At 39.0% G+C, this 144,179-nt stretch overlaps 8 protein-coding genes across 9 annotated transcripts in view; 2 read left to right on the top strand and 6 right to left on the bottom strand.

Moving 5' to 3' along the window:
• Positions 1-904, top strand: part of LOC108681909 (ATPase ASNA1 homolog) — a 5,217-nt gene extending 4,313 nt beyond the window's left edge. Inside the window, exons 5-7 of the mRNA XM_018170988.2 lie at positions 1-26; positions 372-675; positions 900-904. The exon at positions 1-26 is cut by the window's left edge and continues 82 nt beyond it. Coding sequence (XP_018026477.1) covers positions 1-26; positions 372-675; positions 900-904 — 335 coding nt within the window. The remainder of the gene's footprint in view (positions 27-371; positions 676-899) is intronic.
• Positions 905-18,913: 18,009 nt separating this feature from the next.
• LOC108681916 (lysosome membrane protein 2-like) lies at positions 18,914-21,934 on the bottom strand. The gene has a single exon (XM_018170996.2). It carries the CDS (start codon positions 21,913-21,915, stop codon positions 20,413-20,415), a length of 1,503 nt encoding a protein of 500 aa, XP_018026485.1. The 5' UTR covers positions 21,916-21,934; the 3' UTR covers positions 18,914-20,412.
• Positions 21,935-37,588: 15,654 nt separating this feature from the next.
• LOC108681913 (RNA-binding protein lark-like) lies at positions 37,589-44,499 on the top strand. The gene is made up of 7 exons (XM_018170992.2): positions 37,589-37,819; positions 38,068-38,235; positions 38,558-38,700; positions 39,367-39,541; positions 40,090-40,265; positions 40,945-40,977; positions 42,209-44,499. Exons 1-7 carry the CDS (start codon positions 37,613-37,615, stop codon positions 42,231-42,233), a joined length of 927 nt encoding a protein of 308 aa, XP_018026481.1. The 5' UTR covers positions 37,589-37,612; the 3' UTR covers positions 42,234-44,499.
• A 688-nt stretch (positions 44,500-45,187) lies between these two features.
• On the bottom strand, positions 45,188-47,351 carry LOC108681911 (5-formyltetrahydrofolate cyclo-ligase-like). Its single transcript, XM_018170991.2, has 3 exons — positions 46,814-47,351; positions 45,928-46,116; positions 45,188-45,499 (listed from the first exon to the last, which is right to left on the bottom strand). The coding sequence occupies exons 1-3, from the start codon at positions 47,074-47,076 to the stop codon at positions 45,343-45,345; spliced, it is 609 nt and encodes a 202-aa protein (XP_018026480.1). The 5' UTR covers positions 47,077-47,351; the 3' UTR covers positions 45,188-45,342.
• Positions 47,352-47,744: 393 nt separating this feature from the next.
• Positions 47,745-57,419, bottom strand: LOC108681910 (MICOS complex subunit Mic27-like). 2 transcript variants are annotated; one of them, XM_018170989.2, is made up of 7 exons: positions 57,215-57,419; positions 56,773-56,918; positions 56,325-56,363; positions 55,209-55,349; positions 54,730-54,834; positions 53,522-53,607; positions 47,745-48,970 (listed from the first exon to the last, which is right to left on the bottom strand). In XM_018170989.2, exons 1-7 carry the CDS (start codon positions 57,301-57,303, stop codon positions 48,878-48,880), a joined length of 699 nt encoding a protein of 232 aa, XP_018026478.1. In that variant the 5' UTR covers positions 57,304-57,419; the 3' UTR covers positions 47,745-48,877. The 2 variants fall into 2 exon arrangements, with proteins under 2 accessions (XP_018026478.1, XP_018026479.1); XM_018170990.2 differs by lacking the exon at positions 56,325-56,363 and having other exon boundaries at positions 57,215-57,418.
• Positions 57,420-65,063: 7,644 nt separating this feature from the next.
• LOC108681914 (long-chain specific acyl-CoA dehydrogenase, mitochondrial-like) lies at positions 65,064-88,584 on the bottom strand. Its single transcript, XM_018170993.2, has 7 exons — positions 88,562-88,584; positions 69,550-69,695; positions 69,128-69,262; positions 68,344-68,481; positions 67,232-67,396; positions 66,134-66,712; positions 65,064-65,609 (listed from the first exon to the last, which is right to left on the bottom strand). The coding sequence occupies exons 2-7, from the start codon at positions 69,660-69,662 to the stop codon at positions 65,435-65,437; spliced, it is 1,305 nt and encodes a 434-aa protein (XP_018026482.1). The 5' UTR covers positions 69,663-69,695; positions 88,562-88,584; the 3' UTR covers positions 65,064-65,434.
• LOC108681915 (ribosome biogenesis protein SLX9 homolog) lies at positions 71,869-82,760 on the bottom strand. Its single transcript, XM_018170994.2, has 5 exons — positions 82,566-82,760; positions 82,030-82,205; positions 73,970-74,103; positions 72,937-73,001; positions 71,869-72,493 (listed from the first exon to the last, which is right to left on the bottom strand). Exons 1-5 carry the CDS (start codon positions 82,709-82,711, stop codon positions 72,355-72,357), a joined length of 660 nt encoding a protein of 219 aa, XP_018026483.1. The 5' UTR covers positions 82,712-82,760; the 3' UTR covers positions 71,869-72,354.
• A 9,459-nt stretch (positions 88,585-98,043) lies between the features above and the next one.
• Positions 98,044-138,195, bottom strand: LOC108681908 (neuroligin-3; the record flags this gene model as incomplete). Its single annotated transcript, XM_018170987.2, is given in 7 exon segments — positions 98,044-99,768; positions 102,700-102,874; positions 115,458-115,573; positions 118,495-118,646; positions 119,801-120,035; positions 123,537-123,763; positions 138,008-138,195. Coding segments are annotated over 7 exon segments (1,820 nt in total), but the record flags the coding sequence as incomplete, so codon positions are not given.
• Between the last annotated feature and the right edge of the window lie 5,984 nt (positions 138,196-144,179).

The following is a 144,179-nucleotide window of genomic DNA, read 5'->3' as shown; positions in this document are numbered from 1 at the left end:
AATTGAATGAACAATTTAAGAACCCAGTAAGTGTTTTAAACTAAGGTTTCCTAATTGGTCAAGCCATTGATTATTTCATTATAATCTTATAAACTAGAATGTTTATTACTGGTATCAAAGAATTATTTAAAATTGTTATCCCATACAATTTTCGTTAATCTGTTAATCATAAGTTTTGTTATCATAAACTTTATCAAATAGTTACTTTCTATAGACATGGTGAACATTAAACCGAACCTAACCCATGATAAATTACCAAATTGAATGATTACGTATTAAATAATGGTTCATGCTTAATCTCACCATCGTGCCTTTGGAACTACATGTGCCTCACTAGTCAAAGGCCTGTGCACTAATGCATTGCTGCTCAGGACCAGACGACATTTGTGTGCGTGTGCATCGCGGAGTTCCTGTCACTGTACGAGACGGAGCGGCTCGTGCAAGAACTTACGCGCTACGGCATCGACACGCACAACATCGTCGTGAACCAGCTGCTGCTGCGGCCCCCTGGCGCTACACAGAGCTGCGAGATGTGCCAGTCTCGCTGCAGGATACAGGATAAATACCTAGACCAGGTGAGTCGTGAACCAGCTGCTGCTGAGGCCTCCTGGCGCTACACAGAGCTGCAAGATGTGCCAGTCTCGCTGCAGGATACAGGACAAATACCTAGACCAGGTGAGTTGTGTACCAGCTGCTACTGCTGAGGCCTCCTGGCGCTACACAGAGCTGCGAGATGTGCCAGTCTCGCTGCAGGATACAGGACAAGTACCTAGACCAGGTGAGTTGTGTACCAGCTGTCTCTTATACACATCTAGATGTGTATAAGAGACAGGCTCAATACTGTCAGTCTGAGCGACTATGTATCTTTACGTTGCTCACAATATGCTCAATACTGTCAGTCTGACTGACTCTGAATATTTACATTGCTCTTAATCTGCTCAATACCAGAAGCCTGACCGGTTCTGATGGTCGCAAACCGCTCGCTGTTCTGAATCTGCTCGCTGATACCGTGATACGCTTTGGCGGAACTGCACTTCACTGCTCATATTATAAATAAGGTATGAAACAGTGCACGCATCTATATAGGCTGCAGCGTGGCACTATTCCACATGTGGCGTATATAAAAGATACTTAAAATTGCAGTTTCACTGTATTACAATTAGGCGCAGAAATTAGTGTATGTGTCTGGAATACAGTTTTCTTCTAATACGAACGTAGCGTATAAAACAGATGAGGAAATAGCATAGGAATACTCCTGTCCTCTAGCACAAATGAATGATTTACAGTGTCTTTTTAGCGCATTTTCTCATTTATGAAAAAATGCACTATTGTGCTCGCCATGTCCGTCTGTCTGTCCGTCCGTGATTTCACGTTTTCGTCGACGAGAAAATGCGCTCTCTGTCACTCACTGCAGTGAGTACTGAGTTATATTTTTTTAATATTGTGTGCGATGCTTTAAATTCATGCTTCTTAAACAATTGACGTTTCTGATGGAAAACGTGAATCCGCTTCTGGTCTGCTTTTATGAAAGATCGATCCTTGATACACAAGGATCGATCTTTCGACACAACAGATATATCGAAAGATCGATCGATTAATGACACAACAGATATATTTTAACAACAAAATATAACGAAGAAAGGACAAAATCGCGAGAAAAATCTTTGCAACGAGCTCTATTTTATGTACTTAGGTATCAAACTTTTGAGAAAAGGAAAAATGAATGAAGTTGTATTCAGTGAGACAGGATTTTGAGCATATGCATATCCCTAGCTGTCTTTTGGACTTCAATCTCTAACTGGCTTTTCTCCCAAGAAACTAATAAACTTGGATATTGCAGCAATATGCATTTTTGCACGATAATGTGCTGAAGTGGGATTTTTTAAGCCGAATAGAGAGATGTGCGACCTCATCGGAGTAGTGACGGCAGTGGTTTAAAAATTTATGAAGCACCTGCTTTGACAAGTTCCAAAGTTCAGGGGAAGGAAATCGTTTACGTCTCTTATATACTTTTACACATAAATCATGGTATTACGTCCAATTCCGCTTCCCTTAAGTAAAGAATTTTGCAGCGTCTTCCATCTATTTTTCACCAATCACTCTGATAGAATTAACTCGTGCGTGAGAAATGAGTCTGACTTTCCGGACTCGGGACGTGAAGTATTTGTTGTCTCATCATGAGTAACGAACTCGATCTAACAGTTCTTGGCGTCTACAGCATCTCGTATCCATCGCGTACTAGTATACCGAAGTCAAATAAACTTATACTCACTAAATATAATATTACACATGCATCCGATATTACTGATAGCAATCATTTTTGGTTGCACTTAAAAGCTTCATGAATGTCCTCTCATTGACAAAGCACGTGCAACCTTAGCGCCACATTCGCGCTGTATCCTTGCTTTCACTGCCGGGACCTTAGCGTGCTCTGCATGCGGGAGTTCCCTGTCCGGGGCAACGCCCTCGCGTTAACGAAGTTTATATATATATAGCATTTGAAATAAATACATTTAAAGCAGAAATTGACAAAGCAATAATCTTTAATTTCACTTGATAAAAATGTGAATTGTGCATTCACGATTACCTTAATATTCTCATTTTGTTCTGACTCCACATAGTAGAAAATAATTTGATTTATTAGATTTAATTAATAAAAGTTGATTTATTCGACAAAACATTAAATAGCAATATAAATTGGTGATACCAGATACGTCAGATAAATGACGCCTTGTATTCAATTGTGATTTAGTTGTGCTATGACAACTTTTTAAACCGGATGCCAACGCATCCGGCTTGCGCTCGCCAGCCCTGCCTTCACGTTACAGTCGACAAACAAAAACGATAGAATATATTTACTAAATTCATAAATCGGCAAAAAAATATTGACCTGAGCATAAAAAAATTCCATTCGATTGTAACAGTCAAGATTAACATAGTCTGCGCTGCGCAATTTAGATCATTTCACGGTAGCTTGAATCATTTGATCCAATTCCTGAAAATTATCGATTGTATCTGTGACTGTTTCTGAGTCACAACACTGGCTTCTGAGAAGCAATAACAATGAAGAGAAACTAACCGCGGGGCGAAGTCCATCTCTTCTGTCCTGGTCACCTCCTGTGACGCGCATCACCAGAACACGCAGTACATTCACGCGCTCCAGGGCGATGAACTTTACACTATCACTTAATTAAGGACCAATAAGCATATTTTCCATGAATTAACGCGGAAGAAAATATGTTACTGGCATTTTGCTAAAAAATATAACTCAGTACTCAATACAGCGAGTGACAGAGAGCGCATTTTCTCGTCCGTCCGTCCGTGAAGTTACGGACAGACAGACGGACGGACGGACATGACGAGCACAATAGCGTCTTTTTAGCGCATTTTCTCATTTATGGTCCGTCTGTCCGTCCGTCCGTCTGTCTGTCCGTCCGTGACTTCACGTTTTCGTCGACGAGAAAATGTGCTCTCTGTCACTCACTGCAGTGAGTACTGAGTTATATATTTTTTCCATAAATGAGAAAATGCGCTAAAAAGTATTCAAATTTGCCTTTAATCTTCATCAGCTCATGAGATGTAACACGCTTAATGAGATTTGTCTTCTCGAGAAATACTTTCAACGAGTCGAACAGTTCAGCCTCCAAACGTGGCAAGCCTCTTCAAGAGTTTTGGTTTATGAAAAGAAAACCAAATCCGACGCAAAGCTCGCAAAGCATTTCCTGTCAGTTTACCCTTAAACATGAATCAATTATGCTCATCAGGATTAATCAACATTGATTTTAATATCGATTTGCTTGGTACAATTCAACAAATGTGTTAAACGAATTCAAATATTTCGCTCATCAACTGATCGTAAGTGTCTTTTTTCGACGCAAAATATGCATTTCCTAAGGCACCTTTCTTCGATAATTCCACCTATTGAAGCCCTGGGTTGCCATGCACGTGAAGTGATCACTTGAAGCCATAAAGAACTCGTCTGAAGATGATCAGGATCACAGAGCACGCAACGCCCCTGCCTTCAAAGGGCCATTGTACCCTCAGTTGTACCTCACTTTGCTGCTCCTTGCACCCACGCTCGTGCGTTTCTTCCCCTCTTTTGAATAACGCATGAACTTATTTCTTCATCTCCTAGAAGCCGCATTGATGCCTTTTTTCATTTATTCAAGGCCACATTTACGCTTTAATTCCTTTCTCTCATCGGGGCCACGTCTACTCTTTTTCGCCTCATTGGGACCACGTGAAAGCTCTTTTTCGTCTTACCGGGGCTCATGAACTGTGAACTATTGATAAGAAATCGTTAGCAGACTTATATACCAGTTGAGACGGCAGTCTTTAACTCAGCAACGAGGTCGATGAGGAGACTGACAGCTTTTGATGCACACACAACTCGACAGGAGAGGCTGACAGTCTTTAATTAGTCAGCAATTAAGCGAACAGGTATAAATAAGTGAACGACTTTAAAAAAACTGGAAAGTCTTTAAAGTGCAGGTGGCTTGTCAGGAATGTGAAGATGCCATTATTTGATCAATAGGTAACATGTTAGGACTCTAAACTCGCCAGTCTTCAATGAAAAGCGCTAACGTATCAAGACTGAATACTCAAAAACGTGCTAAACACGTTATGCTGGAAGTTTGTATAGAGAATGAGCCATGAATCTATTTTTAACTGCAACTAAATATCGTAATATCATTGATGTTTAAAGTTTAAACTGTTGAATCTAGCATCTTTTAGACAATTTTTTAAGCAAAATAAAAAATTTATGTTAAGTTATATATGATATAGAAGCGATTGGCCTTCTGTTTTTTTAGGATTGATAGTGAAAAGTCTAGATAAATCAATATTTTAGACATAACGTGAGCACAAGCAAAACTATTATCGAACAGATCTTGGCGATCTGGATGCATTGATTTTACTAAAAAGTAAATGCAAGGCTCTTTGCTTTCCTATGCGTACGACGAGCAAATGATTTCTTAGAATAACGACTCAACACCGCTGAGAAAGCATTTTATAAATAATGTACGTTTCTTGGAATTATTGCTGCGCCTGAATTGTTTATGGCTAAACCGCATTGTTCTGAGCAGGAAAAATTCATTTTAAATTACTTATAAGATGAGATTCAATAGATTCAGAGGAAGCTAACAATTATGAACACAATTCAAAAGAATCAAACACGTTTAAAGTTCAATCTGCATTTAAGACAGTACCAGAACCATCAAATTGAACCGTTTAATTTTTACGTAAATTTTCTCACAACTTTTGCGCTTAGGACATATTGACTCCTTAATGTACATCCTTCGATCAAGCCATCACTTTTTGCAACCGAGACCGCGAAGTTTTTCGGTGTTTTAATGCAATTTTTTTCTAAAATTACTTCTTTGATGGATTTAGATTATTCAAAAAGTAAAATTCTAAATTGTTTATAAACTGTTCAATCCCTCTGTCGGATACTAGAGAGTGGATACTATAATATAACGGCACCGAGTAGTGAAACCTTAATGTAAAAAATACTGTTGATCTTCTGTGCCTGATGTAAATCACAGTAATATAGAGCGAGTCATCATTTACCTCAGTCTCTGTTCCTCCGTCTTCGAAATAATCCCCAAAAATGTTTCAATAAAAGTCAATGTCACGATAGTTCGCCTCCTCGATAGTTCGCTATGCATCGGATTCTTTTCTGAAAAAAATATGTCGTAAATGATACAGTGCAATAACCAGTAAACGATTTGACTGTCAAGCATTAATTCTTTGTACAGTTTAAAAGCTATGCCTTCGCTAGAGACGATTGGCCTGATTCGAATAGAAAATTAAGTAATAACTAATCTCATTCCAACAAACGACATTACCACGTTTGAGTTTTAAACATTCTGCATGTTTTGAATTTGTTGTGCGAATAAACTTATTCTATCCAAACAGCAAATCGCATAAAATTTTTCTTTTAATTATTTTTTCAGTTGTGCATTTGTGTTTAATTTCGTTTTCTGCTACTCTTCAACGAAGTATAAATAGATGAAATTTTTTAGTTTTTGATGATCATTCCAATGGCAAAGAACCAGCCCGTATAATTTAAGTTGTCATATTTTTGGTCAAGTCCGACTTAACTTTGTTGTTATAATCATTTGGATTCTGTGGATAAATTGCTGGATGAGTCTTATTCATAGTTGAATTATGGATCCATGGTTGAACTATTCATAGTTGAACTAGTGTCTTATTTGCGTGCATATATATATCAGTCAACGTCTCGTAATTCTCGGTCCTGTCGAGCTTGCGACTGCACAACTGGTTACGATTTGCAAAAAGAAGTACGACCTTCATTTTTTATTAGTAAATGCTCTTTTTGTCTTTATACTCATTCAAGAAATCACTTACCAATCAAGAAATCACTTACTTTAATTGATTTAAACTAAAAATAAATAATTTTGAGCATTCATAGTTATTGACTTCACTGTATGTCGAAGTCACTGTAAGTATTATTGGAGTCGGGAAAATTTTTTGTCAAATGTTTTATTGATTATAACAGGAAAACTTGGAAAACCTGGAATCTGCGACGTTGGAGACGAAGCAATAACTTCAAGGATAATAGAGAATAACCTCAGGCCCGCATTTTCTTACTTTGTTCAATAGTAAAGATGTTTATTATATTTGAAATCAAGCATCGCACTAATGCTTATATTATTGTCAGTTAAAACAAAGTACGTATTTCTGAAGGAATATCATTTTTTCAAACAAAATTTCATTATTGCATATTTTAGCATTGCCACATACTCGTATTTATATATATATTGAGAACTGAATTTTTTCTTTTTCTCTGGTTCTGAAAAGTTTTGCCAACAATCCTATTGTTAGGCTAAATACCTAAGGCAATTAACACAAACGATTTTATTTAGAAAACGTAGCCGCTCGAAGCAGTTTCGCGCCTGCCACAGACGACATTCTCATGGAAAATAACAGCTTGAGCTCGAGAAATATTTGTCCCAAAGGACGAAAACGAAGCCCAACATAACCGTAAAAGAAATGAACGAAACAATAAAACGCAAGCTATGTAAAAGTAATTAATATTCGAACAAAGGTTTCAACAATGGCGCAAAGGCAAACTAACAATGCTTCAAATTGAATCAAGCACACACCTCAATAAACAGGTAAATGAATAAATATTGAGGAGATTCTTTCGTGTAGCAGAAGGAGTCGGACCGGCCCATCCGGAGTTGCAGTTATTCTAAAAATAGAATGCTACCGCTTTAAATCCAGTAAATGAGGAATTGTATTACTTAAGCTCAATTATTTCTCAATATAACATTAATCGCAAGCCCTAAACCCTTAATTAAGAGGAGCATGTAGGCAAACATTTTGGGTTTTGGCTTTTCCGGTTTTTAATCTACTCTTAAAGCTGACATTCTGCTCTATCCAACGGTACCATTCCCATCTCTGTACGTCCATTTTTAGATTCACGACACTTCATGAAAGGGGGGCAGGTGGGGGAGTTCTTTAAGTAATTAGATAGGAACTAATTAGCTGCTGAGCTCTTTAAATATAGTGTCTATTTGAGTTGTGCTGCAGTTACGTGTTTAGTCTTAATCATAAATCTGCCCGACACACGTTTTTTGGGGCGGGCCATAATTTATATTCTACTTTCTAGTCCACAAGAAAAAAACGTAGTTTTTTAAAAAAGTTATTTTTATGTATTTTATTAGAAAGTGTAAGCCAGTGTGCCTTCGGGCGTCGTACGGGGACATGCGCATGTAGTTGCTCCCACCATCCTTGATTGGAATCAAGCTCCAGAAACGTTTACTTTGGTATCTATGCTACATTGACCGCCTATTGCGGTGCATCCGGGACTTTGTCGCGTCCTCCTGAACATATTCACACTTAATGTCACGACAAACTTTATAACTCCTAGAGTTTTGAAGCTACAGCGATGAGACATATACCATTCGATTTGCAATTAAAATATCTATCGACTCTCGAACCATTTTTCTCGATTTCATTTTAGTTTTGAAAATATTTGAAAAAAAAGAGGGAAAAATTCAAAAATTTGTTGAAAATTCGAAAAATTTCAGAAAAATCATCATAACAAGAGAACCAAGGAAAACATTAAAAAAGTGTTCCGAGAATAGCTAGATATGGTCTTTACGCATCGAATGATACGTGTCTCGATGTTGTAGCATAATTTGCAACAGTCATAAATATTTTTAGAGTACCTCCTTTTTTGCCGTTTTCTATGAATTTCATGTTTTCTTTCACTTTTTCCAAAAAATTTACACGAACAAAATAGTAATTATTTTTGATTTTACATATGTGTACCAAGTTTAGAGATGATTCTACCATATATATAGAAAATAGATTTTTGCCTACATGCTCCCCCTAATTAAAATCGTTAGCTAAATTCAAGCTGAAATTCTAAGAGGCATTTTAAGTGGCTATATAAAGGAAAATTCATTAGTAGGAGAAAGGCAGACTCCGACGCAATTACAGCAACGATTAAGGAAGAACTTCGTCCTTCCTCTCAGTTAAGGAATATTTATTAAATAGTTTAATCGTTAAATGAAATTCAAAAGCCACAGGCTTTGAAAAAAATAAACATAACGAAAACTAAGAGTGATCACTCCAACGAAAAATAAGATATTAGCAAGGAATGGCGTAATAATTCATGAACTCCTGCCGGAGCAACAATTAAGTGGTCGTAACAGCTCCACGTTCCATTCTTACCTATTTACAGGTCCCTGCTTATCTAAGACTAAGAAAAAGGATCGTCAACTTGGACGATTCTAGAAATACGGAAATTTATAACCCTATTTAATGTGTACGGCTTAACTTAAGTAAGTTGTAAACATATTTTGTGTAGTTGCTTTCATGTATCGTGTGCTTAAATGAGCCTTGTATAACATCGATTCTTTGAGATTCTAAGAATTTATTAGCGAAATTTTGTCATTTCGGTTAAGCTTCAAGTGCGTTACTAGATATTCAAGATTAATAATAAACAAATGAGACAACTTACTTATACTATTGGTGTTCGTTAATAATTTAATATATATAAGGAAAATAACATTTCAAACAAGCTTGGTTCGCAATTTTGTGAAGGCGACATTGGTTAAATGGCTTCTATGTCAGGAGTTTGCGTAAGAATTATTTTTCTTCATTTCAAACAAGTCCTAATAAATTTCTCCTTAATTCTATGTTATACTTGGATGTGATTCTTGTATAAGTTGGTATAAACGTCTTAAAAAATAAGATCTGTACTCACTGCAGTGAGTGACCTAGATCGCATTTTCTCGCCCAGGGAAGTCACGGACATACGGACGGACGGGCATGACGAGCACAATAGCGCCTTTTTTTCCATAAATTAGTAAATGCGCTAAAAATAAAGTGTCAGAATGAAGGTAACTTGTGGGCTCACTATCAGATAGTTTATTTGGCAAGGTATCAGTTCTCGCAAAAGTTTTTGAATATTATTATATAGTACATTCAAGTAAAAACACTTCGAATTATCAATAGCTGGATATTTTACGTGAAACAAACCCATTGTAACAAGAAGATACGCTTTATTGCGCAGAACGCGATTCTACGTAAAAAATATCAAATAACCGGTCTGAAGGTCAAGCGCCTCGGGATTTTGAAGTTCGCTGCCGGTTTTCCCGGCTTGAGGGGCGTTCGAGTTGAACAAGCCTGGGCAACGTGCCCATATATGTGGGCAATTTTGCCCGTATCTTGTCTCAATCCCTTTGCCCAGGTTTCGATCCAATTAGTTTAGTTTCCTCCATCAGATATGTACAAAATTGAACGTAATCTAAAGTAAACTTGTAATAAGATTACTGTTTAGTTGATACATGAAGTAATGTACATTATTCAGATCGGAAAAATGCTTAATTCCAGCTCCCCAAATGATAAAGTCGTTCCTTTGCATTGACCGCATAAGATTGGTGGCAATTAAATGATTAAATTTATACGTAATATAACATGTAGTTAAGATTCAAATTAAAATTTGAAGAAAAACTCAACCCTATGAAAATCTAAAATTAAAGTTCTCGTAAAACCTCAACCCCTAGACAACCCTTAACTCACAACGAAAACTTCAACTTTTAATACAAACCTTAGCTACGAAGGAAACCTCAAGAAAAATACCAGCTACAAAATCATCTCCGCTAATGAAAAATCACAACTTTACGTGTACACGAAAGTTCAACCCCAAGAAAAACATCAACTGCAAGGAAAACATGAACCCATAGAAAAATAAGTATGATACACACTTCAGATTCAGAAGTCGTCTTGATGAGAATGTTGAACGGACCCGTTCACAGTTGAATAAAATGGAGGATGTCTCTTTGGTTTATATTGTTCGTTTATGGCAAAAAATGAGGTACTTCAACATTGAAGCCTATGAGCAAGCATCGCAATATCTTCTGGTTAAACTGAATAATTAACGAGAACTGATTTTCAAAACGTCCACTCCGAAGGAGCGATTGTCTAGCAGTCACTAACAAGTAAAGCCTTAAACACACCGTCTGACTTGCCGTTATTAAGGCGAAGCCCAGGATAATGTTTTATTTATTAGAATTTTCATGGGGCCCCACGAAAATTAGCTCGGGTCGGCTCATTGAACAAGCGAATTGAGACTTGAAATTAGAGCGCAATTGTGAGTTCGTTGAAAGAAGCTGATGTAATACGCTTGCTTTATGTCAATTGATGCAACTCATCTCAGCTCTTTGTCCAACACACAGAAACAAAGATGAGTAACTCAAGATCTTAACTGCTAGAATAATTTACAGATACCAGAGAAAAAATATATTCAACGACCATATTACTGCCAGCCGAGATGACAGGGTGATTCACGGAAACTTCACGATTTGAAAGCTCAATATAAATAGAAATAGTGTAAATATCATTAATACAATATTAATTTTATTGATAAAGAAATTAACTGAACATTTGTATTGCTTAGTTTTAAAGATGACATCGGACAATTGACAGCCCACATTGTCAATGCATTGAGTTAGTCGATTTTTGGAGTTCCGTTCGACTCGCTGAAGCACATTGACGGGTATGTAGGCGATGGGTTGGCGTGTGTTGTTCTTCAAATGAGGTAGAGTCCTTGGATAGTCATTGTAAACAACTGATTTAAGATAACCTCATAAAAAATCACACGAAGCCAAATCGAGATCAGGCCGGCCAAAGAAGGTCACCTCTTTAGGAGATGAGGTCATGCAATACCCGTCAATATGCTTCAGCGGAATTTCAAAAATCGACCAACTGAATGCATTATTTGTTCAATGTCATCATACAAACAAACAAAATACAAAAGTTCAGATACAAATGCTCAGGTAATGTATTTTTCAATAAAATTTAGATTGTAATGTTTATAAGTTATTATTTATTGAGCTTTCAAATCAGGAAGTTTCCGTGAACCACCCTGTACTTAAAATTTTCCAACGTCAGACACGAAAATCGGCGTTGAAATAACACATGTGCTGACACTTAACACACATGAATTGATACATAATGAACAAGCAATGGTAGCGGTAAATAAATTTATTATGAGAACGATAGTTCTACTTTGGTTGTAAATTCGGGTGTCGCGTTTTGAAAGCTGCGGTTGGAAAGCCTAGATTGAGAATTTAATATCGATCCTCAAAAGTACGGCTCTGTTTAATCAAATTTGCCCGTGCAGCCACGAAGGGATTGACAAATCAACGGTGATTTGTTCTCGAGATAATGCTAAAAATATCTATTGAAATTCGATGAGCCATTAAAATTTATCACATAGCAAACATCGAGCATGTCGTACTGCATGGACTTGACGCTGACTAGACTCATCATGCTGATTCAAAAATATCGTCTAACAATCTAGAATAAACACGACGGTAACTGAAGTGTCTGCATTGCATGCGTCTCCAAGTCAATACAATCTTAGGATATCTTATTAATTTGCGGTGTTCAATACAGCTCATTGATGGTGGGGCCGTGATAGACCTTGAGCCTACACTGCAAAAGGATACGTGATACCTGCGGCACTCATAGTGACAAACTTCAAGGCGAGAAGCCACGGTTCAGTTTACTATCTTAAAGATGTTACTTCAGTACAGTTAAAAGGGTTACTGAAGGTGCGTTAGGTTTGTTGACTGTGTCGCACTGCCTACCTGTTGTCAGGCAAAACTAACTAACTGTGCTGTGGAATTGAAACTAATCCCGTTTCAATTCCACAGCATGAAAGATCAAAATTTGTCCATTATTGTTTCGTGGAAATTTAGTCCTGAGGTCTCGTTCTTCTAATTATTTTTCATTGTCATAGGATGGGGACATCGAAAATAAGTATTCACGGGTGATTAGTGGAGGGGCTAATTCAGAGACTGAGAGGAAGAAGATATGCGGGTGTCGACCGAGGGTAGAACTGAGAAGTGAGGGGAGGGTATTGAGCAGGGACAGAGGTGAGGGTTAGGGTATTGAGCAGGGACAGAGATGAGGGCGAGGGTATTGAGCAGGGACAGAGATGAGGGCGAGGGTATTGAGCAGGGACAGAGATGAGGGTTAGGGTATTGAGCAGGGACAGAGGTGAGGGTTAGGGTATTGAGCAGGGACAGAGATGATGGCGAGGGTATTGAGCAGGGACAGAGAAGACGGTTAGGGTATTGAGCAGGGACAGAGATGAGGGTTAGATTATTGAGCAGGGTCAGAGATGATGGCGAGGGTATTGAGCAGGGACAGAGATGAGGGTTAGGGTATTGAGCAGGGACAGCGATAGTGTAGATATTTTTCGTTCGCCATTCGCGGTAGTTTGCGCAGGCATTGCAAGGCAAACCAAATCAAACCATACTGTACCAAAATCAAGAATTAATGAAGTTGATTGACACATTTGAAACTTATTCTCTTGTTTAATTTTAATGGGTTTTTATAAACCATCGGAAATACACGTGCGTTTTCACTACTTGGTAGAAGTATTTGAATAAAATAACAGTAATTTATATCTAACGAAATAATAAAAGTTGGGAATGCATTATTCAATTAATTTGAAATAGTTTGAATTCAAATTTATAAATAGTTGTGTCTCTAATCTCAATTAAAAATCGTTATATTGTTTATAGTTTATTCGGGAATTCTCTGTTGAAATGAATCCTCTGATTCAATTCACTAGAAGTAAAAATTGCAGCAGTGACGCCTTGGTAACTCAAGCCCTAGGGAGAGAATTTCCCTAATAGCGCCTCGCATTTGAAGGTCATCGAAGGTTATTCAAGCTCAAAATAACGCCTGACCATAAAACAGGGATGAAAAATAAATAGAAGTAATAAAAGCCGCTAGTCATGATACCCTTGGGCTGCATGTCGGTCCAGTTCACTCGACCAAATCTGCATTGACTTGTCCATGTGCAGCTTGTAGACAAGCTACATCAAATCATTACCAATTGAAGACAAGTAAATTTTCAACAATAAGATTTCCTTCACACTGAGATTTTCAGGAAAAATTAAACGTAAAATTACTTGGCATTCCAGGGATTCTATGAAGTGTACATGAAATAATAATCAAGAACAAAAATGTTCATCCCGCGAGTCGCTGCTGTGATAACGGAAACGAGTTAAAATTTGCATAATATTTTACATGAATTCTCTGGTAATTTGGCGTAACAAAAGCATTGCTTCGCGTTGCTCTCTGACGGAGCTCAACGTAAAAACCAGTTCATCATTTCAAAGGGACTTCAAACCTTGCATTTTTTTTCTTCACAAATCTGCGTTTTTTTATTGCGGTAGAAGCACCAACTCAGCCGCACACATCAAAAAATACTTGTTGGCAGTACGGATAAGATGGTTAAGGAATTACTCTGGAAATATACTTCTCTCTTAATATACACATACTTCAATAATAATTTGCAACCGCTTCAAGTGGTTAACCATAAACTGATTTTATGGCAAGCTTTAGGCTGGTCATTATCAACATGTCCAAATAAAATGAAAAGGAAAATAAAGCTACAATGTGGACTTTGGAGAGCGCAGCCATAATATCAGCGCCTAAATTTAGATGTACATCAAGAGGCATTACAAAATCAAGAGACATTGCAAAACGAAAAAAATGAAAATGTATGGATTATTTCTAATTTGATACGTGTATTGCTATGTAAGTTTATTACAAAAAATAAAAATAAAATGAAGTACCTTCGAATCTGGAACTGGTAGTTGGATGGGTGTTCTTTGCTTAACGAGGGGGTTTTGTGATTAATGCAGGTTGCTTTGGGAATTTATGCAAGTGTTTCAGTTTCGAAACCATTAACTGGACCATTATGACATGATTGGGGATTCTGGACGACGGGATGGCGGAATTCTACAAATGAATTACCTATCCCGAGCAATGCTAAATTTAACTGCTGGTAAATTCAAGGAGACGTGAAACCGAAGGCTTGCTCTAATCGCTTAATTTATGCAGTACTTAAATCATGAAGAATGTGTTCAGTGCTGGGTCATGTTGAATTCGCAATAGTTCGGTCACTTTCACACAGGCATATTTTATTTTTGGTCCTAATAATTGACAAACTTCTATCAACCACAAATATCATCAATATTATTATGTGTATAATACACAAAATTTTATTTTTATACGATTAGCCTCAACGACTAGCTAGGATGACTATCAGCACTAGCAATAAATCTCAGTGTACAGCCAAGACTGACTTGGTCATCGTTTCGAATGTCAGTCTGCTCGTAAGCGAAATACAGGCTTATTCAAGGTAAAGTTATTTGCCAGTGAAAAAACATAGGAGTGTCTTATAATGCGAGCGAGTGTTCATTTCTGATTAATCATTCTACATTATTCACGATTTTTAGGAACAGCGGCGTTATTTATATGCCAAAAATTTAGTTACATTTACCAATAACGATAAATAAGCAAATGTTCGTCGACCCAGATCATGACAAGAATCTTTATGAAATCCGGTGGTAACGAAATACAAACACTTTTTCATTTCATATCAATTTATTATTCCCAAAATTTTACATAGCTTACAAGAGAGTGACTCAAAATATTACTTTATACACTTTACATAGTCATAACTTATCATTTTTACAAGAATTAGCACACATGACAGCTGACTTTAGTTACATAAACCGCAGGTCACACTATCATCATAACTACACAAATAATGAGCACACAGAGCACTTCTCTTGTTACACTGCAAGGCACGTCATCATGATATATTTAAGATACATATAACTAGTAATTGCCATGTCTTAGGTTAATGAAATAACTCGATTGAATGCATGGAATCTCAACATGAAAATAACCCCCTGTCAAGACACGCATTCTATTTACAGAACTTTAAAGCATCAGGTGCATCTAAACGCTCAGTTTAAAATTGGTTAAGCTAATTTCCTATTTGAGATTCGAATTCCAAAAGAATTGAATAGGGCATATGACCCTTGGCCGTTCGAACCCCGTGGAGAAACGGAAGTTATATGCAGTCGATGCAGAAGCAAATCTCTAGACAAAGTGTGATGATACTGATAGGGAACTTAGTCCTGGCAGAGACTCGGCCTAGACCTGCAGATCTCTTATGTACTCGGTGGCAAGACCCTCTGTTTGATCTCAAACATTGAAGCAGGTGCAGGAAGGGATCAAGGTTCCCTTCTCATCGTCCGGTCGTCAACTCACACCTGAGTGTTATAAAAAATCCAGGGACAGATTTTGGTCGCATGATCTCTGATTGGTTTGTGAATTATACATAATTTTTGCTCGACGGGCATGCACGGTAAACTTATGACATTCTTTGAAAATCCCAAAAACCGCCGCTCATCCTCGGAAGGCGCTTCTGAGCAGTGGAGCTAGTGAAGGAGATGTGAAAGAAGATGCAACAAATTCATTTATCTCATTGATATGTAATTCAGGGAATCACAAAATGTAAAGGATTAATTTTTTCGCTAACTGATGAAGAACCGTTTAATTTTAGAATTTCCTTTACACAGTAGAAATGTTCGATAGTAAAATGCTGCAAGAAATACAATAATGCTACAAAAAAGTTCACACTAAATTGTCTTTGCGATGACTAGGAATGATTCAACAAGGTTCTATTCTTATTTCCTTCCTAAAATTAATGACGAGCCTGCATTACATATTTCTAACATTTCACTCGAGTTTATCAAATTTTTCACACCAATTTCATTTTGTTCGTACCAGTAATCCCATATAGGGGTCTCAAAAAATATATCACTACGTAATTTCTCAGTAACTAACCTAGCAGGTTTCTGGCAATGGATAGTTGTGCCCAAGTTAAACAACTAGTACATCCAATTATGCCGTTTGAAACCAAGATTCTAACTCTATCTAACATACAGGGGAGAGATTCTTGGGTCGCCTGGAGGTACATGCATTTAATGAATATTTATACACTTATTCGTATTTACAGCGTTCACTTGAGCGTTTGACTGGACCTGTGTTAATAGCGAACGCAGCAAGTTTCCTGTAATTAAAGCCAACATAATTGTTGTGCTTTCACCGAATGCAAAGAAAACGACGTTACTAACTGTTGATTCAAATAAATAACTCGACATTTCATAAACCTCTTCTGACCTGCAGAAACAATCAAGTATATATTGTATACGAAAGACTAAAGTATCAACTAATCGCAGTACTCGATTCATTCAACTCGTTTTCCAGGCTCTATGCAATCTCTAATTACATGGCCCTAGGAACATTTATCGGGTGTAGTTCAAAATCAGCAGAATACAAAAAAATAAAATTACCATCCAAGTAAAAAACATGATAAACTAGTATTTACAACACGTAAGGCAAGAATTAAAGCAAAAAAAACAACAACGCACAAGGAATCAGCATGGCTCAACAATTTCTATCGAGATCTATAAACAACAATTCACTATTATTCACTGATGATTGGCTAAATAGTGTATGGTAAACTTCAGTACAGAAATGTCTAGGAACATGACCGACGAGAAGCTCCAGACAATCAAGTGACGATGCAACGTTAGTGAAGTAATGTGCTTTATGTGACAATACGATATCAGCAACAATACTCACGATGAACACAAAAACTCATTGTTCTACTCTTTGCACAAGAAATGTTGACACTAGAACGGCAATCGATCGAGAGGTGGATGAAAATCGCGGCCCGCAGAAAGATCGGCCAACGATTTCGATTTAATTTCCAAGCAAAAATTCGCACATATCTTCCAGTTATGATCACTAAATCAAAATGAATAAAGTTGGCATCCCTTTCCGTTTGCTATCCATTACATTTGCGTAAAAAAATATTTTAGGCAAAACTAAATAATCGGGGTGAAGACATTTGGTTAACTCAAGTCAAACATCATTATTTAAACAAGGGACGATTTATTCTTGTTTGACGAAAAAACTGTATGAAGGTGTGTTATGTAACTTGCACGTTGCATTTTCTACTTAAAGAGAATTCTACCTGAACGATTTAATTAGTCGTGGTAAAAGAAAAATAATATACGTAATAATCGCAACACACTATTAGAAAGGCCATTACAAACATTTCAATGCCAATATCGAACTGATACTAGTTTCAAGAATCAGTCAACACCAAGAAAAGTTTCCGTAATCCAACGATAAAATACAAACAAACAATGTTAATGAAAATGCTGAAATAATTTTTGCGAAGGTCAATAGTCATCAGTCATAAAAGGCAAAAATACGAAGAATTTTTTCAGCGGAGACAAGACGACAATCGACGTAATTCTCGAAAAACTCCATTAGAAACCTGGTAAAACGGATGAGTTTTCATTGTAAATTTACAAGGACTAAAATAGAACCAAGTACCAAGGGTTGATGACAAGAATGCAAAAACGTTCAAATTCTACTGAAGTGTCAGATAACGACTTCGATTTCGTAACAAGTAAAGCACACAAACACTTATCTCATTTAGCTTTACTTTCAAAAAACTCGTATTACATTATCAACTGAAGAACGAATTAAATCATTGATATACAAATTCCATTGAGCAAATAAATTAAGTTGAAACAATATAACAGTATTCATAAAGTCTACCATCAATCTGGACAGAGAATGCAATAAAAACAAGCCGTTCAAATATTGAGTGGCTATGTTTTATCAAGCCCATGAACTTTCGAGATTGATAAATCAAATGAAATACATATAATTACAAAATGCAGAAAAATAATTATTAGATGATTTGGAAACCCCACATCGATTATAAAATATATGAAATTTTCGATAGTCATTCAAAATTAAACAAGCGACACACGTAAAAAAATACATTTCCTAGATTAAATCAAAATACAGAAGACCGGAAATACACAATGACAAAAAATATAACTCAGTACTCACTGCAGTGAGTGACAGAGAGCGCATTTTCTCGTCGACGAAAACTTGAGGTCACGGACGGACGGACGGACAGACAGACAGACAGACAGACAGACAGACAGACAGACAGACGGACATGGCGAGCACAATAGTGCATTTTTTCCATAAATGAGAAAATGCGCTAAAATGCTCCTTGACGTAAACGAATCGGCCAATCGCTTCTCATGAGGAAGATATTTGACGACAGAGCCAACTTCAAAGTGAGCTCATGTACAAGTCAATCTCCGTAAGACGAAATTTCTGATGTGTGTGGATCACCTAAAAAAGTCCGAAGCCAACGGAATGACATCTCTACAATAAGACGGTAATCCAAGCACATATGCGGAACAAGGAAATTCGGCACTGCACGTCCTTGAATGGCAAACAATTATTGCAGTACATTTCTTTGTATGCCTATACTCTGTACTATATTATTTGTCGAGAACATGACAATTTAAACAACTCAGAGCATTTGATGTTCACTAGTTTACAGCAGTTTAGCACAGCAATCATCGTTTTAACAAAAATGTATAATATGGAACACTTGTTCCATATCGTTTGGAATCGTTTGGAACACTTGATAAGTGAGTTATTTCATAGCGCAAATAAGTTACAAATACATTGAGTTTAACAAGCTTCTGACAAAAATAACCATACGTAGGGTTTTATATACATCAATCTTCAGAGACGTAGGGTTATACATCAATCGTTTAGATTGATACATAAATCTAAATATCATACCTACACCACATAATTCTTATAACATCAGCGCTAAAGCCAGCTCAGGAATATTGTCCGCTCAAATAAATTTTAGAAACGTAGGAAGTTACGAGGGAAATAAATATAAACGGAGTGTGTTTATTGGATCCCATATTTAGTTTCAAGTGACAGGGATTACGAACTGCAGTAAACTTGTATATTAATTTAAAATCATCTAGAAACGCGTACCAGAAACGCTTCTTCTAAATAAATGCTTTCACAAGTGCTACTAGACACTGAAAAATTTTCCATGCGTTTTTTCGAGATAATCGAATATGACGCACACCATTGATCAGACGAATATCTCATTCACTACAGGCATGCTAAACTAAGTAAGTTACGTCATTTGTTCAGCCGGTTTTGATAACGGCTCTTCAATATTAGCTTATAATGAACGGAAATAATATAATAATGCCTGGAGATCCTGTATCGCAACCTACTATCCGTACAACTACGGGAATGACTTCATTATGATTCGGTAAATCGCTCGTCAAGCGAAAATTAAAGATAAATAATCTCTAACGAACAGCAAACCTCTATAGCGGAATACCCCTATGTAAAACAGAAAAACAGAAGGTAATCAACTTCCTGAACAACTTTTTAGGGACCGAGTGTCGTCAGTCAACGGAAGCGTCAAGATGCAGTTACTGCATGTCCAGTACAATTATTGTCCACCTCAGGATAAGGAAGCGCGCGACGGGAGCCTGCGATCCAACTACTTTTTATGGATCAGCTTGCGATGGTCTTGACCGAGTTAGTCGCTGACTCAAGTTAGTTCGCTGACTTAGTTCAAGGGAACGGATAAAGCGGATAATTGCATTTGAGGCTTCCTTCCATCCTGGATATCATATTTTGAGGCAAAATACCCATATTGCTGTCGAATTTTAAATGACGGTCTGAATGGAAAATGATTCCCTTTTCTCCAGAAGTTCGATGGTCGTTAAAAATGAAAAAAAAAAATATCGAGCGGTTTTGCAATGCATCTCGACCTACAACTTTATACTTACAGATATTTAACGTTTTCATAGCCTTAAATGAGCATCATGTCTAGAAAAGACGATTGAATTATGAAGGCGCAAGCAATTGGACATATACACACGTACTACTGTACATATATTATTAACAGGTTCAAACCATCAACAGTAACAGAACAAAACTAAAAGTGGATAAATTTCCGATACATTCAATGGCGTAATAAATTGCCAACAACTCAATCATAACAATTTGAAATATCCCAATTCCCATTGCTATTGGCAAATAATAGTTGCCTAAGAATAATGCGAACATTACATCTGCCAACTACCTTTAATTATGAAAAAACGAAACGAACCAAGATCAAATTATTCAAGCTTTAGTGAATAAGTGCTTGTATACCTCACTTCGGTCGTAGTCATTGATTGCTTCTTTTTTTAGCTTTTCATTAACTTTCTCTTTCTCATTCTTGGGAGCCTTGCACATCTTTACAATGAAGGCCAAGGCCAAGAGCAAAATAATGACCCCCATGGCCACCATAGCGATGCAAACGTAGCGGACCACGATCAGTGGAACGGTTAGTTTTGCGTTCAGTGCGTCGGCTCTTTCTACGGGCACCACGGCACTCTCGTTCAGCCACATGATGGGCAGTATAACTTCACGCACTTTTTGCAAGTCAGGCAAAGCTTCATATCTTTTCAGCGGCATGTTGATCTGAAGGCGTTTGTGCGCTCTGAACGTCACCCCGGTGTTGGGTTCAATGTCAAGGTAAGTTTCATGCTCTTCCTTCACGGGGTTGAGACCTACTACATCGTTAATTGTTTCTTCTGTGCCCATGTAGAAGTGCGGGGTAGAAGCGACCACCGGAGATCCGTCTTTGCACGGCGACAAATTCACCATCGAGTCCCTACATGTGAAATCGTCAGAACAGAAGCAGTCGTTCTCTGGACTTTTTGCCAAAACTTCATAAGGGAGGGTGTAGCGGTTTAAAACCAAGTCACCGTGATTAATTTTCTTTTCGAACTTGAAGTATAGAGAGCGGCACAAATCGGAAGAGTACATCATCAACTTTTTGTCTTCAGTGATCGGCTGAGGAAATTGTGATCCTTCCGTTCCATTGATCATGTTACAAACGTCAGTGAGCCAATATGGCAACATCGGCTCCTCTTGGAACTCGTCGATAACCTGGAGAGTATTAAGGCCCTGAGCACCGGTGTGAATTCTGTAAATGCCATCACTGCTGTGATTCTTGGGGAAAAAGAAACCGAATTTTCCCATTGCATGAATAGGATTACGAGTCAATGGAGAGAGCTGCTCCAATAGTGGCTCATCATATCCGTGGTAAAGAAGATGGCCAGCTTTTCGCGTTATGAAAGGACTCATGTCGTGTCGAAGAGCAAGTAGCTGAAGAATACCGTGTGTCAATGAGGGCAGTCTGCTGAACTTTGCTCCAAGCGATATCAAGACTGGGTTGACCACAGTAAGAAGAGTGTCTTCAGTGAGGCCATTGGACATGTCAGCACGGAAGAAGAACGTCTTATTTTGTTGATATTCCACTGTTTTGTCTTCCAGCTCCCAGAAAAGATCGAATTTCATTCTCTTTTCTTCGTACGTGAAAGGTCCGATCTGGTCAAGTACAGCCTTTTCTCCTTCGAGCACTGCTGGAGCGTTAGTCACGTTGAAGATATAGAACTGCATGAATATGGGCACAGGAGGAGAAATGAAGTTACCGATGGTCTCGCTGTCCTCACTCAGCACAAGTTTTTTCTCCAACTGTTTTTTCATTATGCCGGGAAATATTTGTGGGAAAACAACTCCCAACACCAATATAAGCAAGCCAAAGAGGCTCATTGACATTATACCACACAAATTCATGATTATAAAATCACTTTTCAGTATCTGGTGATGGAAAAAATTCTGTTAGTAAAAAACCATATACAGAAACGCTAGACAGTCAGAAACGCTAGACAGTAGACACCATTGTACCAGTAGTACAACTGGTTGCCGAAAAAAGTTAGGTACAAAACGTATCCGTTGGATTAAAAGCTTTCATCAACTGACATCTAACCTAGCTTGTTTCTATATTCTAAGCCTCAAATAATAAAACTTTTATTCTGATTTGCTAGTAATAGTAATAATGCTGGCTTCGTTTCATGTAATTTTTCACTTTATCCATCGAATTATTCGAATCTACATGAATCAAAGTATAAAACCACACGAAGAATTAAAAATGTAATAGCACCGAGATTAGAAAACCTCATGAATAACGTTAATCGAGCTAACTTAGTTTCTCACAGAGTGTTGGGTGATAAAAAAAAGCTTGGCTAGGCCTTGTTTGTTTCATTGAATCAACTAAAACAAATACGCCAGTTTGCTGAAAAAAATATAAGATTGCAGGAACTATAGGCACGACGAATTACTTGAATAGACCAGATGTTTTTTGGCGTGTAAAAAGCACCCAGAGCAACATTAAGTCACATCACACGGCTAGAATCACGAGCACACTCCCTCTTCGTCGAGGCGTAGTCTAACAATGAACGACTTCACACAGTTCACACACACACAGCACAGTCTCACTAGCCCAAGCCCCAGAGAGGGCTCTTCTCTACTCTACTGTGCAGTGTGCACAATCTTCTTCCCGCGCACAGGTTTGATCGCTGCAGTCATCTACGTCACCAGCACTGTACTGTCCGTACACTTGTGGAGCACATGCGCTCTTGCCAACGACTGATTCAGCTGCACAGAGTTCGCGCCTCCCAAGAAACGATGACAATTGGTGTGCAGCAGCAGCATGTCATCTCACCACGTTTCTGTGACGTCAGTGTATCCACTTGCATTCGAAATGGAGTACAGGAACCGTCACTCAAGATTGGTAATTTTCCCCATATTTAGTTTCTTTAGGCAATAATGTGCACGTGAACACTTTTAAAACAGAGGCAAGCTAAACAATGCGCACTTAACGTGATGAGGCTGGCTCAAGAGTTTATTTAAAATATTTGTATCTGTAGTAAATAGGATTGATTCGGTTCATTCATTTTCACTGGTATTGGTGCAAACATTGTACTTGTAATCTACTCCAAGAATAGCGACGGAACAAAAGCATAGCCAACATTCCATCGCCTGGAATGTTGCATGGCTCGAAGCATCCCAGACTAGTCTGCCATTTTGTCCCACCAGGAGTACAGTTTGAACCTAAGTTTAGCAACGTGGTTAATTTGATGTGCTCCAGCTGGAACTTTGAAGCCATTCCTAACGCGATGTTCTGATTGAAACAATTTTATAGGCACACGTTCGCATTTACAAACGCCGTTTCAGGAAACGAAACTTTGAGTAATTCAAAAGAAATTTACTGTTGAGAGTTGAAACGACAACAACACAAAAATTATTAGAATAATGTTTCTGTGTATTAAAAATACTGAAAACCGACTTCGAAAAATTTTAACTGATTTAGTTTTGAAATGCATCAAGCTTTCTAGACATAAGCTTGCGATGTGAAAGATCCGGCGTGGCCTATTGTTACGACCGTTACCTGCATAAAAAAAGTCGTCTGGAAAATTTCGGCAGAATGCGAGAGATTTTGTGGCAGGAACTGTACCCACATGAGAGCAAAGCCTGCACCACTGCTACCATAACCCTAACTGTCGCCTATAACGGAGTCGGCCGCGTCTCCTAGCTTACCATACTACTTAGCTAAGATGGTAATAGTTGTTAGTTGATACGACTATCAATACAAATACATAAATGTACTTGATGTAAGAGAAGAATCTGCATTACTGATCTGTTTACAGTTTACACCGATGTTAGGCTTATTCAATTTTCGCAGTGGAGATGCGAGATTTATTTATTAAGTCTGTAGTGAGGAATTATTGAACTACATCCGTGAAATCAATTGGAATTAAATTAAAAACTATTAGACTTAATAGTCTTAAATTATTGAACTGTGAAAGCAAGCGCATGAAGTTCCATAGTTTGATTTTAAATGAACAATTGTAACTACGAATACGAACAATTGACACCTATATAATTTGGTATGTAATCTCATATTTTTAGCCCTCATGAAGAGAATGACCAAGACAAACGTCAGATGCAAGACGTTATAGCGATTCAACAGAAATCACTAGCAAGTGTAGTAGTTTCTAGCAAATAATCATCTTATTTGAATCCAGTTTGTGTGGCGCACTAGCACGGTCATGACGTCATCGTATGATGGTTCACAAACAATCGCACGAACACCACCTCGTCACGATCAATATCACGCACCCACACACCTGGCAACGGATGCGCGACATGAACCGCCACACCAAAGGCAAGATCGCTCAACCGTCAGAAATAAATAAATTTTTAATAATCTTCGTAAAAAACACCATGTCAAAGAAAATGAAAGACAAAATGTACAAAATTTATATTTTTTCTCGTATCGAAACGAGTACATCAGAGCACAAGGATCATTGCACTACTAAATTTAGTTGTTTTGTAGTTCCATAAACAATAAATGGAGTCGTCTAGTGGCAGAGAAAAATTGCGAGCGGAAATTAGCATGCATCAACCAACAGATCTGAATTTTAGGGCTCACATGGGAGCTGGACTGTAGCGCGTGCAGTAGCTGGACTGTGGCGAGCAGTAGCTGAAATGTAGCGCCCGTGCAAGAGCTGGACTGTGGCGCGTGCAGTAGCTGGGCTGTGGCGCATGCAGTAGCTGGGCTGTGGCGCATGCAGTAGCTGGGCTGCGGCGCATGCAGTAGCTGGGCTGTGGCGCATGCAGTAGCTGGGCTGTGGCGCGTGAAGTAGCTGGGTTCCTTGTATGCAGAGGATAGGAGAGTAGACCAAGACGGGTAGAATTTCAATATTCTGAACACGCGTAGAGTAGTGAGTTACATGTACTCGCAAGTACTGGAATTGTAAGAAGATGGATACGTACATGTGCCGTGCAATGTCTACCAATGTGAACCGAAGGACATGAGTGGCCTCGCACCATTGACTTTGTGCATCATGCAGTACCGAGTTGTAGATGATCAACTTCAATCAGGTGCAATTCTTCATAGGCTTTTCAGAGCTCATTAGCGAATAAATAACATCATAGAAGAGCTTGTTTAGATTTTATAAGAGCGGTACTTTATTCAAAGCTGTAAACGTCGCCATTTTATTCTAATCAGGTTGTGGTCGTCCTATACATACGAATACGAAACGTGCAGAGCTATAATCGCTATGTGTCACGCAGCGAACTTGATGTTTACTGCAACGGAATTCATTATTTACTATTATCTGACTTAATTTTTCTGTGGGATTTCTCAGGAACGTAAATTTGTTTAGGTACGACCCGTATGGGCTCAGACCGAGCTTGCTTTGTGGATGCCATCATACGATTTGTTTGTGGAGCAGTAAGTTATGCGGGAACGAGAGGTGAGCTTAGTAGCGGATGGGATGTGCTAAAGTAATATTTGTTTCTGGGATAAAAACACCAAGAGAAGAGGTTTAAGGTTGACATAAACCTTTCTGAGCCTTAAATGACAATGATTGAAATATTGTTCTGTCTGAAATCACCGGCTTGAACGACCATTGGCCAACAGATGGCTACATGAATGCACCTGTGGCATTTTTTATGTCTTGAATTAGTTAATTCATGATTATATTAATGAATATTGGGATTTTATTTAGAGGAAGTTTTTATAATTAACTATAACATAAATAATTATAAGTAATTATAATCACCTATAATATTATAATTAGCTTTCTTCCATCCTGATAATAAAACATTTGACTTTTTCAGCGTTATTGAAACGCCAGTGCAGGCAATTAGATTTCCTTGATAACGATATTTACAAATCCAAGGCTGTAATCCGCTTGTAATCGAAAAATTAAAATCTGAAAGTATATTCCAGTAGCGACTCAACTTATAAAGGGATGAGGGTACACGGAATATATAGGAATGCCGTCATGATGTGAATTTTAAAACGGATATCAAGACCAGGAAGCGTCTTATAGAGACGACTTGGAGGAACGCAGTTTTCAGAAATGCAGACGCCTGATTATATAATATCGATGCTTGATTAATGATCAACATAACTTTACTTTTATACAATAAAAACGTTTATTTTAAGTGAATTGTGGATTCTGTTATTTTACATATAGGTTACACTTTTTTTCATTTAGCACTCAATTATTGATACCGTCACTATATACTTAAAAATGTTGTTGCAAATATCTTACGTTACTACGATCAATAACTAAGAAAGTCTCAAATATTCGATGGCAAAAATTGTATTTACAAATAAGACCATTGCTTCAGCCAATGACATCCATTTGGACTGAGCAAGAAGTACGCTACCTCATTCGCACTTCTTACTCATATATGCTTAAAATATCTGAAACTTTAACAAAAGGTTCGTAATCGTATTTATTACGCAAAAGAGTTCGTCGTGATCAGAGTCCAAGGTCCTTAGCTCAAGTTTGAGGTCGTACTGAACTAAAAAGTCGTCAACAAATTTCCGAACCCTCGTTCACTAATGACAAAACAATTAACTCTTGGCCTACAGCCATGCAAGGCCAAGGATTTCAGGTACATGTTTTAAATGGAGCTGATACTGTGCCTTCTGTGGGACTGCTAACTCAGTCTAATAACTTGCCAATTGACGGGAATGGCTCTTTTAACCCCAAGTCCGCGAGCCGACATATATGGGTGGTGTGGTCACGTCTTGAATCTTTCTAGTCGACATCATGCGCATCAGATTAAAGATTAGTAGAATTTGATAACAAGTAATCCATTAGAGAGTAAAGAAATGGGCCAGTAGCATTATGTTAACACTATGGCTGCAATTACTGCTTCTGGGAACTTATGTGAAATTCACGAAATATATACAATACATGCATTCTTTAACCTGTGAAATTGGTATAAATTTTTTGTTATAGATTATCACTTAGTTATGCAGCAATTCCTCAACACAAATTGGTAAATGAAATACTAATGCGAGGTATTGCATTAATTACTATAGAAAACTTCGTTAAAAAATAGATAACGTACAACACAAAGTAAATTGTGTGACCCGTCTTAGTATTTATTCCAATCAGCAATCATATTAAAAATATTCAATCCAGTTAGTTCTTGTGCGATTTATAAACAGGCAAGCTATGAACACATTTAAAAGACGAAAAGAAGTAAGCCTGAGCAACCAACACAGTACTCTTGCTTGTCCTACAGAATTGCTGATCTGTTACATTTAACGCAGGTCACGTACTCTGATCTAAAGTGCTCAACGAGACTTCCTTAAAGTGCGAGACGCAATAGTTCAATATTTGGTCTCTCACAAGCCGAGTCAGAAATAACTCACTGGCGAGATGACGTGCGCAAGTGACCGGTCAGTTCTGCTTTGAATCTTAAGACAACCGATCATGATATTTATTACGCTATTTGATATGCAATGGGTGAAGAGGAATGGTGGCAGTAGATACAGTACAATAATGGATATCAAAGCTCGAAAATACTAGATATTCGATTTAGTCATATAAACAAGGAAATACATTGTTCTTACACATATGGGTTATTACTTTTTGGTAAGCTCTGTCTTGGTGGTAAGATAAATTCATTCCTGCAGCAAACAACTGCAATTAATTGTTGCATCGAAAATATTGTACGATAGTACGTTTCACGCAGGCGTCAGTCAAAATATTTTTCAAACTGAAAACCTATAAACCCATCAGTTTTAAGGGCTGGGAGTCCTGCAAGCTTCATCTAGAACAATCCAGGCATCACAAGCGTCATCAGCAACTGTAGGCCGGAACAACTTTGATGAAAAAGCTGGCAGTATATAATCTAAATCCTTACATTCAAACGAAAGCGAAGCACGACAACCGAAAGGAGATAATAAAGGTAACAAAAAGTAACTGTAACTGAAATTTTGAGTCAATAATTGGCCCAATCAAAAATTGGTTGGTTAGATTGGATTTGAATTGATTCGATTCAATCAAATTCCGCAACTGGACACATGATAGGCTTAAAACGTGCTCTTCTTGGTTTATCGAAATTTCTTAGCTTCTAATGTGTAAGTTTACGTACGTCAACTAAGCATATTAGTAGTTGATTTAAGTAAGAAGGGAGTGCAAAACATTTAACGCTGCTAAGTCTGCTTGCGAGTCATGTGGTCTAACACTAAATGACGAAAGCTTTCGGCACGAGCTCGGAAGAATAGATTTTTTATTTATCCTGATAGTGCGTCGCACTTGTGATGACGTCTTGCTGGCTGGCGATGGCTCGACAGGCTCGTCATGCATTCACGTCAGGACGACGTGCTGTGCCAGCACGACAACAGCCTTGACCGACATATCGCTGTAGTAATTATAACTCAAGGCGGCAACCGCATGAAAGGGAAACTGCCATACGCCGGAAAGAGTGCAGGATAGATATGATGAGACTCCTAACCTTGTAACACCAGTCCAAAAGAGGGTGATTCGCGATGGAAATAAAACCGCACTCACGACCCAGAAATATAACCATGTATACGAAAATGAAGCAGGTGTGGGAAAAATTACTATATGTCCAGAGTAAAGACAGTTATAAAGAATGAAAACGATATCATGTAGTACTCGTAACATCGCAATGAAAGAGATAGAGTAAAGTGGTTATTAAGTACTTTTTTTGAAATTATGTAGGTTGTGAAATACTTATTTTCAAGTGATATCCATGGCGCATATTTTTATAGCGTGTTATTTGTTGGTTCACACATATTGTGATCTACCAAATTGCATTTTATAGAACTGGTTGTGAGTGCTGCTGTGGCTGGAGGTGCTGCTGTTGGAAGGCAATATAGCCAGAATTAACGATCATCGAGAACTTTCTGTGCCTACCAGTCTTTTTATTTGCGGTAATGTGAATAACTTATGTGGAGCCCTGACGGTGGTGCGTCCGGTGAACATATGTGGAGCGTACATGTCGGACGGTGAACACGTATTTTTTCAGTAAGGATGGTGGCGATTTGTAAAACCTATCCTTTCCTGTTATTTGTTGTCTAACCTCAACTAAATGTTCTTTCTGTAGCAGTTTTGATGCAAGAGTTGCAATTCGTACATGTGGCTACAGCAATAAATGGGTTATGACAAAAATGTGATGAGCGTTCGTAAGGACAGAAGTAATTATTTCGCCAACAAATTAAGTTGTCCTTTATTGTTGGCTTAGAATTAAAAGCCTTACAGGAAACAAGACAGAGACGTAACTTAAAAAGTTATTTTTGACCTGTCAGCAGTAATGTATGTTTGCTCGTCGGAATCCATAACCTTTCTGTATGAAATGCGGCTTAGCTTAACTCCCACAAATTCGGTGTCACCTGCATGACAGAGAATATTTGGTTTTACAAAATTTTATACTACTGACAACGACGAAAATTTGCGCTTTTTGTGATTACAATTTTGTGCTGTAATGCGAGTGCGTTTCCTTCATTTAAGTGCATTGCGTTTGTCTCACTAGAAGGCAAAAGCGATATCCCTAAAAGTCTAACGTAACGTGAACGCATAAATTCACCAACTGATAAGGTATCCACTGTTTAAGCTATGAATCACATTCCGAGTAGTTGCGTGTATCATTGCAGCAGAAAAAGTGCTGGCGAAAGCTCAGCATAATAAAAAGATGAGCTAGAATTATACGACGCATACCTGCTAGGTCGGTTCTCTGATCAGCCCGAACTTTGACGTAAGACCTCTGCTGATAAATTAGCGAGTATGTGATATATCAGCAGACACATCAGTACGCACAGTAACTGATGGTCACGAGCGTTTCCCCGTACGCTACAATTATACATACAAAATGAATAAAGAATGAAACGGTGCAATGAGGGAGTTGACAACTCTGACCACAATTGTGTCATAAATTGCCGCTAATTTATAGGTTGAGAAAAGAATAACTCGAGTTTGCTCTGCTGAAAGCTGTGACCAAAGTAACTTGTACCTCGAGACGTCGTTAAATTTATCCCTTTCATGCGTTGGCTTGACGTTGGCATTATGTCGCTGTCAAACAACAGTTCAAATTATTATACCATAAAATTCACTCGCCTCAAATAAATTTTTATCGAGATGTCTTCTAACACTGTCATGTACGTATAAGAAAAGAGCGTATATAACTACATAATTTGCGTGCTGTGAAAAAGGTCGAAATATGCAGTAAAAGGCCAACAAAAAGGACAGGCGTGGGCATATTTTACGTTTTGGTATAAGACCAGTTGCACATATTTAAGCTTTGGGTCAAGTGGTTTTAATTTAAAACAAGTAGCGAGTAACTTGCTACAACCAATCGCAGGGTCAATTATTGAATCTTACTTTTCATGTCTAAGATTTAGAATTTAGATTCATGAAGTTACATTGTAGAAGCACCCAAAATACTAAACCTTACTAAAACTAATCAAGAGGGAATTTTAATACTAGTCGGACGAATGTAAGCGAGCGTATGGTATATTATACGTACATATAGTATACACACAGATAGGGCCATTCCTGCGCCTATACGCCTGCGCTGAATTGACCCCTTAAATTCAGAAATTTGTGCTAAATTTTTTGCTTCAATTCTTTACTTATAATTAATAAATTGAATGAAGAGTTTCTAATGCCTATTGTGATGTGGATATGATTTAATTTCCACTTTAACCTTCTCCTATTTACAGTTACAGCGGTGAAACGTGAGAATTCAGTCATGCACTTAGGAAGTCTTTTATCTCTATTCCGAATAAATCTGAAATTGAATACATCGTTATTAATGACTATTGATATATGAAGAGTTTTATTTGCCTTTTTACCTCATTTTGTTTCAATTGAAAAGATAAAACCGGCATTTTCAGCAACTTACGCGCGTCTAACTTGATAAATTTGTAACCAACACTTTTCAAATTAATACACATTTTATAATGACTAATGCGCAGTGTAACGTATTTTAAAAATATTTTAAAGCATATAATCTCATAAGTGAAACGAGAAAATGAAGTTTTTTTTTACGTGTTAGACAATAAATGGCAGTCACAATGCGCTTGGCGGTGCCTATGACGTAGGTTGGAAGTCGTTAGAATGTTGAAAAAATATAGTCGATAGATTTTGTGCATTAAAATCTTGCTTAACGTATTGCACAATTATCATCCGATGCCAGTACTTCAGTATTTCCATACTACGCACGCAGTGAAGTGATGTACAAGCTTGCATCAATGTACCTCGTGGGACATTACATGGTATGTAATGACAGACGTGCTATACCATATTATTTTATTTTTTTGCTCTACAGATCGATCGTTATCAGCTTTGTCCGAAAAAATACGGAAACGCACAAAGGTCACGTAATATTAAGTAATGGCTGCGAGTTTGCCTGGATGGGTACGAAGTCTTCAAAGCCTTGGGCAGAGTTGCGTTGCACAAGCAATACGTGACTTTCATACATAACATCACAATCTTAAACATGCAGGAAACGATTTACATAAAGTATTGGTTTAATAGTCTTATTTGTAAATGAGTGGACGAATAAAATTCAGACCAGGCTCATTGCGGAGTAATGTGAGTACTATCCTACATTATACATATGTAGGTAAAATCATAATTACAAAAGGTATGCCTAGGTTATTTAATTCTGATGGATTTTTTCATTCCCTCTTAGTCGAGAAAGCGGCACGAACCCAAGTCACCATCGAACTCAAGTTACCCGTTACCAAGTTTTAGTGTAAAATGGAATTATGATAAGTAATCGAGCCATTGCTCACTGCACTGCAACGCAAAAGAAAAGCTGTGTAGTTAATAAGGCAGAGACAAATTTCGAATTGCCAGATATTCGGAGCGGTCGACTATTGCATCCCGTCTTTCGATGAATATGATACGAAAAATCTACAAAAATAGCCGTGCGATAGTTGTCGAGATCAACCGTGCTATATTTTTAATGGGAAACGAGGTGAAGAAAAAGTGAGAAACGAATCCTCTTCCTCATGCTGAAAAATGTGAATTAAATTTTCTAGTTATTGGTAAATACCTGAGGGGAAGATCGAAGCGTGCCCAATTGACTGAATTCAAACGCTTTACAGTTTAACTGAAAATTGGAGGAGTTTATAATGAGAAACATATTCTGTTCACCGTGAAAGGGTCATTAATAATGTGTATTAAATAATTATAGGTTATTCATATTATTACTTTTGCATGAACTAGGTGTTGCATGATATGTGCGTTCTACGAACTGTGTGTCGCATGAACTGTGTGTTGCATGAACTGTGTGTTGCATGAACTGTGTGTTGCATGAACTGTGTGTTGCAGGAACAGTGTGTTGCAGGAACAGTGTGTTACATGAACTGTGTGTAGCATGAACTGTGTGTTGCATGAACTGTGTGTTGCATGAACTGTGTGTTGCATGAACTGTGTGTTGCATGAACTATGTGTTGCATGAACTGTGAGTTGCGTGAACGGTGTGTTGCATGAACTGTGTGTTGCATGAACTGTGTGTTGCATGAACTGTGTTGCATGAACTGTGTGTTGCATGAACTGTGTGTTGCATGAACTGTGTGTTGCGTGAACTGTGTTTTGCATGAACTGTGTGTTGCATGAACTGTGTGTTGCATGAACTGTGTGTTTTGCGTGAACTGTGTTTTGCGTGAACTGTGTTTTGCGTGAACTGTGTGTTGCGTGTACTGTGTGTTGCGTGAACTGTGTGTTGCACGAACCTGGTGTTGCATGAACTGTGTACTGCATGAACTGTGTGTTGCATGAACTGTGCCCCGTATTCATCATCGTGTGACCCTCTTAAATTTTCCGTGAGGTGTCGAGCTGCAGCCGGACTTTCCCACTTCTGTCTGATGCTTATACGATTGACGTCTATGCAACAGAAAAGAATGGGAATGTTTCTTTGCTTATGGTATTTCCATAAAACGTCGTATCCCTTCTCAACTATCATATGACAAACTTTCTAGTAGAAAACTCCACGATTTACAAAAAAAAAAGGATTTGCGTTGAAAGCAAAGGCCTTTATTACTTTAATTCAGCAATTTTAGCATCAGCTTGACAACAGAGAAGAACTTCAATTCGAAAATGACGAAGACTGAGAAGTTACCAAATTAGCTGTATAGAATTCATAGACTGTGAACAAGATATCAAGATTTGAAATAATTTTTACATTTACATGGGGTGAAATCAGAGTCAGCCCGATTGTCACTTGTTCATAATATTGGAGGTAGGGCGTCCGACGCCGCTGGCAGTCTGATTTGTTTGATAATGTTAAAAAATTCCATGTTGAATAATTAATATACATAATTTCTTGAAATTCTAACGATAACATCAGAAACGTGATGGTAATTTAAATTACATGATTGAATTGTTTAAAATTTCCCGTGTTAACGGTGTTTGGTGTTATCTCACTTGTTTGCAAAGCTCAAGTAGCAGACTACCTAGGTAGGCCTAGTACTAGTCTAAAGCAGCTGGTACCTTCACTACCTGGTGCTGGTAGCCTGGTAGTAGTGGTAGAGATGTAAACTTGTTAATGTTGACAATGAAGAATTTTGATAAGTTTGTTCATGACTGTTACAATTGGGAATATTATGGTAAAAGGTTTAATATTTTAGGTTAGGTAATGTTTGTTTCGCATGTGATTTTTTATGTGACCATCCATTTGGGCTAGAATTGTAAGCCAATAAGGATATGGCGCATTCTATCTATTCTCTCTATCTATTCTCTCTAACCTGGTTGTTTTTTGCTGCAGGTGATTCATTGATGAAGACAGAAGGGCAATGTCATCTGCAAAGTCAAGGTCCTCCAGCTAGTCCAGCATGGTCGTTGAGTTCCATCAGAGCCCAGCATAGTGGCAAAGCAGAGTTTTTTTAGACTCCCTCAAGTTCATTTTTGAGTCCTATAATAAGGCTATATGTAGACCAGTAAAGTATCCTGGATACCTGCATTATCATACATAAGAAATTGGTTTAAATCATGAGTAAATGAGGAAATTAAAAATGAACCGATTCTAAAAAATCTGTGGTTTGTCACTATGGAGCCCAGTTCTTTCACCTTCCACAGTCCTGCACATTACCCAGTCGATCACAACTCACAAGGACTCAAGGACTAGTCTGGAAAAGTCCTATTTTTGTCTGAAATATCGCGGCTCTAATATATAATTTCAGTAGGTATGAAATCTCGCGGCTCGAATGTCATAAATTTTTGTTTGATTAAAAATCGCGGTTTGCACTTCGCATACATGTCATTTCATAAAATTTTCAACTTCCGCAATCCGCATTGCTTTACCGTTTCCGCCAAAAATATCTTGCAGAAAAAACATAAACATCGTAATGTAAACAAATAAACAAAACGTTTGTTGAAGATCGCGCATAGTTGCGGTCATGTCAAAGCGGTCAGACAGTATATTAACACGTGCTGAACTTACAGTAGAGACAAATTTTATTGTTGCCGTTTGACTGTTTGAGGGTAAAATTAGAGATTTGGGGTAACACGTGCATAAACTTTGTAAATAAATTCGCATTCGCACCTCGTAAATGGCTTTTCATGGCCGAGATATGGAATTCACGGCTCGGTGAAATAGAATCATGGCTCGTAGAAATGGAATCATGACTGGCAAATCCATAAAACCACGGCTCAAAAAATTCAGTCGCGGCTCGCCAAGTAGATATATTCCATACTAGCTCAAGGAGGAACAAAAATCCTGACATGCAACACCCCTGGGGCCCTGGGCCCTGTACCCTGTTTCACTCCTGTCCTTACTGGAAACCACTCTGTTGTTTCGTTCTCATCAATCACGGAGCACTGAAAATCTAAAAGTCCTCGTAGCTTGTAGAGAGTCCTGACTAGCCCGATTAGCGTCTGAGGTATTCCATATTGGCGCATGATGGCCCAAAGGCTGTCTCGGTGTATTGAATCAAATGCCTTCTTAAAATCAACAAAGTGGACGCACAATGTAGCATTCCATTCATTGGCTTGCTCTAGGATGTTTCTGAGAATAAATATCTGGCCGATAGTTCCTCTTCTCCTCCTGAAGCCTGCTTGTTCCTTCCTGCGCAATGTATCCACTCCACCATGTATCCTGCTGAGTGATGAGGATCTTGCTGTTGCTGAGCACCCTGCTGGCCAGAGGCAACAATGTAACTCCCCTCCAGTTTCCACAGTCCTGAAGTCGTTTTGGGATTTTGCAAATGAGTCCCTTGGTCCACTGTGTTGGCACTGTCTCTTGGTCCCAAATCAAGTCAAATATCTGCTTCAACTCTAAGCTGGTCCATTCGATATCTGCTTTAAGCATTTTGGCTGAAATTTGGTCTGCCCCAGGGGCACCTCCATTCCTGAGGGTCTTCAGTGCGGCCCTTATTTCCGCCACATCTGGTGCCACAACTGAGATATCGAGCTCCTGTCCTTCCTCTCCCACTTCCTCTGGTGGTTCCTCTGGTGCTTCTCTGTTGAGAACTTCGTGAAAATGTTCCTTCCATCTCGCCATTCTGGCCTCTTTACTCTTCAGCAGCTCCCCGTTCACACTCTTCTCTGCTGCAGTTTGCCTGGTGCTGGTATTCTGTCCTGTCAGCCGCTTCACAATACTGTACAATTCTTTTTGTCTTCCGTTTTCAACTGCGTTCTGTGCTCTCGCTGCTTCTTCTGACATCCACATTCTTTTGTCTTCTCTTACACTCCTCTTCACTTCCCTGTCCTTTTCTCTGTACTCTTCTCTCATTCTGTTTTTAATTCTTTCTGATCAGGTGCTTTCAACCGTATCATGGCAATTCTCTTGTCGATCAGCCTTCAGGTATTGTTGCTGATCCATGGTGTGTTCACCCTTTTCTTATACCCAAGAACCTCTTCTGCGGCTTTTGTATAGGCATTCCTCTGCTGCTCCCATATCTCCTCTGTTATCACTATCATTCCTTGTGGTGTCCAGCTTGTTTATGACTGCCCTGCAGTACTTCTTTGTCATCTCGTCATTTCTCAGTCGTTCCTCAGTAACCTTGGCTTTACCCGATTGTTGTTTCTGTGGGTACTGAGGCGCAGTATGATGCATGTCTTCACCACTGAGGCGCAGCGTGATGCGTGTCCTCACCACTGAGACGCAGAATGATGCGTGTCCTCACTACTGAGGGGCAGCACGATGCGTGTCCTCACCACTGAGGTGCAGTATGATGCGTGTCCTCACCAAGTAGTGATTGCTATTGATATCAGCTCCTCTCTGTGCCCGCGTGTTGAGGACAGATGATCTCCTCCTACCATTGATCAGGAGGTGGTCAATCTGATACTTTACTCTTCCATCTGCAGATATCCGTGTTGCTTTGTGGACATTCTTGTGTGGGAATAATGTACCTGTTATCACAAGTCTTTTCAGCAGGCAAAACTAGCATAATCTTTCTCCATTATCATTCTGCATTTCCAGCCCATGCACGCCCATATTCCTCTCGTACCCGCTGTTGTCACTTCCTACTTTAGCATTAAGGTCTTCCATGATGATGGTGATGTCATTCCTGTTGCATCCATCTAATGTTTCTTGTAATTCTTGGTAGAACTGTTCTTTCTCCTATTCCTCATTCTCGTTGTGAGGGGCATACACTTGAATTATAGTCACTCTTCTGTATCTCGAGTAGAATCTTGCTGTTATTATCCTCTTGTTTACAGGTGTCCATTCCATGAGTGACTTCTCTGCCTGTTGACTTATCAATATAGCAATGCCTCTATCGTGTAGTTCATCATCTCCGCTGTATATCAACGTCTGTCCTGTAGCTAACCTCGTCCTGCCTGCTCCTGCCCACTTGCACTTGCTAATCCCGAGCACATCCAGATATTGAGCACTACTTGATTAGGCTTTTAATTAAGAGCTATTAAGCTTTTAATTAAGAAAATTTTAATTTTTACACACAGCTTGGAACGAGCTGTGTGTGTTTAATTCCAAGCTGTGTCGGAATTCGTTTTTTTTTTGTCTAAAACCATCTCTTAACTTAATCATCTATTAATTTTTTTACCACTTGAAATCAGCAAATACAAGTATACTTAAAGGATTCCCAATATAAATATATTGGGAATCCTGTAAATACGTCTGTAAATACAGACGTATTTAAAAGTCTCAAACCATAATATTCTTTCTACACAAACAGTTTATCACTATTTGGTAGAGCAAGGTCAACTATCAACTTTGACACATTTTACGATGTTCTCACTGGGTGACGCACACTGTCTCTCTTTGGATCTTAACATTTTCCCGCCAGATTGCCCAGACCTAGTGTTTTGGCAATAGTATGGCGCGCAAGAGTATGACGTCACTACTTCAACCATCAACAAATGCATGGAACTAAGAAAAAGCTTAATATAAGGGAAAAAAGTCGAGAAGTGTTGGAATTACCCACAATGTCGGAATATACCGCATTTACCCTATTAGGTGCTGGTTTTTAGTCACAAATGGGATTATGGGAAGGTATGTATGTGCAGCTTCTGCTGGTGGGACTTGGGCTGAGTGATGACCGGCAACTTATGTGGCATTGACACAATTTAGCTAACAGTACAAAATGGGTGAAATTAGCAGAACTTCATAATTTGATATTTATGATTATTTTTTTAATGCTGTACTGTACTGATCATTTATCACTTTTTCAGCAAAGGATAGCAAAATGCCAGTTCGTGGAAACACTTTCAAGATATTTGTGGGCAATTTGAGTGACAGGTCTACTAGTGATGACATTCGAGAATTGTTTGAGCAGCATGGCACAGTTGTAGAATCTGATGTTGTTAAAAACTATGGATTCATCCACATGGAAAATGCTGAAGAGGGCAAAGCTGCAATTGATGCTCTAAATTGTTTTGTTCTGCATGGAAAGGTAATTACCAAATAAAACTAGGTGTTACTAAAGCAACAAATATTTCGAAATTTCAACAATTTAAAACATTGACATTTCACTATACCCATTTCCACATGTCAAGTAAATATAGATTATAGTTTTCATTCCTGGTATTGTTTTTGCCATAGTATTTGTTGAATTGTAAGATATGACTCCTGAATTATAAAATATTTTATTCATAATATTGAATACAGTAAATAATAACTAACAAGTGCTTTAATTTCCAGCCAATGGTTGTGGAAGCCTCTACAGGAGCCAGGAAAGGCAACAACAAAAAGACCAAAATTTTCGTTGGAAATGTACACAAAGACACTCAAGTTGATGAGCTCAAGTCGCTCTTTGTTGTTTATGGCAATGTTATTGAAACTGACATCCTCTCAAATTATGCTTTTGTGGTGAGTTTGTTTTCTTGATCACCTCTGAGGAGATAGAATTAATCTAGTCAGTATCTTTAATGTGATTTTTTGTTCATATATCTTATTAACATGATATTATATCAATTACACTGACTATTCTAAGGATGTAAATTATCACTTAACATTAAGAGAATAATTCTTGACACATTTTATCCATTGTATATTTGTGAACTTACATTCATTCCTGAACAGCCAAAAACTTTCACCCTCTCTCTGGCTGTTCTTAGGACAGCCAGATGGAGGAAAGGTTGGACCAAATAATGTTTTAAATGAAAGCTTCATTATGCTATGTCAATCCCAGCACATGTCAGATGAGATGGAGGCACTGCAAGCCATCCGTAACCTGGATGGCTATGAGCTGCACGGCCTGAGACTGCGAGTGCAGGAGAGCACATCACGAGTGAGGCAGACTCCAGGCATGGGCAACCCTGATCAATGCTACAGGTGGGATGCACTGTTAGCTGCAAAATACTCCCAAACATGCACATTTACTAAGAGAAAAATTGTTTGGGTTTGTACATATCTATAATTATTCTCATTTGGTAACTTAAAAAGCATGAATTTGACACTAGCTATTTTTTCCTTTCTAAAAATTATTTTTATTGCAAAATGTTGAAAAAGTCTTGCATCTGAAATTAATCTTCAACTGTGCAGCATGTTTAAGGTGAATAGAATTATTATTATATTTTTCCATTATTGTATGACTATCTTTATAGTGAATGAGCTGTAATTATCATCATTTATCTCAAAAAAATTTGTCTTAGATTTTTAAAAGAAGAAATATGTGCCTAAAATATGGTCAACAAGTAATGTAACTTGAAAATTGCATTATCTATGGAAATTCTTGAAGGAAATCTGGGAGTAAAGTCTCTAGGGGGATTCATAATAGCCCTGCCAAAAAATGCCACTCATAAAACAAGTGATAAAACCCAAGTTATTACATGAAAGTAAACATTCTGCAATTGCTCAACTAGACTTACAGTAACCTAAAGCAAGTTGGGAAGATGCACTTTCATATATTGAAGAAACTAGTTTTTATTCATGGGAATGAATGTGCCATGATCCCAAAACTGACATGACCTGCCACATGACTGACACATTGTGTTGCAGGTGCGGGTCATCAGGCCACTGGTCCAAAGAGTGCCCCAGGGACTTGCGAGGTGGCAGGGGAGGTGGTTACCCTGACCGCCCTGAGCGACGAGGCTATGGTGCCAACCGCTACGACCCCTACCCCCCTCCCCCACCCATGCCCCCTGCATTCGCCCGGGACCGCATGCGTTACAGGGTGAGTTGTGGGGTGCAGGGTGAGTTGTGGGGTGCAGGGTGAGTTGTGGGGTGCAGGGTGAGTTGTGGGGTGCAGGGTGAGTTGTGGGGTGCAGCGTGCAGGGTGAGTTGTGGGGTGCAGCGTGCAGGGTGAGTTGTGGGGTGCAGGGTGAGTTGTGGGGTGCAGGGTGAGTTGTGGGGTGCAGGGTGAGTTGTGGGGTGCAGGGTGTGTTGTGGGGTGCAGGGTGAGTTGTGGGTGCAGGGTGAGTTGTGGGGTGCGGGGTAAGTTATGATTTTTCATTCAACATTCACCGATATCTCAATGAAAGCTCTTTTACCAATAATGATTGGAACATTTTGCTCTGGGATGGTACCTGATTTGCATTGAAATTTGATGCATAAAAAAACACATAGGTATTCTTTACTTCTGAAGAAATCAGACCTGTATCCTTCAATAATAACCTGTATGTTATCTCTATGTTTATTTGTGACAAGGACAATCGAAACAGTTTGTATTCATGTTAATTTATTGTGCTTCTTGGAACTACAAAGTCTTGAACTACAATCCAGGCTCCTGAACGCTACGAGCGCTACTACGACGAGAGTCCCTACGACAGGCGGGGCTACGGACCACCTCCGCCCCCACACGTCATGGACGACCCCTATGAGCGGCGCCCCGCCCTGCCCCCTCCTCCTCCCCACGCCGACTACCTGCGCTACGGGCGCCGCTCTCCTCCTCCCCCTAGGTCTCCCCCAGCTTTGCATGTTTACCCTAATAGACTATAACCCTAATTGACTATCATAAGAATGTTCACCCTAATTGACTATCATAAGAATGTTCATCCTAATTAACCATCATAGCCCAGCTACTAAGATTTGAAGGCACCAAGTACCCGGAAAAGCTGGCCTATCACTCCCCCTCCCTAGTCGCCACTACCAGGATGGGCAATTACAACAATAACAACAACTAAGATTTGAATGTTACTCCATATTCTTATATTTGATTATGATATCATTACCTAATTTATTATTATTTTACTGTCAAAGAAACATACGACTGTAGCTACATTGATTAATTGTGGATCATTAGCTAATTCTGTGCTATCCTATCAAATAATGCTTAACTCATCGAGCAGTTTGTCAATTGCTAGTTGGCACTAAGTAATTTTTACAACTAGTTTTGGATTCACCAGAGAAATGAATCTTAATCCATTATCGGATTGAATATTCAATTACGTTTTCGTCTCCTTGACTCAAAAAGTTTGTTTAATCAGTCTCGCTGTGCATTGTTTGTCTGATCTTTTCCATAATTGAATCAAAACGATCCAGTCTCACCAAAAATCTGAGCGTAAAATTACCGGTAATTAATCTTCCTGTTTTTATCGTATCAGCAAATGCTTTAAATGTTTGTTTGCTGTCCCACAGGTACCCAGCTTTGCCACCAGCTTCTCTGAGGAGGTAAGTGATCTACCCATTCGGCTAATGTAACAGAGTCATTTTAACATTACATACTTGGCGAAAGATTTCGGTTTGATCTCAGTTGGTACTTCTCAACCAAATTGTAGGAAAACACTGGGTCCGTAAGAAGCATTTGTTTGTGTGTACATTACGCACTGGAGGAAAATTATGTCCCGATGGCTCGAAGATAGTGTCTTGATAGCTGAATTTTACAGAAATATCCTCGTGCATCTCTGTCGTGTATTGTATCGTGTGAGTTGAAGCTTCTGATTCCGATGCGTCTGAGACATGAAGACTGATTTGATAACTTGAAAAGTTTTAGTTGGGATCGAAGGTCAACTGAAGCGGCGGCGGTATTGGGTATTGCGCATATCATGTGGTCAAACAATTCACCCTATTTTGAACTCAGAATCTATTAATTCTTTCATCGTAGTAGGACCTTGTAATAAAAATTTAATTCGTGTGGGAACTCAGTTCGTAAATCGGTTAGTTCGTAAAGCGAACTTATTTTTCATATTGAAATTAATGGAATGGACACCGCTTCATTTTCAACTCAGATGATCCTCACAATTTATATTAAAACTGTTTTCATCTCTCTCATATGCGTATCTCAAACTACAGGAAGGAAAACTGGCTTACGCCACTTGGCCAGATGCCCTAGTTATGAACGTCTAATTTACGAATTCCATGTTCGGTGTTTATCTTCGAGCTTTCGTTACATATTTGAGTTATATTTGCGAGCATACCTCTCAGACATTCGCCATTTACTGCCATAAACTGTCAACCTTCCTGATGAGCTGGATTAATATGTATAAAGTACAGCGCAATGCTCGCTCACCTGCAATGACGATTTCGCTTTCTTTAAAACCACAACTGCGGACAGGCAGCAGAATTTTCGGAATTTGGCAAAGATATCCATGCATATTAAGTCATATAAATGCTAAACATGAGCCAATAACTGAAGGAGGTTAAAGGTGATCGCGTTGACCGCTATAAAGTGTTGGTAGTATGATTAACTCGTTCCCAGCGTGCTCTCATTTAGCTTTTCCACTATTGCGTCGTCTAAGACTATTTTTGATAATGTGTTTCTATTTATTAAATATCAAATCCAACATATAATTTTTACTTTACGCGATAGTGGAATATAAGTGTTAGTACGCACATATGGGACATGTGCACGATTACCCTAGCGTTACCCTTACTAATGACCGACTTGCTGGCGTGACGACAGTTACCCGGCTGAGAGCCGCTATTGATGAGGTGGAGGCGCCCGCGCGTCGTCCCTCCGAGGAAGTCGCGCGAACATTACGGCGGTGCGTCTAGCGTATCTCGTTGTGAGAACTAGTTTATCGTCGGGAGAAACTCAAGCGCTCTTCCGGTGTCGTCGGGAGAATCTGTCGGCGCTCGTCCGCTGTCGTCGGGAGAATCTGTCGGCGCTCGTCCGGTGTCGTCGGGAGAAACTCGGCGCTCGTCCGGTGTCGTCGGGAGAATCTGTCGGCGCTCGTCCGGTGTCGTCGGGAGGAATTATCGGCCGGCGCTCGTCCTGTGCCGTTTAGAAAAACTATCGGCGGTCGTCCGGTGTCATCAGCCGAACCTTCGGCGCTCGTCCGGAGCCGTCGAGAAAACCTTTCGGTGCTCGTCCGGTGTCGTCGGGAGAATCTCTCGTCGCAATAATTTAACTTAGGGAAAACTTGGCGCTGTAACTTGTCGTCGGGAGAAACTCGTTCCTGGCAATTTTTCGTCGGTTGAAATTGTCAGCGTCGTTTTGCTGTAGGTGCTTTAATTATTATTGTTTTAGTGTTCGGGAATATATTGTTACACTGTTCCGCTTTCTGGAGGTATCTTCGGCGATACTTCGTTGTAGAGATAAACTAAACTGTCAACGCTATCCCGCTGTTGTATATTCAGTTGGCAAAATTTCTGCATGGTTGGTGGTGAGCGTCTGTCATCTTCGGTTGTAGGGCGATCGTGGGTTCTGTCGGTCTGAAAAGGATGCCCTGGTATCCCGATTGAAGGGCGTAGGTAGGTTTGAACTCCGGAAGAAGCATTTTAATCATTTAGTGTGAGATTAGATCGCTGTTAATCAGATTCATGTAGGAATATTGACTGGTTCAGATTAGTATGTATTGAATATTTCAGCCACTTATCATCACTATAACACGTCAATATGCCGTCGACACTTTTCTCCTAGCTATTTGCTAAAATTTCTCTTCAAGTGCATCGGAACTAAATTAAATTTTAATTATTGACTGTGTACGATGCTTCAAGTAAGCTATGTTCAGCTCAGATTTTGAATCTATAAATTCGTTTAGTTTTTCGGTATTACAGAATTATGTTAATCCCCGAAATTAACGGAATCGTATTCTAGGCTAATTTTGTTTTAAAACCGCGGAGAGAGTTGGAGTTTCCATTAATCGTAACATTAGACTGGTATTATTAAGCGAAACAGGAAACCGTAAGTGAAAGAGAAGACTGGTAACCACCCTTTCCATCGCTCGCACGGTCTGGTCTGTTCGAGTGTAGTCGCGTTTCTCGTGCTGGGCCTCAGTACATCGTGGAAGTCGCGTGTGCCAGCTGTAGGTTGTAGTAAATAAAGGCGACTTAGATATTATTATGAGGTATTGACAGTTCAGTTGAGGCGCCTGATATTCTGGTGTTTAGTAATTAATTTGACATCAATCTAGGATTTAATCCCCTACACGTGTTTGGTTTCCTGCCTGGTATTATCAAGCCCGAATCAGATAATGTTCAGTTGGTTAATAGCGAGTTGCTTTTTTGGGTATAGCAGTGGATTGCTTTACAATTTAGCGCCTAATTTCATATCAGAGAATTTTTTTTTTACAACTTCGAACAAAATAGTCCTCAAAATAGATTCGTTTATCTAAGGATAAAATTGTTCTGGTGGAGCATCATTTTTTGTGAAGCTGGTAATGTTACAATCCATTTCTTGCGTGTCAGAGTTTCGCATATATCAGGTGAGTGAAGTTGCTAAGTAGCTAGGTAAATTTTACGGACTTCTTTCAATTTAGCTAAATGAGCTTATACCAATAACAAACTTCAATTGCATCAAAGTTCTAGTGAATAGCTAATAATTATTCAAGTTAGTTGGGCCCTGATTGTACATTAAATAAACAATCAGTTGTTTGCTGCAGGTAACCTGCATAATTTTCGTTGTCTAATTAAATTTTTCTGTTCTTAGAGAAAAGTCACGCTTTATTTCTTGGAAACTTGTGATTAGCATTCCTGAGGGAAGGAATTGCTTACTTAATTATTTCCAGTTAGTCTCTCCATTATCTCATCTTAAAGCATTGTGTAGAATGTATGTGTAATTGGCATTATATTCTTGTGTGATGCCACAGTACTGATATATAACTGGTAAATCTGATATATACACATTTGTGACGATTAGAGAATGTATTTTTAAAAAATTTCCTCAACCATGCGCAAAATTTTTCGCCAATTTGATGTCTTGCTGTCTGCGCACCCAGCGGTGTTTGAACCAATTATTACTAGCGCAAGTACTATTTGTGTCTTATTACCCTCACATCATCTATGGTCTAAAAAACATCATTGAAAAAATCATTGTAAGAGTAGTTACTCGGAAACAAAAACTCGAGTCAATCAGTATACCAGTATAAAAAAAAACTTGCTACAACTGCTCGTGAATATTTAAGATTGACTTCAGGTAAAAGAGACAAAATTACAAACTAATTACATATCCACCGTTCTAAAACTGAACTGAAAAATCAAGACAAAAAAAAAAAATGATAATTTTTACCATTATTGCATTTTTTAAGCTGCAATTTCTTCATAATTTTGTATAGAATTTAGATAGACATGTAAGGAATTTAAAATCAAAGAAAACACCAAGCAAATTCACCAAATCGATATTGAAAACTTTTCGAGGTCCAGCAACATCATCAGTTCGAAAAACTTGAAATAGACAAAAAACCTAAACAAGACCTAACATTATATCGAAATGGTGAATCACTAGGCTTTATATTCTTTCCGTGAACCCTAGGACTAAGTTGTTCCAATCGAGTCCTGTTTTTTTCCGATATAATGTTAGGTCTTGTTTAGGTTTTATGTCTTAAAATTTTGATTCAATAATATGACTTTATTCATTTTTAGTTTTTCGAACTGATGATGGAGCTGGACTCCGAAACGTTTTCAATATCGATATGGTGAATTTGCTTGGTGTTTTCTTTGATTTTAAATTCCTAGTAAACTTGCGATATAAGCAGACTGATAATATAAGAACTTCCACCGTTCTTGATATACCACATTGGTTTAATTGTCACATAACTTGAGCAATATTTAGTTCCCCTCTTCCTTTCTATTGTCAAGCCGCAGACACTTGCTGCGTCACGGAGTGATAACTGCGTGCACTCGCACGTCTGATGCGTCAGTAGGCACGTCGTCAACCAATTGCTCAGAGAATGCCAACGCCAACAGCTTCGTTCGTCCGGGCGACGGGAGTTTGCTCAGAAATGTGTCGTAGTATCCACGTCCGCGGCCAAGCCTGCTCACAAGCTGATTAATGCATATGTTGCCTTGAAAATAGAACAAAATTTCAATTTCAATGTATGAACAATTTACAATGTTACAATAACAGGCAATGTCTACCTCCTCTCCCACTGCTAGCGAGCTACCAGAAAGCGCAAGAATATGGGCACGGCTTATATAATAATGGATATCGATATCAAACAATTTCTATTTACTATTAGAGATATTTTTGTCAGCCTATCAAAATTCTTTATCAACGAACAATCTTTCCTCATTGTTCAATAAGCACTCGTAGATACTCTTAATTCATAGCTTCCGAAATGAATGCTGCAAGGTCAACTGGTATGTCGGTTGTAACTCTTCTTAGCATTACCTGTTACTGTTAGCAACCCTCGAACAGGTCCCTGTTCGTAGACATGTCTTATAACCAGACCGCAGGCTGACCTGTGGCCTGCAGATGTGAAGGCCAAGCCAGGAACCAGGACCAAGTCGAGCCCTCCTGTAGTGAGCGCCTGTTCTCGTTCTTCATGCAAGGGAGGTTGCTTAATTTTCCAACTGGTCTCCGGCAACTGGTCGTAGTCGGCGCGGGAATGAAGCCGTACCATTTCCATTTGCCTGGACTTGCTATCGTATCTAGAGGGACAGGATGATTAACTTGAGTCACTTCAGTAAAACTGTGCAATTAGCTGACCACCAATATAATACGAAATAAATATAATATAACTTTGAAGACGCTTACTAAAAAGTCTTGTTACCGTAAACAGTATAGAGCGTAAATAAATTCTCGTTCTGGCTCTCTAAGATTCGGTCCAGAAGAGAGGTGAAATTGCAGTTTGCGCAATGATGAAATATGGTGATGAAGTGCGTCGATGATGGTATGTGTCAATGATGAATTGTCTCGTATGATGAGGTGTCGAGCCACCTGTATTTCCATAGACCAAAGAGGATGGTCGCAATATGTACACCAGAATACACCAATTTTAAAGCCACTGAATTGAAGATTTTTATCTTACTGTAGGTTATTAGATGGTTTCAATAGTCGAATCGATATTCTGCAACGAATTATTATTCAAACGTTCGAGATTTAGTGCCAGAATTCGAACGCTTGAAGAAAATTGGTCAGAAATGCCTCTCTGAGGATAAATTCAGTTCGATCCAATATGTTCTCCAACGATATCGAATATGACAACAAATAGAACTCCTAGAATTGCATACGGCCTACGGGCACACATCACGCAAAAATCTTGATGAATTGGGTGATCTAGAAAATTTATACTGAATCAGAGAGTAAATTGTTAAAATACAGAGGTGATGTCATGAAAACACTGACCTGGGAATGAAGCAAATCTTGCCCGTCTCCAATGCATTATATAATATTTCCCTCGTATCGATTTCATCGTCCATGCTTAGAAACAAGGCCAGTCTTTCGGCCCTCTGGTAGTCATCAGATCTCAAAACTTTTTGTGTCACTTCTGACGACTGGCGAATTTTTTCTGACGATTCTAAACTCTTGAGAATATCCTTCATACGCAGGCGCAGCGCAGCCTTGGCCGTTTTTAGTGTGCTAGCCATATCCGGTTTATCAGAGTGCATGCTATTAAGAAGTATATAAACGTTTCAGTTACAACACAGAATTTTCTTGCGTCGCACTTCACCGACTTAAAAGAGCACCCAACTGCGCCTAAAAATTTATCCTCACATGTAATTGCTTTCCAACGTTCTTCATATTCTATTGAAGTTCCTGTTCTCTAAAAGTACAAAAATGAAGTTTTATTTCGCAGTCTTCGAGAAAATCTGGCACCACATTATTCATGTACAATTAACTATTCGTTGTATATCTGCCAATATTATTGGTCAAACATGTAAATTTAACCAAGTGCGAGACAAGGATAGAAATGAAACAATTATCGTTACAGAGCGATTAACTACAAGCGTAAGGTTCCCCAGGGAAAGCTGTGTCCCTTAGATGCTTTCGTGAGCAACCCCTTGAGGATGATTATAAATGGTGGTAAAATAGAAAACAGTTGCAAGTGGATTCCTGAACCGAATCGTGATAATTACAATAATAGATGGGAATCGGGTATCCCATTCATAATGTTATGTGAAATCCAGGGAATAAAAAATACATTGCTTGTAGAAGTTGAAGGTGGATGTTAGAGACCGAAGTCCCCGGATGTCCCAGTCTTCATAAGACAGATAAGATCACATCTTAGGTAATCTCCAATTATCTATCAGGCAATATACGATGAAGGAAAAACACATTTATATACATACCCCTGTAATTAAAAGCCGCAATTTTTACATTTCAAGATAAGCGGAGTGAAACATAATTCATCTTGGCACAACCTAGAAAACAGAAAGCACCGTTACATAAAATAATAGTGTTATAGTTGTCATGACGCATAGTAACCGCCGTTGTCATGACGCATAGTAACACGTAGGACGCACGATTTACACCAACAAATATTGATACATGTGAGGGAAATATAAACAGGTAAATTTCGGGATTTCTTCCCCGTCTTCATAAGTGAAACGGCACGTAATTGTGTCATGCAGTCGTAAACATTGTTAACGAGACCATCTCGGCTATTCTCTGGAGGTGATGCACACGTTCAATCTATTCGAAGGAACAATTTACGCTATTTTCAAGAGTCGAAAGTCTTATTTTGACGGCATAATTACTCATCTCTCCAGCTTTACGCGGGAAGTGTTGCCATTATTTACATCTCGAAACTGTACCTATATTTCAGTTTGGCCAGTAAACAATTTATTTATTAACCAGTATGAGTACTAACAGAAGCATTATCGGATGGATCCTTTATTTGGAATTTAACGACTAAGTCACTTCATGAAGTGTAACCATAATCATTCATAAAACTCTAATCAATAAATTAATCATCCAAATCAGATCCGCTCTAATAATTAGGAAAGTTTGAATTGCGGACGTGTTTTTGTCGGATAGGGAGCGGATCATGACCGACTGGCCACAAACGATATCGTGAATAAGGTCGGGTTCAAATCGTCGGAGAGGATACAGCCTGATATGGGAGATGAGCATTGAGCAGCTCAAAGTCGGCATCGTGGATTGCATGTTCAAAGAACCACGTCACATGGTGCAATGACGAATTTTTACCTGGAATTTTCTTTTTCTGTGATCTCGAAGCTACAAGAGATTCCGTTGCCTGCGAGAAAAAGAATTCGGGAATAGGCATGTAAGATGATGATCAGGCTTCTAAAACCAAGCACGGCTTCAAATCATCGCGTTTTAAGTGATCCATACATGATGAAGTTCCGTCATCAAATGCTGCTATAAAGTGAGCACTGGGAATCTCGAAGTATACGTTTCTGTCCAAGTTGATGGAAAAAAGTGCCGAGCACATGATGTCATGGGAGCTCAGGATCTGGTGGTGTACATATCGGCGTCGCTAGGGTTACTCTGACCGTGGTCCTCGGTGGCATCGGCCTTGCGCTCATTCTTGCTCGCCTCCTAGAAAAAATAGAGATTAGAGTATTCATAGTGAGTATACATTTATCAATTAATTAGTTCAGTGTACATCGAAATAAGAGCTTTAAATGGACCTGGCCCCATGCCATGTCGGAGAATAATGGCATTTGTAATTGAAACCTCAGCGGTCTTTAATAAAACAAGTTGAGTGCACAGTGAGGCAGATGGAGAAGCGCGGTCGCATTTCAAATTTCACTGAAAAATATTGGACAGTAGAGAAGAAATTTGTTTCGGATTATAAACAAATAGAATATTAAGAGGTAATATGGGCAGGAATATACCATGGTTGAACTAGTTATAGTTCAACCATGGGAACATACATACCAATTTATTTTTGTGCGGATAGGATGAATAGAACACGATATGCAGAGCCAATAAAAAATGAGCACTCGAAATAAGTAAATAACTAAGTATGAATTAAAGTTACCAATGCAGGAATTCAACCAATCGACTTCTAACAGATCTGAATGTGCAATGAAGTTACCGAAAGTAATGAAAACGGTGGCATTGTTTATGCACTAAAACGCAGCCATTTATTGTTTAGAGGGTCCTAAATTTACGCTGCGTCAATTTCTTGACCTGCGTCATTAATTTTCAACAAATGAATTGACTAAATTTGAAGTTTTTATTCAAAATGATTTATTTATTTATTGAATTTGCTTAAAAATACAAACACGGCACTAAAAACTCTTATAAATGCAGTCTGAAATGTAACGAATCATCACACAACCAGCTAGTTCATCAGACCAAACGCCTATCGAGCGACCACATTCAATAAATTCAAGGGGAAAGAAAATTTAATAGAAAAAGATTGTGAAAATGGCACTCTTGGAAGAAAAGTGGTGATGCTTCAACAGACGAGACAAACCACGGCATTTCTTGACAATAGTTCCGTTAGCTTTGAAGATTTGGTAAGGTTGGACTGATCGCCGATTATAGACATTGCAGAATTATCACAGCTTCATACATTGGCAACTGGCTGATCGACCAGATAATGGCGTCGTCAGCTATTCATGGCTCATATATCTGGCCAAATGATGATACATTTCCAAAAAATTTCACCGAACTTTTCAAGACATTCCGTTGTTCAAATGTGTCCCTAATAAAACGATAAACGCGATTCGGGAAATGGAGGAAAATTCTGAAATATCCGATCATAATGATGAGAATATAATTTGTCGAATGCAAAGAATTGCATACGATCACTGAATTTTAACGGACACCTATTGATGTTTAAACGTTTTCTGTGGCTGATACATAAAATTACTAACAATTGAATCGTGGAGTAATAAGGAAATAGGAGTGAAATCATCGAGGACTAAGTCAGTTTGAGATCCTGTTGACTCATCGTCTCGTTGCAGTTGAACGCCTCCCGCCATGGAAGCGGATGTTATTTTTCGTTGTGATGGCATAATTAATGAATGACTCAATCAGACATGGAAAAGTGGTGTCTTCTATGGGTTCCAGGAAAATCACAAAACGATGATAGTTTCCTTAAAACGTTTGTGAAATGTTAATGTGAAGTCCGTTTAGCTACTGGAACCAGAGTGAAATTCTGAGACTGGTGGTTCAAGTTCATACATCCAGGATCGATTTAGCTGGGTCACTTCCTCGGTCAAAAATTGTCAGCCGAGTTATAGAGAAGCTACAGTTTCATGTCCTCAAATCTGTCGTCATGATGTAGCTGTTAATATATTAATCCTCCGTATTCTACCCTGACTGGGACGAGACATATGGTTGTAAAAAGGTTGATTCAGTCGGCCCTCCGAACTGTTTTCAGTCAAAATTCGAAAATCAACACCTGCTTACATACTTCATAAGCAAGTAGGGTTTTCAAGAGAGATGTTCAACCATCATGAAACTGAATAATCAGAATCTTTTTTAGTGGAAAAAAAGCACTCGAAAACACGATTGACTGCACAATCGAATAAAGGATTTACTGCACTTCGGCGCTTTGCGAGAGACATGTTCATGCTGGTCGGGTTGGGTTTACGCGGTCAATACAAGGAAGCTGTCGGTCAGCTCAAGTACGCAAGACATGGGATTTTTTCTTCTACTCGTCGCATGTTGAATTTGAGGAACGACATCATACCTTCTATTGGAGCCAATATTGGCTTATATAAATGTAACTTTTTTGGGGCCACTTTCGCTACAAACCCTGGTAGAGATGAGATAACTTAGTAAGATTAAAAAGTGAAGAATGAAGACGTTATCAAACTCAGACAGCATTCAGAATTACTGCATCGATAAATATAAATTATCTAAATAATGAAGACCCATCTAGATATATAATACTTTCAACGATACAGTAAATTGTTGGTCACCAGGAGCATTTTACCTCGCACATTTTTGTTGATACCGGTCGACACAAAATGAATAACAACTCAAGCAGAAGTATGAAATGTGCAGCGAATGTATAGTTAATAAGGCACACTGAGAACAGGTTATCACCACGTTAAAACACGCTTGTTCAACAGAAAATTAATAAGGCTGGATAGTCCCATCGAAGTCCCAGCACATAGAAGAAATGGAATAGTGATCGAAGAGGTTAGTATTTCAGTCACCACGAGAAATCATTAGACACGCAATACTTAGCCACATTACACAAGTACGACAGCAACAAAGAAACCGGCGAGGAAGACCATGTTAATTAGCAGGTATTTGCACGAATACAAAATTAAATATGAGGAGTAAACATTTTTGGGACATTTATAGTATAGCAGGCTGAAGAGTGAGGCAATGTCAACATCAGCCAATTACCGGCAGCGACTCGGCGAGGTCCGGCAGAAAGGCGTTCTTGTTGCCCGAAGACTCGATTATCATGAGGTCGCCAACGCTCCGCACTTGAGACACTGAACGTCTTCTGGGTTCCATTGCATCGGCTTTAGAGTCTACAATAATACTGATATTAGGAGGGGCCATTTTTGCTAGAGCCACAGATGAAGATTCCGTTTCTGGTAATGATTTCATTGGTGTGTCTGGCTTTGCCACTTTTGCTTCGAGCGGTTTTGAATCGATCATCGTGGCTATATTTTTCTTCTGTTCATCTAACGCTGTCACGTTTTTCTTCAACAAGACTTCAGGTATAGCTGGTTTCTGAACAACCTTCGATTGAGTCTCATCCGCTGAGGGACTCTGTGCTATTGACGCATCATGACTGTTATTTGAGACAGGAGGTTGATTTGTCTGCACTTTAGCAGTTTCTTTATTGTTATTTAAATCGTTCGTGGACGAAGGCTCATGAATTATTTTCACCAAAGTACTAGACGAATCGTCAGATTTGAAGAAACTAGATATTTTTCCCAGTAAACCAGAGGATACTTCAGGCTTCACGGCAATAGCGGTTTCGGGGGTTGTAGTCGATTCTATTAGCGTATCTTTCGTTTTAGGAATGACCTCTTTCACTTTTTCAGAATCAGGAGATGCAGCAGCTTCTTCAGTCATGGTCTGCGCGTCAGGTACAACTAAGGCGTCATTGTCTACTACAGGTTCGAGTTTTTCATCAGGGATCAGAGGCTCATCGAGTTTGGATTTCGTATCTAGCTCGGCAGAGTCGGACTCGGTTAATATTTTGGCAGGTTTTGCTACAGTTTCGTCAGTGCCCGAAGAGACAGGGTCAGGCGTTGGGGACGAGGCTGCGGTTTTGGAATCTCCTGAAGAGAAAAACATAGCAACTTTGTCTTTCAGGGAAAATTTTTCTTCTTTTGTGCTTTTTACGGCAGATTTTACGGGATGGGATCCAGGTGAAGAATCTCCTAGAGCCTCGGTAACACTTTCGACTTCTTCAAGGCCATCTTTAATTTTTGCTGCAATTGCGCCAATATTTTCAGAGATTTCTTCTACGACTAGTGCATTTTCTTTCACGAATTCTGCCGCAGATCCTACTTCGGCGGCAATAAAAGGAATCTTATCAGCAATATTTTCAGTGATTTCTGATGCCTTTTGTACAACTTTTGCTCCCTCCTCGACTTTATGTGCAAAATTAACAACTTTTTCAGCACCTTCTTCCAAGTGTTTGATAACAACAGTAGCTTCAACAGCAGCATTTGCTAATTTAGAAACTGATTTCTCCAAGTTGACACTTGCATCTGAATCAGATTCATGCTCAGTTTCCACTTCTTCTACACTATGGCTAATAACAGACACTGTAGTATCGTTGGTGGGAGGACTCACAATATTCTTGTCAACTAAAGAGTTCTCAGTTGAACAAATTACCGGACACGAAGTTCTAATTGCAGAGTCAGATTTTTCTTCGTCGATATCTTGCATTACTGACACATTGTCTTGTGCAAGACTCTCTGGAATCTTCGCCACAGAACCAAAACCTTCGGTTGGGGTGGCTTCTATCAGCCTGAATCCAAGCGTAGTGACTTGGCTCGCCTCTTCAGCCAAACGATCAAGGCTCTTGCCCTGGGTGGCCGCGGGAGCTTCTTTGACCGTCTTCACGTAAGGCCAGTAATTTTTCTCTTCTCTTCTGATGAAGAGGCGCGAGTGAGGGAGGGTCAGCAAGGATGGGTACAGATGGTTGCTTACCTCCACTTTATCATCGTCAAGGGAAGCGTTAGCAGGTGCAGTGGTGGCCTCTTTTTTGTCCGACGCGGTCGACGCCTGGGGCTTCACTGCAGCAACAATGAACAGGAAAAAACCATCGGTTTGATTCATCTCGTAGTACTGATTTAGCTAAAATTCATGCAATACAGTATATTAAAGAATTAACACACCAACATTGATCTATGGTTAAAAATTTACCCAAAATATACGAATGCTCAAAACCGACTAGATAAAGTTAGTTGGAAAATTCTTATCGGTTCACTGCAAAAAAGCACCTGGGGGATTGGAAACGTAAAACTTTCAAGACAAGAAGCACCAAATAAATTATTTAAAGAAAAATAATTTTCCTACATTTACTTACTTGCATCTAAATCGGAACCGTTATTTGGGTTTAGCATAAACATTTATATACGAGTCGTGATTGAAAAATGTCACAATTAAGAATTTATAAAACGCGAAAATATTAGTAGGATGGTAGCAATTGTGACTATGAAAACCTACAAGTAGTAACAGACAATCTTAGTTGCAAGCATATCATTATTAGCTGTGTCACACGAAACCATATTTTTGAACGAGTTGTATGGTTCAAGATATTTCTGCTGAGCCTATTGAATTCTACCACCAAAGAAGAGAACAGAACGCACTGCATTGAAAACTTCCTTTGTACATCAAAGTCGAATAATAATCCGGAGAAGTCTTTTGCCAGTAGTTTCTCTAAAGGAAACAAACCCAAGATATTGATTCTTGAATGAAACTGGAAAAATTCTTTCAATGACTTTTGCTTTAATTTGTTAATTAATTAATGACTCTGGTAATTTGTAATTATTTGGAAAAGGTTGGAAGAAGGAAATTACAATTAATTTAGTAATTCAGCCACATATATGATACCTATCACAAATTTAATTAACAAGCAGCAAACACATGTAAACATTTGTTACAAAAATTGGGCCAATTTTTCATACAGAAATATTATTGTTCAAGAATTCACACAGCACAGTTATCGATTCTGTGTAACAAAGTTTATAGTTTTTGGTTGAATTAATCAAACAGAACGCTGTGCATTGAATAGAGGCAATAAATAACAATAAAATGCCCATGGCTTTTAGGAAAGAATTTGATGAAATATTCATATGGAAGCCACACATGTAATGCATAACATCAAACCACAAGGACGATAATATTTAATTCACCTCCAACAAAGAAGTTATATGCAACAGTGCTGTATGTGTTGGCAGCGTCGAAGGCCTCCTGCATGTATTGCTTCGAGTGTTGAGGGTAGAGAATACCGGCAGTACCTGCAAGAACATCGTGATTAGGGGACACATTTTGAACCAGGACACATTCTGTGTCCAATATGTTGAACTGCAGAAACAAGTTCGGTGTTGTGTGGTAGAGAACACCGGCAGTATCTAAGGAAACATCTTGGTCAAGGGGGGTAGGTACTTCATCTTGTATCCATCATGTTCAAATACAAAATAAATTGACATCTCGAAAGTATAAAGATTAAGGTATATATAAACATCTCTTTGCTTTATTGTCTGAAAAAAATGATTCAAACGTGCATTTCGGCATACTGTGTGAACCACAAAAAATTTTCATATAGGAGAAAATGGATCATAATACATTTTTGACTACTAGCATTCCTTAGAGAGCCTCAAAGTATATATACCTCCAGCACCACCAGAAGCGTATATGAGCTTCCTGAAAAAGCGGCCACGAGCCCCAAGCAAGAGCCCCAGCACGCCCCCTGCAGCAATGGCACCAGATCGCTGCACAATGTTCTCATCCTCCCTCAGGTATGCAAGTTGCCCTGTGATACATGGACAGCATGCAAATGAAATTTAATTTCATAAGAATGAAATAAAACTTAAATAATGTAATGATTGTTTGTGAATGATGAAAGTTCCATTGAAATATCCTAGATTGAAGAAAAACAAAAACAATGTAATTATTGCATATGCAAGAAAAGAGCATGAAAATAGTGCTTGATGACAACAAAGTCATAATTACTCATGATGAGCTATTAACAGTAGAAGATCAAATTTCAAATGTTTAAAAATTCAAATATATCTGAAAAAATAGACAAAAGATGATAGTAAGAAACAGTAACCTTTGTCCAGTGTGTAGAATAATAATAATGAAGACAGATATATTAAATACAATCAATGACCATCTCCAGAATTCATACATTATTCAATAAGGAAGCTTAAAAAAACGTAAGCCAGGCTGAAAAGTCAAGCTGAGACTGAAGAGATCAAGAATTTATTTTAAATAATAAAAAAATCGCATTAACTTTCTACTGTATGCTTGGAAAATGTAGTTCCAATATGCTAGCAAATCGATGGTTTTAGCCTCCATTGAACATAAAAAAGGCAGTACTGCCTTGTTGAACATCAAGGCAGTACCTACAACAGTGGGTACAGGCACACAAAATTTAATGGTTGCGCTAGTTATAAACTTGCTTTGGAAGGATAAACCAGTAAGACAAACATGCATACAAAATTTATGGCGTAATAATAGTCGCCTGATTTGTGGTTGGTCAAAAAATCAGCAGGATTGTTTAATATGATCTAATTTACAGAGCAGAGTATATACAGATAAAATTACAATGCAATAAAAAACTACAAAGCAAAGTAGAAATAATAAATTTATTAGTTGTAATCTAGATTGATAACTTCAATATTATCTAATTGAAGCTAAATGAAAATAATTCAAAAAGATACTAGGTTCCAGAAAATCTAATGCATTAAGCTAAAAAATAAATAGTACAATTTCAATTACTCACGATCCAAAGGGAATTCTTCCATTAGAGTGAACACAGTGGCTATGGGCAAAATCAACTGACTTAAAACTTGGTTTGGTTTTTGAGAAATAACACCATTTTGAAGTCACATAAATGGAGTAAAATTTAATTTGAAAAATTAACTCACACATTTAGTCTTAGGTAATGAGAAAACAGTTAGCTTCTATTGAAGTCAGTTGCATAAATACCTATGCCAATTCATGTTAGTTTTCAGGACCATATATCAAAGTCAGGCCCTCAAATTTTATATAAACTTCTACTTTAAATCTGCTCTGGAAAAAATTAGCAAAGGTGTTTTGAATCTCATAATTTTCTAGTCAAGTGAACATCAATTCTGATCAGGTAATGGTAAGTGATTTATTGAAAGTGTGCAAATTACAGTACTACACAAAATTCAAGTAGAATGATATGACATGAAGGTCTCACTTACCAGCAGTGTGGGCTATGCCAGTTTGATAAATGTGATTAACTTGGTCTCTGAGCTCCTTAGTGGCATCGACAGCTCCTGACAACTCTTTCCTGACCATCTCAACTCCCTCTTGTAGCTGTCCTTTGCCAGACACTTCATAGGATATACTGGAATTGGAAATCCAGAATATTAGAGATGTCATGAAATTATTCATTGTTGCATATAAGGATAAAAAATTGAATAAGTAAAGGATAAACTAACCTCTACTATGCCAGAACATACATAAATTTATTTCAATGAATATTTTATGCTACCATGAACAGCTATTAACCATGTATAAAAAAGTGCTCCATGCTATCATTAACCAATATTAACTATGTGTAGAAAAAGTGCTTTCAAATAAAATTCCAACACATTAAAAATTGTAACAATTTTAATAATTCCATGTGGTGTGTAAACTTACTCATATAAATCATCAGGGTCATCATAAATTGGCAGCTGAGATGGACGGACTTTCCCTGAACAGCAGGGCTTACTTTTATCCTGTGCCATCAAGGACAAAGAGAGTAGGTACAAACTCCAAAGAAAGGCACAGCCACACCAAATTTCCCTAAACTATACTTGTGCTGAAAAATATTCAATAAATTCAGAAATACAATTGTAAATTGAAGTAAGTGTGTTCGAAACTCATGATAATTGATACTAACTCTTAATACCAATTTTTTAAAAAGCTAATATATCGAAAGTATAGTTCATTTGTAGCTCACACATTTGTAGTGTTGAACCACAGACTTTTTAGAATAGGTTCTTTTTATACTTCTGCTTCTACTCAAAATTTGAGCTACTATCTTATGCATGATAATTGATGATGCTGGTATCCATGATACTTTACTGGTCTATTTGGAAGACTAAAAAAAAATACATGAGGATGTTTCCAAAGAAAGTCTCTGGCAGTGCCACCATGCTCCTTGAACCAATTATTTGCATTTTCATCATTGCAAGAACAAATATTTTAATCAAGGAAGGAAGACATAGCTCACAGAATTTCAGAAAAGATACAAATGACAGAGGCACAGAGCTGCAGGGGTGGATTAGCTTGTGCAAGATTTGAGACTGAAGGTTGTTTAGTTTATTAAATAAACCCTGAGAGGCTGAGACAAAATTTGTGCTGAAAACCATGGGGCCCAGGGGCAGAGAGTGAGTAAATATATATATTTAAAAACTTGCATAATCCATGCATAGAGAAGAGCTTGCCTATATATTTTTTCTTAATTACCTTTTCACATGTGTTTCTAGCTAGAAATATTGAAGGTTTAGGTCACTATCTCTACATATGTAAATTAATACTGGCAAAATTTTGGGCCTGAAACCCTGATCTTATCTTGTTGGAGTTGACTTAATTAGTTGGCAACAACTGACAGTTGTCAGTGACAAAGTAACAAAACTTTACTCAGTGCAGTCTCAAACATACATACATACAGTCTCAATTTCTCAAACATACATACATACAGTCTCAAACATCTGAATAAATGGAAAAGAGAGTGAAATTGTGTGGTTTAATAGTTTGGAAGCAAGGAATGGAAAGAAAGGACAGCCTGGGATTGTACAAGATGAAAGAGCTGCCAAGGTATGAGTACATATATGATGGAAGTAGAGGTGGAGAGTGGAGACTTAATATTCTGTATGAGGGCAAATGCATTGACTATTGAGTGTGAATGCATAGACATACAGGTGGAATGAGAGAAGAGAGGACATTTGTTTTATGTGTGACAGAGGTGAGAGGGAAACTGTGGAGCATCTGATGATGGACTGATGGAGTGTGATGCATATGAGCAGGAGAGATTGGAAATGATGAGACTGAGTGATACTGGTTGAGAGGAATGAGGGTGATGATGTGATGTACAAGCAAACAGGAGACAAATGGATTGCAATGATTTGTGGGCCATGGGCGTGTCAACAGGGGTGACTGCTGCTATGAGCCTTTGACAGAGTGGAAAGCAATTTTTGGAGAGTGACTTAGTCAGAGAGGAGGTTGGCAAGAGTGGAGGTTGAGGGGGTGGAGAAAAAAAACAATAATATACCTAATAAACCATAATATTACAATGCAACAGTACAATATATACCATAATAATACAATATAACAGTAATACAAATAGTCATTCAGTCAGGGTCTAAGAGGCCCAATAGGCAATCACAATAGCTAATATAAATATCAACTAGCCCTATCTAGTGCAATAAGTTCATAGAGTGCAATACTTGACAAATAGCAAAAATTATTAATAAGCCAATGAATTTCTCTTCCCTTTGCTTTCATTTCACCCTTAACAGAAACTTTCATGACTTTCTAGCCTCTCCTTTTAATGTTGCTTCCCCCTGGAAAACATCTACCTTTAGTTCAGGGCCACAAATAGAGCTTTCCTGCTGGCCACCAATTGCCATTTCTGGAACCAAGGCAAGATTTCCACCAGTTGAATTATAACCAAATGGGGTAAGACAGGATCACAGCCTTCATGGGGTAAGAAAGGACCAGCCCATGGCGTGCATTCTAATTGCACTGAATTTAATTTGACAAAAGAATATGTTAGAGCAACCATTGCCTGTCATTTCAGTGTTTGTGGCAACCCTTTTCTGCAAATAATGAATTTCTGGTTAATTTTTGAAGAAAAACTATGTAAAGAAGGGTCACAAAATAGTTAACCCTGTTTGGGAAATAAGCTCTGTCTAACGACAAAAAATTTTTTGGCCAGGTTTGTGGATGTAGACAGGTAACCTCAAGTAATAAGCAATTTTTGAAACATACTAGGCATTCCTACCTGCTACCATCACTGCATGACATGTATTCTAAAATGGGGTAAAAAAGGACTGGACATGGGGTAAGACGGGACCACTAAATGATCCTGTTTTACCCCACAAGTGGTCCTATCTTACCCCACAAATGGTCCTCTAGTACCCTAGGTACAGTTTATCAAAAATAGCTACTAAATGAATATATTATTGTGCAGTACATAGAGTATTTTGGTCAAAAATTTTATCTATGGCTCAAACTCCATTATAACTTGTTAGCTCTTTTAATTAGAGTAATTTAGTGCAATATTTTAAATTGCATCAAAGGGACATAGAAAATAGGGTTGTCGCTTCCCAATAGTGAGCTGCAGAACTATGTTCAAGATTGGCTGGGGGAAAAATCATTGTGTGAAACATGAAAAATAATTATTATCACAACTCTGTGAGAGAGCATGGGTTTGGGTTACATTAGAAGAAGTGTACCACAAATGCAGTTAGCAAGAAAACACATGACATCTGACACTTAAGTTATTATCCATTGGTTTTATTACCAATTTGATAAATTTTCAGACATTGACACTAATGGAATATACATGAAGCATTTAGCAGTGCTCTATAATGAACCAAAGCCAACCCACTATTACTATGCTTAAAAAAGTTTTCTCATGACAAAAACTCCAATGTGACTGATATTAGAGTTGACTTCCCGTCAACTCTAACTCAACACAAAACAGTAACAAGTGGTTGTTTAATCAAATAATGTGTTTCTAGATTGATAATATTGAATATCAGATTTGTATTTTTATTAAAAACCTTGTAACATAAGAATTGCCAGTTGGTCCTGTCTTACCCCATGCCTGGTCCCATCTTACCCCAGTGGGGTAAGATGGGACCAGCTCACTTTTTTTTAATCTGTACAGAAAACTGTGTTGTTCCTAAAATTTGTCATTTGCATATGTAACTAGAGTTCTACTACAATGCATCAAAACCTGGAGTTATTTAACCAAAAAATAAAAAAATTGGAGGGGGTACTCTGACAGGCTTTAAATAATAGCTTTTTTTCATGGGTCACATTTTTAATTTTTTAGCCTATTAGATATGCAAACTTTTCAAATCTTTCTATTGTGTTATGTAGCCTCAGTATTAGGCCTTTAATGCCCATTGACAAAATTTTTCTATGTCAAATAGTTTTTGAGTTGTGGGGGTTTTTGTTAAAAAAACAAAAAGTGGTCTAAGTTACCCTGCCGGTCTAAGTTACCCCATTTTATGGTATACACCTTGTGATAGGTTTAGGCCAGGGTTTTTAGTTATTCTTGGTATAGATGCTACAGGCTTGTTAAGTGATTTCATCATTTTGGTCCTGTCTTACCCCATCTGACTATACCACCAATCTGATTGCTAACAAAAGCGCACAATCGGGGCCACAAGATTCCAATCGTATTAAAAAATCATCACGTTTCAGCTGCGAAATTTCAGAAACAAGTAGGAAAATTCCAATCCTCTGGGCCAGAGGATTGGACCAAGCCAGAGGCTCTGGCTTGGTCTCCCAGTCTCCCTTTTTGTTTTTCCTTCCTACTAAAAAGAGAATATGCAATGCGTAGCAGTGTAGCACGGCAGCTGATGGCCATTGCAAAGCCAAAGGCAGCAAAAGCCTGACCTTGAGTTGTCTTTTTGTAAATTTGGGCAGTGACTGAGTGGAGACAAAGCCTTAGGCTAACTACATGATGTTCCAGGTCCAGAGCCAGAGCGGCCGAGCCCAGAGGCCCAGCCCCCAAGTCCAATTCAGTGGATAGTGGCCAAAGAACATGACTTTAGTGGCAAGATTTTAGAAAAAAGGGATAAGCCAAAATTCCTGAACTTAATGCTTGAAGTAGGACTAAAGCCTAAGCCAGGCATTAGCCTGATGCTAATCAGCGTCACTGCGTCAGCGCCTGCCCTGTGGGAAACTGGGAATGGGAATTAGCTAATTCATTCTGGGACAACAGAACTTCAGAATCAAGTGTCTCCATCTACAACCATGTTTCCTCTAAAAGCTCAAAAGTAGAGACACTTTCGCTGATCAGTAGTCACTACTGACGTTACCGTATTCGTCAGAATTAGTCATCAATATCAATATATGACACTGACACGAGAAGCCGGCTCAGTCGCGTCTGTCACGACTACCATTGTAGCACATCCTCTCAGCCTCAGATACGGTAAAAATTTAAGAAATACGCAAAACTTTATGAATAGTTTGCTACAAACAAGCCTCACAAAAAAAAAGTCATTGGATGTCAAGCATTTTTAATTTTAGGGAAAAAGAACGAGTTGCATCGAATAGCCCAGGAGTTGGAGAGCTGTTCAATGTCCGTCAAACAGCTGAGCCCGCACGGGCCCTAAATTCGTAACAGAAACATTTGACTAAACAGTTCCAAACTTCCAATGGTCCAATAATTTGTTTAGTGAAGACTTGATGACTTGGTAGCAGCAGATCGCGAACAACATAAAATGTTGACAGTTGATACTAAGTAAATACGAGCATTTAGTTGTTCATTTCAATTAATTGATTTCGTTTTGTTAAAAGTGATACCGGCATAATTATTCCAACGATTCTTGCTGTGTCGACTTAATATTAGTCTGAATCCTTTAAAAATAAAACAAAAAGATTCATAATTGAAACAGTTAAAAGTGAAGGAATTGCGCAAAGCGTGCATTTGGCGCTCCGAGTTCACCGAATCGACACTTCAGCGAACTCGCTTGCGAACTCGAATGCAAAACCTAAATTCATTTTCAACTCGGCACTCATAAATCCGTCAATAATGAACGGATTTTATTAAAATTTAAAATATAAGTAGATAATATCAGTAATTTGTGGACGGAATTTTTTTCAAATTTTTACTCCAATAACTTTTTTGTTAATACGGAAAACCTAACTTCATTTTCAACTCAGGCACTCATAATTCAGGTCAAGTTTCAGTATTTTGTGGCATTAACAAAAAGTAATTGACGTAAAAATCTGAAATAAATCCGTCCACAAATTACTGATATTATCTACTTATATTTCAAATTTGGATAAAATCCGTCCATTATTGACGGATTTATGGGTGTTTGAGTTGAAAATGAAGTTAGGTTTTCCGTATTAACAAAAAAAGTTATTGATGTAAAAAAAATTTTATTGATGTTATGTAAAAATCTGAAAAAATTCCGTCCACAAATTACTGATATTATCTACTTATATTTCAAATTTGAATAAAATCCGTTCATTATTGACGGATTTATGGGTGTTTGAGTTGAAAATTAAGTTAGGTTTTGCATTCGGGTTCGCAGGCCAGTTCGCACGCGAGTTCGCTGAAGTGTCGGACCGGTAACTGACTATAGCAATTTTTAACCATTTGAACAGAGCTTTATTAGCTTTGCACTAAAAATTCGATTTAAATGTGGGAAATATTATTATGTAGCTACAATTAAGGGTACATAAAATTGATACAATGTATTTTATAATCGAAGATATAATTTGAGAGATGACACCAAATTGCAAGCATCTTCTCGCAGCATAATAGTAATAGCGGCTTCAGTAAATATCAGGAAATTCACAGCTTGTTGCGGTCTCGAACGCGCAACTCACTTTTCCACTCCTGCACGGTCGCGTAAACGCTTGGCCTCCTTGCCGATTCTGTTCAGACAGGCACCTCTCTGCTCCAATAATAGTATTCTGAACTTTACCCACTGGGCCACCTGGCTACATGAACATATTTTGAATTCTTTATTACATCTATGTTTATTTACCTTGTACGGCAAATATCGGCGCACAGCAAAAATACATCAAATGAATAGTTTTTTTCTGCATTTCCGGCTTCATTTAAAGTATTTGCCTTATAAAAAATTATAGGCAGTGCAGCATAGTCAAATCGTTTCCCTGAACACGTCGCTGCGACCTATAATCATATTGTACAGTGCGAAGAATATTATTAAGAACAAAGTGATTATTCAATAATTAAAATCCTTATTAAAGGCAATGGCATTGCCGGCAAGAGGAAAGGTAATTACAGTGACATCGATAATTTCAACGATAATGAGGATAGCGTCGATAAGCAAGATAGAGACGACCACTAATAGTTGTGGGCCGTGATTTTTTTTTTTTTTTTTTTGAAGTCACTGCTTGGATTCGACTATTTGCTTACAAGTATTTGAGATTAATATTCTTCATCTCCTTAATTCAAAGCCTAACAATTTGTCTGTGCATAAACATGTTCTTTGCGCGCAGCCAACGCATGTTCAGTGATGATGTATCCCACTTCATCTTCAGTTCACTCGCAAATACCGTCAACGAACAATGAACGATTTTCCCCCGGAACAGCCCGGAGGTCACAGCGAATGACGGATATAAAGCAACACTTCTTCTTTATAATAAATTATTTTTTAATTATAATAGTTAATCTGTGCAGCCGCCATTTTTTCTTTTTCTGAAACTTGTAGCAATAGCATTAGCCTACTCCACGCAGTTTACCAAGCTATTCGGTTCGTTCGATTTATCGTTTGTTTTCGTGTATTATTGATTATCCTGTTTAATTATTGTCTTATATTGGTTCATATATTAATATTTCATGTTATTAGCGTATCCTTTTTCTTGTATATTTATCTTATGTATATTTGTCCTTTTCTTTCTAGAAACCGTACATCATGGAATACTCGTTTTTACCCTGCCATGATGGGCCGCGTCTTAGAATAGTTCAGCAAACGTTCCCAAAGGACTAGCCAACAAGAAAGTCCTTTACAATCTGTAATATGGTTTGAGAAGTATTAAAAGAACATTTAAATACAATCCAGAATGTAAGTTGTTTGAACTGTAAATCATTGTTCAGTCACTTGATCGTTTTTTGATGATCTTTTATTCGTTACTATCGCTGATTTGCTCAGTAAATTAAGATGGGCTAAACATTTCCAACTATGCATTGTAAGAAATATTTTCGTATGTTAACTAAAATATTTAATTTATCTGTACCTAATTATTGTCAAAGTAAATTCAAAACTTACATTCAATGATTTCAAATTGCTGCATTCTAGAAGAAACCCACAATATGATGCATCATCAGAATTTACTTCCAGGCTATGCGGAAAGTCTTTTAAGTTAGCGCTTGTTTGCTGCCTCCTAAGTATCACATGCGGGTTTGGACGAGATGCAAAAAATCATATTTTCATCAAAGACTAAAATAAATATTTTATTTTAAGAAAATTTTAGGTTGAAATGTGTTTATGACACCACATCCATTGCCATGATAAAGGCTGACACCATCGACGCATAGCGCCATAAACAAGTGGCATCTTAGAATCTTCACAGCTTGCTGAGGCATGAACCCACAACTCGCTCCGGCAATCTTGGAGTGCTAGACCACTTGGGAGCTGCAAGGCTTGAATTGGCATCAAAATATCTTCTAAGAATTTCATCTATTTCCCCTTCTGTGGGCTGCGTGTTAAAGAAGACAATAAACCAAATAAATTTATTACGTGTAAATTTTCAATAATATTTCTTACTCTGTGAATTTAAAAGTTTTCCGTATAATTAGACATTTAAATTTCACTATAATGGTTATTTATAATTAGTGACAGCTTAAATTACAAACTTATCAAGGTTTATAGTGCATTCATGTATGTATATGGACCACAAATTCACAAACCTAAACTAACGATTAACTACATCTAATATTCATCTTGGAATTAGATGTAAAAACGAAAAACATCAGAATATAACAATATGAATTAAAGACCATCATGTTGCTGAAATTCAGCCACAAATTGAAACTCATTGAGAGCGTTATGAAATTAAAGAGATACAGTATTTGAAGAAAATTTTTACCCGTATAGAATTCATACGCATATTTAGATGGCATCAGAATAAATTGAAAGAACAATAGCAGTACTCCTAAGCCACGATGGACCTGGCTATGATTTCCTTCATGATCTCGTTGGTGCCCGCAAAGATGGTCTGTACCCTCATGTCGACGTAGCTTCTTGAGATGGGGTACTCCAACATATACCCCGACCCTCCGTGCAGCTGCAGGCAGTCGTAAGCCACCTTGTTCGCCAGGTCTGACACCCTGTAAGGAGACACGAGAGTTTTGGTGAAGTTTTTACTATGGTGAAAGTAGTTGAATGATGCAGCATGGCTCTTTTAAGTGATGAAATTCAATGGAAAAGTTGATGTATCTATATTTTATGATAGATGTGTTATGATAGCAACCCGCAGTAAATGCAGAACTCAACAGGAGAGGACTATAACAACAGGGACGGCAAGAACCTAACTGCAACAAGAAGGAATAATAATAACTATTGGGGAACAACATTAGTGAGGAAACGACAATTTGGGCACCGATACAAAGAGGTACTGAAACCTCGTCAAAAAGTGTAGTATCCATCTACTAGGATTTAGGTTTACAGTGTGGCAACACTATATTAGAGACAAATCAACAATGTATCTCTGAGTACAATCCTAATCAGATTTTAATAAACCTCCATCCCTGATTACTCCTCCAACAGTCACCACAAGGAGGAACCATATTCAGGGAAATCGCAAACAAGTTTCGGCCACAACAAAGGGTCACAAAAAATCTGCACCACTCACCAGTATTTCTGCATAGCAGCAGTGTATTGATCGAGTCTTTTCTGCGTGTGCAGATCTATGCATTGATCAGTGAAGGCACGCGCCACGCAAATGCTCGTCTTAAGTTCAGCCATCTTGTGTTGGATCACTTGCATCTTCGTCAGACTCTTGCCGAACGCTTTGCGATCTCTGATGAAATTACGCGTGTCTTCGAACATCGCCTCGCACCATGCCATGCATATGATGCCCACACAAAGTCGTTCTTGCGACAGCTCTTGCATGAGCTGGGGGAAGCCCTTGTTGAGTTCAGTCCCCAGAAGCGCCTCCTTCGGAAGCCTCACGTCCTCGAAGAATAGCTCGGATGTGTCTTGTGCTTTGAGCCCAAGCTTTTGCAGCTTCTTGCCTTTATTGAATCCTTTAGTGCCAGCATCAACGAGGAATAAAGACAGACCATGGGCGCGAGACTTGGCGTCCGGGTCTGTCACTGCGGCGACGAGCACGACGTCACAAAGTGACCCGTTGGTGATGTACGTCTTTGACCCGTTCAGTATCCAGTCATCGCCATCACGAACGGCCCGTGTTTTGATCCCTTGTAAGTCACTGAAAAGCAGAGCACGGGAATTCAGCAATCTCAGGGTACGTTAACAGAGAAATTAAAATTAGTTGATCATTAAGTTATGTTATCATTATCATTCACAGAATGTATGATCGATTGAAAGGTAGATAGGAACTAGTGGGTCGGACAGGAATTATGTTTGCGAAGCTAGATACACCACCACACTTTAAGTAGCAGGCAACTACTACCACTACTATATCGATATTTTTCACTGCAGGCCAATGAGCAAATGGGGTGCCTACATATAAAGAGAAACTTCTCATTATGTTACTAACATCAACATTAAAATGTCAACTGACATGACGACTTCTGTCAGTAACTGACCTTCTGACATTTGACGGTTACTGACTAGCCGGTACAGAGCGGTAACAGACCTCTAGTTCTTTACCAGACGATAACTGACCGACCGAGATCAGACGGTAACCAACCAGCTATTATTGTACGGTAATAGACCTACCGGCACCCCAATGCAAGTTACCAACTGGCATTGGACGGTAACTGACCTGCCGGCGCCAGGCTCGGTCATGGCTAAGGCTGAGATCTTGTTACCGGCCACCATGTCCGGTAGGTACCGGGAGATCTGCTCCGGGGTTCCGTACCGCGTTATGTACGGCATGACGATATGGCTGTGCAGCAAAAATCCAGGGCCTGAAGACTGTGCATATCCCCTGTGCGTGAAGAGTGCGTCGTAAGTGGCCAGGAAATAACAAGTGGAGAGAACGTGATAAGAGACGAAAACGTAATAAGTGAAGTAAGTCCTCGATTACAACGTTGACGCTCCGAGTATAAACGCGTCCAAGAACAGACTAGATAAAGCTATGAAGAAATACATGTTCAGACTTGAAATGCCTAGGACCATATCGAACCAGGTGGAAGTCTAGTAAATAGTTCAAACTATCGTCAGTTTGGAGAATAGAATAGAATAGAACAGAATTAGAATTACAATAGAATAGAAGTGTCAGCACTGAAGAAATAGGCCCATGGCCTGTTGCCGATTCTTGTACTTTTCGTTGAAGAAGATCCGGTCGAAGGACCTGTTTTTAGATCTCCTGTGGACAAGTCACAAAAAGTACAAGAATCGACGACAGGCCAGATCAGGCCTACTCTTCAGCGCCGACATCACTATGACATGATATTTAAGTGAACATAATGAGTGACACAAGAAATAAATTGTACGCAATAACTGGCGAGTGAGTCTATGCAGTCCACTTCAAGTAACGAGGACAGTAACTGTATGGTCAATACATGCGTATCAGTCAATATTTCAATGACATGATAGGTGGGCAATGAACCTGCCAGTTATCAGCAGGTCAATTTCATCAATCGTTGAACTTGATAAATTGCAAAATTTCCCATTCAGTCAATTCTTGATCAAACTTAATTAACTAATCGAAGAATTTCATTATTCAAAAGTCATAGCGAATTTGACTGAAAGAGAAACTGATTCATCGAGAAATGTCATTGAATTTGAAACTTAACTAGTCAAAAACCTACTTTGGCTTTAAAAAGTAGTTAATGGAAAAGCCCATTGCTCCTTAAATGTATTTAACTACTTTTAAAAATTAAATTGCAGTGCAATAAAAATAACAAAAAGCGGGGAGGATGGTGACTGAACTGTTCCTCAATGAAAATTGAAGCGTCGAGGAAGTCTCCTCCATTGCCTCCTATCTCGACGGGAAAGTTCATCCCCAAGAAGCCCAACTCTCCCGCCCTCCTCCACACCTCCCGCGACACCTGCCCGTCCACCTCCCACCTGCGGGAGAACAACACGGACGTAAACTCTGGGAACGACGGGGACGTAAACTCTGGGAACAACGGGGACGTAAACTCTGGGAACAACGGGGACATAAACTCAGGGAACAACGGGGACGTAAACTCTGGAAACAACGGGGACGTAAACTCTGGGAACAACGGGGACATAAACTCTGGGAGCAACGGGGACATAAATTCTTGGAACAACGGGGACGTACACCTCGAGTCGTGAAATACTGGGACGTAAACAATGGGTCGTGAACTCTGGGGCTATAAACTCTGGGATTCTTGTGGTCATTAGCGCAGATTTGGGCTCTTACGTTGAACATTGGAAGTGGTCTGCTTGGTGGACATGGTAGGGTGCTCTGCCAAACATTTATGGGTGAGTAGTAAGTAATTGCATATTGTTTCAGCTTGTCTAACAGCTGGCTTGTTAGCAACGAACTACTGACACTCGCGACGCTTGGCAGCAAGATAACCGACTACAAATTATCTTGACGGCATTCAATATAATCATTGGTACGGTACCTAACCTACGGTGAATCGTGCAATACACATCAGAGTGGCACAAATATTTGCTCGCTGACAACCTTACTTTGGAAAGATCTAATTGACAGCGCCATACTAGATATATAATAGCCACTCACTGCGCCATATGTGGCTTAACTTCCTCGGTGAAGAATCGGCGCGCCGCCTGTCGTAGGAGGTCGTGATCGGAGTTGAACAAAGGCCGCGTACCAATGTCCATCAGGGTGTCCGCTTGAGACGTCGGCAATCGCTGCCTGGTGGGCATTGAAAAAAATAATGAAAGGTTGATATGGATCGTAACCACCGTGAATATGGTGACCTTCTCGTGACTTTATATGCCTGAAGGGTCATCAGTGACTGGACTGCGGATTGATGTCAATACCTAGACACATAAATACGTTTTAGTCTCGATTCCACCATGATTTCAGTGCGACTTGCATATTTAAATGCATTGAAACTTTATTGTCGTGTAAACTAAATTTGAAAATGCCTACCGCTATACTTGACTTTTAATATTTAGGAATGATAATGAGGTACTTACGGTGCCTCGGCATTACAGCAGAGGTTGCGGGTGGTGGTTGACAAGAGCTTGGCAGAAGGTGAGGAAACGGTACGTAAGTACCGTGCTGAAGGGAAGAGCGTCTTCCTGAACATCTTGGCACGTTAGCGGTTGGTGACCTTCTATACCTGATAAGTAAAAAATTATATAGATTGCGTATAGAGATAACACTGAGCTTAATCTGAGCCTTGAGTTAGCGATAACGATATGCAGGGAAAAAACCATGGATAACCCTAAAACACTCTACAGATGAGGAACCTTACATAAATCTTCAACGCCTATGGAAGGATAACAACGAGTCCTGAAATTCTGCAGTGAAAAAAAATTTGACCCCACAACGCTATTCACGAGAAGGAACTATTAAACGCAGCCCATGACAACAATCCCTCCTAAGTTCGACACAGCAGTCCACTTCAATTAACACTTAACAACTTTACACAGCAGTCCACTACAAGTAACCAAACCTAACCTCACACAGCAGTCAACTATATGTAACACTGCCTAACCCCACACAGCAGTCCACTGCAAGCAACCCTTCCTAATCCCACACAGCAGTCCACTACAAGTAACCCTACCTATACGCACGTAGCAGTCCACTACAAGTAACCCTACCTATACGCACGTAGCAGTCCACTACAAGTAACCCTACCTAACCCCATATAGCAGTCCACTACCAGTAACCCTACCTATATGCACGTAGCAGTCCACTACAAGTAACCCTACTTATACGCACGTAGCAGTCCACTACAACTTTACAAGTAACCCTACCTAACCCTATACAGCAGTCCACTACAAGTAACCCTACCTATACGCACGTAGCAGTCCAATACAAGTAACCCTAACTAACCCCACACAGCAGTCCACTACAAGTAACCCTACCTAACCCCACACAACAGTCCACTACAAGTAACCCTACCTATACGCACGTAGCAGTCCATTACAAGTAACCCTATCTATACGCACGTAGCAGTCCACTTCAAGTAACCCTACCTATACGCACGTAGCAGTCCAATACAACTTACAAGTAACCCCATCTATAGGCACGTAGCAGTCCATTAGAAGTAACCATATATATACGCACGTAGCAGTCCATTACAAGTAAACCTTCCTAAAGTGGTAGATACAAGTTGCCATAACTTGACACGACGTTCCACAAGAATTAACCTTCCATAACGGCTCACGGCAGTACACATGAAGTAACTCTAACCCCACAGAGCATTCCACTACAAGTTACCCTATATTCACGCAGAGTCCACAAGAAGTTATGCTACCAAACTCCACACTATACTGCCACACACACACATACTGCCAGGCCTCGCCGCTCATTGGTCGCTCTTTGACACTGCCCACCAAGAAACAAACAGATAAACAAATAATCTAATCAGAGAGTGAGCCTTGAGTGGAGCTGTGCTTTTCGCCGGCTGAATTGACTATTTTTAGAATAATCGAGCTCATCACACTTCAGCAGAAACTTTGTCATGCTTAGATGCAAAATTAACAATGGTATGAAATACTGGGCTGAGAACTACTCCAAACAAAGAAAATAAATAATTATTAACCGTTGAGAGAGAATAAATTTGTATCATGAAATTACATTAAACCACAGCGGCGCGACAACATAACATTATTCTAGCAGCATCACAAATCAAACAGCTCCGTAAGTTACCCTCAAATCAGATACTGAGTCATACGTCCTCTCATAAGAACATTGCCCTCCACTCGAAAGAAATCAAGGTTTATTTCGTAACATTCCACTGTTATCACCGACTGCTGAATTGTATATACAAATGAACTAAACAACACCAAACTTCGCAAAACAACCCTTAAAAAAGTGACTTGGCAATGCAAAAATGACGCGTTACCTTCACCAGCAACTGAGGTGAGCGCCGGTACATGTTTTGTGTGTAGATTTTTTTTTACGATGAACGATAACGCATGTAGGTGTCTCTGCCAATCTTCTTGACTTAGTTTCGATGATAATCTTCTTGACTCGCTTTTCGTGAAGTGTTGTGTTTTGTACTTAGATAACAATTACCATGCAATTATTGGCATTGAGCAGGCTTGCGACCGAACATAAGCGCAGTGTCATTGTAGCGATAACGCGATTATTACGATTAAGTCAAGGATGACACACAGTACAATCTACACCCTAAAAAGGTCTAATGTCTTGTGCCTACGTCAACGATCATGATCAGGTGGTCAACATTTCAGCATTCCGGTGTTTAGCAATAATATTTACAGAAATGTGAGACAACTTCCGCGCCTGGTCTCTTGAAGTATCAGGATCGAAATGAAAAAAACTTTACGCTCATACACTTTACAGAGAACTGGGTGGCGTCATACAAAAATGGTGGCGATCACAAACAGGCCCGAGAATAGGTTTACAACAGGTTAAACGCGTATTTATACCAAAAAAAAAAAAACAACCACAAAAAATCTCCAGCCAGTAATGTTATCCATAACTCTTATGGGGTTCTGTATTAGAAGCACTGTTCATAACCTCTTTATTATGTATGATACACCTAATAGTAATAGTATTAAATAATATTCAGCAAGTTTTGTTTTTAACGACTGCAGTAATGAGTTGAAACATCATGATTTACGACCGTCATTATCAATGATCGCTAGTATATTCAGCACCGTAATCATTGATGACCGTAATCGTTCACAGTTGCTACTATTAAGTAACGACCGTTATTATTGAAGGCCGTCGTCATTCATGACCGCCGCCATCGTAAGAGCCAAATTAATAACCGTAATCATAAACGACTGCGATCACGACGCAAATCATTTAGGATCGTCATCATCCTCGCCGGCTTGGGCACGCCGCAGCCGCTCTTGTACGGAGACGCCGACCAGGTTGAACATATCCTTCTGGTAATCCTTGTATTGTGCGATGGACACGAACGTTGCCACGTCGTCGACTCTGTATGTAATAGTGACATTAATTTAACTTTCAACACACGAAACCTGCGCGTTGACTAAACTACTGCCGATATAAATTTACAGCAATGACAACTACTGTCGCTTTAAATTTACGGCGCTGACTCAACTATTGCCGGGATGAATTTACGGCAATGGCTCGACTACTGCTGAAATGAATTTATGGCAATGACGCAACTACTGCCGATATGAATTAACGTCATTGACTCAAGTGCCGCTAAAATAAATCTACGGCTTTGACTTGCCTAGTGCCTGCCGCCGAAACAAATTTACAGCTTTGACTGAATTAGAGCAATTACTTCCAGCATTAACTGAACTGCCAAAATAAATTTTCATCCGACATGCTTTGAGGAAGTTTAGATCCGAAATTTCTATGTTACCAAAATACTATTTTCAGAGTTAGCAACAAAGAATATTTGAACTCACAATTGTTTCTGAAGATTACTCTGTTTCTTGGAATTCTTCTGATGTTCTTCCTTAGCTTTCTGAATCTGTGAACATTAAAAAATAAAATAGGAGCAAAATGTAAGGCAAAAAGAACATTCTTACTTAATCATCTGCTGTCCCTACAAAAGCTTAACCTAACCGCTTCAGATGAAATATACGTATAATAGGTATATATATTATTACATTTTATATATTTTCCTTTATGTTTACCATCGCATCGCATTGCATGGCTACTTTTAATTTCTAATGCACCAAGTAACTTTATTAAAATAATCCACTAAATAGTAATTACTTTAACTAAATACAGATAATATACGTTTAAAAATTACTTTTTAAAGACAACACTTCCAAAGAATCCATTATCTCCAATCTTACAGATGTACAATGAATTTCTCATCTAATTTTCGAAAATTAAAAAAATTTACTTTTTAATTTTTTTAATATATATACTATTTTATATAGGTATAAATTTTTTTCAAAATTATTTATTCTGTTAATTGATTCATGCATTGCCTCTGATTTCACACAAATGTGCAAAATTTCAGATTAGACACGTAAAAGTGTGTCAAATATCAGTTATAAGATTTGTAGCTGACAAAATTATTTTTTCAATTTTTTAATATTGAAAAAAAAAATTTTACTTTTTAACATCGTTTATTTTGACATTTGATTCATGCATTGTCTCCAACTTTAAACAAGTATGCAAAATTTCAGATCGATAGGATAAGTAGAAGTGTGTTAAATTTTGATTACAAGATTTGTAGCAGACAGACAGACAAACAAGAAGTGAAGTTAAAGAAAAGTGTTGTAAAAATGATTTATATACCATGAAGGAATGCAAAATGTAACATCCCATACAAGGCAATTCAATGACCATACAGGTACAGGTCATTCATACTTCTTCCTGCTACTCATTAATGCAGTTTTAATATCATCAATCATGTTTCTAGATTTATCACACAACACACTAACGTTTTCGAAAAACATTATTAGCAAATGTTAACAATAATACCTGGGCCAGGCTCTGCAGTCGTTCAAGGGAGGGCAGGGCATCGGTGAGCGGCCTCATGTCGCCCACAACAGCCGTTTTTTGCCGTTTTTTCTGGGCTAATGATTCTTCATCAAGACTTCTCCGGAAATTTAGTACTGTCAATTGGGGAAGTTCATTAGATATAGTTATCAAATTACAATTTTGATAAATCAAACCAAGAAAGTTTACAGGAATCATAAGTTTATTGAACAGTATTGTGACTGTGGGTCTGGGTTCTCATGTTGGATGACAGAAACCTATTCTAGAACCAAATGCATCACACATATAATGAAATTTATCTGTTGCTACAATAAAATGGCAATTGAATTAATCCTATACCTGATTAGGAATAGGAATAAATAAGATAAGAATAGGGGGATTTGGGGGTTGAGATGCGGAGTTTGAATTAAGGGGTGGAGCTCGAGCCGCCTAGCACGCATGCGCGGGACCGGGGGAGTATTTAACAGGAGCTGGTTTTTAATTGTGTTTTTTGTGCTTTCAATTGTACTAATTTGTGACTTTCTATGTAAATTATAGATTCTACGAACTGACGATGGAGCTGGACTCCGAAACGTTTTCCATAAAGATATGAACATTTGTGGTTTAATCCTTGCTTTTAAATTTTCAGATACCAAATGTTACATTCTATTTTAATATTATCCACTGGCACTGGTGCTTTGGGCTCACAATTAGCTTTCATCTAACTTTATGGTTTGTCATAGACCATCAGCAGCCTACTTATGGTTATTATAATTTGCCTAGGGTCAGTGCAATTCAACTACTCTAGTAGCCCACTGTGCAGAGAGTGGATGAATATTGCAAGATCCTTGGCGACGCTTCTGCAGCAAAATTTACGCCTTCAGAAGATCTTGCCGACACATTTAGATTGAAATTCTTGCATTCAATATATTTATCAGTCTTCGGCCAACTATTTAGAAAAAAGTAAGGTTTCCGGTACTACAATGGATGGATCAGGATAAAGTGAAGCTTGTCCAGAAATCACTTGCAATGAGTTCCAGCCAAAAAAAATGTAAACAAGTTTACAATTGTGTAGTTGTGGTCACATTAGAGCGATCAGACTGCATTATCACATGTTCAGTTGACACTTGCTGTACAATTGGACTGTTATTAGGGTAAATTTAGTTATTTGGGATAACATGTGCATGCAACCTTGTAAATAAGTTAGTGGCTTGTAAATAGTTTTTCATTACTCAGCGTAAATGCCTTTTTATTAAAAACTACCCAGCGACACATCTTGAAAATGGTTGGCGACGCTTTGGGCTTAAAAACCCATATATTGGCGAGACTGCATCCACCCTCTGCACCCCGGCTAGTAGCATTGGCCATTGAATCACTGTAGCCACAACTGACTCATGTGTCTCATCACTCTCATGGTTAGTAAAATGTACACGGTGCTGAGTGCCCAGAAATTAATATAGTTATTTTATGTCTCTTGATTGTGTTTAGATGTGTGAGATCACTGAGATGAAATATGTGGAGTTAAAAATGCATCATGCACCAAAAATAGTTTAAACACATGTGTAATCAGCCAATCACATGCAAATATCTTCTTGCATTGTGTGAACATGAAATATATCATTTAGTGATGCCTGCTGTGGCTATAAGGTGCTTATGCACAGGGTGAATAGTCATGTAGATTAGTAGAGTCCACTACAGTTTTGCCAGCTGAGAGCCTATACACAAGGAGAGTGTTTTTTGGTACAGTCTGTAAATGCTAGTCCAGAGTGCAATGTTGTGTAAGATGGGTGCATGGTGAAAGCGAGCAAGGATTGCACAGTTGTTCCTTGTGCGTACTACAGCAGCGGAGAGCGCAACAGAGCTGTGCACAGTCTGCACACTAGGAAGGCAAAGGTACTACTGGGCAGTGGGCACTGGGCAGACTGGACTGGCTGAAAACAATTTGAGGTGCTCTGGGACCTGGGTGCAATGCAACAACTTGCCACCTCTGAAGACATCAATCATCACATTAGTTGCGGCAACTCAACTAATCCACGCAACTAACTGCATTCTGGTATAACATATAAGCACCTTATGGCTTATGTAACAGTGCAATCATATCCACTCCACACATGGATGACATGGTTACGCACATTCACATATTCAAATTAGTGACTGTACATTCTTTATGATTCTTTCACACCAGCCTCCAACTTCTAAGCTGATGTCAAATTGTCAAGGGTGGCTGTGTGAGCCGTGAAGACTAATAGGTCATGGGCAAGCTGCAAGTGCAACTTCTGTGCCTTATGAATTTCAGACTGAGATAGTAGTCCAGACTCCAGCACAGTTCATTGGTTTGGTTAGCCATTAGAGAATGCATATTTTAAATGCAAAAATTTTACAAAAAAAACTACTGCGAGTGGAATCATTGAAATGTGAAAAGTGACGTGTCTAGCTTCAGAAGAAATAATTTTAGAAACAAAACTGAAACTAAACTTTCAGTTTCAAGCATTTTAAAAACACAGAGCATCTTTGTAATTATTATGTGAAATTTGAACCCTAAAAATTATAAATAGTTCTGAAGTTCTGATAATCATACATATTCTGTAATCTGTACTTTTTATGGACAATTTGCAGCCTTTGAAATTGGAGGTAATGAATTAGCAATTTTTTTTCAACTTGCAGTTGCAGGCAATGAATTTCCTCCATTCTATGATTCTAATTGTTGACAAAAGGGCACAATTGGGCACCAAGATCCCAAATCGCCAAATGTATGAAAAATTTGTCCATTTAGAGCTGCAAGAAATCATAATATCATTTAGGCTATAAGTAGAAAAATTCTAATTCTGAATTTCTGATTGGACAGCCTCTGCCCAGACTGCCCTAACAGGTAACAGCCATTCCAACTTTCCAAGTTCCAACTTCCAAGCAGTGAGTGGTAACTAAAACTAATACTAATAGGCTAAGTTATTGACAATACATTGAAGTTTATAGGTAGTTTAAACTGTTTATTATGGCAAATTGGCAATTGAATTGCCCATTGTAAGTTGTAACCAATTTAACTTAATAGTACAGTAGCTGGTACCTGGTAGTCACTTCTCACTTGGTAGCTACTAGCTAGGTTACTAGGTAGTTGGTAGGTAGCTTAGTAGCTACACTTACTACACTAGAACCAGAGTTGCAAGGTTTTTTCTTGGCGAGAATACCAGATTGCCTAGCTCAAAATACCGGAAATATACCAGAAATTCTATCGTTCAAAAACAGACTAATACCTCAAAATTTAATGAAACTATTCGTCAGAAACGTTGGTTAGAAAAAAATTAACTTATGTACTGTGCAGTTGTCTGGCTTGACGATAATTATCCAAATTGAACACGTTATATTTTTTCCCCTCTAGAACATTTTGACACTTTTCTTTTCCTGTGTTTGATTACATTGACACTTTTTCCATTTTTATCAGTGTCATTGTGGCACTTTTTCCTCTTCGCTCAACATGAGCAAGCCATGGAAACAGGTCATCTTCATTTTGCTTATTTTCGTACATGCTTGCATATTGCATTAATCTAACATTTCGAGTGTTATCACTTGTTGCGGTTGAGCAGATAGCTTTTGGTCCGAATAAGGAACTCCAGTACCTTTGTTGAAATTTTATTTTGTTGCTTGTTTTTCACATAAGTGACTTGTGAGAACACGTGCACCACGAATGCTTTGGAGACAGGTCAAAGTAGGCAGCCAATTCCCTGAATGGATGATAATTGTCAAGATTAGTGAAATATTGAATGGCACCCCCGAATTCAAGTGGCACTCTAGAATTCAAAACCACCAAACAAAAATGATGGAGCTTGCGTTGCAGAGAAACGGTTCGACAACCTCACTCGTCCTAGGCCATATCATCAGTTCATCACTGATCAGTAATCAACCGAGGATCATCACTCTCATGCTCATATTACACTAAGCACTTTTGTTAAATGCTAACAATTAAATTGGGGTTATTTTATCAAGCGGTAAACTTGCGGTTCCAAAAAATGGCGGGAAACCTCTAGTCGCGCCACTCTGATGTTAATCTATATAATCAACGCCTACGTTGGAGGAATAAACTTCAGAGGTGGAACTTAATGCAGTAAATTTGCAGTAAGTCAGAAAATACCAGAAAAATACCAGATTTAGGCAAATATACCAGATCTAAAATGTTCATACCAGACACCTTCTGAAAATACCAGATTTGTGAAATCTGGTATAGAAATATACCATCTGGCAACGCTGACTAGAACTACGGTAGATGCCATGGTGCTTGGTGGATTTACTGGATTAGCTAGGTACATAGGCCTATTTAATCTACATCTACAAAAAATGACAGCCATAAAATGATTAAAATCAAACAAAGAGATGAAAAATCTGTAAATTCAGGATTGGAATTTTCTTACTCATGTCTATGAATGAAATATCATAGCTCAAAAGTGATACATTTTTTATACACTTAAAATCCGAATCCTGTGGCCTAATTGTGAATTTGTGCACCGTTCATTTTTGTTAATTACCCGTAGATAAGATTAGGAACTTAGGAAGTACCTAATTCATCGAGCTGAAAAGTGAGTAGTGACTACCTAGTACCTAGTGAGACTGCGAGTCAGTGACAGTAATGAAGTGCAAGTGTTCGGTGGTTCGGGCAAGGCGTTACTTCAAATGCAACCAGATGGGGCATTTTACTTATAACTGTTCTAGCCTACTTTTGGCCGTAATTAATCACGTCAGTCAATGCGTATTTCGTCTAGACCTGTGTGCATTGCCAGTTTAGTGGCAAACCGGAACACGTGTAGGCGCACTGGCGCAGTGTCGTGATTTTAAGAAGGAATTCGGAGCGTGTATTTGGTGCGTTAGTGAGGATCACAAGTTATTCACGTGTAAGAGTTCAAGTAAGCCGAAAGGAAGGGAAACGAATGATTGCGGTGGAACGTCGGGAGCCGGAGTAGATTCCTCGCCCATCTCTATTATGCAGAACAAGACTGAAGGTTATGTAAGTATGGATTTATGCATGGGGGTACGCAGCCGGGCATCATCAAATTTGTACACCAATCAGCCTTGAAAAGAACGCCTCGCATTTTTCCGGATGACCACCAATCAGCCGCGGATAAAGCCATCCGTCGGTAACCAGCCCGTGACATCATCTTGCTTTAAATATTAGGAGCTTTACGCCACCACATTCTGAAGCGAATGGCCCAGAGAGTAATGGTTATGCACCACTGAACGTTGCATCGAATCATCACTTCATACCCCGACTTTGGGAGCGCAGCCGTGCACCACCAATTTTGTGCACCAATAAGCCCTGAATCGAGCGCTTTGGATCTCTCCGGACATCCACCAATTAGCCGTGAACCACTCGGCTTTGTCTTCCTCCGGCCTCGCATAGAACTTGCCGTGCACCACCAGGCCGCGGATCGAATCTGACTTCTGGGCATCGTTAAATTATACGTAATTTTACGTTCACCGCATCTGAGGTGAGGTTTCAGATAGCATAGTTCTGTTCCAAAATTTATCGTCCTTCTACAAGTGGCCGTTCAACCGAGGGCTGGTTCGACCCACGGCTTAGATACGGACAGCTTGAAGTGTTGAAGGCTGCGTTCCGGAAGGCAGGAATCAGGATGGTCCATTCCATCCAGGGCAGTGGTGGTCAGGCGACCCGCCGACTTTAGCTCGAACTGTAACTTGCGAACAACAGACTGCGACCAACCAGCCCAGGTCGCCAGTGGAACTGCATGCATCCTGCCGTGCACCACCAGACCGTCACTTTTAGCTCAACATCCGGGGTTAGGTTTCAGAAAGCATAGTTCTGTTCCAAACTCTATCGTTCGCCAGCGAGTGACTTCCGCAGCTTCGCTAAATTACGTAACTTTTAGCTCACAGCATCTGGGGTTAGGTTCCAGATAGCATAGTTCTGTTCCAAAATTTATCGTCGTACGTCGCGTGGCCGTTCGACCGTGGGCTGGTTCGACACACGGGACAGATACGGACGGCTCCGGCGCGCTCCGTCCGGGCGGTGTAAAATTTTTTCGCGTGTTGGCAGACGACGCTGGGCCATACGACGCCAGGCTTATTTTCCTGTGGGCTGATTGATCTAATTCAGTGGATGTGATCAGTCTGGTGGCATGCGGCTGATAACGTTACAGTCAAGATTTATTGTAGGCTACGTTCTTCAGGGAAGGTATCATGATAGTCCATTCGAAGCACGGCAGTGGTGGTCTCCGACAGGCGTCCCGGTTACTCCAACAAAAAAAGAAGAGAGAAACGAGTATTTTGAAACTGAAAGAAGACCTTATTAGTCAGGGTTTAGTTGTTCCCGACGTTGCATTTTTAAAGGTTAGAATAAAGAGTATAATAACGACGTACAGTCTAGAGTTGTAGAAGGTGATCCCACTATCCATCTTCGCGTACCTCACTCGATGGCTTCTAACGACGCACTGGCGGGCGCGAACGGGAAGATAGCGGCACCTTCTACTCTCCTTGTGTGTACAGGCTTACTTGCCGGATAGTCACCAAGCGATCGACACTAGCCAGATTTACTAGCCGTCTGCACTATCCCCGTGTACAAGCACCTTATGCTACTTTATTCGCCGCCAGATGAATCTGCTCATTCGGTGCAACTGAAGACTTCGTGTAGACGGGTCATTAAAATACGGCGAGAACTGTCGACGATAAAATGGTGTTGACCCACGAGCTGAAGCTGATTAAAGTTAGACTGTCAGATCATAGGTAAGTATCCCTGATGGGGGTGAATGTTATTTAGAGCCATTAATTTTTATTCTACCTGCAGTGAAGAGATTATAGTTGCGTAATCTTTGAATGCTGTGAAGAACGGGCATATTGTGGCCGAATTGTTGAACATTAAGCTTACCGAATCGACACTTTTCCGGACCCGCTTGCGAACTCTCCTGCGGACTCAAAGAGCAAAACCCATGGGAAAACTTAACTACACGCGCAACCGAACCACACATAACTCATACAATACTGAACGGATCTGCTCGAAATTTGGATCATAAGTAGTTAGTATCAATGCTCCAAGAGGGAGCGCAGCCCTACAACACAAATTTAGCTCGTAAATATGCCCTGGCGCCAACGCCTATCCTATAATGCAATAACTAAACTCAGCTCACACCCAAGAAGCTGTAGGTAACTGAGTCATCTCCCCACATCAACTTTAAGCAACACCTATCTCACTCCACAGCCTGCTGAATCAAATAGTCAATTGTCAACAGGTCCTACTACACAGAATTTACCCCATACTATCACTTCTTAACACACGCCGTAAGCCTTACTGGTCGCAGGCCACGCCGGATCATCGTAAATCTGCTCTGCTATTTTGTCTTGAAATAACTATACAAACTATCGACGCAAACCCTTATATCGATAAACATAGTTTCGGTTGCAATCACTACATCAAGACTAAAAGAGAAGTTAGAAATAAAGTAGAAGTAGGACGCAATTCTTTAATCAAACAAAAGTAGTCCTCGTAATCATACCCATATATAAAACAAATTATAAAAATCATAACAAACAACATGTTTAAATAGTATTCTTTAGGACGTGTTGCAGACCAGGAATTTCAAGATGGTACCCACTAAAAATCATTGTTATGGTTATGCAAAGTCACTGCTGCAATTATTTCTAATTATTTGAGCTTATATTCCACTACTACTTGTTCTTAAAAGTTTATAGGAACAAATTTCAGAATAACAATTGTGGCAAAATTATTGTTGTATTAAACAATATCATTTAATCAAAATTTTATCTTCAAATGCAAGAATAGCAATTTTCATATAGCTTTAAATGACAGAATAATTTTGATTAGCTCTCAAAGGAAAATAACCAAAAATGGCACTGCTATGTTGTTCTCATGAAATATACCTATAAAAAAATACTGCCCAACTGATATAATCTGCTACAAATCTATAACTAAAAATCAATTGCACAATCATTAATCATAAATAAGCCCTTCTCTAAAGCAGGTACCACACTTTAAAACTGTATAATTCTCATGGCACAAATTCAACTCATAATAAGAAGCAATACTGGTAATGAATGTTACTTACTTTCCAAAAGATCCTGTCGTCTTTGTTTCCTCCTGTCCAATTTTTTGCCATCCCTGCAGGTACTCTTTGTGCTGCGCATGGAGGCCAGGCTCATTGTGTCCATGTCTGAGTGTGCCAGGGACCGAGTCTCAAGACTTGCTTGCAGATTCATGTTCAGACCAGCAAACAAGTCAGATCTGTCTCCATAAAACATGAAATTTAGAATTTAAAGGGACAGATAAAACCCCACACATGCAAAGATATGAATATACATCTAAACAATAATACAAATGTGAAAAGTGATGAATATTGCATGAATTATGATCATAAGTAAGAAAGAACTCAATTGAGCATTGCTAAAAATGCAATATAGCCAAAAGGAGGACATAATAAACAAAATGGACAAACCTATTGACAACTTGAACAGATATACATGAAAGTGTGATTTCTTGACAAGTGCTGAAGGGACTGAAATAAATGAGGATGATCTAAGTTTTACATTATTCTTGGATCTAGCAAAATTGAATAAAAAATTTTTATAGAAAATGATTCATTACCTGATTCTATTCCTGGAGATGCCTAAGTTGCCTTCAGAGGTAGACATAGTTTCTGTAGGATCGGATTCATTTTTATTCCCAGTTGCAATATTCCCACCAACAGCAGGAGCATGGTATTTCTTGCGCTGACGTCGGGCCTTACCCATTATCTAATACTTGCACTTACAACAAATAATTTAAATGTATATAAAATATAAATTTATATGAACAGATTCAGAAGAATAAGGTTTCCTGGAGAACAGTGTTTTTAAGCAAATAGAAAATTACATAAGATTAGATTCAAATAATGATTGTTGTGATGATTTTTATTTTGAAAAAATTCAATAAAATATACCTATGTGGCAAATCATTTGAAGATAAGTGTGGAGGTGAGCAGTCTATGCTCAGTGTTAACATAGAAAGTTTTCAATCAGGATGCAATTCAAAGAATAAAGTTGTCTATGAGCAAAATATATACACAGATACCAAATAATTGATGTCACTTATTTGCTTAAATCGCAAGTTAACCAAAAATTTAAAAGCAAGGATTAAACCACAAATGTTCATATCTTTATGGAAAACGTTTCAGAGTCCAGCTCCATCGTCAGTTCGTAGAATCTATAATTTACATAGAAAGTCACAAATTAGTACAATTGAAAGCACAATAATAATAAATTTAATATTTGATTTCATTTCTATCTGCACTATCTCTAATTGCTTTCTGATCGTGCAGGATTTACGGTGGTTGAAGTAAATGTTCACTGAAGCATCAAGTTTTTTTTTTGGACCTTTACGGAAAGCCATCGTTAGGCGTCTAGACCGCCTCCATTTTCTGGAGACCCGTGCTAGTGCGCGACATCAACATTGACTTCTATGTGGCGGCCAAGATACTATGTGGCGGTCAACATTCCGTACCCGTGATACCTGCTTGTTACTTATAATAGAAGTCTCGGCGTTGAAGAAATAGGCCCATGGCCTGTTGCCGATTTTTGAACTTTTCGTGACTTGATTCACAAGGGATCGGGCCTTTGGAATCCGATCGTTCCATAGCTGACGATTGATTGAGATAGCTGCTGGACTTATTGCCTGGTCCGTAATTTGCTAGGCATTTCAAGACTGAACATATGCTATGCTCCTGCATAGCTTCGTCTAGTCTGTTTTTGAAGATGTTCATACTCGGAGCGTCAACGATGCTATCAGGGAGGCTGTTCCACATGTCGGTGACTCGAAGCGAGAAGAAATGTTGTCGCATGGATGTGTTCCAACGCTGTTTTTTTAGTTTATAGCCGTGGCCCCTGGTGTTGGTTCTTGTTTAAAATTCTAGTAATCCTTCTGGGACCTTGTATAAGCCATGGGTATACTTGTATACATCAATGAGGTCCCCACGCAGACGTCGATAACTGAGGCATGGAAGCTTCATAATCTTTAATCTTCCCTCATAGGACTTGCCTTTCAAGCCCGGAACCCTCCTTGTTGCGCGTCTTTGAACACTCGCTACTAAATGGTTGTCCTTTTCAAATTTCGGTGACCACACGACGTTTCCAAACTCTGGGTCCGGGCGCACGACAGCAACAAACAACTGCTTCATCGTTTCTGCATCTAGGAACTCGAAAGAGCGTGACGCGTCCTCATTGCCAGAGGACGCAGATGGTTTGCGGAGAATGAAATACAGATTTTTTGGAATCTTACTGTACTTCTTGTCAGTCCATCTTCACATGACGTGCTCTGCAAAACAGAGTACCATAAGAAGGCAGAACTTAAAATTAGTATTAAAAGGTAATTCTAAGAACGTTAGTCGGTAACGATTGAGTAATTCAAGATACTTAGGAATGTTCAGAATTCTCATCTAGGCGGCAACAGGAAAATTTTATCAAGGAAAAATTCCGCTCAGGGTTATTCAGTACAAACTGACTGGTTACGTTACACAAGTGAATTTAAAATAGTAATTGATTCAATAAACATGGAAAATTGGATTAATTCGCACAATCACTTTGATATTGCAGTAAGCTAGAAAATCTGTCTCAGAAAAAACAAACACACGTTATAAATGGGGCAAAACTGCTAATAATTGACAGTATCAAGATCATTTATGAGTTTAACCGGATTCAATGAAACAGAACATAATTTTCAGGTTGTGCATCATGAGATAGAACATCATGAAACAGTAAACAATGCTTGAACATCCTTGCTCATATCACTGATAAATCAGGCAAAATTACATGAAAATGATGCACAGTTGTCAGAAAGTGACAGAACTCATCAGAAAGTATTCATGTTATCCGAGAGTCTTGAACACCAGAATTCTTATAAAATACAGGTCGCATATGCTAAGTAATACTGCATAGGACAAGTTAAGCTACTGGCCAGGGAAAATATCTCAAACTAATGTTTGGATTTCACAGAGTCGCATTGCAGACAGTTGCTAACAGTACACTTCTACAACATGAACATAATTAGTCACGATAAATAACTCACAAATGTTGCTTCGTCTACGCGTCACACCGTTGTTTATCCCAGGAACAGGGATCGACGCTTCTCTAACCGCCAAAATTTCTAAATAACCCGGACCGGGCCTGTCCGTGTACGCGGATACTAAAAAATATTAAAACTAAACTAATAGTTAAGCTAATGCTGGGATTTATTCCAGCACAGAGCGTCTGATCAGTCCAAGTCGTTTATTGGCTTTATTAACTTGACCTTCAATATGCTTAGAAAATTTCAACTCATTGTTGATATTAAATCCTAAATCCTTTTCCGTCTGTCGTTGCAACCGTGTCTTCTCATACTGTAATCTTGCTGTTCATTATTCTTGCCAAGGTGGATAACTTTACATTTATCAGCGTTAAAACGCAGCTGCCACTTATCAGCCCAGTCAACCAGCTGCGCTCCTCAATAGCTGGAATACTGTTCTAGTCCTCTTCAGTGAATACGCTACTGAAAAAATGATTAAGTACGTTAGCTTTGCCCTCATCAGAGGATATCTTTCGCTGATCTACTTTCAAATCAGAAATACCGTCCTTCATTTTGCACTTCGAGCTAGCGTACAAAAAGAAGTCTTTCGGGTTCTTTTTTGAATTTTTAGCAATACTTTTTTCGAGGGTTTTTACTGCGGTGCGACAGCTTTCTTTAGCTTGATTTCGAGCTCTTGCGTATAGGTTATAGTCAGCATCGCTACGAGTCTCAAATATTGCTGGTATGCTTCCCTCTTTGTTTTCAGCTTAGCTAAAACTACGGTTCATCCACCGAGTTTTTTGGCTCCACCAAGCTTAATTTTAGGTACACACGCATCAACTGCGGACATAACCGTGTCCTTGAGAAGTGACCATGACTCAGCCACATTCATGTGAGAAGTGACCATGACTCAGCCACATTCATGTCCTTAATACAGTTCGAAATATTCTCTGCATTCACTGCTTCACGGAGTTTATCATAGTCGCCTTTCGCAAAATTCAAACGCTCACGCTTCCGAGGCGTATTTTCTGTACAGCACTTAAGTCTGAAAAACAATGATTGGTGATGGCTTTTGCCCAACGGAGCCTCGTGACGAAGCTTATCCAACATTGATTCATCACTGGTAAACACCAGGTCTAGGATATTGGGAGTCTGTTTACTTCTATAATGGGTTGGTTTGGTAACGTGCTGGACTAGGAAGGAGTCTCTTACTGACTCCATGAACAAGGATGCTGGGTGATTCTCTTCCCTTGGAGAGGATCCATCTATCCAGTCTAGCTCTGGATGATTAAAATCACCAACGATCAACGAGTGTGACCTAAGGAAAGTCATGCTCGGTAAAAGACTGTTTAGTACTTTATTGTTATCAGAAGAACTGTTTGGTGATCTATACACGACGCCTATGAGGAGGCTATCTTTGCCTTTTAAAGTAAGTTCGCACCACACTGATTCTCTAGCTGATTGATGTTCTGCAGATAACTTGACTTGCTGGGCCCCATAAGAGGTTCTAACCCACAAAGCTACACCTCTACTGCACTGCTCTTCATTTAAGTTATGAAAACAATCAAAACCTGGCAACTGAAATTCAACAGTTACAATTTTCCCTTCCGTGATTTTTAGGGAGTGTTTCTGTAATGCAAATAATGTCTATGCGCTCGTTTTCAATCACAGTTAATAGTTCACTTCTTTTGTTCAAAACGGAATCCGAGTTCGTGTAAAAACATTTTAAAGCTTTTTGTGCACTTTCACTTTGATTCATGCGTTTATTTCTTACATTATTTACAAGCCTGGTTCTATGGACATGACTTCTTACTTGTCTTCTAGCTCCGCTGACTGACCGTGTGCGGTCGGTGTAGTCTTGACATCGTGAAAGTGGTTGACCCGAGTCTCCATGCTTTTCCGCCTGAGTCTCTCCTGCCATTTCTTGCGAAAAGTTTCTCTCTCTAAAGGGGTAGCATCCTTAACAAAGACTGAATTAAACTCCGTGAATTCACTTAGTTTTCTCGCAGCCTTAAGCACATGTCCGACCTGGGTTGTATCCTGCACAGTTACAAGCAGCGGTCTACAGGTGGTAGCGTCTTTCGATCGCAGCCTCTTGCATGCCTTTATATTCACAACGACGTTAAGTGCCTTGGCACAGCAATCAGTAATAAATTCAGCATCTGAAGCATTGCTTTCGGGAACGTTGAACTAAACAAGGTTAAGTCTTCTCTCTCTATCCGGCAGTTCACGAGTGCTCTCGTTGGCGAGATCAGAGATGACCTCTTTGCGGCCTTTGCCTTCTGTTTTATCGCTATTGTCTGTTTTGTGCAGATGAGCTTTCATTTCCACAAGCTCGTTTCGTAACGAGTGTAATTCGCTACGCAACAAGCTCAATTCTTTCTTGTGGTTCTCCTCCATTTCGGCTCTCTTTCTCAACTCTTGCATGTTGGTTTCTTCAATTTCGGCTTTAAAAACAGAAAACATAGAAGAGCACTTCTCTTCCACCATTTTTTCGCTTTTTACAGCGCTAAGTGCAGGATGTTGGCAGTCCTGGCAGTACCAGTGTACTGACTTGTTTTTGCGAATAACCGAGCAGTCTGTCTTGCTCAACTTTGCACCATTGTTGCAGATGATATCTCCGCAACGATCACAGGCCACTGTAGCGTCATTTACGTTAAGCGATCCCAGTTTGCAAAATTTACAAATTTCTCCTCGCTCATTTTGCAATTTAATCTTCGAATTCGGTTTAACAGGACTGGAGGCCTTCTCATTTAATTTTTTTCTTCTCTGACCTGCCATCATGAAATGCAAGAGCTAAAAAACACAAGTTAAAACTGAATCAATTTGAGTAAAAATTGTGAAGTTTCCAAAGTGCTGTAAAAACTCGGTTACAAACTTGAGAATAAGCGGCTTTCAGTCAGAGGCTGTAAAGGTGTTCAGAGTAGAGGAATTAAGCTTGGGCATAAAACAAGGGCTCTATTGCTCTACGCTGGCAGGGCAGTGCACGTTGCCCTCGCTTGCTTGGCGAACCTCGATGTATCTAAAATCGCGTTATTTCAGATGGAAACACTTTTACTATAGGCTTTTTTTCTATTCGCACTCTCTTTTACTGACTTCACTGAAAATTCAGTCATTCACTGACATGGATCGTAAAAAATGCAAAAAGAGTTCCGAAAACTGCACAGTAAAAGTTAAAAGTTAAAAATCTGGGACCGCAAAAACACGAGCGTCCGCTCTCGACCACGGCTGAAACTTGACTCCAATTCATTCAAGTTTCAATTCATTTAAAATGAAATACCCAAGTTTTTTATGTAAATTCATATATTGTAAATATAATTTCAGTGAGTGTAGCTGTGACTTGAGATGCGTTGAAACAGATTTGGCCATAAGGAATATAAACGTCCAGCAGCCAACATTAGAATAGAATAGAAGTGTCGGCGTTGAAGAAATAGGCCCATGGCTTATTGAATTGAAATAGGCCCATGGCCTATCCAGATTGAAACATTGCTGTTTCAATCTGGAATATTTTGCCCAACTGGCTCGGCAGCTATTATGGACACACTACCATGAATCCTGAAAGAGAACAGTAAAACGTGGTAAAAGGAACAGTGAAAACTTGCCGCAACTGACCGCTGATTTTCTCAGAGCCGCTGGACACGTCGAACGAGACAAGACAAATGAGACCAACTCTCTCTATTACTTTCATCCACGTCTCGCAGCTATTGAGACGTACGTGGTGGCATGGTTGAACTATATGAGGTTAACCCACGAGGATTTCCGTCTTTCAGTTCAGCTTTCTTGTTACTTCACTGAGATCGAGAAACGTAAACTTAACCGTATTCCCATGACGGATTGGTTGACTTTTTGATCGCATTTCGTTGATTGTTTAATGCCCGTGACGACACAAGAGAACAACGAACCACATCCGCAAAAATGAGCTTCTCATGGGTCAACCTTATACCAGTTCAACCATGATTAAGCAGTACGGTGTGTGTCAGCGTTGGCACCCAAGGGCGAAGCGCAGCTGTATCGACGACATCCGAAGACTTCTTACGAGGAATTCGCTGGCAAAGGCAACGTGGAGTATCTTTTGGTTGGAATTGTTACATACACCAAGTTTGCCAGCGCTGTACCATTAAGAAAAAGAGGTCAGCCACCGTTGCTAGAGCCTTGGAAGAGCGAATCTTCAGCACCCTCTTAAAACTTCCTGAAACCGTAACGTCTGAAAACTGCCCTGAGTTTAGAGGACGTCCGTTTGTTCAAATGCTCAAGAAAAATGGTGTGAAGCATTTCAAGACAGTTCCCTTCGCGCCAAGCGGTAACGGAAAAGTTGAGAGACTGAATTCCACTCTGAAAAGCTTGCTAGCAGTAGCCGGGGTAGAAAACCAAGCTCTATGAACCAAAACCTGACTCGTATTTTGATAGTTTACAATCACACCGTTCACTCGCAGACAGGACGTGCACCAGCTGAATTCTTCGCTGAAGCAGCTGCCAAATTACCGATTCCATTCACTGAAACATATTGGCGACCTCCAAATAAATCATTCACTCCATTCGTCGTGGGTCAAAGAGTAGCCAGGAAACTCCCTCAGTTACCTGCTCAAAAACAGTTTTCACCTAGATTTTTCGGTCATTTCGTTGTCACATGGGTCGCTCCCAACACCATCACGTATAGGATGCGACTACTGACGCAGAGCATGAAAAGACGGTTCATTTTATTCAAATAAAATCTTGGTTCGGAGAAGATAAGGTGACACAGTACGAGCATGATGCAGCACGTGAGCACAGACCAGCAACGCGCAGCCGTTGCTAACTAGACTCACTAGAGAGCCGAAGTGCCATCGCAGAGCAGCACCTACCTTTGGCGCATTTTCGGTCCCGCCAGTAGCGACGAGTGTGGCACAACTTCGGTGAGTTACGAATTAATCTCTCTGGGTTGGCTGATGAGATTGCAGGATTTATTTGATTTAAAATATTCAGGTGTAAGATTTTTATATGAATTATTTGCTTGATCATTCTTATCGTTCGCAAAAATGTAAGACACCGCATGCGTCAAGTAGTTGTGTCATACACAAGACAGTTGGACCTGTAGGTATCTGGACGTGATGGGGTCGCCTGCCGAAGACCACCACTGCCCTGGATGTAATGGACCATCATGATTCCTGCCTTCCGGAACGTAGCCTTCAACACTTCTGGACAATCATGCCTAGACCGTGCGCCGAACCAGCCCTCGGTCGACCGGCCACTCGTCAAAGGACGATACATTTTGGAACAGAACTGTGCTATCTGAAGCCTAACCTCAAATGCGGTGAACTAAAAATTACATAATTTAACGATGCCCGGAAGTCATATTCGTTCCGCGGTCTGGTGGTGCACGGCAGGTCTTATGCAAGGCCGGAGGCAGACAAAGCCGAGTGGTTCACGGCTGATTAATGGGTGTCCGGAAAGATCCAAGGCGTTCGATGCAGGGCTTATTGGTGCACAAAATTGGTGGTGCACGGCTGCGCTCCCGACGTGATGTAGCTAACCAAGCTCAGCAGTCGTTTAGTGTGGTGAAGAGTTATTAGCTGACGATGACCCTGAGCAGTCAGCTGAGAGGCAGAATAGATAGTAGCTGAAAATAGCGATTTTTTGACAGCCTACGTTTGCTGCCTTTTTTGCCGTGCTGACTACAGCTGGTGTCCTCTGCTGTTGCATCGCTGTATGAATTTGTGTCTTCGCCCGATTTGGGTGCTTTAATGCTGTACAATGCCGACAGTGAACGTCTCGCATTTTAACGCTTCTAAAGAGATTTTAACCCGAATATATAGGCAGAATAAACTATATTTACTTTGTGGAAGTTCGATTTTAACAGAAAGAGAGTTTAATAAAATATTTTATGTATGCTTATTTATGTTTTAATCCATTGCCACTGAACTGGCATGCTACTGACTGATGACTTGGAGAGTTATAGAGGGCAATGAAGTTTAAATAAATGAGCACGCAGAGTTCCGTGGAATTAATTTATATATTGTCTTGGCAATGAGCTACAGTTGTGGATTAGGGGTCCTGGTAGTCTTCAGTTAGCTTGCGGCAGCTCTGCAGGTGACAAACGTATATCAAGAAGATTGACGAAAGTGAGTGAAGATGATAGACAGTGAGACCTACATGCGTTATCTTTCATAGCAAAAAAGTCTATAGCAAGCGTCGTTGCGCGGAAGAACCTGCGTAAGAACAAGAAACCCGCGCCCTCCGAAGAGGCCCTCATCAAGTTGGTGCTCACCGCAGTTGCTGGTGAAGATAACGCGGCATTTGTGCGTTGCCGAGTCAATTTTTTAAGATTTGTTTTCCGGAGTCTGGTGTTTGTTCAGTTAATTTGTATATGCAGTTCAAGAGTCGGTGATAACCGCGGAATGTTACGAAATGCACCTTAATTTCTCGAGAGTGGGGGGCAATGTGCTTATGAGAGGACGTGCGTCGTGCGACTCTCAGGATCTTATTTGAGGGTAACGTAAAGAGTATGTGAAAGGTATACTTGTATCGTGCTGATTTGGTTGGTGGGAGACGCATTGAAATATGTTGTTCCATTTTCTTGCCGTTAATATGTTTCTATCTGTAACTTATCACGGAGCAATAGCAAACTTTCGCTAAATATTATTATTATCGGCTGCAAGTGTCTTTATTAGTAGTATAGAGACCGAGCCTACGGTAACACTTTCCATAAACAGCTTAAATCATAGGTCACCATAACCATTTACCCCAAATCTTACCCAACAAAATTAACCAATTACCCCAGATCCTTCAATATTATTACGAAAAATTACCCCCGAATCTGCATAAACAGCTTAACAGGGTACCGATCACGAATCTTACCCAACAAAATTAACCAATTACTCCCGAATCATGAGTTAACGACCATTTACCCCGATTTTACTACACTCTTTAACCGAAAACTCAGGACTTAACCTAGAGCGATTGCCTGAAAAATACTTCTGTGGATTATATAACTGATTTAAATTTTTGAAATACTTTCCAGAACCGGGATGCTCATGAAATATACATATTGCATACATACAGAGCTACAACCATTGTCGCATGATACACTTACTCGAGCGAGGCAGAAAGGGAAAGCCGGCTTGGGACAGCGCTGACGTAATATGCACGGGTGAACACCATAAATGCTTACATGCATAGCGGTGAGCTGCGTTCATTACAGCACCATCACCAAGGCTAACGCACCACTTTCATTGAGGCCATAGAAGTTAGTCATATTATCTCTTGCTTCTTCGCTGACGTTGTTTCGTCGACGCCTAAAAACAGAACTTTTCCGTAGAGCCTTTGAATCTTAGGCCTAGCCGTTATCTAATTTATCATGGATATTACTGGTTTAGCATAGGTGTTATTTGTTCTAGTGCAGACGTCATCAGTCTTGGCATATGTCCTCTGTTTTAGCATAGATGTAATCTGTTTTTATCATCTTGTGTTTTTTAGCCGCTTGTAACGTGCCCTCGAAGTTCGATCTGAACGAGACGCCACGACAATCTCTTCGTGGAATAATAATAATAATAATAATCTCAGACCTCAAACTAGAATAAGGTTGCTGTCCATACACAATTTAAATAATTATGCTACAATAGATATTTAATTTTATTAGATAACCATATAAATTTAATACGAATTTATTTTTTTGCATGCTGGCATGCTACATATTTTCAATTGATAGAGGCTGTGCCCTCCATATTACTAATAGGTGATAATTGACCTGGACCTACATAAGGCTTGGTCCATAATTGATATTAATGAATATTTTTGAAAATCTGGACAGTTGAGCGGGTCGGGCTGCCACATGGTTATTTTTCGGCCAAATTCTATAATAAAGTTCTTATACTTGCGGTGGCCGGCAAAAATTTATGATGGCGGTACTTCTATAAATTTTGAAATTTGCACAGAATTTAACAATTACTGCAAACCCTAGTAGAATGCACTTGATTTCCAATTTCAGCGCTTGCTGTCGAGGAGAAGATAAGAATTGAAAATAGTCATTAAGAGTTTTCATTTGGGCAAATAAAATTCAATAAAAAAATGAGCGGACAGATTAGTAAATGGCTTTTACGAATTGCAGAACGCTAAAATTTATCGTAGGTTTTGCGTTCAATTGGATTCTTATTAAAGTTCAAGTCCAGCTATGGAATTATGGATATTTTTCGCCTAGAGTATAATTTTGCGTTATGCACTTATTTGCTAAATGCTGGTAATTCGAAGCCCATGGATTCGTACTATTTATGAGTCTGAAGTAAATAGCGAACCGCTGCGTTTGATGCAGTTCAAATTCGGAACGTAAGAAATTTTTTTCAGAATCGGCACCCAAGACGGCAGTGGCTGATATTCTCGATTAAACTGACTGAAAACTTTAAACGCCAATATCTCGAAAACGGCTTAGATTTCGAGGTTTTTCCTTTTGGGTTTAACCCCTTTTATGAAAAGTATTCGTATTAAAATTCTGCTTCTATTGGTACCAATTTTAACTAATTCTAAATTTACAAATTTCCCAAATATTTGAACGACCTCTTCGGCCGGCCGGATAGACAATTTTCTATTGCGTTACCAAGACGCGTTCGACAGCCGGAAGGTGTAGGGAGTTGAGAAGGCGTATAGCAAATCTCTCTGAATATTTACGAAACATGAAAGCTGAAAGATTATTTCCACTGTCAACAACGTTATGTCGCTGAATTACGACAAGTATATTGTTCGAAAATGTGCTTTCTTCTTTTCTCATAGTTATGAAAATTCGACCCAAAAGCTTCATTTGGATGTCATGAAGACAGTTAACTCATTACTGAAGAATGATTTGTTGTTTTTCGGCTGCCATAAAATGTGAATGCAGACTGGAGAATATTAATATTTTTATGGATTGGAAAATAAAACTGATAAAGATGATAATATTTCTATGATGAAACGCACGAACCGCAAGTCGCAAGAGACCTCGCACTCTGATTTTCTAAGCTTCTAGAGAGTAAAATAAAAAGCCACTTCCGGAAGTGATTAATTTTTTAGCAATGTTTTTTTCGTGGGTTAATTTTTCTATTTTGTTTAATAGAATCTAAACAATGTTTACTCTTCAATATCCTTTCTATATAATGTTTCCAGTACCATTAATGATGATGTATCATCCACTGACTGAATTTCAGGTAAAATCTTGCAATTTAACTTGAGATATGAACAAAACTGTAATGTATCCAATACTTTGTATCCAATTTACGTAACGACTGCAGATCTCGCACCTCGCGTGTTGGTCGGGAGCTTCTCAGGTCGGGAGCTTCTCAATAACCGTTCTCGCAGGCTCGCAGCCCTGCCAGGCTTTGCATGCCTATGCATTATTAAAATTGAAGTTAACTGGAATAATAAAGTAAAGATAAATTTGGGAAACTTAACGTTGTTTCATTGCCATCTCCAGCCCCTAACGCATAGTTTTCGTTTATGCTTATTTTGACCCGATTCTCGAAAAAAAATATCAATTTGCAATCAATGTACGAGAAAAATCTAACGTCAGTTCATATTGAGGTCTTATATCGGACAGAGGCTCGCCGGAAATGCGAGGCTGAGGCGGAAGGAGTTCGTTAAGAGTTCGTTAGGAGTTCGTTAAGAGTTCGTTAAGAGTACGTTAAGAGTTCGTTAGGAGTTCGTTAAGAGTTCGTTAAGAGTACGTTAAGAGTTCGTACGGAGTTCGTTAGGAGTGTAGCGTTGCAAGCCATCACCGACCCGAAGGTCTTCTGCACTGTACAGAACGACAAGCATACTCGTATACTTCACAGACCCAGCATTGAAGTATTCGTAAGATTGCCTTGAGAGTTTTTTCCTTACATTAGCTTTTGTTTAAATATCTTTTGTTTCAAAAATTTTACCGCTAAAAGGCTCAATAATTATTGAGCCTGTGTTTTTAGAAATTTTCTGTAAATAACATAATAGACCCCAGGGCCTCGTGTGAAACGCGCACAAATTTTTAAAAATAAAATAACTGAGTATTCAAGTGGCAATAATGAAATAGAATGATGATGTATTAAAAACCATTTTATTGCCACTGATGACATTTGTACACATCATAATTTTAAACAGCTTCAGTTTCAAACAATATTCAAATTCATTTTAATTTTTTACAACTAATCTGATCTGTATATACATTTAGCAACATTCTAAATATTGTCAATCAAAGTACTTTGTACACAGAGCTCAAAATACAATTACATTTTTGTTAAAAACATATCACTTTAAGGTTAGGACCAAATAAAAAAAATAAAATTCTGACAGCTTGAGACGACGACTAACACGTCAGTCACTGCACGTCAGGGTGCAGACACACGTCAGTCACTGCACGTCAGGGAGCAGACTCACGTCAGTCACTGCACGTCAGGGTGCAGACACGTCAGTCACTGCACGTCAGGGAGCAGACTCACGTCAGTCACTGCACGTCAGGGTGCAGACACGTCAGTCACTGCACGTATCACTAAATCTTTCATTAATGATATATCGATTGGAGTCAAAGGATATAACAAATTCACATTAAGTCCAATAGCTTAAAAATGCAATTAGGTCCGAAAAATCACAAATAATGTGCATGACCTCAGCCAAAATAAAAAATTATAAAACTTCACACTGCACAGAAGATAAAAACAAAAGATGTAGAAAGAAACTCCAAATAGTCTAAAATTCCGAGAGAATTGGTGAATGACATACGGGGAAAAGCACTACAATTAAATGCAGCTGAGTAATTCTTCACATGGGTAGCGCTTTGCACAATTTACACGAGATAAACCGGTAGCTGTTCATAAACTTTAAGATATACATTGAATGTTGAACCATCTTAAGCATACGTATAGCTTGAAATATTTCCACCAGCAGCGGTGTAATTACTACAGTTGATTGCTATGTACATAAAGATTGTTTGCATGTATACTAAAGAGATAAAATTTACATAGACTTATTAACGACCAATACATTACACCTAAAAGAGAAATGTAGTTCAATTATTTGTACACAATATACATAACTGAAGAGTATCACACGTTCCTCAGAAAAGTATCGCAGTTTCCTAGTTAAAATTTACAGACGCGTCAGCTTCTGATTTGGATAACCAGAAGCTAGGGCGACTCTAAATTTTGTTAGGGTTCCTCTTCAATTTAAGAAGGAATTGACTGTTCTCACGGGATCTGAAAATCGTCGATGACATCGACTTACTTTGAAAGTTATGTACAACATGAGCAAGGCATTTTATGTATTGTAATAGATGAAAGAAATTACCATACACAAAATTTGTCTCTCTGGTAACAGAAAAAATATTTTTCTCTTAAAATTTTGAAAATTATTCTGAATTGGTTGAAAAATAAGCACAGTCAACGGATACCCCAAGAAAAATGAATCCAAAAGAAGTTGATGAAATTCTTAATTTAGTTACAATTAACTTTGTGGGGCTATGGCAGTTCGTTGATGAGAGTCCTCACATTGAATTTCACAAAAAAGATATAATAGTGAAAATGATAGAAAATGTATTTAGTGAAAATCCTTATCTCCATTGCCTATTTTGATTGCTTAAAGAAGACAAGAAGACCGCTGCTCTACTTGAAAGACAACTGAATTAATGAGAAACAACTGCTAAAGTATATTATTACAAGAACTTAACAGTCATTCACCGCAATAAATAACTTTTAATTTATTGCCCGGTATTTACGAATTTTAGAAGAAATATCGGTTGTTCTATTGTTAGTATATTTGAACTTATAATATTAAAAGACTCACTGAGACATAATGAATTCGTTTGTGATGGTAGTACCGGTTATGCCAAGCCATCATCTTTCATCACAATACAAGTTGCTGCGACATTTAAAAGATTATTATAGAGACATAGCTAAATAAAAGAATAATTGGCAGGATGTTCAGTTTACTGGCGAAAATATCTTTATCGCCAGTAAAAAATCATGCTATTACAACTCTCCGGGGATCAAACGTGTTTACTCGTTCGTTGAAATCAGAATAAATTAGAAGTCATTTTAGTGTACCAAGTTTGTCACACACCGGCTCCTAGGAAATCAAGCCTTCGCTTCAGGAGACAATAGTGGTCACAAATGTTGAAGTGAAGCGGAGATTATGAGTGGAAAGAAAGTGCAAAAAAAAAAACAGTTCATGAGAAATTACAATTACAAAGGAACAATTCTTATAGGAACAACTTTGTGCGGGTGCTAGAACAACGATTGCTGAAACGAAGCCGAACGGTGATAAAAATTTCACAAATCTAAAGGTTGTTTCAGTTTGGAGTTCAAGTTGAAATGAAGATCAAATAGTTGGTTACTCTGGCTACAGTGGTCCATCTTTTGTTACATATTTAATTCAATTTTTTCAACAGAATGTTATTCATTTCGCCTAGCCAACGCTAGGTTTATAGTTAATTTGCAGTCACAAAAAAATTACTGAACAAAGTTCGGTGAACTCAACTTCGCGATAATCGAGAATCCTGGTTTCAGATTTGTAAGGACTCGTCATGCAGGATTATTCACATGGGCAATATCCATCATTTGCTACTTTAGATAAATTGTAAAATGTTAATAACTATATAACAAGATTCAGTAACAATAATAATTATTTTAATGACTTCAGTTGAATTGACACTGAAAGTCTAACTCGTATCTTGACAAGAACCGAGGTTCTGATACCATAAATTACAGTCTGCGATGGTTCAGTGTCGAACATCATGAACTGTACGTGTTCATAACCATTCATGTCCAGAGAGGTTCAAGTCAAGAAGAATACTGCAAACATGGATATTTAAACACTTAAACTGGCTTGGCCATCCGGCTCATTCTTACGAATTGCTTCACAAAATGAACTCAATTTGAGTCCGAGACGGAACTTCTTTTGAATCTGTAAATAAATGTTGCGAACGAGCGATAAATCGTGTTTGAAATTTTCCCCTTCAATAACTTCATGGCAAAGCAATGCGAAAAACTGCGCCCAATACAATGGAGAATACGAGAATTCTTTAAAACCATTATAGTAACATTGCCAAAATTTGCCAACAAAAAATTTCAAATAATTTCACAGGACACATTAGGAAAAAAATGAATGAGAAAATTTTTGATGCCATGGGCATAGTAATATGAATAGTTTCGAAGTAGTCTCAGTAGAACATTATAAGAAACAAAAATTGCAATAGATCTAGAGTACGTAGTCCTAAACTGAGAAAAATAATCAATGTCACTTTTGAACCACGCAAAACCTATTTCCATTGCAGATGCAGGAGGTGAAAACTGAAATTAGACAGGAAATACTAAGTTAGTGACAGAGAGTTCGTCACGAGTTGAGAGCGATATTAAAAGTGACATCCAAAATGACTTTTGGTTCTAGGTGATGAAGAGAAGAGAGTTGATGAAGAGAGAGAGAGAGAGAAAAGTCATTGAAGAGAGGTGTACGTGTTCGACTTCACTCAGAGTTAGAGTATAATACAAAATTAATTATATATAAAATTATCCTTCAAGTCAACAAAACGACGATCTAAAAATTGATTAATGTTTTTAAATAAATGAAATAAAATTTGAGCAGTTAGTAAAAAGTTGATTGATGCCTTGACGCCAGAGAAGAGATTCTAGCGTCCGGACGATCATGACTCGTCTCTATTGGTAAAATTTAAAGATTTCTCTAACAATTGAGGAAAGCTATCATTCAGTCATTAGAAATAAAGTCTGGACCTGTATCTTCTGTCAGTCTTCTTGTATTTGATGTAGAAGAAGTATCCAGTGATAAAAGCAGGTAATCTGTAATCAAAACTACGTTTCTTGTGCATTCATTGCGTAGACATAGGCGGCGTGTGTACAATTAGGAGTAATTGGGCTTCTAAGCAAAAACCCTGCATTGACATTCGACTGTTTGTTAGTCGAAACTAGGACTCAAACGAATCATTTGAACGTTTACCAAACGACCTAGGCATTTTAGACGGTATTTTTGATTAGATAGAACAAAAAGCACCTTTTAGAACAATCCACTAGCCTGCAAGTTTTGAGCTAATTACCTTACACTGTATAAATAACAAAGAGAAGAGCGCTATACACGGAGTTCCCCCATCTCTTCTTCTTTGATGGGGCTTTTGCAGAGGGAGTTTGGAGATCCCAATGAGAAGGTAGTTGTCTGTTGCTGTGGCTGATGTTGGTGTTGCTGCTGCAGTAGAGGCTGTGCTTCGGACACCTGATTGATGGGTACTCTCGGAGGTGGGGGTGCCCGAGCCACCGATAGGGTCAAAGATCCCCCATGTGGACCAAGAGGACGGCCGACACCTCTCGGTAATGTGGCCAAATGAGTCGAGTTGTCATAGTTCATTTTGGACGGTTGGTCTGCGAACTCAGGAGGAGGCAAGTGCGTTTGCAGCGACGTCTGGTGAGGGCTTTTAGCGTTGTTACTCGAATGGTTATTTGAGTGCGTAACGTGCCTGTTTTGCGGACCCGGAGTCCCGAGATCACCACTTATGCTGTGCGCCGGCGCCAGCAATCCGCCATTCTCGGCAACTTTCTTCGCTTCGATCCTAGACTTGTCTCTCTGATAGTAAACCCCGGCAAATATAAGAATATTTAGGATGAGTAATGAACAGCCAATAGCGACCGTGACCGACAGGGCAGTCGAGTAGGCAGCGAAGCCGTCGTGCAACGAAGCGGGACCGCGCCAGGATGAGTTGAAAAGCTCGCTGGCGGCCCCTGGCGTGGACTGCAGCACCGCTGACACGTTGTATTGCTTCGTTGTGGTTGACACCGTCGTCGTCTCTGGTGGCAGGATCACCCTGCAAAAAACCTTAGAATTAGAAAAATTTTACATTAACTTATCACATAATACGCAATGTTCTTTCAGGCATTAACAATACGCGAATGAATACAATATAACATATAATTTTCCACAAACAAAATAGAATAAAATAAAACAAGGAACATCCCCAAAATATAATTCATGATTCATCAGACATACAAAACAACACAACGTATAATATTTTCCGAGCATACAATATTCATGTTCCCAGTGATCTGCACATACTGCGTAGAGTGAGATACTTGCAACTAATTCTACGTAAAATACTGCATTCTCTCATGTTTGGATAGCAAGCACAAAAAAATTAGCATAAAATTTCCAAACATTTTCAGTCACGTTAAAACAAATTTGCTGCTTTGCGATTTCTGCGAAGTATACATGATAAAAAATCCAGGCTGTTAACATAAATTCCATCTCAGAATATCTATTGCAAAATGTTTATTGATGAAAAAAGTAACTCTCACTGTGCTACCACTCGAACTTTTTTATATACAAATGTAGTGATAAATTTATAATTCCATGCAAAGCATTAAAAAAAAAAGAAAACAGTTTGTGGTAGCACGAACAGTATTTGCAAACAAATATTATTCGAGATATATAATAAAATTCCTTTTTCTCGAGTTTCCAGCAAAATTTTGCCCGCTTATGCACTCGTAGACCTTAAATAGGCATGTTTCTTAGGTATAAATGTAAAAGAAGTTTATAAAATTTCTAGATTACATTGTTTAATTAATGACGGAAATTACCTGGCAACATCCCAGACAATATTCGATTTCAGGCGCGGGCGAACCTAAATAATTTCATCCCAACCTAATTTATTTTCGTGGTGTTAATATAACTGATATTGATTCAATGTTACTACTTCTAATTTACTGCACTGACAATTTTGCATGTTTATGGTTTCGTATGTATGTAGTATGTATGCTTTGAATGTTAATAAATCATTTAATATTCTCGTTCGCTTAAACTTTAAAGCTTTCCATAACCTGAAATAAATTAATTAAAGCCGTTGTAGGAACAGTATATTCTAGAAGCAGCCTCAACCATCACATAAATATAAATGTGCAGGACAGAGCTTGGTACTCGCTTACCTAAATTCCCCTAATAAATTTTATTAAAACAATTTAGTTATTCAAATATGCATGGAAATTTATCTGATTTTACTCCAACGTCAGCGCTACTTTTTTGGTGGAAAGTAACTTTCCTCGTTCTATATTCCATTAGAACTAAATGACTTCCTTGGTTGAATAAATTTTAATAGTTGCATTATTGTTTTTCTGGAGTTAAAATTACGAAATTAAAAACAAAACACAAGCCTTTTAAGAAATGAGCAGCTAAGAGAAGCGTGTTGTGAAGCTGATCGATGGTCTGTACAGACGACGCTGGCAAGAAAGTTATCCGCTTAAAAAAATCTTTTTTGGCTGTCAGTGAGGGAAGCCTCGAGGGAAATTGCAGCGACTTGAGTGAGGACGCCGGAGCCGCGATAAAGAGGGTATGAGTTGCCCTCAGCCACCGAGCCCTCTACCACCGTGTGCCCTCTACCACCGTGTGCCCTCTACCACCGTGTGCCCTCTACCACCGTGTGATGATATATCACTCCCGTATAGAATTGTGATTAATTCTTCAACTTAACACGTACAAACTGTCGGGTTTATCAATTCCTTAACAAGTTACCCTGGAAGTAAGAGTTTAAAACAGCTCATCAAGTGACATAGGAAAATTATTGTAAAATTATCAACGGTTCAGCGCAGCGCAAAATGCTTGCGTATCGAGCAGCGTTGACCAGCTCAATACAATCCAACGTTGCAAGGCAAGAAAATAACGCCTGGGATTGACCCGACCCTGGCACATGCAATAAGCTGTAGTGGAGTCAAATATATATGGGAGGTCTTTTTACCCAGCCCATGGTCTCACCCACGACAATATCGCTAGATAAGGACTTGGTATGCAAGAAAGGCTCAGTTGTTTGCCCAAGTGGATGTGTAAAACACCGCGTTTACTATTGCTATGGTCCATTTAATTTGAACGCAGGCCTCGCGCTTATCTTTTACGAGCACTAAAAGTAATTGGCGGAGCAAGAAAGCGGTCGCTTATAATAGGGGTGGCCTGCGACGTCGTGACTTCCGATCGAAAATAAAGTTTCTCTGCGGCTTTCCTTTTCCTGTTACTGACCAATCAATTAATCAATGTCCTGTTACTGACCAATCTCAACGTAACATTCGTCCTCAGCACTTACGGATTAAATCAAACAGAACTCAAATTGTGCCAAACAAATTATTTCTGCACCTTTTAGATATCGACAATTAATATTGGTTAGGTTAGGAGGTAGAAATTAGGTGATGTTGTCTTTCAGCTCACTAATCACAGCACAAGGCCAAGATCGACGCGTGCATTAGCCAACGCTTGACAGTCGTGGAATAGTTGCATCTTTATGACACTTGGTTATCATCTGAAGCAGTGTACTCGTAAAGCGAAACACACGAGATAATTGAATACACTTCACTTGCGTGCGCATCATGCGACGTCAAAGACCGAAGTCGCAGTTATCATACACCAGTGACAGACGTACGCACCTGGTGACTGGTAAAGATCATACCAGGTGGTGGTTGTAGCTCCAGTTATGATACACCAGTGACATACCTGGTGACGGGTACTGATCATACCAGGTGGTGGTAGTAGCTCCAGTTATGATACACCAGTGACATACCTGGTGGCTGGTACTGATTGTACCAGGTGGTGGTAGTAGCTCCAGTTATGATACACCAGTGACATACCTGGTGACTGGTACTGATTGTACCAGGTGGTGGTAGTAGCTCCAGTTATGATACACCAGTGATATACCTGGTGACTGGTACTGATCATACCAGGTGGTGGTAGCAGCTCCAGTTATGATACACCAGTGACATACCTGGTGACTGGTACTGATCGCACCAGGCCCCGGTAGGAGTCCCAGTCGTTATGGTTGACGAGATGGTGATGCTCCTCAGGAGCGTCGGCTCCCGCCTGGTGAAGTTCGGGCACGAGCTTCAACCAGAAGGACAGCTGATGGGATCTGTAGTGGTCGTTGATGCGAGGCCGGCTACCTGCACAGTCAATGAATATCTTTACGAATAGGCCTAGATTTTGTGAAAATTTTGATAGTATCTTTACGAATAGGCCAAGATCTTATTATAATGTTGTAGTACCTTTACGAATAGGCCTAGATTTTGTGAAATTGTTGTAGTATCTTTACGAATAGGGCTAGATCTTATTATAATGTTGTATCTTTACGAATAGGCCTAGATTTTGTTAAATTGTTGTAGTATCTTTACGAATAGGCCTAAATTTTGTTTAATTTTTGTAGAAGGAAACAATTTATGAAGATTTTCTGATTCAGTTATTCAAGGATGAAATTAAATTCAATATTTTCTGCTATTTTTCACTCAATGTACGATTCAAATACAAAGGAGGTAAAGCGAGTATAAATCTTCGATGATTAAATTCTCAATGATGAGTGAATGAAGTGTGCGATAGCAAGAATAATGTGTTTATCAATTGAAAATGAAAAAAATTAGCAATAAAATGTATTGGGAGAGGAGTCATGAACCCTGGCAAATAGTTTAAGAACCTAAAAGTCATATCAATCGAGTAGAACAATTTCTACTCAATCGAGTAGAACAATTTCTACTCAATCGAGGAGAACAAGGACATAGTATATTTTATGACTCGCTTATAAATAACACAAATATTAACAGTTTTTTTGTGTTTTGTAGGGTTTAAATTGGCTGCTTCTTCGTGATTTTAATTTTTCTAAATTGCCCAAACTTAAGGTTTCTTGAACGAATTCTTGCAGCTTCCAAATTCGTTTGCTTCTTCGTTCTGTCTATTGACTCGAGAAATAAAACGTTTTGAACGTGACTTATTTCCGTAACTTGGACACTGTATGCAAAGAATCTAAGGCAACCGGAGTCAGAGAGCAGGATACAGTTGCGAGATTAGACTTGTACCTTGACTGCTTCAGTCCCCAAGACTTCAGAGCCCCAAGTCCGCAGCTAAAAACTCAGCCCACACATCCGGCCAGAGAAGAAAACTCATAAAATAAGTCATTCCCTGGGCTGCAATGCACGAAATCCGCATCCTTCTGTTTTACGTCTCAGTAAATAGAAAAATCCCGAGCTGCTATATATCAGATCAGACGGACTCGTGGCATTAGCGAAGGATTTGCTTGCTTGCTTCTGCCTTACGATCAGCTTTACTTTTGCCCACTGCTTGCAGCAAGCTGATTTTCATTTATTATACCCTAAAATAAATTATTCAGGGCACCTAAATTATGCAAGCAGAGATGATAAAATGGGATAAGACGATATGAAATAACATACGCCTAAGTAACTCAAGGTATCTGAATATCCTAAGTATCTTCTTCATTGTTATAATACTTAACGGACAGGAAATACGCATCGTCGCCCCAATTAGTTATAAAGGAACCCATTGGACGTCTACAATCATGAACGTTAAAATAACTATAGACGGGCTCTGATAATGCTATGATGATGGCGAAATTAACTTTACAACGAAAATAAATTATCATATTCCGAACAGAAACGCTATTTATAATGCAATTTACGCAAGTGAACTTTAAAAAAGTATTGGTTTGGTGAACTTTCAAGAAGACGCGACACAAACTTGGCCTTTTCCTTCATTAGTGCTATCAAAACAATTTTGAATTTTTGCATGATCTTCTTACGCGTAATGTAGGAGACTGAAACAGGTTAGTCAAATAGCTGACTTATTATTAGCCTAAAACTTCCCAAATTTACCGTTCAGCATAATAAACTTCAAAATGTTTTGCACCGAGTCACACCTGAAAAAAGGGGTGGTAAGACTAATGGTAATTCTAGAATTTAGTTTCAATCCTCAAGCAACGGAACTAATTACATAATTTGAATAAAGCTGCGGTGCGCATGTGATGTAGGTCATTTGGAAATTAGTTTGTTAAGATATATTCTAAATGTAGTGTAGCAATCCAATTATAAAATTTACAACTTACTTTAATCGGCCTTAATCGAATTGTCTTTACGGATATGACCATGTTTACCTTGAAGAAAAAAATCTGCACCGAAACTCAATACAAAACGTCAAATTATGTGATAACTCGATCTGATGGTTGCTATTGGAACTTTTTTGAAGGATAGACTTATTGAAGACATTTTTATTCTATTAAATACTGTCAAATAATTGTGCATTATAACAGGCTTTGTTGCCTTCCCAATACATCATACGCACGAAAGTTATTTTGGTCGTTCACAATTCAAGTTATTTTCGTTCGAATGTGTCATAGAACAGAAGCTTTCATTCAGCATTTGATCTCCGCACAAGATTTTACGTTATTCGCTCAATGAATACCGCGGTGAATAAGCAAATATTACAAAAAATACCTACAAAGAAACAAGTAAAACTTTCGATATCTAATTTGAGTGAGAAGAAAGACGGAGAAAGAGTTTTACTGCATTGCTTGTACGTGTAGAGAGAAATCAAAGGGTTTATGAAGGGATGATTCCAAATATGAATTGCACTTGATTTTATAACGCGGTTATTTGGTTCGATTTTAGATAGGAAAGCAGGCGGTGGATAGAATTAACCTTAGCAGTCTGTATAGGGCATGCATGTTCCGGGACCATGAGAATGGTTTTGTTTGAAGACGTTTTATAAATTGATTAGAATTATGAACGGCACATGAATTTTTAACGTAGAGTAACCGAAGAATAATTGATGAATTAATTTTATCAAGCGAAGTCTACGAATTTTCGAGTAGTGAGGCTAATGTTATTTAGCCAGGTCTGCCATGTTGCGAGTAGTGAGGCCAAAGTTATTTAGCGAGGTCTGCCATGTTGCGAGTAGTGAGGCCAAAGTTATTTAGCGAGGTCTGCCATGTTGCGAGTAGTGAGGCCAACGTTATTTAGCGAGGTCTGCAATGTTCCTAGTGGCGAGGCTAATGTTATTTAGCGAGGTCTGCCATGTTCCTAGTGTTGAGGCCAATGTTATTCATCGACGTCTGCCATGTTCCTAGTAGTGAGGCTAATGTTATTTATCGAAGTCTGCCATGTTCCTAGTAGTGAGGCTAATATTATTTATCGAAGTCTGCCATGTTCCTAGTGGTGAGGCTAACGTTATTTAGCGAAGTCTGCCATGTTCCTAGTAGTGAGGCTAATGTTATTTATCGAAGTCTGCCATGTTCCTAGTAGTGAGGCCAATGTTATTTATCAAAGTCTGCCATGTTCCTAGAAGTGAGGCCAATGTTATTTATCGAAGTCTGCCATGTTCCTAGTGGTGAGGCTAATGTTATTTATCGAAGTCTTCCATGTTCCTAGTAGTGTGGCCAATGTTATTTATCGAAGTCTGCTATGTTTCGAGTGGTGAGGCTAATGTTATTTATCGAAGTCTGCCATGTTCCTAGTAGTGAGGCCAATGTTATTTATCGAAGTCTGCCATGTTTCTAGTAGTGAGGCTCGTTTTATGAGTGTTTTGCGGGCGTAGAGGTGAGGCAGTAGAGCAATATTTCAGGTAGCTTATAATGGCAGCGGCACTGCGTTACTTTATCGACCTTCAATACTGCAGAAGCTCGGCCTGGCCTCAAGATTCTTAAGATCTGGTCGCCAGTAAATCACGCTTAGGGAGAATGCGGTGCAGTTCAAGACCTCGCGCTCCAAGGGTTTTTATGGCACGGCTTCTGGAAGCTCGTAAACACTCAGGTGAAATACGGACGTCATCCGCATACATGGTCCGGTCTGGGCACCACCGTTCGTCATCCACCATGCAGACAACGATCACAGTGTGGGCCTGTGGTCCATCGAGCTCTACATCAATGACAAATCACGACACTAATTTAAAAACAGACGGGCATTTAAGTTAACAACTGCCGGGACAATTTTCATATTCCTCTCAAATGAATTGAAACTGTCGTTATGCAAATATGCATAATCAACACCAATTTTATTCTCAACTAAAGAAAAATCTGACCAAGTATGAAGTTCATTCAAAAGAATTAAAATGCTAATTCATAAACAAAGAATCCAAGTCCTTGAGATGATTTTCTTCAACAAACTCGAGAACTATAAAAATCTTTACAGTCTGCGTGTACCCGTTTTAATCAATTCGATTCATCCGAGTCTTTTCTAAAATTTCAACAATTGGGAAATGGTATCAAGCAACACAATAATAACATCGGTTATGCATGAAGAATAATTCAACGGAGGCCAAGTGTTTACAGTTAAGCTAGAGGACCAGGATTGGAGCAGTGAGGTGCGGGTTCGATCCCAGCTCTGTGCGCCAGTTTCTGGTCAGAATCGGCAAGGAGGCCGGGCGGTTAAGCACAGCAAAATTAGAGCAGTAAGCTGCGTGAACGAGACCGCAACAAGTTGTGAATGTTCTGCGCTGTTAAGAATCGGCGACAGGTCTACGGCCTAATAAACACTGAAACCGCTACATAATTATTATAATCGAGTTAATAATATGAGACAGAATAAAATTCAAATGTAATAGTAAATATAAATGTACTCCATGTGAATTTATTTTTTTACTTTCTATCTGAGTAAATCTAGAATTTACTCTATGCCCGGGTAAAATTTTTTAAACCCAGTTTGTACGAAGTTTTCTGAATCCCATTCAACCAACTTTAACCATCCTCGAGATTTATTATGCATTATCGTCAATGCTCGTGTTTCAGCAGAAATACTTGTAATGAAATATTCTAACCTAAAATAGTTTAAGAAATTTTGACGTTAGTGTTTGCAACAAATTTTCTGGCTAATAATCAATCAACCTTCAAGTGAACGTCCTTCCAATAGCTGAATAAATCAACTAGATTAATTCAGAAATACAATGAGATCACACAAAAGTAATACAAGGTACTGCAAGTTTCTGTCATAAAAAACGGATCGAAAGTCATAAATTAATTACCTGAAGTTCGAAAGAGCCATAATAATCGTTGGCCAAATTGTATCAAATTTCTACAGAATAATAACTTACGCGAAGGCAGTTCACGCGCGGATAATCACTATCGTAACAATATTATGTTTGTGCAATTAAATAGTCGACAGTAATGGTTAATAAATATTTACGGCTTTATCCCCAAGTATGTAAGGTGCATGCATTGTAGAAACCTATGCAATGGCTGCCCAGATTGAGTATAAAATTGTACTTCAATTTAGAAAATCGGAGACGAAAGCACGGACACTGCGCGTTCAATAAAATCGGCTCATAAACTAAGAGATAAGGAAAGAAAAAATAAAGCATGTGCAAATTATGGCGCGCTAGAGGATTTGAGAGCGCGTGATAGGGCGACGGAGACAACTAAAATTCTAACAAATATCTATTCCAGTTCTGTGAAAACCCCAACAAACATCCGAGGGAGAAATAACAGTTGAAAATTTTTTCTCATAAATTGATATATGAGCAAATGAAATGCATTTGAAAATATACTGGGTCTCATGGCTTATTGCGTGGCGTCTGTCGAAGCATAAATGTACAGTGAACGTCAGGCTTAGCTGCAAATGAAGGAAAAGTTTGAATTTGCATCCTTGTAGAATTTGATGGCTCACGGGATAGTAAAATTAAGCCATCGTTAGTGGAGGAAGAGAAAGATTCTGGAAAATATAATAGCTTTATTGGATCAAAAAAGAGGATTCTTTGGTTATTTTATCTAAGAACGCGGAATGAAGCAAACAAAAGCAATGATGAAGATGACTAACATAAATAAAATTTATATATAATTCGGATATGACTTCGCAGATTGAATATTTTTAACGTGAAATAACATAAACTTTTATGAATTTGAGGCCAAATATGTTCACCTCAGCTGTAAGACTGTCACATCATAAAATATTGAGGCAAAATATGCAATTTTAAAATCGCATTCTTCAGCGCACGGTCCACCCTGAGACGAAGTCTATATGAGGCTTTCTACTTCTGAACGCGAGATGCCGCCTGGTATGACGTCAGTTGATAGCAAATTCTTGACGTCCCTAAGGTAAAAGTTCAATTGCAAAAGAAGATGAAGACATTTAGTGGTGCTGAGTGAGGATATTGGTAGTAAAGTCGGCCCTTCAGGAAGACATACTCCGCAGGGAACTGGAACAATAGGAGGCTCGGGTGGAAGTTTTGGCCCCGATATCAATGCCTCGAATGGAAATGTCGGTGCCATCCATGCGGGCGTAGGAAATTTGAAAGCCGTGACGGATAAGGAATCAAAATATTTCCCGAAAACCGAGGCGTGGGAATTTGAAATGATGTCATAATAGACGAATGTTGTCCAATTCCTATGAAGAGACTATGGTATGAAATTGGGATATACCATTATTGTCAAACGACGGATACATTGGTTAGCAAGATGATTACTTGACCTAGTCTGGACATGACATTAGATGGGAGATGGAAGTGGATTTGACACTATAGATACCAGTGATGACAAGTAGGAAAACCAGTATCTCTTTATTAAGCTGGTGAACATCAGGCCAGCAGTTGCGTAGTTTACAACATCTCTTAAGCTAGTGAACATCAGGCCAGCAGGTGCGTAGTTTACAGCATCTCTTAAGCTAGTGAACATCAGGCCCGCAGCTGCGTAGTTAACAGCAATGGTTGCACTCCCCGTGATGAGCTTTGAGGAGCTTGTTTGTCTGTCACATCGAGACTTGATTGTCCCGTTGCTTATTGACATCAGACCTTTGAACTGTTAAAGCTGAAGTGCTTGAACCGTAGCCCAGGTTTGGCCATATAAAAGGTCTGCGGAGACGAGCAATAGTTTGAAAAAGACATTAACGCTGAGATTCGCAAGATAGGTAAGATAAATTAAGATTGATGAGAATGAACACTGCTGATGGATACATCCCTTTTGAATAATGAAGTATTTTGTGCAAATTGCGATCGAAAGATGTTACCTGTCGATGTTTCCGAACTAGATTATTTATTAGTTAAAGGAAAGCAAGGCGTTCAGATACAAAATTTTTACTGATTGAAATGAACACAGCAGGCGACTTTTCCGGAATAGGATTGCTTCGCTTTAAATTATGCCAGAATATTCATGCCAAATTCACATTAGAAAATCAAAGTTAAATAATTTAAAAACCGAGAAATGACCGAACCGTAATGCCTACCTATCCATTTTTTCACAATAATAATTCCATTACGGGAATGAATACCTTGCTAATGAATAGCAAGGACAAGATGAAAGACTTGTATTTTCCCCAATTCGCTCGCTCGAACATATGTGAAATTGGTCGGAAATTGCATCGTAAATTCAACGAATTTAGAAAATGCGTGTAGCGATTTACATCAAAATTTTAGAAAAGCGGCTTGGCTGCAATTTCTTCAAGAATCGCGGAATATTCGTGAATAGCAAAACTTAAACATTTATACATCAGTTACCCTAAAGTCCCCGTAGGGGAATAGCAAAGAATTTAATATGCACAGGGAATAAGAAATTTGTTTGAACTTGTGAAACTTGCTTCAAGCGAAATTGAGGAACTCTGATGAAATTCGTTCAAGAAACTAGAGGAGCGAGTAAAGCAGCTTTCAATGAATGATTGATTATATTTTTAATAAATCTCTGCCAAGCCTTTTGGTCTCCTCAAGAATAGAAAATAGATTTATTTTAGCAGCAAGCTTTGAGTTCAACTACGTAAGTTAATAATAAATAAGTTAATAGTTTGGTGAATTAATCATTTTCAGTTGACAGCTCAATCTTCCAATCTTTTCGGATGCCTTTTATATGCTGAATAATTCATGACCGGCATTACTCAATTCAAAATAAGAGAAGTCAATTAAATAGTGCGACCGGAGCTACATATAATGAAAGAAATGGAATAGCGTATCCCCATTTCCATCATATGCAGGGAACAGCGTTATGTGCCTACTTGAAATTTCAAATAACTATCATTTTTTCAGAAGAATGTCAAATGAATTTTCTGAAGAGAAAATGAACTTGAGTAAAATATTTCTTCTATTTCTTATTCGTATAAGATAAATTTTAATTCAGAAGAAAGAATTCTTATCATGAAGTTCCTGGCATGAAAATGTGAGCAAAAAATATAAGTCCAGCTTGCATGCGTCAACCAAAATGTTTTTCTTACTCTCGAGGACCATTAAATGTCTGGCGATCGAGTCGATATTCGCTCAATAGTTATTGGTTGCCTTCAAGCCTTCGAAAATCTATTATTGAATGCAATTTTTATCGACCAGCCGCATATATTACAAGATCAAATCAATTTTTATCAAATACCCGGCATAATGCAATACAAATTGTTATAACCTCCTCGTTGTCGCCGATAGTTCAGCCTAACATTTAATGTCCACCGATCTTCTCGATTATTCAATGATAATTCCCAATGTCGACATGTCTGCTCGCAAACGTTTTTTCTCTCCCGTTACGCGCCGTCAGAATGGCTGGACCAAAATTAAGCTCGTCCTCTGACTCGAAAGATTGCGCGTACCTGCCTGAACATTGTTTGGCCCAATATGCATGGACATTGCAAGTCAATCTATGCAAATTTAATCAATTTTCGACGCTAACTGAGGCTGAAGGGATTTTTCTGTCTTTGGTCGAGAGGTTCAGCACAATTTGTAGTTCGGACGTCACCTCAATATCGGTCGGTGTCTGATGACCAGCCCATCAACAAACATTGAAAAACTGATGAAGGAGATCACACGCGGCCATGCAAATCAAATTACTTTCGATACTTTGGAAAATTTGGCGGTATTTGTGTTCATTCTAAATTGCCCCAAATTTATGGCACATTAGAGCATAATTAAAGGGAAATAATTATTCTTGATACTTTAAAGCGCCATATTTTACCAATAATGGAAGAATTAGAAAGCAGCGATCTTTTTGCTGTTGAAAAAAAAGAGTTTCATGAAAAAGAACTTCAAGAAAATTGTGAACTAAACTCCCGAAGATCAAGGAACTTGGAAATTAAAGATTGAGGAAGCAATGACTGCAGAGCTAAAAGTTTTCAAAAAGCGGGAAGATGAAAGGTTTTTGTATTTTGCAAAAGGAAAACCAAACTCAAGCATAATCAAAAAGAGTTAAGTGTCATACATATAAATTTTAAATTCTATTAAAACTTCACACAAGTGTAAAAAACCTATCGCTCAAAACAAATTCTTAACTTTCGAATAGCAACAAAAACATCGCAAATTCATGCCCGAAGTGAAGAGCACCAAAAGAAAATCAAAAGTTAGAAAATTCCTTATCCGTCGTTTTCAGGAACATAGAAGAAAGTTGTGCCGAGCATCTCCGCAGGCGATTTTTGAGGAAAGTGAGGATGCAGTTCGAGGGTATTTGCTTCCTTGAATAAAAAAGAGCACAAAACAAGACCCTTGCATTAGTTTTGTTGAGCCGAGTCTTGTGGAGGCCGCATTACTAATGCTGCTTTGATGACAGCTTCTGCATGAGTCGGTGGTGGCTTAACGCTCGTTTGCTGCACCATGTCGAGCTCGCTACTCAACAATACTGGCGATTGCTGCTTGGAAATGTACTCATTTGGGTACATTTCACCCATTTGGCTATATTTTACCTATTCAGGTACATTTTACCCATTTGAGTACATTTCAACCATTTGGCTATATTTTACCCATTTGGTAATATTTTACCCATTCAGGTACATTTTACCCATTTGAGTACATTTCACCCATTTGGCTATATTTTACCCATTTGGTAATATTTTACCCATTCAGGTACATTTTACTCATTTGAGTATATTTTGCCCATTCAGGTACATTTTACCCATTTGAGTACATTTCAACCATTTGGCTATATTTGACCCATTCAGGTACATTTTACGCATTTGAGTACATTTCACCCATTTCATTTCACCCATTTCACCCATTTCGAATTTCACCCATTTGGGTGAATTTCACCCATTTGGGTACATTTTACCCATTTGGCTATACATACTCATTCAGGTACATTTTGTCCATTTGAGTACATTTCACCCATTTGGGTACATTTTATCCATTTGAATATATTTCACCCATTTGGCTATATTTTACTCAGTTGGATGCATTTTACCCATTCGAGTACATTTTACCCATTTGGCTATATTTTACCCATTTGAGTACATTTCACCCGTTTGGTTTCATTTTACCCATTGAGGTACATTTTACCCATTTGGGTGCATTTCTTCCCGTATTTTCTCGTATTAACAATTTCTTTCTTCTATCGATGTATTTTCGATCACTATTCTCTGACCGTATCGATTGTGACACCAATCAATACGTCTACAAGTAAAAACACACTAAACACCGAATGCCAGAATTCACTATTAACATCAAGTCCGCCTTCAAACATAAAATAGGATCTTTACGTTAGGCGGGAATAAACGTTCCTGCATTTAATTGAAGCAATTAAAGCGATATCTTCTACAATACTGCTTACTAAAATCTATAATTGGTCACGAGAAATATTCAGAAATTAGGATCTTTGTTGGCACTAAAATATTTTTTCGTTGTGGTGTTAAATCAGAGAACAAGTTGCAATTGACGAATGAATGAATTGCCCCCAAAATGAGCCTTGGTTGTGGAAATTATAAGTATCAATGAAGCAGCAAACTTCCATGCAATTAAAAAATATCACGTTAGATCATTGTTCAGTCGATAATTTGGAAATCGCTGATCCCACCGAGATGCTAAATTTTTGTCCGCGATTATAATTGGAAAATTAAATTTGCAACGTGGATTATGATTTAAAACAGGATTTACGAAAATTTCATTACTTCTGAGTTTTTCTGCGAATTCTCTTGTTTACAAAACGAGTAAATATGTCAAAAACTTCAACAACAAGTCGAAAAATAGGAGAGACTACGGCGAACTTTCCCACCTCCTACCAATCTTAAGAGAAATATTTTGTGTGGAGTAACACCGCAATGTTCTATAATTTGAATAATTAATAAACCAATGTGAAAAAACAGTAACGTCACTAAATGCCTTGGCCAAGCTCCAACGTTCTGTCACCAACCTTTCAAAGTAGATTTTTCGCGAGCTAAATGCCCCGCGCTTTTCAATCACCGCCGCCCGAAGTCTATTGTTGCGTCCCGAAGTTAGGTTCTGTGGACTATTTATTCTGCGCTTAGACACTCCGCCGAAAGTCATTTCGGAGGAAAACTTTGAGCCTAACTATTTGGGGGTCGGGGCGAGGCCCTCGTCACGGAAAATTTCTTGCGTGCGCCCAAGGGCAGTAAAACTAAAGTTTTCAGAGGGCAAAATAGCGCTGTCAAAATAAGAGAGAAAGGCTGACAAACGCTGCAAAAACGTTGTCGCAAAACAGGCGAAACAAATAAAGGCGTCAAAATATAGGATGGTAACGGGCAAGGCGAAACCTCAATCAATGGCAGGCAAATTTTAACAACAGTCGAGTATATGAGGCGGCTAAAAATAAAAAAAACATAAGGATGTGAAAATGTTAAAATCACGGACTGAAGTTCAACGAGTCAAAATGCCTATGTAAAAGAATCGAAGACAACGACCTTCAGAATTATCTCGTAATTCTTGGCTTAGGAAATAATACCGTAAAAAGCTGGAATATGAAGTCAGAAGCTAAATAACTACTGACACTTTCGCGCAATATTACGTAAGAAAAATTCACGAAGCATTTTTACGTTTAACACGTGAAATGAACGAACAAATTAAGTACAAATAAGCCTAATAGCCGTCAAGATATGAAAATACAGTAATAGTGTATCCATTGCAAAGTTTACTTGCGTTAAAGTTGTTAAATAATCTTGCATCGAGATGGCAACACCTGCCACTCGCAAGGTTAGACGTCTTGTTAATTAAAAATTGTTCAAGTCATGAACCATTCATCCTCAGAGCAGCGGAAATTCTGGTATCGTTTCCGTGCTGAACTTGGTAAGAAAGAAGTGGCTACAGCATCTCAGAAACGAAGAAGAGGGAATCGACAAGTTGACAGCAACAGCAATGAATAATCGAAAGGCAAATAGTCAAAGCAATTAAGACATTCATTCTATGAGAATGACAGGGAAGGGAAGTACAAAGAATCCTGCCTGCACGACTCCTCGTCTCCGCAACAGAGACCCAGAGCTTCGTGGTGGTGGGTTCAGGAACACCGCCCCCAAAGGACCTTAAAATCCCGATTGCTTCTTACCTGCCAAGACGCTTAGAAACTTCCTTGACAAGTTTCGTACACTAAAGATGACACAGAAAAAGTAGAAGACAGACGTAAGATGCGACATATGTGAATACATTGCTATGTCGGAGCCACGTAGACAAAATCTGCGTCATGATTTACCTTCGCATTTAAATTGCCAATGTCGCACATACATGATTTCCGGCGTCGCCACCATATTGTGAGAGATGTTGTGGTTGTCTTGTGGAGGTAATGGTTGTGATGATGTGGAAGTGGCAAGAATATATGGATAGTGTGATTGTCCTGCTTATTAGGGTGATAGTAAGTTGGCGTGAACGGTGGTAATTGTGTTGTTGTGGTGGGAAGGTTGTAATGGATGCTCGAGGTTGAATTAGTGACGATTTTTTTACTCCATTATGGCGGTACAATAAATCTTGACAAAACTGGAGGCAGCTTCTCGGCTGCATATAATAGAGATTTTAGCTAATAATTCTGATGAGCAAGTGTCAGCGCTGGACACAGTGCTCACTTGCTGATGCCAGCATGGTACTCACTGATGTCCATGTATTTGCGGTGCTTCTGGTCATAAGGTGGCCACTGCAAGGCACCGAATTTGTTTTTCTCGCTACCATCCGCAGCCGCGTTGTCTTCCGGTAAGAAATTTGGGTTCCTGGAAGCAAAGAAAACCTTAATGTAACATGATACTCTAACACTTAATTCTACAACCCTCACCCCAACACTCCACACACTCCTTCTCACCAGAACATTTCACACTCTTCACTCTCCCTTCAATTGCTTTTTCGGTAATATTGTATTTTGGGTATATTTTATAAATTCGATTACTAGTAGAGAAGAAATTTTGTTCGTCTGTTTTAGAAATAATGCAATAAAATTATAAAGCAAATGCAAGCTTAGAAGACAATATAAATAAGAATAATCGGTTTTAGGAACAGATTTTGTTCCAAGGTAGTCGCTAACCTCGACTCTAAGGAAGCAAAATAAAGTCACCGCATTATTCGTCTCTGCATGAGCGATCGTCGACGTCGCCGTATTCACAAGCATTGGTCTCGAGGGAGACACTACAGCAGCTTTAATTCCTTACATGCTACAAGATTACAAAAGCTCAGACAAATTAACGACACACAGCGAGTGTTTTTAAAGAAGAATAATTGTTCGCTGAGCTCTGCAAAGTCACGCCAATGCAGACCGTCACACCTGTAGCTCACACGGGCGTCTGGGGATGCAGCAATAGAGTGAGTTGAAAAGGCGCAGTGGAACCTTCATCGATCGAGGAAAAAAACTGACTATTGATAGAGCCTCCATGTACATTCAAGAAGATGTGATATCACCAATATCGATCTAGGAGAATTTGAAAGAGAATAATAGAACCTCCATTGATCGAGGTAAGCTCAGTACCAGACATAACCAGATTATACTGAGGTCAAGATTTATAATCCAAAGATTTGGGAGACTCAATGGGAGTGCTATCGATCGATTGAGTAGATTAAAAAGACCAGATGGAATCTCAGTTGCTCGAGTGTAAATGAAAAAGATTTGGATGGAATCTCAATCGATCGAGAGCCAATCAAAAACTGTTGATTGGACCAGCTTCGATGGAAGTAAAGTAGAGATGAGTCGTAGAATTTCAATCGATAAGTTCGCATCACTAATAATAACAAATAACAGGTCGGCATTGACAGAATCTAGTAGAAATGTCATTTGTCGGTTTTTAAGAACTCATAGATATATTCATATGCTATTTAACTGCGAAGCTGAGCTTCTGTGTCCAATTTATTGGTGAAAAATCCCAGGATGCATCGGGTTAATGGATGAAACTCAAGGGAATTTATTATTTTTCTTACTACTACATTGTGTTGAAAAATTAAACCTCAATTGTTAATAAAGTAGAAGGGCCTCGAGGCTTTAATAAAAATAAAATACAATTTACACTGTTTAGGCACACGGGGCGACCATTTTCCTGCACTGAAGAGGAATCCAGCGCTGTCATCAATAACAGTTAACGAATGTAAGATCAAAAGGCGAGCGTCAGTTAGAAATTGCTAGGACTACATTCGGGAACTATCTTGTTTCCTTTCCGATGATTCTGATAATATCTACGTCAGAAGACTTATATATTTATGTTTTTTTTCTCCTGAATATACGAAAAGGATTTCAAATAGAGATGTAATTAAAATAATTAAATACTTATCTTACAATTCTCTTAGTACACCAATGGTAATTAGTGTTTGACTTGATTTATATGAATTTCCATATTACTTCACATCATCACTGAAATCAGCACAACATAAAGGATAGATCGCTTTTCATAGAGGATAGATTTCTTTTTTTTTTTGAATGTTTATTTCGACACAAGCGGCACTCTAATTCTAATGAGAATCAGAATTGAGTTCCAGCTTGCGATGATAGCGAGGCAGCCGAAGTCTGCGGTCGCGGCAAAGCGTCAGCTTTAATTTTATTGCATGAGCTCCCGGCGTCGTCAGTGTCTGGAACTTTAGTCTTCATAATTAAAATAAAGTTTAGACAATTACAGAGCTGTCAAAGAGAAAAAAGTTATGCGGGATGGAGGAATTGATATTAATTTTAGGATCGCACAACCTTTGGATATTAGCCTTGATTATGAAAAATATATGGAAAAGTTATGACTCTCTTCTTAGTTATTGAAATAAAACATTATATTACACCAAAATAAATACATGCGGTAGGTGACCTTGATTCAAATAAATTCTGTTCGTCTGGAATACCCTATAGTTAAATTATTCACTACAAAAAACAAAGTAGCCAATATACTCAGATGATACATCGACAATGATCTAGAACGATCACGTTCGTGTGATAACTGGACATTTTCTGTTACAGTAATTTTACATAACTAGTGAGAAATTTAATTTTCTTTACAAGTTCTAATAAATAGATGAATGATATTTTCAACTTTGGAAATTGCCGCAACCTGATGATGCCTCACCGCATACTGGCTAAGCTGGTCCAAAAGGGACCAACTGCACTTCAAGCAAATGTAAATGAAACAACGTTTAACCAACGTCATTTCAACGTCTGGTGGAATATAAAACGCGTTACAACCTGCTGAGTCACTCCAGCTTGGCGAAGTTGGTCCAGAAGGATCAACGACAACAATATTAACAGTACCTCAGCCTGCTGACTCAAACCTGAACTAGTGGGAAGTGCATTTCCCAGTAGTTCAGGTTCAGCTCCCTCCTGTACGTGAAGGTCCGCTGCACTGCCTCTAGTTAGACTCACTCCAGCCTGGCGAAGTTAGTCAAGAAAGGACAATACTAACACCACCACAGTCGGCTGACTCACTCCAGCCTGGCAAAGTTAGTCCAGAAGGGACAATACGAACAACACCACAGTCGGCTGACTCACTCCAGCCTGGTAAAGTTAGTCCAGAAGGTACAATACGAACAACACCACAGTCGGCTGACTCACTCCAGCCTGGTAAAGTTAGTTCAGAAGGGATAATACGAACAACACCACAGTCGGCTGACTCACTCCAGCCTGGTAAAGTTAGTTCAGAAGGGACAATACGAACAGCACTACGGCCTGCTGACTCACCCCAGCCTGGCGAAGTTGGTCCAGAAGGTGAGCATGGCCCTGGATATCCTGAGCTCCGGGGCGGTGTAGTTGCTGGGGAAGAAGCTAAGCGCGGGCACTAAAGGCGCGCCCCACACGTACGCCAGCTCCTGTCCGTGCATTCCGCCCAACCTCTGTCGGGGTAAGGCAAGAAATAACAGAATTTTAAAGGTTATACCTAAAGGATAAACCTTTAAATCTCTTAGAGGTTCAAGTAAATGAATAATTAATTCGGCATACGAAGAATCATTATATAATAGGCATTGTCAAGAAATAAAAATGTTGAGTTTGGATGAAAATAAATAGAACATTAAATTTTTTTAGGAAAGTCGACTGGCAGACCATTAATAGTCACAAATTGAAGTAACAATATCACTGAACCTAGTGAAATGCTCATCTTTATTCGTTCGTTATCCACGTTTATAAATTCTCATTTTTATTTATGATACATCCAAATATTTACATGGTACACATTTGTTTGTAGCGTGCAATACTATAAGAAATTTTCCATTGACAGAAACTATTTTTAAGCACGAAAACTCGTCATAATTATTCCCTAAAATCTCTGTGAAATACGCATACAATGTCATTTTTAGATGTACGAGTGAAATTAATGAATAAATTCCTTATATTCTCATTAGTTCAATAGAATAAACCTCGTGTCATGAGGCTATTGCTGCCAGACGGTTTAAATTATTCGCTTAGAGGAGCATTTTGTTTAAGATTTTTATCGTCAGCGTGACGTTGTTAGTCAGATGAAATTCTTCCTACGTTCTTTATGATATTCATATTCACATTGAAAATTAACCTAACTCTGCTCAAAATACAATATTTATTACAGACGAATTTTAATGCTACCTGAAACTTAAATGAGATCGTTCTCAATCTTTAATACCGGAATTATTAATGTTGTTTGTGCAGCAAATTATGCACTGATCATGAAGCACACATCGAAATCTGACTTCTAGTTCATGCTAGTTGTAAAACATGCTAGTTCATCTCTTCAAGTTTGCTTTATCCTTTGTAACTATGAATAGCGCACCTCAAGATTAGAGTTCTCGATTAATCATGATCAGTGATGAATCGATAGGTGATTAACTGCTATTTTATCACTTTAACTCGCACTGGTTTACTGACAACAAACAATACGCCGCGTTGGAAAGCCTACCTCGAGACTGGGGTAGTCGAACTCGTTGTAGCGCGCCTGGGGGTCGAAGACGTTATTTATCACTTTTACTCGCACTGGTTTAACTGACAACAAAACAATACGCCGCGTTGGAAAGCCCACCTCGAGACTGGGGTTGTCGAACTCGTTGTAGCGCGTCTGGTGGTCGAAGACGTAGAAGAAGCTTTTAGTAGCGACAGACGCGTGCAGAGCTCCGATGTGCACCACCGGCGCCGTGAAGAGCGCGTCCGATAACATCGCGACGGTCTCGTCTCGAGTCGTGATCGGGTGGAAGCCTGGCCTGTCCCAGTTGGTGTATTCGTTCACTACCGTCGCCATGATCTCAGTCAGGTGGTAGCTGCAGGAGGCATCAGTGGCATTACTTATTCAAGTTGTTATTTATTGTCATGTTATAAGATATATAATATAAATAAATTGTTTACTCGGAGTGGTAGGTTGGTTGACATGAGAGTTTACACCATGGAATTGAGGGAATATAATAGATTGCTTAAAATATTCAGTGCGAGTAGCATGATGGTGTAGGAGGTAACCGTTAGGGAGTAACTGTGTAGAAGTAACGATGTGCAAATGACTGTTGAAATAGCTGTGTAGACATAATGGTACAATGATAGACCTAATCGTACGGTGATAGATGCGAGGTAAGATTTTTACAGAATTCACCCAGAAGGCGATTAAGACAATTAATTCGGACAATAAAAAAGAAAGCAAAAGGGCGTAATCTTGAATCCATGCGGTATACTCTAGATACATGAATTAATTCCCAGTACCGAGAATGCAGCGTAGTCAAGCCTACAGCGGGTCTGGCAATTACTGGCAGCGGAGGCTCATTTTTATTGGCAGGCAATAATGGAAATGAAGCGCCCGCCCGTCCTTTGTGTCCGCCCAATTAACGGCCGCCACCGCCGATCAGATCAAAGATGTGCACCTGATTAACGGGCCTCCTCTGCCTCCTCTGCCAATTGTACCAACTCTAGCAACTCCGCCAGCTCTGCCAACTCTGCCAGCTCTGCCAACTCTACCAGCTCTGCAACTACCGTCTGCCATCTCTGCCACAACCGTGTGACAACTCTGCCACTACCGTGTGCCAACTCTGCCGCTGCCAGCTCTGCAAACTCTACCAACTCTACCAACACTACCAACTCTGTCAACTCTGCCACTAACGTCTACCTCCTCTGCCAACTCTGTCAAATCTGTCAAATCTGTCAGCTCTGCCAGCTCTGCCAGCTCTTGTCAACTCTTGTCAACCCTTGTCAACTCTTGTCAACTCTTGCCAACTCTTGTCAACTCTTGTCAACTCTTGTCAACTCTTGTCAACTCTTGTCAACTCTTGTCAACTCTTGTCAACTCTTGTCAACTCTTGTCAACTCTTATCAACTCTTGTCAACTCTTGTCAACTCCTGTCAACTCTTGTCAACTCATGTCAACTCCTGTCAACTCATGTCAACTCCTGTCAACTCCTGTCAACTCCTGTCAACTCCTGTCAACTCCTGTCAACTCCTGTCAACTCCTGTCAACTCCTGCCAACTCTGCCACCTCTGTCAACTCTGTCACCTCTGCCAGCTCTGTTACCTCTGCCAGCTCTGTCACCTCTGTCAGCTCTGTCAACTCTGCCAGCTCTGTCAACTCTGTCGAGTCTGTCAACTCTGTCAACTCTGTCAACCCTGTCAACCCTGTCAACTCTGTCAACTCTGTCAACTGTGTCAACTGTGTCAACTCTGTCAACTGTGTCAACTCTGTCAACTGTGTCAGCTCTGTCAGCTCTGTCAACTGTGTCAGCTCTGTCAACTGTGTCAACTCTGTCAACTGTGTCAACTGTGTCAACTCTGTCACCTCTGTCACCTCTGTCCCCTCTGTCACCTCTGTCACCTCTGTCACCTCTGTCACCTCTGTCACCTCTGTCACCTCTGTCACCTCTGTCACCTCTGTCAACTCTGTCAACTCTGTCAACTCTACCAACTCTACCAACTCTACCAACTCTACCAACTCTGCCAACTCTGCCAACTCTATCAACTCTGCCAACTCTGTCAACTCTGTCAACTCGGTCAACTCGGTCAACTCGGTCAACTCGGTCAACTCGGTCAACTCTGCCTCCTCTGCTTAATCTGTCAGCTCTACCAGAATACATGGCTGCACTTCTCCGTGAGCCGCCTGAGTAACGAGCCTCCTCTGTAAGCTCTGTTAACTCTGTTAGCCGTCTTCGAAACAAGAAAACATTATATTATCTCCTGTATATTATCTCCTGTAATATTATCCTATTATATAATCCTCCTGTGAGATGGTGAGCTCATAACGTCAGCCATAACAACCTGAGGTCAGCCACAAAAACCTGGCGTCTGCCATAAGAAACTTACGTCAGCCAAAATAAGCTGACGTCAGCCATAAGAACCTGACGTCAACCATAAGAACCTTACGTCAGCCAGAAGAACGTGACGTTAGCCATTAAAACCTGATGGAATGGCAGCCATAAGAGCCTGACGTCAGCCATTAAAACCTCACGGCAGCCACAAGAACTTACCGGCCGTTATATGGGCTTACAACAGCCTACTGCAACAACGACAGTAAGACAATAATTATTGTAACAACAAAGAATTTTTCAGATATAAAGTATTATTAAATTAAGCGTGATAACCATCATCATTGCGAGCTTTTCTCTTTACATGATATTTTTCTGCATCGCCTTCTATGAACATTCTTTTCTGAATAAATTGACGCAAATTAAATTATGTAATATTCTTCGCTAGTTTTCTGAAGGCCTAACGCCACATCAGAAGCTTTAATCCCGGTGCGTTAAATATTCAGGAAGCGATTGCGTTCAAAGAAGAGAATAAATTTGTTGGCGAGAGCATTAGACGATTTATGAAGCTTTAAGAACTACCTACGAGGTACATTCAAGACACATGCCTTGGATTTTCTGCGTAATCAACTAACTGCACGTATAATGCGCTGAAAAAATCATGTGATTCGTGTATTTTACTTGTCCAGTTATGATGCAAAATGAATTTTCACGAAAATAAATATATTATTAGAAAATATCAATAACGTTAAGAAGGATAACATTTCGCGATTTTTTGTGCAACGGAAGTTTCACGTAAAATAGCGGTGAGCATGTATTCATTGCGCAAGTGAGGCACGCTAGATGATTGCTGAGTCATGTAGCCATCTTTCATGTCGATTTGTTATTATTTGAGAGGAAATTCAAGATTTTCTGGCCTGAAAAAATAAATCCTTAGGGTCTGGCTGCCAGAAGATAAACGGCTGCTGAAACGAATTGAAAAAATAGAAAACGAGATCGCGAACATGTCGAAAAGAGCCCAGGTAGACGCAGAGGAAATTGAAATTGAACAGACAGGAGACAGAGACAAACTAAGACAACGGATGAAAATCCAAGAAGAAACCGGACAAAAATAAAAGCTGGAATTTATTGGTCCAGGGATCGTGGAAACATCGGAAAACTTCCTGTTGTAATAACAGAATTCATTCTCTTGCACACTTACTTGTGCGTGTTGCGCATGATCTGGCCGCACTCACTTGTACGTGTTGCGGATGATCTGGCCACACTCACTTGCACGTGTTGCGGATGAAGCTACGGATGATCTGGCCACACTTACTTGTACGTGTTGCGGATAAAGTTGCGGATGATCTGGTCGCACTCACTTGTACGTGTTGCGGATGAAGCTACGGATGATCTGGCTGCACTTACTTGTACGTGTTGCGGATGAAGCCGCGTATGATCTGGCTGCACTCACTTGTACGTGTTGCGGATGAAGCCGCGTATGATCTGGCTGCACTCACTTGTACGTGTTGCGGATGAAGCTGCGGATGATCTGGTCGCACTCACTTGTACGTGTTGCGGATGAAGCTGCGGATGATTTGATTGCGCTTCTCGATGTCGAGGCCGCGGAGGTCGTCGTCGCTGAAGCTCGTGGCGGCGTCTGCAGGCGTGACCCCGAAGAGGAGGTCGTAGGGCGCAAGGCGCGCGCGGTACGACGCGGGGTTTGTGTCGAGTTCTGTGTCGATGACCACACCGTCCACCGTCGGCCCGAATGCGTAGTAATACTCGGGCACCTGCGGGGAGGTGATGGGGGGGGGTGTGTGTTACAAATGCGTAGTAATACTAGGGCACCTGCGATGAAAAGGTGGGGGTGTTACTAATGCATGGAAATACTAGGGCACCTGCGGGGAGGTGATAGGGGTGTTCGAATGCATGGAAATACTCGGGCACCTGCGATGAAGTGTTAGGGGCGTTACCGAATGCATGGAAATCCTCGGGCACCTGCGGGGTGGTCGGGGTGTTACCGAAAGAGAGTAATACTCGGGCACCTGCGGGGAGATGGCACGGGTATTCCGAATGCGTAGTAACACCAGAGGAACTGGAGGAGGTGGTCGGGGTGTTAGTTCTGGTCTTTGGCCCTGTGGGCACCAGAGGGAGGTGGTGGATATCTTAAGTGTGATACTTCCATACTCGGAGGAAGTGGTGGAGGTATTGTTAGAGATTATACAGGGTGGGGCAGAACCGATTGAGTAGTTTTGAGGCGAAATAAAAGAATAATGGAGGTACACAGAAAAAGTTCATTTTACTCGAGATTAGCATTACATACCATTTATAATAATTATGTTTTGAAAACAATATCAGGAAGATGGTGGCCGTTAGATGCAACACACTGTTGGAGTCGCTCTCGGAAGTTTCCTACAGAACGTTCACACATTTGGCGAGGTATGGCATCCGTGCAAGCTCTGCAATAATCCGTTCCCTTAGCTGTGGTAGAGTGTGAGGGCGACTTCTGAACACCCTTTCTTTTAGGTGTCCCCAAAGAAAGAAATCGCAAATGTTCAAATCAGGTGATCTTGTAGGACACTGTAAATCACCCTTCAAAGACACCAGACGTCCGGGAAACATGCGTCTCAAAACATTTAGTGACATTCGGGCTGTGTGAGCTGTAGCCCTATCCTGCTGGAACCACACGTCTCCCAATGCTTAATTTTCAACAATGTTTTCCATCCTGGGCTAGAAGAAATTTGCAACATTGCAGCATAGAATTCGGAATTCACTGTCACGGTTCCTCCCTCCTCCGAGAACGACTCCAACAGTGTGTTGCAGCTAACGGCCACCATCTTCCTGATATTGTTTTCAAAACATAAGTATTCTAAATAGTATGTTATGCTAACCTCGAGGAAAATAAACTTTCTACTTTATGTACCTCCTTTACTCATTAATTTTGTCTCAAAACTGCTCAATCGGTTCTGTCCCACCTTGTACTTCAGTAGTTTTAGGTTGTGGAGATATTAATAGTGATAAGCCATCGGTCGATTAATGTAGTATATGTTGCGTTCCATGGCATCGAACAAAACTGGAAGTATAATTTATGGAAATATTTTGTTTGTTTGTCCAGCGCAACTGTTTTTGGTGGAACGAAAAATCATTTGAAGACACGTAGAAATATTTAGGCTCTAGAGGAAAATGTTGCTGAAACAATGGCAGGCAATATTAAATGGGAAAAGCCAGAACACAGCAGCTCAGTAAACAAAAGGGGGAAAATGCCTGGAAGATCAAACGAGTAACTTTTGAAGTTCGTTGCTTGGCCAAGAAAGGAGTTAGCGATACAAATATTATTAAAGAAAAAAGTTGCTTCACTGTTGCAGGAAATGCTTATAACGTTCTGCCACAAGCTTATCATCAAAACATCAGAGACATTCTAAGTAGGTATACTAGTCTCAGGGTTACTCATTGTTTTTGAAAATTAATGAAAAATTTCATTTAAATAATAGTTAAGCATAAAGAGAAAACAGAAACTAAGAATTGTTTCTTATCACATAGCTGGCTCATATCAACGAACAGAGAAAGAGCTAACAACAAACTTTGGACCGTGTGCACGAAAAGCAACATACGTCATAATTCTACACGCGACTGGAATTTTCAAGATTTGAGTGAAGTAAATTTAACGTAGAGGCTATGTCATGCCGTATCTATGAAAGATAGACTAAACCTACCATTTTAAACATGCGTCTCAGAGATAAACGAAGCCTTTGACTTCATATCCATTATTCTAACGCGGGTGACTAGGAACAACGACCATATAATATAAATATCAGATTTGATGCTTTAGAAATAAAGATAAATTAGGCGGTATACTTTGGCAATGTCCCGAGCGTGAGTTGATGCATTGTTGAGATGGCTTGGCATTCTGTTGCTTACACGGCTGGCAAGAGTGAGCAATGAATTGCGTCTAAAGTTGCATAGTCTGGACGTTAACGTCTGGAGGAGAGCTCTACGTCACATAAAGTCTAGGCTTAGTACGAGAGACAATGGAATCCATGTGACTCTGACTGGCCTAGTCTTCCAGACTCGTCCGTCCAAATGCCCGAGCATTGGACGCGTTCACTCACAACGCGCGCCATGTTCTTGGCAGCATGTGACACGAGTATTTCAGGATTATTTAGAAGAAATTCGAGGTAACTAAATGTTTTGTACAAGACTATTTTATAAAATTATAATTTCCCAAGGTTGTGAGTTCAATATTACGATTTGCGTTTTGAGAGGCGGCAAGCGACGTGGGTTCCAAACAGTTGAGTTTGTATAAGAAAGCAAGATTCGAGTATAAATTTGAACTTATTCAAAACTCACCGACAACATTCCAAGAACTAAATAAATTTGTTATGTTAAAATCATCCATTTTTAATAGTCAGGAGTTCAGCTAGTAAAAAAAATAGTTCACCAAGACAAAAAAATTGTATAGAGCCGATATGAATGATGTTCCGATAAATAATAATTCATGTAAAGCAAAAAAGCATTAATTTGAGACGGCTCATCTTCACTACCATACTTATTGTCAAAATATTGGGAGGAGATGCCTGAACACAGATGAAATTAAATATAAGCATAAATAAATTTAAATTGAGCATAAAGGCAAAATGTCAACAACATTAATTATGCGATTTTAATGTTTAGAACGAAGAATCTGTTCGTCACACAGAAGTAAAGGTCCTCGTAGGCTCGGGTTTTAATGAACATTGATTAACTTGTACTTTAGATTTTAAGTTGATCAAGCGTTGGATATTGATCACATCAGTGAATACCGATGTGATCTGTGATCAATACGATTAATTAGTCGCCCGACTAAAAAAATACAGTCCTCAAAAAACTGCTAAGGAAATTTAAACCTAACCTCGCGGTGGAAGAATATATGACGTGAAGTGAATGGAAGAAAATGATGTGGAGTTGCATCGCTCTGGTCCCTTTCAATTGATCTTTAAGTTGGTTTCTGTCTTAAAACAATTCACAATGCAGCGTTACCACAAAACCACTAAACCTTTATTTGCACGTCGATATGTCCACAGAAAAAAATAGTATTTTACTTCAGCATTCAGGAGCAGGAAGCTCGGAAGCGATTGTCACAAAATCGCCTGTTCGCAGTATTGCAGTTCCAGAATCGATGTGTCCCCTCTCATAAAAAGAGTTCCCTCAGATATATTCGGCTAGAATCCCCTCAAACTTTCAAAGCGGTTCACCAAGAATATTTGGACGCAACATCCGCGTCTTTCTTGGTGGCGCAGCAACAGCAGCAGCAGACGCAAAATTGCAAACAAAGGAACCGAACTTCCTTCCCTGAAAAATATGGAAACTTGTACACATATTTTTTGGCAGCGTTTAAACAGGACCATTCGTCTTCATTGAGTATTTTTAGACCAAGAAGAGTTGAATAAAACCTCGTGTGTTGGCACCTCAAGGCTTTGTGTTTTGTGGGAGGTTCGTTGACTCGTCTCGTCAGCATAAGATCAGAAGAGCTCGTCGCCGTGCCGCTTCCAAATTATTGCTGGCTCCTCACAGCGAAAAAAAGCAGTTTGTAACAACTCGTTTGGCATTTACGAGCGACGCTCCATTAGATTTTATTAGCCGAAAGCTGACTAATGATGGTTACTCATAATTAGATGCGGACTTCTTTTTCTTTCTATTTTAATTTGGTGATTTTTAAGTACGAATTTTTCTGTAAGGTCAATCCAACTAAAATAATTTAACTGTAAAATTGTCGGAATTCGATTCATTTGTTAAAAGTATACATGTGTACGATAAAAATTTAATCTGGAGAGATCCAATCTAGATTTAATATTAAAAATTTCATTTGACTGAAACTCAAATTTCTTATATGTTACAGTCCGTAGCTGCAGATAAGCAGACTTAGGTTAACTATGAAGATTATAGATATATTTTGATTCAAGTTTCATTACAAAGGAACAATTGAGGTTTTTCAGTCCGCAGTGTGCGAGGTGTTAACGAAGCTCCATTAGGCATTGCTGGGCCTATGTGCGTCACTGAATGACATTATAATAACGGAAAAGTTGGAAAAGTTATTAATTATATAATCATAAGAATATTTAATCTAGTGCGCAAAACAGTAACAATAACATTTCTTCCGCTCAAGGCAGCTACAATGGAAATTTTAATGGTCTGATCTTCTATGACAATGATATGAAGAAAGCCTTTCGACCAATAAGACTATAATTATAAACTGGTAATCTGCTCTGAAATTAATCAAACTCGTTTTTGTAAATTCTTAGCACAAGTCAATTTTTGCAGGCTGTACATGAAGCCGAAGTTTCCATTATCCCATACGATTTAGTTTGCTATAAAAACGGCCTAAAGGCTTTGAGGCGAATATACAGTAAAAATTTTTTATCTACCAGATCGTGTGCAAGTTAGTGTGTTGCGAGTGCTGAGTTACCACTGCAAATGTATAGGTTGTTCGAACGTGTATCCAAAATATCTGTTGAGGAATGGAAGTTAAATTTCACGTTATGATTTAACCACGAGGGTCAGATGAACGGGGATAGTTGAAGGTTAGATTAAAGAGAAATTGGCGTTCTAATTTTGATATGTTGAGCTTTTATTACTAAAATGTAAATATTACATCATTACTTTCCTTAGGAAGCATATTTAAAAACAAAAATGAAAAAAATGTACGTAAATTTTATTCAACATTTGTATATTTTAAAAACTCGTTTTTATTTGTAATGCATTCAACTACTCGAAAGTCCACAATATTTAGTGTGATTGTTGCCAGAATCTCTTTGGTTTGGTTGGGATGAGCGAACTCGTTCACTGAGAGCTAACTTCGTACTATCAATCATCACTCATGATATTAGCTGAAAAATCTAGGACCAACTTAAGAAGTGAAGCGTAAATTCGATTACATTGCGTATTACATTTAGCTACGCTTAAAGCTCCAAACTTGCAGAAAAAAAAAACACACAATTCAACGCAGGCATTTTCAAAAGATTAGATACTTAAATAATGGTATGAAACTCCGTAAACTTTTCTCATGTCTGGTTGTCTGGTTTCATTTTGAAAATGTACGAGAAATAGAGAAATATTGTCTGAATAGTGTCACACTTTCCTACTCCCAGCAGAGTAGTCAAAGAGCAGTCGTATCGCTGAAACGAAATACATGGTCAAAAACTGAATCGAAGTTTCTATCATTTCTACGTTGGGTTGGGTTAGGTCAAGTTAGGCACGGGTAGGAGGGGATGTGTTCAAGCTTAAAACGGGTGGCATTAATTTAAATGAAATCGCTCGTCACCCGGGGTGCGAAACTTCGAACATAACCCAACGCAATCCTCTTCCCTACTCCTCTAAGCATTAGAGGAGGTGTACAGGTTAGAACATTTATTTTTTTCTAAGCGCAGGTTAGAAATTTCAAAAGAAAACGAAAATGACTTCTCGAATTTATGGACAGATTTTTAAAAGGGAACAAATGGTCGAGAACAACAAAATGAGTCGAGAAAACTGCGAAAATATCCCAACAAAACAATGGCTTACACAATTCACGAGAGGAGCAAATTGATCGAGTGCGCTCTTCTAAGGCAAGCCTCAGGCAAAGTTTCCTCGTGGCCCAATTTGTCGCAGTTTCTTTGCGTTGTTTAGTTATAATTTGCCGAGCTTTGCAGCAGAAGTTCAGGGTAAATATGTTACTTGCCGCAGGCTTTAAGGCTAAAGCGGCCTCTAGTCCTGGCTCCTTCAACCTGAGGAAAAGTCAAGCGGTGGAAACGGTGAAAAACGCGAGTTCTTATATGAAGACGGATAAATAATTCTCCTTGAATTCAAGAGATTCACACCTCATAATTTTATATAAAAAGTTATGTGCACTGCTGATGAAGTGTTTGTCATTAACGCAGTTGATAACAAAATTTGCTTAGCGTGTATTGTGAAGTTCGATGAAATTAACTGGAAGAAAAAAAATTGCATTACCAATCTAGGCACTCATATAAACGGTGTTTTGGGATGAAGTTATCCCTAGCAACGACATGAACAATGATACTGTAAATTACACTACGATCCAACATGTAACTGCAAAAAAAAACCTAAAATTTGCCTGCGATTGGCGCTGTTGAAAATGAACATCTCAAAGTGTTTGGTATCTTGTGTACTCGTATATTTTCAAAGGAGTTTGTATCGCACGATACAATTTGTCATCTCACGGGGCTAGAGATCGTGAACAGCGTAGATTGGACTAGAATGAGCTTGGACACGTGAGTAAAATTTACAACGGTTTAGTATTTAATTCAGTGAAGAGAAATTTTCAGTGTAAATTGTTAAAGTGGGTTGGGGAGGGAGGCTGTTAATGTGGGTTGGGACTTCAACATGAACTTTTCCGATGTTTGTTGTTGTACAATATGTATTCCATCAATTTCGGGGCATCTTAAATGAACCAAACGTGTTTTTAATCATCAAAATTTCCGACATAGAGTAAGATCGTTTTCAATTGAATTTTTGCAATTTCTATGCAAGAGAAATCTATCAATGAAATGATATTCATGTTGATTTTACGCCAAGATAACACTTTCAGACACGTAATAAATATTGATAAAATTCATAAGCAACTCGTGACCTGCCAGGCTTCTGCACAAAAAAGAGATGACGATCCCAAGACAACAAAAGCCTCTGGATAAAAATTCCCAGCACGTTTCCGTGACAATCATTGAAGACAATATAGAGATATGGACTCGCCTCGCTTGTACATGCACCCAAGACTTCCTTTGAAGCGACTTTCATGAAGTAAGTATGGTTAGTGTGAGGGCTGGCGACATCTTACTGCCTGTGAGTCTTTCATTGTTTTCTCAAGAGAGAGCTTTGAAGGCGCTTTACACTCGCCAAAGTGGCACAATCTTTCCAGTCGAGTCTAAACCACGATGGAAGATGACCGAGACGTAAACATACGTTGTATTCCGTGGCTGCAGCAGCAGTCGCAAGTTGCGATGGGCAGCACGTGACGTGAATGCTCAAAGTCCATGGCAAGCTTCAGGCACGCGCTTTGCAGTCCAAAGTATGTCCTCATCCGTGGCAAGTCCCCAGAAAGTGACTGGCATACCATCAGCCTCAATCAGAAATGCAGCAACGATGATGTGTCGACAGTTCGGCCCAACAAGTACAAGTCCTCCGAAATGTCGTTACAGATTAAAATGTTATTTGATGTATTTGAAAATTCTAAGAAAATAAATTAATGATGATTTTCACAAGATATATTAAGCGGGTAATTTCGCAATAATTACAAGATGGCACAAGACGTTCTTGAATAAATTATAGAATAAAGAGTCCTTTCGCCATGACTGATCATCTTGAAGCCAAATTTCCAGGGGTGAGTGAAGAATAGCTCAGGCTTGAATTGAAAACGAAAAGTTCTGCATTCATTAAGATGCACTTTAAACAAAAGGAAAAAATTATAAAAAGAAGAGCAAAGTGACGCACGCGAAGATATAAATTCAGGGATAAATTTTCAATCTGATTGATACCACGAAGATCGTATTTGCATCGACTTTGTTCTTTACATTAGTCTTCTAATATCTGAACCTGATATTTGAAATCTCGTGTTTGACGTGCAATTGTTTAAACGGAAAGTGGGACTTGAAACTTATTAAACATCAGGATTGATTACAGCAGCATTACGATTATTTATATAAGCGTTAAGGTTCTTTTCGCCTTGATTAGCGCGTAAGTGCAGATAGAGGGCATGAGATTAAAAAGCTGATGTCCGGGACATCTATCATAGATAGATATGTCTGAGAGACATAGATGTCTGAGACATCTATCATATATTTGTGAAAAATTGCGTGTTAGGATGAAGCCTGGCATTGGAAATGTGGAGGCAGTTAGATTACGATAATTATCGGATTGGAATATTACTTGGTAACATAAATCAATTTTAGAGGTGGAATCGCGCGACATCGAAAATAAGATGTAGGGTAGAGGGAAGAGCTGAATTAGAAAATTGTAATATTGTTTACATCGAATTTCAACTATAGAAGTTACAAGGCAGTAATGTTGGTTTGAACGGGTCTTTATTGAATTAATTTACGTACGTTAGTAATAATATCTGAATTTAGAATAATTTGGTTTGGAATAACTGGATTCCCGAGTATCAGGGATTATTTGTTAGGTTATTTGTTTAACTGTTTTTCCCGCTAGTTTGATGTATGTGAGGAGAAACACAGGGATTGATTTGATACTTCATTTAATCTGTACTATTGACTTTGGATTAAGATTAATGCCATACAATGAGACGTTGTTTAATTCAGAAAAGGTATAATAAGGTAAATTTTATATTATTAATCTGTTAATAAATCGATAAATATAAATTACCAATAAAAGTAGCTGTGAAAACAAATAATTCCTACAGTCCGATATATAAAGGAGTATAAAAATTGAACTTATCCCATTTCTAGCGCATTTTCTCATTTATGGAAAGAAGTGCTATTGTGCTCGTTATGTCCGTCTGTCTGTCTGTCCGTGAAAAAAATGCGCTCTATGAATATAAAAAATTCTATAAGAATGCGCTCTAGAAAATGCGCTCTATGTCACTCACTGCAGTGAGTACTGAATTATATCTTTTAGAAATTTAACTTGTACAGCTCTCATGTATCATAAGAGCCATAGGAAAAATATCTGAGGTTTTTGAGGTCACAGCTCCATCACACCTCGCACGGTTAATTAGAGGCCGACAACGTCACAATTATTTGACTTTTCGTTGAAATTCTTCCAGAAATAACTTTAAAATGTTCACTTTGAACCACTACGATTTGTTTTTCGCATATATTACATATATTCCAAATATGTTTTTGATAGTACTTTTAGTGAAGTCAACCCAATGCATTTGATGGAAATTAAATGGTACGAAATAGCCTCCAGTTGGCTGCACTGGTAGAGGCATTGACGAGGTCTATAACGAGTGGCTATTTGTTGATGTCTAGAATTATGTTCACAAAATACAGTAGTTAAATTTTTGCAATGAATTTGTGCCTAGGTAATTAATTCACGAAGTTGGTACATCGGATCATCGAATAATTTTCTCAAAACGATAATTAACGAAAATTAAAGAAAAGTTAATATAAGTAAAAAGTGCTACATATGTAATTGAATGTTGCGTTTTTAATCTTACATGAGGTCATCAAAAAGTTTGTGGATTAAATTTTGTATTGACTTCAATGAGGTCAAAAATTTGATCATGAAGTAGTAAAAAATCAAGAGTGTAATTTTTTGTGTTAATTTCATTGAGATCAAGAATTCGATCATTAAGTAATAAAAAATTTAGGCAGTAATTTCTAGGACAAATTTTAATGAAGATTAACTACAAAGCCACGAATCTGTTAATGAGAAATGATCTTTTAATATTTGCAAGAAATAATTATTTTCACAGCTATCATGTATCAAAAGAGTCCTATGACTCTTTTGATCTGAGGCGTTTGAGTTCACGTTTTATCTGGAGGGTAACGTTTTATCCTGTTTCAATGATACTGTTTTAATGGTCACATTCAAGTTAAATATAAAAGCTTCACTCAAAGAGGAGATGACTAAAGTTACCTCATAATTCCCTGCTACTGAGTAGGTATCGACATGCTGGTATTCACTTGAACGGTGACAATTATTCACCATGCATAATTGAAGTTAAATTGCGGTAATGTCTGCACAGAGTCAAAATGAGACCATGAACCATGGCCGAATACGAGTTAAATTAATTTCAATTAATTTTCATCCATATTTATCCTCGAAATGATGCTATTATACTTAGCTTTCTGCTATTCTATTTGAATAACAACCAGTTAATTTTAGTGAAATTCTAACTTGAAGTATTTCGCGAAATGTTACCGAATTTACCACTAATTAACGCGACACCAAGAAGAAATTATGTGAGAATGATACTTCATTCGCACGGAATAAACGAATGTCATCTGATGTTATATCTCACAGAAAATTATTATCTGAGATATTGTTCATCATTGTAAGGCTGATTAAGAGCCTATAACCCTATCAAGTCGATACAGCCAAGAATATAAGATTAAATATTTATTTGATAAGGGGAAACTAAAATAAATCGTTTACAACACAAGCAGCGAAAAACCAAGCTTTTTGAAAACTTTCAACTTTTTTGCTACCAATGTGGCATCGATTGACGAACAGAAATCGTATGACAATTAAACCGAGCCAGACGCTTGCCATCACAAAACCGAGCCAGACGCTTGCCACCACCAAACCAACATCAGTCGCGAGTTTTGCGTTAGCGGCGCAGCTTAGAAAAACTCGTAAAACTAAACTAAAAAATTTAGTCATTAAAATACATATTGTATGTTAAGGTTGAACGAGTTGAGGAAAGCTCAGTAGGATTTTTTAAGTCAAATACAAAATTACACGAAGACCATTCCCGTGTTGAGAGGCTGGGGTAACTCACGAATAGAGTTTTATTTTGAGCAACAATTACAAACGCGAAACATTTTTTCAGAATAAAATAGAAAATGAAATTACTTGGTGAGGCATCAGATGATAGAAATTTACCCGTATTAATAGTTAACGATGCAAGTATATTTTGTAAAAAGAACGATATCAATTTGTTGTGGATTGAATGACTAAGTTCACTCGCGCATTAATCGCACGGACAAAATGTCATAAAATCATCAAATGCGCAACGGCAAGTTCCAGGAAGTTTTTCGGTTTCGGATTAGTAAGCAACGAGCTCTCGACCCATGCCATTAATACGTTCTCCACTCATGAGCTTTAATTGCATCACTCGACGTAAACAACCATTCAAAGCATCAGGTTATTGCCTCATTCATTGTTTAGTGGCATTCAACACAAGAGCGCCTGCTTTTACTGCACTTCACTTTAACTTGTTCTGTTGACACATCACTCGGGCCGACGTCAAGTGTAAAAGACTCTTTGAGCTCACACGCGCAGGTACGCAAATGTTAATTAATTACACTATGTTTACAATGGCACCTACTATTAGCTTCGAGCACAAACTTAAATCAATCGAGGTTTGCGTAACGGCTGAAGTGCCATCGCTAAAATATCACTCGACCCAACATAAGCTTTTGTTTGCGAGATTTAGCGAGAAAAAACTATTACACGTTTTTTTGCGACCGGGACAACCTCTAAACGGGTAGATTTAAACTAAATGTATGCATAAGGTCCAAAGAAAATGGACGAACAAGCATTTTTTAGATGATAATTTCTATGATAAAAGATCATATTAAAATAATATTAGTACTATCCAGTCAAGACTGAAATTTTGAAATTTGTTGAGGTTACAAATAGTAAGATCCTCTGTAAATTTTTCTTAATCAAATAACTACAGTAGCTACAACTTTATAGTTCAGTGCTGGTCAGATGGGGCGATCTCAGTTCACAGACTTAATTCTTTTCAATTGCAAATTTAGTATTGTAGTACAAATACAACTACACTGAACCTAATGCTAAGGTAAAGCCGTAAAATATCAAGGATTGGCTGAGAAAAGATGCCGCTTCTGAGGCGCGCTTCTAAGGCACTTACTCGGATTAAATGCCAGATGTTCGAATTGGAGGAATCTGGCCTGGCTCTTGCTCCTAGAAAACAATAACCTCGTGGCATAAGAGCTGAGGAGGAAGAAGGGGCTACATGAGTTTGTAGGAAACTAAAAACTCGGGTTGCTCTTTTTAGTTTTGTTGAGGGAACAATTAGATGTTTTTGTGGAGCTGGTCAATCCGTTTGTGCGGACGACAGCGTGTCACACACATCGTCCGCTCCATCATACCGCTCCGCAAACAAACGCAACTCGCCTTCGTCTCACTCGCCCGATCTGCAGTTGTAACTGAAGCTTCTGCAAATGTCTTTCTCATCACGAGTTCCTTAGTATAAACTTGAGCAAATTTTCTACGAATAAATTCATGAATAACAACTGAATTTTTGGTGAACTTCCCGATCCCGAGATTTCAGCCCGAAGCTTCGGATAACGTTCAACTCTTACGTTTCCGAAACATAACTTCAGTTAATGATTTCCGTGTAAACTAACTCCCAATAAAAAACCGAGGATCAATAAATGTTCCAAATACAAGTCTATGGATATGCGCACTGGTATACAAATTAAGAATTCAAACACTAAAAAATGTATAAGAGCACTTCTCTATAATTGGAATGTTTTGAATCATCCAATGATATTGTGATGAACAATTTTATAACTAAATTTAAGAGGAGCAAAATTTCTGTGCAACGTTAAACGCAAGAATTATTATGACCACCAACTTCATGCGTTTTTTGTATTTGCTCCATAATCTAACCTTTGGTTCAATTCAATAATCATCGGTGATATCATTGATTAAATTGGATAGGAACTTTGTCGCCTCCTAAGTAATATTCAGTAATACAAGAGCCACGATTTTAAATTTCATATAAACAATATTTTTTGGTTATTTTCATAAACAAATTTAAAAAAAAAATATATATATATATATATTTAAGTTTCACATGTGACGTCTTAGGAGGCTGACTTGATTTATCTTCCGTTAAAATTTGATCGCTTCAATGCGTTAAAATTAACTCGCTTAAATCGACGAGGAAAACCTTAATCATGTTCTTGGATGTTGTTTCAAAGCCTGTTTATTGGAGCTGAGAAGGCGGCAGCGGGTAGTTTTTTATTCAGAATTTGTCAATAAATACCTACGTTATAACTGGTGGATGGACATCGGATGACAGCTCTATAACAGCCTTATGACGGCATTAATTGGTGCTGCCTCATCTGTGAAGCTTTCTCCAATATCATCCCTCCAAAAATGAGTTCGACGAAATGATGATAAACAATGCAACCCCAAGCTTTGAAGTTTGAAATGAATTGCACTACATATTTTGGGACGGATTAATTTAGCTTGAGAATCGGTGACTCCCACAACGCGACGTGAGGGACGACGCAGCAGCGACTCCCACAACGCGACGTGAGGGACGACGCAGCAGCGACTCCCACAACGCGACGTTGGGAACGACGCAGCAGCGACTCCCACAACGCGACGTTGGGGACGACGCAGCAGCGACTCCCACAACGCGACGTGGGGGACGACGCAGCAGCGACTCCCACAACGCGACGTGGGGGACGACGCAGCAGCGACTCCCACAACACGACATGGGGGACGACGCAGCAGCGACTCCCACAACACGACGTGGGGGACGACGCAGCAGCGACTCCCACAACGCTGCGTGGGGGACGACGCAGCAGCGACTCCCACAACGCTGCGTGAGGGACGACGCAGCAGCGACTCCCACAATGCGACGTGAGGGACGACGCAGCAGCGACTCCCACAATGCGACGTGAGGGGCGACGCAGCAACGACTCCCACAATGCGACGTGAGGGACGACGCAGCAGCGACTCTCACAACGCGACGTGGAGGACGACGCAGCAGCGACTCCCACAACGCGACGTGAGGGACGACGCAGCAGCGACGTAGGCCTAGTCTGCAAGACGCTGCTGTCGACGCGTCGGTGCCGGTAATCCCACTCTTCACTTCGGAAGTGTCGGTGATTCCCATCATTTTGACGATAGATCGCTCGCTACGTCAGCCGAATATTTGGAAAATATCCTTTGCTTCCGTTGATATGGTGAGATGTGGACGGAAAATCCGTAATAATTCCCTACAAAAAGCTTCAAAAAGTCTCTGGTTTGAATTCTAAATTTTGAAGAATATGAAACCATAGTGAGCTGAGGTGGAATATCTGATCTTGGTTCTACAGAAACACATAGAATATAGAATCGCCCCACAGAGACAGAGAAGATCGTGTATCTCAATTTCAATTTAAATATTGTTTAATTCAATTAACAATTGAAACAATTGAAAGAATTGCTTCAATTGTATAAAAAATAGAAAATTTTTGAGAATATCAAGGATAACCGTGGATCTAATCTGTAATTTTTCTAGATACTAATAAGATATGCATAACCACAGATTGCATACCATCTTACCTTTAAGAATTTCGATAAATTATCTGTCAGAGAATTAGGTTACAAATTCGGTGCACATTTCTTACCTCGACTTGGGCCTGTTTGATGAGATGAAGTGGGACCGTCCTGAGGCAGGTTTTGAGCGGCTCCCCTAAGGGGACATCGGAGCAGTTGAGGGCCCGGGCCACGAGGCGCGTGTATTTCTTGGGGTCCGGCACAAGAGCCCACGGGGCCAACGACGACCCGCTCATCAAGATGGCCCGGTGGATCAGATCTGCACACGAAGCCATCATGTCTGAGTTTTTTTTATTTATTTATTGAAGAAAAGTGGTTACTCCGATGGCTCGAGGAAAAACTCCACATTGAATTAAAAAAAATTGGGGGACGATGCATTATGCCTGAGTCGCGGGGAAAAATAGTCCAGACAAAAATAATTTGATGGAAACATTTTTACGTAAAAGTATCTTGAAATTGATCTATCAGGTCAATGAGAAGAGTCAGCCCACTCAAGTTTTTATTGTATATCTCATTGTTAAGATCTTTATGTACAGCAATACCGAAAACTATCTAGGAAGAGCGAGTTTTATCTAGCTAGCCAAGTTATTTCGAATTAATTCAATTCTAACTGCTCTTCTGATGACGAGCATAGTATTCAATGGGAACTAAATATCTAATATCTATTTATCCGCGTAGTAAGCTGGAGAATAATTAAGGCAGTGTTCTTATAACGGAGTGTAAGCTTAAACCTGCTTAAACACTCCCAACACCCGAAGCGCTTTTCAGTCTGAAATTGGATAAATGCAGAGACCAAATCAATAATATGAATAAATATATTATTTTATACAAATTATCTTCATCATCGAACGTAATTCCAGTTTCCATTCCCTAGCACCCAAAAATTGATTTTCAATTGCTATCGTTTCGTACTCCGAACGGTTTGTGGAAATATCTTATAATTGGAAGAATCTGTTCAAATTTCAAACTTGCAGCTTACATTATAGAAATATCTACAGTACATACATTTCTGACATATTGTAATGACAATTTAAGAGGAAATATTCAAGCGATATACCTACTTTCCATATCCTCCATGTTAATATCGGGGAAACATTCCCATTGCCCGTCAGTGAATATTCAAAGATCTAATACTCTATTAAACACCAAGTTGCAGCACCCCCGACTGTTCATGGTTACTCTGATGACATAATAAATGAATATTCAGCGCCTATAATCGTTGAAATTAATTGAAAAACGATTCAAGTAAGGTCAGAGCGATGCAAACACGGTCCTGAGAAATGAGCTCGAGCTAAATGGACGCAGTGAGAAGGAAACTCGGTGACACAAAAAAGTGAGTGATTATTCCAACATTTGGAGGAAGCTAAACTCGCCGCCATGATGCAAAACTTCCGTGGTTCGGAAAGTTTATGGCTTCAAAATAACCTGGGCCCATACTTTCAAAAATAGTTAAGAGATCGCAAGTTCATCAGCCAATCATTGACGGCCTTTCAAGCAAAATCCACCAATCATAGACAAGAAAATAGAGCGTAAGTGCTTACGTTCAATTAGCGAATTTTGAAAGTAAGGTCCCTGGATACCAGGGTGATCTTAGGGGACCGACGTACAAGTTGTAATTTGAATCGCTCAAGCAACAGTTAGCTTTAATCATCTGCTACAACATTACATAGCTTCGCAGAAGATCTACTCACCACATTAATGAAAAATAATAATTTATCTTTCAAACAATTGAATGAATGGATTAGAAAACCGAAGGCAATCACAAATCAGCCAACAAAGAGACTTTTTTTTGTCACATATATTTTTAGAGAGAAAAGAAGCGAGGAAAATAGATTTGGAACAGCACCCTTCCGGTGATGGAATTTACAAGAAAATAATGCTTAAACTTTCCACGTAAACTCGGAGCCAATATACGTATGTATAGAGCATATACGTATGTATAGAGCATATACGTCAGACTGGAAAGTTACGACAAAAAGCGTGTAGAGCTCAATAAAAAATATCTTGTTCGTTACTTCGAGGTAACGAAAATGTTATTTCCTAAAGAAAATAATAAAATTATTCCAGATATAGAATATTTTGAACGCTGTGACTATCTAACTTAAATAATTATTAGGACGAATTGCAGGCGTAAATTTGAGGTAATAGATAATCGTCTGGAAAATTAACGAAAACGATTCCAACAAAATCAAAGTGAATACGTTGAATAAAGTGAATTATGCTTTAAATAATTATTGTCTACTCCCTTCGACTCTTGAACTTCATATAACAGGTAAAAATTAGTAATAGTTATTACCGGGCACGCTCTCATGGGAGGAGGCCATCCGGTAGCATCACGACCATTACGAGAGATTAACGGCCCTCGATCTGGCATGTTTAATTATCTCAAACAACTGAGCAGTGAAACTCAGCCTCCTGAAATACGGTTATGTCCATCAGCTCTCAGTTCCATTCATAATGGACTGGCCAAAGATACCCATAGCTGGTTCTCCACGAAACGTCACGGTCGCGTATCGAATACCGATGTCAAGCCAGAATCTCAGGACATAGACACGGGAAGTAGTTTCATTCAGAGTCAGGCTGCTACATAAGATGCCACTCGTATACAGGAAGGAACCCGTGCAAGATAGCACCTGATTTTTAGAGGCTTCTCTGTACGGCTCTTAATGCCAAGAAATAATAACTGCAAATTTGCACATTTTTGTGGGATTTGCTCAGGAAAATTTGATTGCTTTCAATATGATATCCAAAAGTAAAAATATAACAATTCGCAGCTTTCGCAGGTTATGAGGTTTTTGAACGATGATGTTAAATTTGCACATTTTTGTGGGATTTGGTAGGAAAATTTTATTGCTGTCAATATAATGTCCGACAATAAAAAATATAATAATCGCAGCTTTCGAAAGTTATGAGGCTTTCAAATGACGATGCACGAGTAAATAATATTTAATTAGCAATTAATGCACTCATGCTTTATGGGCAAGCATCCACAAACTATGCGTTGTGGTTAAACAAGCCAAGATAGTAACCTGCATCTTATCACGCACTGATAATGAACAGAGACCAACAAACGAAATCTTACCGCTATTTTAAGAGAGATCATTTCCAATTCCAGCATTTAAAATGTAGAAAGTGAATGCCCTGCATGAATCATGCCCCGCATCTCCACCTAGGCTGATGCTCTGCTACTCGAGGCCGGTAGTATAGGAGTATTTGCAATACATGTATATAAAATATCTACCTATTTATCATTATATATTTAGGATAGAGATTTTGGTTACAATGGCAGGACCCCTCATTTTGATAGGTTTTGTTAAAAAGGATGTCACTTTTATTAGGAATTTCTCTGTAGTCAAGATTCTCTAAATTCTAATAATTGTTACAATGGCAGGATCAACATATCAATATACGATCTATACATGTACTCTATTGTATAATTATACTATAGAGTATACGCTATACACATGTTCTTATACGACTTACCATTATATATTCAATATATATATTGATGCTCAAGTAAAAGCAGTTCAGCCGAGACGGCGATGCAAGAAATTTAGATAGAGGAAGTGGACATGAATGTTGATGTATGGCCGGCGCTGGTTCAGGAGCAGTGACGCTTACACTGATTTACGCGCGCCGCCGTCGTCCATCCTACGCATACACGCATGGCTGTGCGCAGGCAGTGCTGTGTGCATACGTGATACTGTCTACGTACGTTATACTGTCTACGTAGATGATACTGTCTACGTACGTGATACTGTCTACGTAGGTGATACTGTCTACGTAGATGATACTGTCTACGTACGTGATACTGTCTACGTAGGTGATACTGTCTACGTACGTGATACTGTCTACGTAGGTGATACTGTCTACTTACAAAGCGAAAATTACTTAAAATTAATTATGCTGAAACTAAGCAAGAAAGGCCGGCTCATATTTAACCAGGTTCGCTGCACACGCAGTAGCGTTCATTTTTCTTGATCGTCATATTTGAGTAGACTTGGCATGCAGAGACCCAGCAAGACAAACGACGTAGTTCTTCACAAAAGACTCAGCACGTCTACCTCGACAAATGATCTTCTGGAGAGACGCGGGCAGCGTCTCGTGTTTACGTGCAAGATTTTCTGCTTACGTTCTAGCTAGTTTGGGGACCTAGCATGGGACTTCACTGAGCAATAACCATACCAAAAAAGCATAAATTAAATTCATGCTCCTATTTTTCTTTTATATATTATTAAATTATATTTATGCTCCTAACAAAAGGGCGAAAAAAATGATTGAAGACTCATAGTAACTATACGAATGAAAAGTACAACTTCACGGTAAATTGGCTATGGCTTACTATAATTTATATGAAATCGTTAAAATGAAAAAATTTTGCATCCACAAACAAAAAGGGCGAAATAACTTTCACGTTTTACGTACATCAAAACTCGGCATGTATAACTACCAAAAAATCTCAACACTATAGAAAAAAATCACTCTTTTCCATGCATCACAACCAGGCTGGAAAAAACGACGAATTTTACAGGAAGTTTGGCGGGCGCCGCAAGATGAGACGCTGCACAAGATTGAGGCTCAGTGCACACATGGGGAGGCGTTGCTGGGGCACCTTATGAGCAGTTTTAGTGCCCCATACCCGAGTCTTTATTATGCCGATAAGCAAGTCTTGCCCCAGCACTGGCTACTGACAACTTACCAGACTACCTTGATTTATGAAGCCACCGGCTTAATGACTTAATATGACAGTCTCAGTGGCCGACAAGCCGATAATGGCCATGCAGATTTGAGTGCACGGAGAGGCTAACACATACGGGGGTTTGAGATATATCTTACATGTATTTAACGCAATGCATTACTATGTGAGGCAATAAACGTGGCATTTTAAGACAAGATGAGATTTTTAACAAGGATCATTTGCAAAATCATCACCGATAAATAATTAAATATCCGAGAAAAGAAATATATCGTAATCTATGAATTTTAAAGAGAAAATTATTTATTCACAATCATACTAAAAGAAAAATCACCGCCAAAATCGTTGAAGCCAGCAATACAGAGAATAAATTGCATTGCGGATAAATTTACTATCTCAGAAATCTCAAAAACGTATCCTACAAAGTTTTTTTCAGTGTTCAACGACAGTATTGATAAAAGACAACTTAAAAACCTAAGCCATACAAGGGAATTAAACTTGTGGAATTCTGATCCTAACTCTGCGTGCGTACAAAAATGGTCTTGCAAAGAAGTTAGCATGAGACATCATTTGATACTGACGTCTGGAGCTTCATGTCTAAACAAACCAAGGCCAGTTTTCGTAGACAAACTTTTTGCCACCTTTGCATGCATAATGTCTGCACGGCAGCCTCGGTTCCACACGTGCGATGCTTCCACTTATACAGAGCGTTACGGCAAAAAAAAAAAACGTTTTGTCAATTCTTTAGAACGTAAATTTTTTCAATTTGAAGCAAAGCGTATGTTTGTGAATCTAATGAAACGCATAGTACAGGGTGACACAAAAAAAACAGAGCTCATAAAAAGTTGAATAATTTCCACAATACTCAAGTAATCCTGTTATTTGTTTCAGATTCATTAAGAAGACGGATTGATCTAAGAGTCTACCACGTGTGAGCTTCGAGATGCCTTGGACTACAGAGCAAAAGACATTTGCAGTTGAGACATATTTTCGGCTATTTTTGTGGTATAGAATTGAGATTTTGCAGATGTTGGCTACATAGGTTGTACATAATTCCATAGAATTTTTGTTTCAAACTGAATAAAATTTCAGGAGTTATAAGACTTTTAGTGAGCTCTGTTTTTTTTGTGTCACCCTGTATGAAAATTCTAAGGAGCGCACAATTCATAATTCTATGGACTGCACAGTTTGAACTTCACATTCACGATATTTAGGAATCGAGCGTCTAGCGAATAGCACGCTAGATTCTACAGTGGACATACAGACAAATTTGAAATGTCGCTGGGATAGTGGCTAGCAGTAACTGTTGATATAAACGTATTTAGCATTGAGTATCAATAATAATTCTTATAAGTATTACGGTCTAATCATATTTAGATTGTTGACGCAGATTACATTTTGAGTGCATTCACGCATGCTTTCAAATCAAACAACTCCTTTTTCTTGTAAAGTGGACTTTCTTTACCTAAAGAGAAGGTTAAAATTTTGGTGTAGAATGCGAATATAATATTTCTACTTCATTAAAAAAATATTTATGCTGTACCAGA

Source organism: Hyalella azteca, unplaced genomic scaffold (assembly GCF_000764305.2).
Source record: "Hyalella azteca isolate HAZT.00-mixed unplaced genomic scaffold, Hazt_2.0.2 contig656, whole genome shotgun sequence".
Lineage (NCBI taxonomy): Eukaryota > Metazoa > Arthropoda > Malacostraca > Amphipoda > Hyalellidae > Hyalella > Hyalella azteca.
Note: the sequence above shows the minus strand (reverse complement) of the source record. Positions and strands in the feature narration are given on the sequence as shown.

Coding starts and splice junctions, on each gene's coding strand:
- LOC108681910 (XM_018170989.2), bottom strand. CDS start 57,303: ATGGCACAGGATAAAAGTAAGCCCTGCTGTTCAGGGAAAGTCCGTCCA. Junction 56,919..57,214: donor GACCCTGATGATTTATATGA/GTAAGTTTACAC, acceptor TTCCAATTCCAG/TATATCCTATGAAGTGTCTG. Junction 56,364..56,772: donor TGGCATAGCCCACACTGCTG/GTAAGTGAGACC, acceptor TTTTGCCCATAG/CCACTGTGTTCACTCTAATG.
- LOC108681914 (XM_018170993.2), bottom strand. CDS start 69,662: ATGTTCAGGAAGACGCTCTTCCCTTCAGCACGGTACTTACGTACCGTT. Junction 68,482..69,127: donor GTTAAGCCACATATGGCGCA/GTGAGTGGCTAT, acceptor GTTCTCCCGCAG/GTGGGAGGTGGACGGGCAGG. Junction 65,610..66,133: donor GCTGCTATGCAGAAATACTG/GTGAGTGGTGCA, acceptor GTCTCCTTACAG/GGTGTCAGACCTGGCGAACA.
- LOC108681915 (XM_018170994.2), bottom strand. CDS start 82,711: ATGGGTAAGGCCCGACGTCAGCGCAAGAAATACCATGCTCCTGCTGTT. Junction 82,206..82,565: donor ATCTCCAGGAATAGAATCAG/GTAATGAATCAT, acceptor TTATGGAGACAG/ATCTGACTTGTTTGCTGGTC. Junction 72,494..72,936: donor AGTAATCTTCAGAAACAATT/GTGAGTTCAAAT, acceptor TATTACATACAG/AGTCGACGACGTGGCAACGT.
- LOC108681911 (XM_018170991.2), bottom strand. CDS start 47,076: ATGCACTCTGATAAACCGGATATGGCTAGCACACTAAAAACGGCCAAG. Junction 46,117..46,813: donor AAGATTTGCTTCATTCCCAG/GTCAGTGTTTTC, acceptor CTGTCCCTCTAG/ATACGATAGCAAGTCCAGGC. Junction 45,500..45,927: donor TTCACATCTGCAGGCCACAG/GTCAGCCTGCGG, acceptor GCTTGTGAGCAG/GCTTGGCCGCGGACGTGGAT.
- LOC108681913 (XM_018170992.2), top strand. CDS start 37,613: ATGCCAGTTCGTGGAAACACTTTCAAGATATTTGTGGGCAATTTGAGT. Junction 37,820..38,067: donor GTTTTGTTCTGCATGGAAAG/GTAATTACCAAA, acceptor TTTAATTTCCAG/CCAATGGTTGTGGAAGCCTC. Junction 40,978..42,208: donor CCACCAGCTTCTCTGAGGAG/GTAAGTGATCTA, acceptor GCGTGACGACAG/TTACCCGGCTGAGAGCCGCT.
- LOC108681916 (XM_018170996.2), bottom strand. CDS start 21,915: ATGAATTTGTGTGGTATAATGTCAATGAGCCTCTTTGGCTTGCTTATA.